Raw genomic sequence first — 121,896 nt, 5'->3', positions numbered from 1 at the left:
TGCCACAGTGCACCAAGGGACGGGGAACTGTTGAGAGCCCCTCAAGCTGTACAGCTCAAAATGAATGTATGCAGTGAATACTAAGTGTATTATAATTGTACTGAAGCACCTCAGAGTGCAACATGATGTAAGCTGATAACTCCAATACCATTGTCTGATTGTCTGCATTGACCATATTGAAATGATTGTAATATTCATTAATTGTGTTGATGCTCCTCGTGATCCATGTGTAAAAGTTGAATCTGATTGTACTTGTGTGATGGTGATTTTGAAATGGTTTGGAATGTTCTTCCAGATATTTTATGAATAAAGAATATTTTTCAAAAAAAAAAAATTCTGGGGGAAATCAGCGCAGACACCACGACTCAGAAGGGGATCGAGGAGGACCCACTGTCAAAGAACGGAATGGCCCCAAACATTACATTGCTGTCGTGTTTCCATCCCTCCCTCCTCCTCAAACCAAAAAAAAGATTACACAGGCAGAAAGGGAATGGGTGACCATCAGGAACAGTAAAAGACTCAGGAAGGTAGTGCAGGAGTCCCCTGTGGTCATCCCCCCTCTCTAACAGATATCCCGCTTTAGATACTGTTGAGGGGGATGGCCTCTCAGGGGAAAGCAGCAACAGCCAAGTTCACGGCACAGTGGGTGGCTCTGCTGCTCAGAGGGGGCAGGAGGAAAACAAGTGGCAGGGCTATAGTGATAGAGAATTCAATAGTTAGGGGCACAGACAGACACTTCTGTGGCCACAAACGTGAATCAAGGATGGTATGTTGCCTCCCTGGTGCCAGGGTCCAGGATGTCACGGAGCGGCTGCAGGACATTCTGGGGAGGGAAGGTAAGCAGCCAGTGGTCGTGGTACACATTGGTACCAACGACATAGGGAAACTAAGGGATGAGGACCTGCAAGCTCAGTACAGGGAGTTAGGAGATAAATTAAAATGCAGGACCTCAAATGTAGTAATCTCAGGATTATTCCCAGTTCCACGTGCTAGCGAGAGCAGGAATAAGAGGATAGACCAAATGAACACGTGGTTGGAGAGATGGTGTAGCCAGGAGGGATTCAGATTCTTGAGGCACTGGGACCGGTTCTGGGGAAGGTGGGACCTGTACAAACCGGACGGGCTGCACCCAGGCAGAGCTGCGACCAGTGTCCTTGTGGGAGCTTTTGCTAGTTCTGTTGGGGAGTATTTAAACTAGTGTGGCAGGGGGATGGGATACCAGGAGTAGGATCAGATAGGTCAGATTCAGATCAGAAAAATGGAGGTAGAACATTAGCTAGGGACGTTGTGATAGACATGGAGTTAGAGGAGAAGCAAAGTTTAAAAAGTGTCCAGCAAGGGAAATTGATAGGGTTAAACCTTTTATACTTCAATGCAAGGGGCATTACAAACAAGGTAGATGAGTTAAGGGCACAGGTAGACACATGGCAGCAGGATGTCATTGCTATAACGGAGACCTGGCTAAAGGAGGGACAAAACTGGCAGCTAAATATCCTGGTTATAGAGTCTTCAGACACGATAGAGTAGGAGATAAAAAAGGAGGGGAGGTAGCACTAATGGATAAAGAATCAATTCCAGTTGTGAGAAGGGATGATATACTAAATGGGTCAACAAACAAGGCTTTATGGATTGAGCTTAGAAATAAAAAAGGGGCAGTCACACTACTGGGAGTATACTACAGACCCCCAAATAGTGAAAGGGAGATAGAAGAACTAATATGTAGGCAAATTTCTGCTTGTAAGAACAAGAGGGCAATAATAGTAGGAGACTTCAACTATCCTAATATCAACTGGGATTCAAACAATATAAGGGGCACTGAGGGAGAAAAATTCATGCAGTGTGTCCAGGAAACTTTTTTCAACTAATTAGTGACAAACCCAACGAGAGGAGATGCAATTCTAGACCTAGTCTTGGGGAACGAAGAAGGGCAAGTGGGTGAAGTGACAGTTGGCGACCATATCGGGGACAGTGATCACAATTCAGTTAGATTTAACATTACTATGGAAAAGGACAGAGATAAGGCAGGAGTAAAAGTCTTGAACTGGGGGAAGGCAAATTTTGCAGAAATGAGAAGGGACTTGGCTGAGGTGGACTGGACAGCACTGCTGGAGGATAAAGCAGTGGAAAACCAGTGGGAAGCACTAAAAAGCGAGATCCTAATTGTACAAAATAGACATGTCCCCTACAAAAATAAGAGTGGTACTGTCAAATCTAGATCTCCCTGGTCTTCTGGAGGAATACAGGGAAAGATCAAACAGAAAACGAAAGCTTACGATAGGCACAAAGAACTAAGCACTGCAGATAGCCTAGACAAATATAGAAAGTGCAGGGATGAAGTAAAAAATGAAATAAGGAAATCAAAGAGAGGCCATGAAAAAAGATTAGCAAGTAAAGTTAAAGATAACCCTAAGATGTTTTACCAATACATTAATGCTAAAAGGTGAGTTAAGGAAAAAGAGGGACCTATCAGAGATGAAGATGGAAACTTGTGTGTAGATGCAGAGGCTGTGGGAAGAGTTTTGAATGAATATTTTGTCTCTGTGTTTACAAAGGAAAGGGAGGATGTAGATATAGTAGTCCAGGAGGAACACTGCGAGATATTGGACAGGATAGTCATAAAGAGAGAGGAAGTACTCGAAGGGTTGAAATCCTTGAAAGTTGATAAGTCATCAGGGCCAGATGGATTGTTTCTGAGGCTGCTGATGGAAGTCAGGGAGGAGATAGCAGATGCTGTGAGGATGATTTTCCAATCTTCACTAGATACAGGGGAGGTACTGGGGAACTGGAGAAATGCAAACGTAGTTCCATTGTTTAAAAAGGGATCAAAGGAAATGCCAAACAATCAAACGCCAGTTAGTCTTACATCGGTGGTGAGCAAATTAGTAGAATCAATCCTGAGAGATAGGATTAACTGTCATGTGGAAAGGCATGGACTAGTCAGGGATGGTCAGCATGGATTTGTTAAAGGAAGGTCTTACCTCACAAATTTGATTGAATTCTTTGAGGAAGTGACAAGAAGGGTTGATGAAGGTAGTGCAGTGGATGTTGTGTACATGGATTTTAGCAAGGCATTTGACAAGGTTCCACATGGCAGATTGGTCAGGAAAGTAAAAGCCCATGGGATTCAGGGTAATGTGGCAAACTGGATAAAAGGTTGGCTTTGTAACAGGAAACAAAGGGTAATGGTCAATAGATGCCCTTGTGAATGGAAAGTTGTCTCAAGTGGTGTTCCACAGGGCTCAGTGTTGGGACCCTTGTTGTTTGTGTTATATAATAACGATTTGGACATGAACGTGGGGGGCACGATTGGGAAATTTGCAGATGACACAAAGATTGGCCGAGTAGTGGATAATGCAGAGGATAGCCATAATCTCCAAAATGATATAGATGGGTTAGTGGAGTGGGCGGTAAAGTGGCAGATGGATTTTAACATACAGAAGTGTGAGGTCATACATTTAGGGAGGTCAAACAGTTACAGGGATTACAAGATACATGGGAATATACTAAGAGGGCTAGATGAAGCGAGAGATCTTGGCATACAAGTACACAGGTCCCTGAAGGCAGCAGTTCAAGTAGACAAGGTTGTAAAGAAGGCATATGGAATGCTCTCCTTCATTGGCAGTGGTATAGAATATAAAAGTAAGGATATAATGTTGGAATTGTATAAAACACTGGTGAGGCCACAACTGGAGTATTGTGTGCAGTTCTGGTCACCACATTACAGGAAGGACGTAATAGCTCTGGAGAGAGTGCAGAGGAGGTTTACAAGAATGTTGCCAGGGTTAGAAAAGTGTAGCTATGAGGAGAGATTGGATAGGTTGGGGTTATTTTCCTTAGAACAAAGAAGGCTGAGAGGTGACTTGACTGACGTGTACAAAATTATGAGGGGAATAGATAGAGTGGACAGGATAAAATTGTTTCCCTTGGTGGAGAATTCTAGAACCAGGGGACATAGATTCAAGATAAGTGGCAGAAGGTCTAGGGGGGACATGAGGAAGAACTTTTTTACGCAGAGGGTAGTGGGTGTCTGGAATTCGCTGCCCAAGTTGGTGGTAGAGGCAGAAACTCTAAACTCTTTTAAAAAGTACCTGGATCTGCACCTAAAGTGCCGTAAGCTGCAGGGCTATGGGCCGGGTGCAGGAAGGTGGGATTAGAAAGGGCACCTGGGTGTCCTTGGGCTGGCATGGACAAGATGGGTCGAATGGCCTCCTTCTGTGCTGTAACTTTTCTATGGTTCTATTATCTGTAAGGTATGATTCTGTGAGGATGATTATGTCAGGCTGTTGCTTGACTAGTCTGTGAGACAGCTCTCCCAATTTTGGCACTAGCCCCCAGATGTTCGTAAGGAGGACTTTAGAGGATCGACAGGGCTGAGTTGTTGTTTCCGGCTCCAAGGCCGATGCCGGATGGTCCATCCGGTTTCGTTCCTTTATTGTGACGGTGGTTTGTTACAACTGAGTGGCTTTTTCACAGGGCATTTAAGAGTCAATCACATTGCTGTGGGGTCCAGGGCCACATGTAGGCCAGGACAACAGATTTCCTTCCCTTCCCTAAAGGGTATTAGTGAACCAGATGGGTTTTTACAACAATTGACAATGGTTTCATGGTCATCATTGCACTTTTAATTCCAGATTCTTATTGAATTCAGATTCAACCATCTGCCATGGTGAGATTCAAACCCAGGTCCCCAGAGCATTACCCTGGATTATTAACCCAGCGACAATACCACTACACCATCACCTCTCTCAGAGGGTAGTGAATCTGTGGAATTCTTTACTGCAGAGGGCTGTAGAGGCTGGGTCGTTAAGTATATTCAAGGCTGAGATAGACAGATTTTTAATCAGTAAGGGAATCAAGGGTTATGGGGAAAGGGCAGGTAAGTGGAGTGAATACATACAAACATACAAATTAGCAGTAGGGGTAGGATATTCAGCTCCTCGAGCCTGCTCCGGCTCAACCTGATTGTGGCCTTAAATCCATTTTCCAGTCTACCCCTGATAACCTTTGACTCCCTCGTCTATAAAATATCTATCCAACTCTGCCTCAATGACCCAGCCTCCACTGCTCTCTGGTGAAGAGAATTCTACAGACTAATGACCCTCTTGGAGAAAAAAACTTCTCCTCATCTCTGTTTTAAATGGGAGACCCCTAATTTTTAAACTGTACCTGTCCCCTAGTTCTAGTCTCTCCCACAAGGTGAAACATCTTTTCAGCATCTATCCTGTCAAATCCTCAGGATCTTATATGTTTCAATAAGATCACCTCTCAATCTTCTAAACTCCAATGGGTACAGGCCCAACCTGTTCAGCCTTTCCTCATAAGATAAGCCCCTCACCCCAGGAATGAGCCAAGTGAACCTTCTCTGAACTGCTTCTAATGTAATTATATCTTTTTTCAAATAAAGAGACCAAAACTGTACACGATATTCCAGATGCGGTCTCCCCAACACCCTGTACAACTATAACAAAACATCCCTAACTTTTATGTTACATTTCCTTACAATAACCAACAATATTCCATTTGTCTTCCAAATCACTTGCTGCACCTGCATACTAACTTTTTGTGATTCATGTACCAGGGCACCCCGATCCCTCTGTACCACAGAATGCTTATCAACTAAAGCCTCTGTGTAATTACTTTTAATTCCCAATGGGAATTTCACTGGAAACAACGTTGGTATTTCCGGTCTCTTAACAGACATTCACCTAGCAGGCTAAAGTTAATGTAAAGCTGCTGCCTTTGTCCTAACTCGCTCCAGATCCTGCTCACCCCATCACTCCTGTGTCCCTGAAGAAGGGTCATACGAACTCAAAACATCAACTCTGTTTTTCTCTCTCCACAGATGCTGTCAGACCTGCTGAGTTTTTCCAGCATTTTCTGGTTTTGACTTGTTAGACCTCAGCTGGAATATTATGTACAGTTCTGGGCACCACATTATAGGAAGGATGTGAACACATTGGAGAGAATGCAGAAGAGGTTCACAAGAATGGTTCCAGGGATGAGAAACTTCAGCTATGATTGGAGATGTTTTTACTGTTCTCATTGGAGAGAAGAAGGCTCAGGGGAAATTTAATAGAGATGCTCAAAATCACGAGGGGGCTGGACAGAGTAGATAGGGAGAAACTGTTCCCACTCATAAAATGATCAAGAATGAGAGGGCACAGATTTAAAGTGATTTGCAAAAGAAGTAAATGTGACGTGAGAAAAAACTTTTTCACACAGCGAGTGGTTCGGGTCTGGAATGCACAGCCTGGAAGTGTGGTGGAGGCAGGTTCAGTCAAGGCATTCAAGAGGGCATTAGATGATTATTTGAATAAAAACAATGTACAGGGATATGGAGAAAAGGCAGGGCAATGGCACTAGGTCATAATGCTCATTTGGAGAGTCAGTGCAGACACAATGGGCCGAATGGCCTTCTTCTGTGCCGTTAAAATTCTGTGATTTACAGTCACCGCTTGTTTGCCGTAGCACAATGATAAAAATAGAGAAGAAGGTGCTGCAACTCAGGAGTTGCAAAGGCAAAATCTGGTCATGTTGTGAGGGAGCATTACCTCAGGATATCCCTATTTTCACTTTTGAAAATCTGGTCACCCCACTCTTGGTGACTGTGTCTTCAGCCACTTAGACCCCTGGATGTCCCTCCCAAAACACTCTCCTCCTTTAAAACCTTCCTTAAACCCCAACCAGTCTAAGCTATCCCTCCCTAACAATGGTTTGAGTGAGGTGCAATGGGACGTTCTTCCCCTCGGCCGCTTGCATTTCATTGTAATGAGCTTTGGGAATTCGTGGAAGGCGCTTTAAGTCTTTCCTTTGTTTAATATGCGGTGGTGGTTGACCTTAATGACTGGGAGGAGCTACCAATCAGAATGAGGTTTCTTATTTGGTTTATATTAAATAAAATAGTGTTCCTTGTCCATCAAGCTGCATCATGCTTTGAGTGCAAACGCCTTAATGATGAGGCAGGACAAATCCTGCACTCCAGATCCCTCTACCTCATGGGACGTCATGCCCTGGGGGCCAAGAATCGGTCTTTTAAAAAATATTTATTCATTCACAGGATGCGGGTGCCGTTGACTAAGCCAGAATTCATTGCCCATCCCTAATTGCCCTTTTTCATGCCGTCACATGCAAGACTTATGGCAGAAATCTGTGGCCCAAGGGACAGCCAATGACGGGTTGGCGGAGGGGGGGGGGGGGGTGAGGAATTATCTGTGTGGTGGACAATAGAACTGCTAATGTTCATTTATTCATATAATCTCAACAATGCTGCAATCATCATATTCCAATTTAGACCAACTGTAGTTGCTCTCTGCCGGCACCAGGTGGCGGTGCTTCTTGGAGCTTTGAGTCTTTCTCTGAGGGACGCTCTTGGCCTCCAGCTGAACCTTGTTGTTGTGGTGCTACCGGAAGTGTGTGTGTGTCACTGTCCTGGGTCCGGGTGAGGAAACTTCCTGTCCGGCGGCGGTAGGTGAGGATCCGGTTGAAGGTGCATCCAGTGAGTCTGTCCGGGCTCGGGCCCATCTCGGGGGTGAGTAAGGTTTGACCGTGGGAGGGGTGGGGGATAAGAACTGTCCCCACCCTGTGGTGGGTACAAGGCCGGAGCCCTGCTGGCGCTGTTGCCATGGGAACTGTGTCTTCCTGAAACCTTTCCCCCGCCCGCGCGCCTTAAAATAACCGACGGGCTGTTCGACTGTGAGGGGCGTCGCAGCCCAGGCTGATGATCTTATCCGGCCCTCAAAACACTGGCAGCCCTTCCCCGAGCCCAGGGCAGTCACAGGGCCTTGTAATTCATCCCCTCAGCACTTATATATCGGACATCATAGGATATGTCATTTATTCCCATTGCCCTAATATGGGGTATTGGAGCAAATTGTTCTTTGAGGCCTGGGAAACATTAAACCACCTGGTTAATAATCTTCATTAAATCATGTCAATGAAATAATAGAACACAACTCCTTACGTACAGTGTGTATGTGACATATAGACACCAGTTATACTCACAAACCCAGCCACTCCTTCAGGAGGTTATAACCATGACGTCCAGACTGCTTACACTGGCCTCAGCAAGACTAGCCTGAAGTTTCCAGGGAATTTGCAGCTTCTATAGGATTAGGACCATAAGGGTTCAGCAGTTTCTGAGCATACGCCATTAATGTGTAAGTTTGTTTAGTGTTAAATTTAGTGTGCCTTTGATATGGAGTCATTTACGGCACAGAAGGAGACCGTTCAGCCCACCAAGTTCATGCCGGCACTCCGTGGAGTCATACCGTCGATCCTGCACCCCCCTCGATCCCAATATCCCTGCACATTTATTTCCTTCAAGAGCCCATCCAATTTCATTTTGAAATCACTCATTGTCGCCATTTCCACCACCCTCATGGGCAGCAAGTTCTAGGTCATTATCCCTCGCTGTGTAAAAAAAGTTCTTCCTCACATTCCCCCTGCACCTCTTGACCAAAATCTTAAATCTGCCTCCCCTAGTCCTTGTACAATCAGTTAATTGGAAGAGTTTTTTCTTTTGCCTACCTGTCATAAACCTGTACATCTCCCCTCAACCTCCTTTCCTCCAAGGAGAATAGCCCCAGCTTTTCCAACTGAGCCTTGTTGCTAAAATCTCACATTTCAGGAACCATTCTGGTTATTACTTTCTGAACATTCTCTGGAGCATTTATGTCTGACCTCGTACATCATTACAATAGCTGCACAATTGCCCACCCCTAATTGCCCTTGAGAAGGTGGTGGTGAGCTGCTGCTGTCCATGTGGTGTAGGAACACCCACAGTGCTGTTAGCGAGAGTGTTCCAGGATTTTGACCAGCGACAGTGAAGGAACAATGATATATTTCCAAGTCAGGATGGTGTGTGGTTTGGAAGGGAACTTGCAAGTGGTGGTGTTCCCATGGGTCTGCTGCCCAAGTCCTTCCAGGTGGCAGATATCATGGGTTTGGAAGAGGCTGTCAAAGGAGCCTTGGTGAGTTTTTGCAGTGCATCTTATAGATGGTACACACTGCTGCCACTATGCATCGGTGGTGGATGGGGTGCAAATCAAGCAGGCTGCTTTGTCCTGGATGGGGTGAAGCTCCTTGAGTGTTGTTGGAGCTACACTTATCAGGCAAATAATAATCAGGCAAATATAAGGAGAGTATTCCATACTATCTATTTTATTCCATCTTATAGTAACAGCAACTAGGACCAATCTACTGGTACACCTACCCTCACAACACTACTCCCCACACAAATACAACCCCTCACCCACCCACTCTACCTCCACCCCTGTGAAGCCACACTCAGAGGATCAGAGCCTGTGTTGAAAATCATTTTGTTTCTTTCCATCTTTTTTCTTTCAGCGTGGGCCACATGTAAACCCACACCCTCCACCAGCTCAGAGACACACACTTCATCCTGCGGATTTATCACGTGGGTTTGCAGAGATGGGTCTCCTCTCGGATCCAAACCGGAGGCAGGTGCTGACAAACCTGCTCACCAGGATGAACACACCCCTGTGGTAAGTGGAAATATAAAGGTGGGGGAAAGAAATATTGAGTTCAAATACAACCTGTACCTGATGGGTCAGTGTGGAGGGAAATTGACTCTGTATCTAACCCCGTGCTGTACCTGCCCTGGGAGTGCTTGATGGGGACAGTGTAGAGGGAGCTTTACTCTGTATCTAACCCCGTGCTGTACCTGTCCTGGGAGTGTTTGATGGGGACAGTGTAGAGGGAGCTTTACTCTGTATCTAACCCCGTGCTGTACCTGTCCTGGGAGTGTTTGATGGGGACAGTTTAGAGGGAGCTTTACCCTGTATCTAACCCCGTGCTGTACCTGTCCTGGGAGTGTTTGATGGGGACAGTGTAGAGGGAGCTTTACTCTGTATCTAACCCCGTGCTGTACCTGTCCTGGGAGTGTTTGATGGGGACAGTGTAGAGGGAGCTTTACTCTGTATCTAACCCTGTGCTGTACCTGTCCTGAGAGTGTTTGATGGGGACAGTGTGATGAGTGGAGATTTTGTTTATTTGCTGTGCCAGGCTCAGTGCCTAATGTTGATTTGGGAATGCTCCTGATGTGGGAATGCGATGGGACTGCTCCAAATCTGGGAATACATTGGGAATGCTCCAGATGTGGGAATGTTCCAGATGTGGGAATGAGTTGGGAACGCTCCTGATTTGGGAATGTGATGGGAATACTCCTGATTTGGGAATACGTTGGGAACGCTCCTGATGTGGGAATGTGATGGGAACCCTCCTGATGTAGGAATACATTGGGAACGCTCCTGATGTGGGAATGTGATGGGAATGCTCCTGATGTGGGAATACGTTGGGAACGCTCCTGATGTGGGAATACATTGGGAATGTTCCTGATGTGGGAATGCTCCTGATGTGGGAATGCGATGGGAACACTCCAGATGTGGGAATGCGATGGGAATGCTCTTGATGTAGGAATGTGATGGGAATGCTCCTGATGTGGGAATGTGTTGGGAACGCTCCTGGTGTGGGCATACTTTGGGAACGCTCCTGATGTGGGAATACTTTGGGAACGCTCCTGATGTGCGAATGCGATGGGAACGCTCCTGATGTGGGAATACGATGGGAACGCTCCTGATGTAGGAATGCGATGGGAATGCACCAGATGTGGGAATGCGATGGGAACGCTCTTGATGTGGGAATGCGATGGGAATGCTCCTGATGTGGGAATGCGTTGGGAATGCGATGGGAATGTTGTGGTGGTTGCTGACCAGATGTTTCTGATGCTCTCTCTGTGTTTTCTCCTGTCTCCAGCTTCCTGTGCTATGTGGCTGGGATCACCTGGTTCATGGGCCTGGCCTTTGAACCCTTCATCCTTCGAATGTACACCTCAGAGAACGCCATGGGCTCCACCATGGTGGACGAGAACTTTGTGTATGGTGACAGGGCATTGTCGTATGCCCGGGAATTCTCGGCACATAGGAAAAAGGCGGGGTAAGAGGGGCAGGGGTCTCTGCTTGGAGCGTTTCGCACATGATCTGAGCGGCTGGGATTTGGGGGAGTCTGATTGGATTGGAATGATTTAATGGGGGGGTAATTTCCTGGACAGCCAGGGCTAGAGTCAAGGATCATCGATCAGAGTGTTGGGGTAATACTGGGCTTGTTGGGGTATATGACACGGTGGAATCCAGGAGTGTGATGGGGGGGTTTACCGATGAGGTATGACAGGGCGTGTGTGGGTGTCTGAGCTCAAACAGGGAGGGCCTTTCAATCACAGTGCGTACACAGAGAGAGTTTCAATGTTGCTAGTGCAGTGTTATCCAGTCCTAACCACAGACTTTTCCTTTGCTCCAGAGAGATGCCTGTGGAATGGCTGGTGAAGACTATGACTGGCCTGGGACTGGAGACACACATTCAGACATTCTCCCGAACTCTGCCCTTCCCAGATGAGTTACGAGAGAGATACGTACGTTTACGAGGCTTTGTAACAACTATGGACTGGATGAAACCGCAACAATACAGACACTAAGGGAACTCACTAGCGTCCTTCCTCCTAGCCCCCAACCTGCTCTCCCCCGTGACCCCACTGTGAAATCCATCCACCCAGATGAGAGCTGGGTGCCTCAGTCCGGACTGAGAGCCTCGAGGTTGTCTTGGAATCTGCACTGCAGCAAGAGTGGGGGGATTGGGGTTTGGATGTGAGTGTAGCTGGCAAGGCTGACCAATATTGCCCGTCCCTAGCTGCCCTCTGTTTGGCAGTGGTGAACTGCCGCCTTGAAACTCTGCAATCTGTCATAGCAATTGAGTGGTTTGCTAGGCCAGAGCGCAGTTAAGATTCAGCCACGATGGTGTGGCTGAATCGCCCAGGCTGGGTAAGGATGGCAGGTTTCCTTCCCTCAGGGACTGTGACGACCCAGCCGGGTTCATCCCACAGCTTCGTGGGCACTTGTACTGAAACCGGAATTTGATTCAAGTTCTTAAATTCAGTGGGCTTTTTAACTCTTGACCTCTAGGTCATTCATCCAAGCCTGGTCCAGTAGCACAACCACTGCACCCTCCTAACCCAGCCATTAAACATAAGAGCTGGAGACAGAAATTAAAGAAAGCTGCCACAGGTAAGCATGTAGATCATAGAATGATAAAGCACAGAAGGAGGCCAATCGGCCCATCGAGCCTGTGCCTGAGATGATAGAACACAGGAACTGTTACACCAAGGTTCTTATAATCTGTCCACTACCTTCCAGGTAGTCGCATGCTACATAATTGATGGAGTTATTGACTAATCGTACAAGCCCCTCCCGTGACAGTGCTCGTGGATACATTGAGGAGAGGACTGCTGTGCCATGTAACCACAGAACAAGTGCATTATTCTGCTGCTGGGATCCTGTAAGGCCACAAAGTCTGATTCGGGCAATGTTACAGCACAGCGGGAGACCATTCAGCCCATCATTCCACTTTGGTAGAGTTATCCAATCACTCCTGCACCCCCCCCCACCCCTGCTCTTTCCCCATAGCCCCGAAAATGTCATTGTTAAATAAACGCCAGGTGAGGTCAGTAAGAGTTGAAGTGCCACTTGATTTGCAAATTACAAATTTCAGGCTGCAGCTCGGAATCTGGGATGTAATCTCTCGCTTGCTCTCTCTCCTTATTGTTTTTATAATGTTGAGATCAGTCCAAGTTGAGGAGGCTGAGCCTCCTGTGTCACTAAGGCCTGGTCTGTTGCTGGGTGAATTTCCCTGAACATTACCAATGATTGGAAATTTTTATTTTAGAAAACTATTTTTCTGGAGGATGTGGAAAGTGGAACAGATATTTGCATGTAAAGAGGCGAGACAGCAACAACAACAGCTTGCATTTACATACCGCCTTTAACGTCAGAACAAACCCCAGGTGTTTCACAGAATCATTACGAAACAAAATTCGACACTGAGCCACATAAGGAGATCTTAGGGCAGGTGACCAAAAACTTGGTCAAAGAGATGGGTTTTGAGGAGGGTCTTAAAGGAGGAAAGTGAGGTGGAGAGGCGTAGGGAGGGAATTCCAGAGCTAAGGGTGTTGACAGCTGGAGGGATGGCCGCCAGTGGTGGAGCGATTAAATTCAGGCATGCGTAAGAGGTCATAATTAGAGGAGTGCAGATACCTCGGAGTGTTATAGGGGCTGGAGGAGTTTGCAGAGACACAAGAGAGTTATGGAATGCTCTTGCAAACACACCTAAATAGGGGTGAGACGTTTAAACATAATATTGTGTGGCAGACAAAACAGGTGCTTCTTTAAATATCTCGTAATGGGATGTGGGCATCACGAATTTTCTTGAGCTCAGTGTCTTGCCCGGCCACTTCAAAGGGCTGTTAAGAGCCAACCACATTTCTGTGGGTCTGGAGTGACATGTAGGCCCAGACCAGGTAAGGACGGCAGATTTCCTTCCCTAAAGGGCATTAGTGAACCAGATGGGTTTTTACGACAATCGATGACAGTTTCATGGTCACCGTTACTGAGACCAGCTTTTAATTCCAGATTTATTAATGGAATTGAAATTCCACCAGCTGTTGTGGTGGGATTTGAACCCCTGTCCCCAGGGCATTAGCCTGGGGGTGATAAGCGTACAGATAAATTAAAGAGGGAGGTTTACATGTTCAAGCTGTAGATTGTGGTATTGGGAGAAGGTAATTGAGAGTATCAGATGGGCTAGCAATTCCATGGCTGACCCTTTACTGTTTGTTTCGCAGTCTGACGGGAGTTATTGATTCAAGCTTTTCAATTGAAAACACAGATAGTGAAAGGAACCAACGTCTATGGAATTCTCCGTGCCTCGAGAGCGGCGAGCACAGAGTCGATTGTCCTGAGCACTCCAGTCGGAATCAAACTGAACAGCCAGGCTGCCGGGCTACTCCTGGCTCTGGCCTCCTACTTCCGAGGTGAGGTACATGGGTTAACTTCCCGCTAGGGGGTGGTGGGGTGGGAGGGGGGGTGGGGGTAACCTATACTGGAGATGCAGTTTCTGCCCCTCGTCCCAGTTTAGAATTCAAAGGGGAGGAGGCAACACTACTCTTTGCACTGCATCTGGAGTGACTGCGTTCGGATCAAGGCTGCCCTTGAAGAGTCAGCGTACTGTAGTGTTTGAGGAGGGTGATGTCCAGATATAGCCTGAGCAGAGTGATATTTCCTGCCAGCTTTGAGTTTGTTTGAAAGAATGAGTTAAAATATAGAGCCTTGGAACATTTTACCACACTAAAGGTGCTATACAAATACAGGTTGTGGTTGTTGTTGTTCTGGTCCGATCTCCATGGAGCAATTGCGTTCCATTCTGGACACCACACCTCAGGAAGGATATACTGACTTCAGAGGGAATGCAGTGCAGATTCACCGGGTCTAAAAGAGCTAAATTATTGAGGACCACTTGCATAGACCAGGCTTGTATAGAATTTTACAATTCAGAAAGCCAAGTGGTGAAGGATAGAACTGGAGCCAATCTTTACACACTTTTGTAAGCATTTATTTACAGAGATGCACATTACAATCGTGCACCTCCTAACCCAGCAACCGCAGTTTCAATCTGTTTGATACTAGAAATCTGGAGCTCTCCCACAAAAACTATGGGTGTTGAGGATCAGATGGAGCTTTTGAGATTGAGATCAATAGATTTTTGTTAAGGGTATCAAGGGTTTTGGAGCCTAGGTGGATAAATGGAGTTAAGGTACAGTTCAGCCATTATCTGATAGAGTGGCAGGACAGGCGCAATGGGCTGAATTGCCTCCTCCTGTACCTATGGGTGAGTCCACCTAGTTTACCTTTTACCATGTTGTAAGTGGACAAATCCACTGGGTGTAGCTTTTGCACCATTTGTGTCTGGTCTCAATGTCCCTGTGTGAAGGAGGAAACACAGCCTGAACTGATGGACTGAGCATCTCTCCTGGGAGCTCACCAGCACACATGAAATAGGAGCAGGAGTAGACCACATGGCCCATTGAGCCTGCTCCTTCATTCAATGCGATCATGGCTGATCTTGGGCTTTAACTCCATTTTCCCACCTGTTTCCTGTATCCCTTAATTCCCTGAGAGACCAAAAATCTGTCCATCTCAGCCTTAAATATATTCAACGATGGAGCACCCACAACCCTCTGGGGTAGAGAATTCCAAATATTCACAACCCTGTGAGTGAAGTAATTTCTCCTCATCTCAGTCCCAAATAACCGGCCCCTTATCCTGAGACTGTGTCCCTGTGTTTTAGATTCACTGACCAATGGAAACAATCTCTCAGTGCCCACCCTATCAAACCCCCTCAGAATTTTGTCAGTTTCAATGAGATCGTCTCTCATTCTTCTAAACTCCAGAGAATTTAAGTCCAATTTACTCACCCTCTTATGATAGGACAGCCCCCTCGTCCCAGGGACCAATCTAGTGAACCTTCACTGTACCGTCTCCAATGAGAGTATATCCTTCCTTAAACATGGAGACCAAAATTACGCACAATATTCCAGATGTGGTCTCACCAAAACCATGTACAACTGTAGCAAGACTTCTTTACTCTTGTACTCAGTCCCCTTGCAATAAAGGCCAACATGCTATTTGCCTTCCTAATTGTTTGCTGCACCTACATGCTAACTTTCTGTGTTCCTTGTACAAGCACCTGCAAGTCTCTTTGAACATCAACATTTGCAAATTTTGCATCTTTTAAAAAATATTCTGCTTTTCTATTCTTACGACCAAAGTGAATAACTTCACATTTCCCTACATTATACTCCATCTGCCATCTTGTTGCTCACTCACCTAACCTGTCTATATCTCTTAGCAGCCTCTCTGTGTCCTCCCCACAGCTTACCTTCCCACCCAGCTTGGTATCATCAGCAAACTTAGATACACGACTCTCTGTCTCTTCATCTAAGTCATTAATATAGATTGTAAATAGCTGAGGCCCCAGCACAGATCACTGCAAGACTCCACTATTCCTACCCACTTATTCCAGGGGATCCCTGTGACATTTAGTTGTCAGTCTCTATCCAACAAAAACTTGCCTTTATGTGGTGCCATTAACGTAGTGAGGCATTCCGAGGCCCTTCACAGGAGAGATTAGCAAACTTGAATTGACATCGAACTACATAAGGGATTATTAAAACAGCTGACCAAATACTTGATCAAAGAGGTGGGCTTTAAGGAGCATTTAAGGAGCATCTTAAAGGAACAGGGATAGTGAGGTGGACAGGGCTGGAGAGGGAATTCCATAGCCAGGCAAAATCGGGAATGATCAGGAGGCCCCCAGTTTCAATGGGCATCAGCCCCGCATAGGATGGACAGTGCGGGGAAATGGAACTGCTTGGGGTTAAAATACATTGTGGGACTTTGTATCTAACCCCATGCTGTACCTGTCCTGGGAGTTTTCTTTTATTCATTCATTTATTGCTGATCCTAAATGCCCTTGTTCGAGGGCATTTAAGAGCCAACCATATTGCTGGGGGTCTGGAGTCACATGTAGGCCAGACCAGGTAAGGATGGCAGATTTCATTCCGTAAAGGACATTAGTGAACCAGGTGGGTTTTTACAACAATCGACAATGGTTTCAGGGTCATCATCAGACTTTTAATTCCAGATTTTTATTGGATTTAAATTTCACCATCTACCGTGGTGAGATTCGAACCCAGGTCCCCAGAGCATTACCCTGGGTCTCTGGATCACAAGTCCAGTGCAATAGTATTATACCACTGTTTGATGGGGATGGTGTAGAGGGAGCTTTACTCTGTATCTAACCCCGTGCTGTACCTGTCCTGGGAGTGTTTGATGGGGACAGCGTAGAGGGAGCTTTACTCTGTATCTAACCCCGTGCTGTACCTGTCCTGGGAGTGTTTGATGGGGACAGTGTAGAGGGAGCTTTACTCTGTATCTAACCCCGTGCTGTACCTGTCCTGGGAGTGTTTGATGGGGACAGTGTAGAGGGAGCTTTACTCTGTATCTAACCCCGTGCTGTACCTGTCCTGGGAGAGTTTGATGGGGACAGTGTAGAGGGAGCTTTACTCTGTATCTAACCCCGTGCTGTACCTGTCCTGGGAGTGTTTGATGGGGACAGTGTAGAGGGAGCTTTACTCTGTATCTAACCCCATGCTGTACCTGCCCTGGGAGTGTTTGATGGGGACAGTGTAGAGGGAGCTTTACTCTGTATCTAACCCCGTGCTGTACCTGTCCTGGGAGGGTTTAATGGGGACAGTGTAGAGGGAGCTTTACTCTGTATCTAACTCCGTGCTGTACCTGTCCTGGGAGTGTTTGATGGGGACAGTGTAGAGGGAGCTTTACTCTGTATCTAAACTTGTGCTGCACCTGCCCTGGGAGTGTTTGATGGGGACAGTGTAGAGGGAGCTTTACTCTGTATCTAACCCCGTGCTGTACCTGTCCTGGGAGTGTTTGATGGGGACAGTGTAGAGATGAGCTTTACTCTGTGTCTCGCAGAGTGACAATATATCCCATTTCATTGTTTTTTGTGGTGAGACAGTTCTGGGCACTTTATTGGATGCTTGCTGCTGCACAGGATACAGTTTGTACTGTATCAGACTGGCTGGGAGAAAGACATCCAAACCTGTGGAGCAGAAAACCACCCTTAACTGTGTCGTGGCGATGGAACTCTGACCTTGTTGGTTCATAGCAGCTTCGCCAGTGCTCGATAGGAGCAGTCCTAGTCCTACTGTTCCTAACTCTGTCTCTATCACAGGTCAGATATACTGGGCAAAAGACATCATCTTCCTGTTCAATGAGCATGACATGATCGGGATGGAGGCTTGGCTCGAAGCTTATCATGATGTTAATGTAACTGGTGAGGAAAACAACGAATTCCATTTACAGATTGGACTGTAGCCTGAAAGAGAAGGCTTGCATTCCTGTCACACGTCTCACATCCCACCAGAGTGCCTGACAACCAATAAAGTATTCTTGAAGTGTGGTCACTTTTGTAATGTAGGGAACGCGGCAGCCAAATTGTACACAGCAAGATCCCACAAACACTATGACAATGACCAAATCACCTGCTTTTCTCAAGACAGCTGGGAGAACTCCTAGTTGTTTGTTCCAATAATGACCGTGGGAACTTGTACATCCACCTGAGAGGGCAGAGGGAGCTTCCAAGGATGGCCCATCTGACAGTGGCGGCGCTCCCTAAGCATGCCCCTCTGTGCAACAGATCCTCAGGACTGACCCTCCCACAGTGCAGCACACTGTCAGTACTTACCCTCTGACAATGCAGTACTCCCTCTGTACTGACCCTCTGACAGTGCAGTACTACCTCGGTACTGACCCTCCAATAGTGCAGCACTCCCTCGGTACTGACCCTCTGACAATCCAGCACTCCTTCAGTACTAACCCTTCGACAGTGCAGCGCTCCCTCAGTACCTACACTCCGACTCTGCTGCATTCCCTCAGTACTGGCCCTCCAAAATGCATCACTCCCTCAGTACTGACCGTCCGATGGTACAGGGCTCCTTTAGCACTGACCTTCCGACAGTGCAGCACTCCCTCTGTACTGACCCTCTGATAGGCAGCACTCCCTCAGTACCGATCTTCTGATAGGCAGCACTCCCTCAGTACTGACCCTTCGACAGTGCAGCACTCAGTCAGTACTGACCCTCTGACAGTGCAGCACTCAGTCAGTACTGACCCTCGAACAGCACAGCGCTCCTTCAGTACTGAACCTGCTAGAGTGCGATGTTCCCTCAGTACTGACACTTGGTGCAGGGCTACCTCAGTTCTGACCCTCCAACAGTGCAGCGCTCCCTCTGTACTGATCCTCCAACTGTGCAATACTCCCTCATTACCTACCCTCTGATAGGCAGCACTTCCTCAGCACTGACCCCATTATAGCGCAGCACTCCCTCAGTACTGACACTCCAACAGTGCAGGGCTCCCTCAGTACTGACCCTCTGACAGTGCAGCACTCCCTCAGTACTGACCCTCTGACAGTGCGGCACTCCCTCAGTACTGACCCTCTGACAGTGCAGCACTCCTTCTGCACTGACCCTCCGATAGTGGAGCACTCCCTCGGTACTGACACTCCGACAGTGCAGCACTTGCTCAGCATTGACCCTCTGACAGTGCAGTACTCCTTCAGGACTGACCCTCTACAGTGCAGCGCTCCCTTAGTGCTGACCCTCCAATAGTGCAGTGCTCCCTCAGTACTGACCCTCTGACAGTGCAGCACTCCCTCAGTACTGACCTTCCAACAGTGCAGCACTACCTCAGTACTTAACCTCTGACAGTGCAGCACTCCCTCAGTACTGATCCTTTACAGTGCAGCGCTGCCTCAGTACTGACCCTCTGACAGTGCAGCACTCCCTCAGTACTGACCTTCCAACAGTGCAGCACTACCTCAGTACTTAACCTCTGACAGTGCAGCACTCCCTCTGTACTGACCCTTTGACAGTGCAGCTCTACCTTATTACTGGCCCTCCAATAGTCCAGCGCTCCCTCAGTACCTACACTCCGACTCTGGTGCACTCCCCCAGTACTGGCCCTCCGACAGTGCAGAACTTCCTCAGTACTGACCCTCCGACAGTGCAGCACTCCCTCAGTACTGACCCTCTGACAGTGCAGCACTCCCTCAGTACTGACCCTCTGACAGTGCAGCACTCCCTCAGTACTGACCCTCCGACAGTGCAGCACTCACTCAGTACTGGCCTTCCGACAGTGCAGGGTTCTCTCAGTACATAATCTCCACAACGCAGCACTCACTCAGTACTGACCCCCCAACAGTGCAGGGCTCCCTCGGTACCTACCCTCCAACAATGCAGCACTCCCTCAGTACTGACCCTCCGACAATGCAACACTCCTTCTGCACTGACCCTCCGATAGTGCAGCACGCCTTCACTACTGACCTTCCGACAGTGCAGCAGTCACTCAGTATTGACCCTCTGACAGTGCGGCACTCCCTCAGTACTGACCCTCTGACAGTGCAACACTCCCTCAATACTAACCCTCCGACAATGCAACACTCCTTCTGCACTGACCCTCCGATAGTGTGGCACGCCCTCGGTACTGACCTTCCGATAGTGAAGCGCTCGCTCAGTACTGACCCTCTGACAGTGCAGCACTCCCTCAGTACTGACCCTCTGACAGTGCAGCACTCCCTCAGTACTGACCCTCTGACAGTGCAGTACTCTCTCAGTTCTGACCCTCTGACAGTTTAGCACTCCCTCAGTACTGACCCTCTGACAGTGCGGCACTCCTCAGTGATGACCTTCCAAATTTGTGGTGCTGACTCAATACTGCATTGGGATTGTCAGTCGTGATTTTTATGCTGAAGTAAACAGTGAGGTGTTTTTCTCTTGTTTCCTGTTCCAGAGATTAACTCATCAGTAATGCAGGGTCGAGCCGGGGCAATCCAGGCCGCCATCACCATCGAAATCAGCAGCGATGTTATCACCAGCTTCGATATCAGTGTTGAGGGGCTGAATGGTCAGCTGCCCAACCTCGACCTGGTCAACCTCTTCACGTCCTTCTGCCAGAAGAACGGGGTCCTGTGTACTATCCAGGGCAAGGTGGGACCCTGGGACCCCAGACCCCAGCAATGTGGGGCGTGGGGGGGCAAAGTGGCAGGTAGACAAGGTCAAGAGGTGGGGTCAAGGATGGTGGATCGGTGTTCAGAGGGTGGGTCAGGGTCAAAGGGTGAAGTTAGGAGTGGGTGGCATCAGGGATGATCAATTGGGGGTCAGAGGGTGGGGTCGAGGTCAGAGGGTGAGGTAGGGGTCAGAGGGTGAGATCAGGTTCAGGGGGTGGGTGGTGTTTGGATAGGCTTCAGGGTCATCAGTTGGGATCAGAGACAGTGTTATTGGGGTCAGAGAGGGACCAGGGGCTGTGTGTCAGAGGGCACGGTTGGGGTCAGAAAGCCAGAATCCGGTGATTGAGGCAGGAGGTGGGCTGGAGGCGTTTGTGTCAATAGAGAGCACTGGAATGATGCTACCCTGTGTTTATTCTCAGTTACCACGCATGGACGGAGAGACCCTTGAGGGTTACATGCACTCGCTGAACACCATGATGCTGATGGTCCTCAAACAGGGCTCAGGAAAATCCCAGGGTGATCACGGCCTCTTCCTGAGATACCACATTGAGGCAGTGACAATACGAGGAATCAACAGCTTCCAGCAGTACAAGTTCGACATGGTAACTGTCGGCAAGTGAGTGTCGCCACTGGTGCATCATTACCCTCACTAACAGGAAGCCCTGGTTAATCGTTACCTACACTTACAGACATCACTAGTTAATTATTACCCTCACCAACAGGCACCACTGGTTAATTGGTACATTCACTGACAAGTACCCCTGATTAATCATTACCTTTACTAACAAGAACCATGTTTAATATTCACCTTCACTCACCGACATCGCTGGTTAATCGTCATCTTCACTAACAGACATCGCTGGTTAATCGTCATCTTCACCAAAGACATCACTGATTAATCGTTATCTTCACTGACAGACATCACTGGTTAATCGTCATCTTCACTGACAGACATCGCTGTTTAATATATACCTTCACTAACAGACATGGCTGGTTAATATTTACCTTCACTAACAGACATGGCTGGTTAATATTTACCTTCACTAACAGACATGGCTGGTTAATATTTACCTTCACTAACAGACATGGCTGGTTAATATTTACCTTCGCTAACAGTCATGGCTGGTTAATATTTACCTTCGCTAACAGTCATGGCTGGTTAATCATTACTTTAATAAGCGTCACTGGTTAATCGTTATTTTCACTAAGAGGAACCCTGGTTAATCAGGCCCTCTCTCTAATCACTGGAATTTTCTCCTGGCCTAGAGTGTTCGAGGGAATAGTGAGGAAGTTGAACAACCTGCTGGAGAGGCTGCATCAGTCTTACTTCTTTTACTTGTTGCCGTCTTTATCTCGCTTTGTATCCATCGGTTACTACATGCCCGCCTTCATCTTCCTCATCCTCATCCTGCTGCTGAAGATATCCTTTTAATGGCTGGATTGTCCAAGCTGTGGCTCCTTCCCGGTGATACTCTGAGCTGCACTCCAGTGAGGGCCTTTAGTTCAACAGGGGCAGAGAACTGGGCAGAGATACACAGATCACGAAAAGGAGCAGCACTGGTTAATAAGGCCATTAAACCAAACACTACGACTCATTTCTAGAAGGATAAAATTAAAAAGCAGCGATTCTAGATTTATTATAAAAAGGGTATAGAGGCACTGGAGAAGGTGCCAGAAAGATTTATTAAGTTGATAGCAGAATTTCTTTTATTCATACGGCAGTTGTTATGTCCAAGATGGGAGGAGTGCAATGTCTGTCCATAGCTCCACGACTCCTTGGCTCACAATATATAGTTAAATAATTTCTCCAACTGGCTATATATGGCCAAATATGTGCTTTACCTATTAACCTCAGAATGAACACTCAGTGCCCAGGTTTCTTCAATAAACAACAGAATTGTTAGTTTATTGTAAAACCAGACTTGTCAAGGAGAAAGGCAAAACTTATTAACATACAGTGTGAAATATGGAAGTATAATAATTACTCTTTCCAAATACCCTAACTCTCTCTCACAACAAAAATTAATTAAATAGCGGAATTCTGCCAAGAGGTTAAAAGTCAATGGGTCAAAGGGAAAAGGATAAATGGTGTCCGGGTTATACAGCTGGTTTCTCAGCACTGGTCGGGGAAACAATCGATGACCCTTGCACTACTTTTCAGGCAGACTTCAAGGAAAACTTGCAGCCGGTCAATTTCAGAATGTAGAGCGATTTCGGAGCAACTTCCATTCATTCTCTGCTTTGGGACTGGGCTTGGAGCTTCAGGATCTGGTGTGTTCTTTACCCAAGCAGTTAATCCTCCTTGTCTTCACCCCCAAAGCAAAACCAAAACCAGCTTTTAAAACATAGTTTCCCAGGCCTGTCTTTTTTTTCAAAGCCATAAATCACCATGTGACCCTTTTGTAAACTGTCCACTGGGGTCAAGAGGTTTCCAGCTTCTTTAAAACTGCTTAATTACCTTTTCTGGTAAAATGCTGTCTTTTCCAGGAACAGCAGCAACCAGAGTCCCTGCATTAACCCTTTAAGGGACATTGTCTTTTAAAAACACAAATTCTTCCAGAATGTTCTTAGTCCTTGAAGATGAATCATTTTCCGTGATTAAAGAGTTTATGACACAGTTCTGGTCTGATGGTGAGGTTAACAATCCACTCAATGGCTTCAGCTGAACTAGTGTGAACGGTTGTGATACCACCAGAAAACTGTGAGGTAAAAACTATCAGGAAAGCATGAACAAAGCTGGGGCTCTTTTCTCTAGAAAAGCGAAGACCGAGGGGTGGCCTGATAAAGTTATTTTAAGATTATGAAATATGTACATAGGGCAGATGTAGAGAAGGTGTAGGGGAGACCAGAAGTAGGGGGTCATCAATATAAGACGGCCACTAATAAATCCAATCGGGAATTCAGGAGAAACCTCTTTGCCCAGAGAGTGGTGAGAATGTGGAACTTGCTCCCACAGGGAGTGGTTGCGATGAACAATATAGATACATTTAAAGAGACGGTGGATAAACACATGAGGGTAAAAGGAATAGAAGGATATGTTGATGGGGTGAGATGAGGAAGGGGTAGGAGGAGAGTCATGTGGAGAATAAACACAGCATAGACCCGATGGGCCAATGTTCCTGAGCTGAAAATATTGTGCAATAATATCCCCCTGTTCAAACTAAAGGGATAAACTTTTGACTCCATCACTCTGGGCTAGATTGGCAGAGCTGAAAGCTTTGGAGTCTAACCCATTGTGATCCTGCTGTTGTTCTCCATGTGTCTAATCCTGGATATTGTAGGCAGGGCTGTTTAACCGGGAGAGTGGGAAACGTGAGACCCAGCCTATTCTAAACTGGGATCCATCGTGTGGCAGGAGTCACTCGCAGGAGTGGATAAGGAAAAGGCTGCTCCCCTGCCCCGCCCCCAGTGGATGGTGCTGAGGCCAGTTGTAACCAGCCCATCCCGATGGAGATCAGCGGCTGGTACTCGGGGCTCGATCCTGCCACCTTCCTGGCCTCTGTGCCTTAGCTGGCTAAACGTGTGGGGCACTCGGGGGGGACTCGCCATCCTGTGGGAAGTACAAGTTGGTGGGCTGGAGGTGGGGTTTGCAGTCTACACAGGGTGCAGCCTCGTTTCCAGCACTTTACATCTTCGCCCTCCGAACATTTACTGCAGTAAAGTGACATGGAGGAACCTCACGGTCTGCAGGACTGAGGGAAAATGGCAACTACGCCAGGGTATGACAGCGGGGCTGGGGCAGCTTATCTAAGCAAAATTTCCTCCTGCTTGACTTACAGGATCTCGATTGGAGTAAGAAGGTTTTTGGTTCAACACCCACCAAGGACTTCAGCACATAATCCAGGCTGAGACTCCCAGTGCAGTACAGACGGAGTGCTGCACTGTCAGAGGGTCAGTACTGAGGGAGTGCTGCACTGTCAGAGGGTCAGTACTGAGGGAGTGCTGCACTGTCAGAGGGTCAGTACTGAGGGAGTGCTGCACTGTCAGAGGGTCAGTACTGAGGGAGTGCTGCACTGTCAGAGGGTCAGTACTGAGGGAGTGCTGCACTGTCAGAGGGTCAGTGCTGAGGGAGTGCTGCACTGTCGGAGGGTCAGTGCTGAGGGAGTGCTGCACTGTCAGAGGGTCAGTACTGAGGGAGTGCTGCACTGTCAGAGGGTCAGTACTGAGGGAGTGCTGCACTGTCAGAGGGTCAGTACTGAGGGAGTGCTGCACTGTCAGAGGGTCAGTACTGAGGGAGTGCCGCACTGTCGGAGGGTCAGTGCTGAGGGAGTGCTGTTTTTTGAATGAGATCTAATACTGAGTCCACTTCTGCCCTCCTCAATTGGATGTGAATGATTGTTCAGCACTATATTGAAGAAGAGCAGGAAAATTCTCCCTGTTGTCATGTGTCCAGTATTTACCCCTCCACTGAAACAGATCACCTAGAACATCATCACATTGGAGTTTGTGAGATTTTGCTATGTGAAAATTGCCTGCCACGTTTACTATATTATAACAAGGACTACACTTCAGAAATCTTTCATTGGGTGTAAAACATTTTGAGACGTCCTGGGGATGGGAATGTGGCTATAGAAATGCAGTTTCTTTAAAATAAACTGCAAATGTCAAATTTGTCTTACAAATTCCACAGGTTTTGGATTTGTTGATCCGTGTTTTCCTTAATGTGTTTCCACGCTCTAGACCTTTGGATTAGACTGTCGAAAGTTCCAGTGTGTCCCCAGGATTGTGCTGTGGAGGTATGGAGGTTGGGTGCCGCAAGAGGGTGGGGGGGTCTGCTGTTTGGAATGTCCTTAGAGTTAAGGTACCCTTTTATTCCCCATTTTCTTCCCCGTTACTGAGATTTGCTGAGTTCCAAATGCCATGGTTACTAATGGACCTCATCTCCCTTACCCAGGCGTGAAGTCTGAGCCCAGGTACTGACCCTCACGAGCAGGTCCTTCGTGTGGGGGACAGGAACAGAGCTCCATCCATCCACTGATTCATTGACAGGACAGACCGAGGGTTGATGGGTTCACTCTAAGTCTATAGCATTCTCTCTGGTCTATAGGGTTCACTCCGGTCTATTGAGTTCTGTACAGTTTGTAGTGCTTACTCCGGTCTGTAGGGTTCATTCTGGTCCATAGGGTTCACTCCCAATCTATAGAATTCACTCCCAGCCTATAGGGTTCACTCCAGGCCTGTAGGGTTAACTGCGTGTCTATACCGTTCACTCCGGTCTATGGGGTTCATTCCAAGTCAATGGTGTTCATTCCTGGTGTATAGTGTTCACTCCTGATCTATGGTGCTCACTCCCGATCTGTAGGGTTCACTCCAGTCTATAGGATTCACTCCCAGCATATAGGGTTCACTCCCAGCCTATAAGGTTCACTCTGGTCTGTAGGTTTCACTCTGGTCTGTGGGGTTCACTCCCAGTCTATAGGGTTCACTCCCAGCCTATAGGATTCACTCCAGGTTTATAGGGTTCACTCCTAGTCTAAAGGATTTACACTGATCTATAAGGATCACTCTGGTCTATACGGTTCATGCCAGCTCTATAGGGTTCACTTCTGGTCTATATGGTAGGCTCCTGGTTGATGGTGTTCACTCCCAGTCTATAGGATTCACGCCTAGATTATAATGTCCACTCCTAGCCTATAGGGTTCACTCCCATTCTATAAGGTTCACGCCGATCTATAGGTTTCTCTCCGGCCTATAGATTTCTCTCCAGCCTATAGGGTTCACTCTGGTCTATCGGGTTCACTCCTAGCCTATAGGGTTCACTCTGGTCTATATGTTTTTATCCTATATATAGGTTTCACCCCGAGTCTACAGGGTCCACTTCCAGCCTCTATGGGGGGGGGGGGGGGGGGCGGGTGGTGGACTCTATAGATCACCCTATAAACCGGGGGTGAGCCCTATAGACCGGGTGTGGGGGGGCGGGCAGTGGTGGTGAGCCCTATAGAACAGGGGTGAACCCAGTAGACCAGGGGTGAACTCCTCATCTATAGGGTTTACTCCTAGCCTAAGGGGTTCGCTCCCAGTCTATAGAGTTCACTCTGGGTCTGTAGGGTTCACTCCGGATCTGTAGGGTTTACTCCGGGTCTGTAGGTTTACTCCTGGTTTATGTGGTTTGGTCCCAGTCTACAGGGTTCACTGCCAGTCTGTAGGGCTCACTCCTGATCTATAGAGTTCACTCCTGGTCACTGGGGTTCGCTCCTGGTCACTGGGGTTCACTCCTGGTCTCCGGGGTTCACTCCTGGTGTTTAGGGTTCACTCCTCGTCTATAGGGTTTACTCCCAGTCTGTGGGGTTCGCTCCCAAACTATAGAGTTCACTCTGGGTCAGTAGTGTTCACTCCGGTCTATGGAGTTCACTCTAATCTATAGGGTTTACTCCAGTCTATAGGGTTTACTCTGGTATATAGGGTTAACTCCAGATTATAGGGTTCATGCCCGGTCTAGAAGGTTCACTCTCGGTCTATAGGTTTCACTCCCAGTCTATAGGGCTCACTCCAGTTTATAGGGTTCACTCCAGGTCTATAGGGTTCACTCCAGGTCTGTAGAATTTGCTCCTGGTCTATAGGGTTTACTCCTGGTCTATGGGGTTTACTCCCAGTCTATAGAGTTCACCCGGGCTATAGGGCCCGCTCCTAGCCAATAGCGTTCACTCCTAGTCTATAGGGTTTACCCTGGTCTATAGGATTCCCTCCATTTCAGTCTATAGGGTTCACTCTGGGTTTATAGGGTTCACTCTTAGCCAATAGGGTTCACTCCAGCCTATAGGGTTCACTCTGGGTCTATAGGGTTCACTCCTGGTCTACAAGGTTCACTCCCAGTCTATAGGTTTCACTCTGGTCTATAGGGTTCACTCCAGTCTATAGGATTTACTCTGGGTCTATAGGGTTGACTCCTGGTCCATGGGGTTCACTCTCGGTCTGTAGAGTTCACTCTGGGTCTGTAGGGTTCACTGCTAGTCTATAGGGTTCACTCTGGGTCTATAGGGTTCAGTCTCAATCTATAGTGTTCACTCCAGTCTATAGGGTTTACTCCAGTCTATAGGGTTTGCTCCTAGCTAATAGAGTTTGCTCCTAGCCTATAGGGTTCACTCCTAGGGTTTACTCTGGTCTATTGGGTTCACTCCATTCCAGTCTATAGGGTTCACTTTGGGTCTATCGGGTTCACTCCAGGTTTATAGGGTTCGTTCCAGGTCCATAGGGTCCGCACCTAGCCTGTAGGGTCTGCTCCTAGCCTATAGGGTCTGTTCCTAGCCTATAGGATTTGCTCTGTTCTATAGGGTTCGCTTCAGTCTATAGAGTTCACTCCTAGTCCAAAAGGTTCAGTCCAGGTCTATAGGGTTTACTCCTGGTCTATGGTTTCACTCCCAGTCTGTAGGGTTCACTCCTAGTCTATTGTGTTCACTCCGATCTATAGGGTTCTCTCTGGGCCTATGGTTCACTCCTAGTCTGTAGTGTTCAATCCATAGGCTCCACTCTGGTCTATAGGGCTCACTCCTGGTCCATAGTGTTCGTTGTTGGTCTATAGGGTTTACTCCTAGCCTATGGGGTTCACTCCTTGTCTATAAGGTTCACTCCAGTCTACATGGTTCACTCTAGTCTATAGGGTTCACTGCCGACCTATAGGGTTTAATCTTGGTCTGTAGGATTCGCTTCAGTTTACTCTTCCTTTGTTATCCGTCAGTCCATCTGTTACCCGTGCAATCTCTGTGTTGTTGTTTTGCTGCAGAATGTGAGGCCGGGTTTCCTGTCAATCGTGACTCCGATTTTCATCTGCCACATCATGGGCCTTGCCCTCTACTATGTACCACTCCTGTGCCAGGGGACAGCCACGGACCATTTCCCTGTGTCGGAGACTGAAGCTGTCGTACTCACCTCCATTGCCATCTATGTGGCTGGATTAGCACTACCCCACAATACACAGAGGTACGGTGGGGAGCACGTGAGAGTGAGGATTGAAACATGGCCAAGTGTGAGCAGGGAACAAGTATATCACTGAGTGTGAGAATTGTCGTACAATCACAGTGAAGAGCAGAGTGAGAGTGCTGGACACGAATTAGTGAGAGGTGGATAGAGAGAGAGAATGCTGGACACTGGAATTAGAGAGAGGCGGATAGAGAGAGCTGGACACTGGAATTAGTGAGAGGTGGATAGAGAGGGAGAATGCTGGACACTGGAATTAGAGAGAGGCGGATAGAGAGAGAGCTGGACACGAATTAGTGGGAGGCAGAAAGACAGAGAGAACTGGACACTGGAATTAGAGAGAGGCGGATAGAGAGAGAGCTGGACACTGGAATTAGAGAGAGGCAGATAGAGAGAGAGCTGGACACTGGAATTAGAGAGAGGCAGATAGTGAGAGAGCTGGACACTGGAATTAGAGAGAGGCGGATAGAGAGAGAGAGCTGGACACGAATTAGAGAGAGGCAGAGAGAGAGAGAGAGCTGGACACTGGAATTAGAGAGAGGCAGATAGAGAGAGAGCTGGACACTGGAATTAGTGAGAGGCGGATAGAGAGAGAGAGCTGGACACTGGAATTAGAGAGAGGCAGATAGAGAGAGAGAGAGACCTGGAGACTGGAATTAGTGAGAGGCAGAGAGAGAGGGCTGGACAAAACAGTAAGGACACAAGTCCAAAACTTCATTGAAACGATTAGTTCCAATGCACATCCATCTCTGTATCTGTATCAGATCAGATATTGTGGCACCACGAGCGGCTCGGCTGTACAAGGAGGGGAAGAAGAAGAAAGGAAGAGCTATAGTGATAGGGGATTCACTGGTTGGGGGAACAGACAGGCGTTTCTGTGGCCGTAGATGTGACTCCAGGATGGTATGTTGCCTCCCTGGTGCCAGGGTCAAGGATGTCACAGAGCGGCTGCATGCAGGACATTCTTCTGGGGGAGGGTGATCAGCCAGAGGTCGCGGTCCACGTTGGTACCAATGACTTCGTTAGGAAGGTGTGGTCCTGCAATCGGAATTTAGGGAGCTGGGTCGAAAATTAACAAGCATGACCTCTAAAATAGTAATCTCCAGATTACTCCCAGTGCCACGTACAAGTGAGGACAGAAATAGGATAAGGCAGATGAATGTGTGGCTGGAAAGATGGTGCAGGAGGACTTTAGATTCCTGGGACACTGGGACTGGCTCTGGGGGAGATGGCACCTGTACAAGCAGGATGGGTTGCACCTGAACAGAGCTGGGACTGAGTTCCTTGCAGGGCGTTTTGCTAGTGCTGTTGGGGAGGATTTAAACTAACTCAGCAGGGGTGTGGGAATCAGGAGAGGATATTATAAAGTAATACCAGGGTGCATGTAATGCTGGGAGAGGCAGATAGCACTAAAACAGAGAATAGTAAGTTAATGAATGGAGCCGGAGTAAGGGAGCAAGTGTTGAAGTCTAAATCAGGGTTACACTGCACGTGTGTGAATATATGGAGTATAGTCAATAAAACTGGGGAGTTACAGGCACAGATTGCCTGGTGAGATTATGATATTGGGCTATAATGGAGACCTGGCGTAAGGAAGGGCAGATCTGTGTGTTAAATATTCCTGGTTACAAGGTGTTCAGAAAAGATAGGAAAGGGAAAAAAGGAGGAGGTCTGGCGTTTTTGGTTAAGGAGAGTATTGCAGTGCTGGAGAAAGAGGATGTGTCAGAGGATTCAAGGACAGGATCGATTTGGCTAGAGCTAAGGAATAAAAAGGGTGAAATGACGTTGCTCGGTGTAATGTATAGACCACCAGCTAGTGGGAAGGATATAGAGGAACAAATCTGCAAGGAAATTACAGAGAGGTGGTAACATCATTGAGTAGTTATAATGGGGGACAGGTAGAGGGAGCTGTCTCTAAAGTATACAGTATTTTAGGCTTCATTAATAGAGGTGTAGAGTACAAGAATTTCTTTTGCAATAAGTTGTGAATGGGAGTGCGCTGCCTGAAATGTCAGTGAAAGCAGATTCAATAATAACATTCAAAAAGAAATTGAATAAATACTGGAGGAGCTATGGGGAAAGAGTAGGGAGTGGGATCAATTAGATAGATCTTGCAAAGAGCCAGACAGACACAATGAGCCAAATGGCCTCCTTCTGTGATTTATAATTCTGTGAAGTAACAGGATGTTTGTATTTAAATTGAGTGTCTGTTATATGTATGTAACCTCTTATTTGTTCCCACTCCTCCCCCCTCCACTCGGTAGTGTCTTGCCAATCGAAGTGTCTGCCTGTGGCTGGATGACTCTGAAGCTGATTTCCATTCTCTACCTGGCTCTGCTCCTGGGCTGCATCACGCTGATCAACTTTTCACTGGGCTTCATCCTGGCTGTCACCCTGATCCCAGCAGCTGCCCTGGCTCAGCCAGCACCCCACAAGTAGGTGAAGGCAAATAAAATAGGAGTATCAGAGGTCCACTTGAAACTGACGAGATTACAGTGCTGTGTGGAAAGACCAGGGGAATGGATCGCTCAATCAAAGAGCTAGCACAGGCATGGTGGGCTGAATGGCCTCAACATGGGCTGTAAAATTCTATGGAAACCAAAGGATTGTTTCAGTTGAAAAACCTGCATTTGTATAGCAACTTTCACATCCTCAGGATGTCCCAGTGGACAACGAGGGAGGCCTGTGAGCCATTATAACTAATTTCTCTCGAATTATCGCCAGACCATCTCCCCATGAAAAGCTAGGGGGTCCTCAGTTTCAGGTCTCTCATGTGGACGAGATGATGGGTTTGTTTTGTGGGGAAAATGTTGTAGTCACACCCCATCCCAGATCTTCCTCCCCTCTGGGATGAACTGAACCTTGTTCCAGACAGGAGAGGATTCACTAGACCATCAGAGAACTCAATTGAGGAGCGTCAGTCCCAGCGAATGCATGTCTCGATCGAATCGGAAAGTAATCAAAATCATTGGATGTTATTTAAATTCGAGGAGCTGTGATCTTTGAACTTTTTTGGTCAGAAGATCTTTGTTCTCTCTGTCTGGGGCACCCAGCTCCCAGACTCCTCAATGTTCAAACTTTTTCAGTGCAAATGTTTTTTTATTGATTTACCCAGACTGGGTCAGGATGGCAGACTTCCTTTCCTAAAGGGAATTAGTTTACCAGATGAACAATCTGAAAGTTTCATGGTCACCCTTACCGATATTTTCATTCTGGATTTATTCAGTTGAATTTAAGTTTGCCAATTGCCAGGGTGGGATTTGAACTCCTGTCTCTGGATCGTTAGTAGTCCAGTTTCATAACCATTGTGGTGCTATTCCCGGTATTTGTTTGTAGTTAGATTGAGTAAAGAGCTGTATGAAACAACCTCTAAATACCTCTACAAAAGAGGTATTATAGGGAGGTGATGGCATAGTGGTATTGTTGCTAGACTAGTAATCCAAAGGTCTAGGGACCCAGGTTCGAATCCAGCCAAGGCCGATGCTGGAATTTGAATTCACTAAAAATCTGGAATTAAAATCCTAATGATGATCATGAACCCATAGTTGAATGTTGTAAAAACCCATCTGGTTCACTAAATATGCCCTTTAGGGAAGGAAAATGTCCCTTTAGGGAAGGAAATCTGCTGTCCTTACCTGGTCTGGCCTACAGCGATGTGGTTGACTCATAGATGCCCTCTGAACAAGGGTAATTAGGGATGGGCCAGCGACACCCAAATTAAAAAAAAAAATCTGAGATGGTTTTGTAGCCAGCTCCCAAATTCCTCCATCTTCAATACTGCAGATTACCGGAGAGCTGAAATAAAAACAGAAAATGCAGGAAAACTCAGCAGGTCTGTCAGCATCTGTGGAGAAACAGAGTTAACCTTTCGAGTTCAGTATGATTTCTGAAGAAGTTCTATTCGTATTGGACTCAAAATGTTAACTCTTTCTCTCCCCCCACAGACGCTGCCAGATCTGCTGAGTTTTTCCAGCACGGTTTTTCCCAATCTCCAAACAGTTTTCAGTGCAACTATTGGATGTTTGTATTTAAATTGAGTGAGGGCACTGCGGTGTGCTGCACTTTTCCCTTGGCTCCAGTACCGCCATTTCTACACTCGCTTTTAGTGATTTTAATTGTCTGTCTCTTTTCTTTCCTGCCACCCCCCACCCCCCACCTTGTAGGATGTTCAACGCCCTGTTCCTCATCCTGATGTCACCGGCCACTGTCCTGCTGCTGTGCATTTACCTGTACCATGAGCTGGCAGAGTACCCGATTACCTTGCTGGAGTGCTGGCAGCTGTTCCTGCAGGCTGTTGCTGAATCCATCCTCGACCACCATCTGTACAGCTCCATTGTTTACCCCTTCATTGTGTTCTTCATCTACCCCTGCTGGCTCCTCCTGTGCAATGTAGTCTTCTGGAACTAAGACAGATCCCCTCCCCCTCCCCAGCTCTGACGGCAAGTTCCGACACACCGGCGGTGAAAGTGGCAGCATAAGATTCATCACCTGTGGACGTGATTGACTGCACCGAGGGGTCAGAGATGAACGGACCAAGGATCTCGTTATGGAATAATGGCCCAGTCTGTTTTCCTGGGAGACTGCATGTTGAGGGGTGGAGGGAAGGGGTAAGACAGCGCAACGAGGGGTAGAGTGAGTGGTCGGTTGGAGGGTTTAGAAAAAGGGAGGGAGCTGAGGAGGGTTTCGGGGCAAAGTGTCAGGGGTTCACGGGAAGGAGCGAATATGTGGAATGAGCTATTGAAGGGAAGGATCATGGGGCAGGGGGGAGGGGCTGAAGAAGAAAGGCTGATGGGAATAGGAGAATTAGCCATTTTTTGGGGTCCCCTAGCAGGAGGATACCCCTGATAGCAATTGGAGCCTTCAAGGAAGAAGGAAATAAGGAGATCCATTATGATCTAGGGAGACCAAACCTCAGAAATACAATCCAGGATAGATTGAATCTTAGTCTAAATGGAAAAGTGTCCAAGCCTTTGTATCACCAAGGAACTTTGACGAGATGCTAGATGCACATGCTATCCTATAAGGATTTCAGATCATATTTAAATGTGATTATTGGATGTTTGTATTTAAATTGATGGAGGAGCTGTGGTCTGCAACCTTTAAATACTACTCGCTTAGAAGATCGTTACTCCCTCTACCTGCACTGGTTTTGAAGTTAGGTCTCAGAAACACATTTCAGTGCAATTATTGGATGTTTGTATTTAAATTGAGTGAGGAGCTATCTCACCTCAACACCGCCCTCCTACCATTGAGTTTGTAATATTGACATTTGTTTCTGTGTAAACAGTGATTGGGATTTTAAAGAAACACTAGAGAATAAAAACTGTGATCCATTTCCACTTTGCAGGGATTCTAGATCCTTGTAGGTATTAAATGGCATAAAGATAAAGATTTGCATTCGTGTAGCTCCTTTTGCACCCTCAGAATGTCCCAAAGTATTTTGCAGCTGATCAACTACTTTATTTTCTTAAGTGTAGTTACTGGTTGTGATGTATGAAACAAGACAACCACTTGACACACAGCAAGCTCCCAATGAGCTTCAGATAAATGACCAAATCAACTGTTTTAGCGATGTTGTTTGAGGGATAAATATTGGCCACGGTATCAAGGATAACTACTCTGTTCCTCTTCCACGCAGTGGCTGTGGGATGTTTTACATCTTGAGGGAAGGGCCCTGATTCAATATCTCCAAACGATGACACCTCCAAGCATGGTGGATGTAAAAGATTCCCCGGCAGTATTGGAAGAAGAACAGCGGCTATCTTGTCATTGCCCCATTGCTGTTTGTAGGAGCTCGCTGTGCTTAATTGGCTGCTATGTTTCCTACATTATACCAATAACTATACTTCATTGGCTCTGAACACATCCAAAAACACACTTTTTGTGAACCTCATCGACGTTTGGTGCAGGAAGCCTAGTTGTTTGTCTGCACTGTTTACCTTGCGATTTTTGTGGTGAACATGTCAAAAAGAAACTTGTTACATGTACCCTGTATTTATTCTTGTGATCCATCTTACTTATCCAGCCATTTTATTGACTTTAGACCATAGCTAACCTAGGCTTAGGCTATTGAAATGTGAGTTTATATGTGGTGTCCGAAAACCGAAATAATCTGACATCAGCAATCTTCCCCGAGGGTTTCGGATAAAAGATACTCGAACTGTACATCAAGTATGTCCCACACCATGATGATCAGAGTTTTGGAACTAGATATTTCCTATGCCTCTTGCCACTCTCCCTCACTACGGCCATGTAATCTGGGAAAGGCAGCCCTCTGGAAGACTCTATTGTAAACCCCTAGGTGATAGAGCCCAGTTCACAAGATCGCACGGACTCTGTGTTCTCTGTAAATGCATAGATATATGATCTCTGGATAGTTGCTGAAGGGATACAGAGTCAGCATCTGCCACATCAACTGGCAACACATTCCCGAGCCTCACTATTCACTGGGTAAAGACCCATCAACATCCTGTCTATTCCTGCTCTTACACAGTTTAAACTCATATCTCCTGCTCCTTCCCAATCTCTTCAAATGCAATAATCTCTCAAATGGGACACTATGCAGTCTTCTCATTGGTTTGTAGACCTCTATCAAGTTGGCTCTTAATTCAATACTGCTCCATAGTAAATAGACCCAGGTCGCTGAGCCAAAAGTACTGTGAATGCTGGAAATCTGAAATAAAAACAGAAAATGCTGGAAATACTCAGCAGGTCTAACTGGCAGCGTCTGTGGAGAGAGAAACAGAGTTAACATTTCAGGTTCTGATGAGAGATAACAAGCTAAAATGTTAACTCTGTTTTTCTCTACACATATGCTGCCAGACCTATTGAGTGTTTCTGGTATTTCCTGTTTTTATTTCAGGTCTTTGAGCCTGAGTAACTGAGCTCCTTTAAGACAGAAATCATTCCAGTAGCTGTCCCCCTGGATCTTTCCATGGGCCACTCTAGCACTGGCCTGCTGAGGAGACTAGTTGCAGGTCGAATTCTGTAGCATTTCTTGCTGTTTAAGGACGGTGCGGTTAGTTCCCCTTGAGGTGGTGGGGGGAAGAAGGAAGTGGTCCCATGTCCCAACTTCCACATCCGGAATACAATGTGTGGAACACTCAAAGATTAACACATCGCTGTCCAGAGTAACCTGGTAAATATAAAATAGACTTTTTTTATTTTCACTTTTGTACATTGTCAAATGAAGACTCAAAAAAACAAAAATCAATACTGAGTATCACAGAGTTAGAGAAACAATCATTATCCATGAAAGTTGCCGTAGTCCCAGAGGACCATAGGCTGCTCTCTCATCAGAGAGAGATGACTGGTGGTGAGTTTAACCTGAGGGTCAGCACATCTCAGGCAAGGGGCGAGGTTGAGAAGGATGACCTCAGCCAGTACAGGAATTGAACCTGTGCTGTTGGCATCACTAACCAACCATCCATACACACGCACACACATCTCTCACCAGACAGTGACTGAGTTACTGGGTGAGACACAGTTTGACTGCACTCCCACTGACCCCTTCTTCCTCAGTCCTACTGAGGGATCCTTGGGTTGGAAGAAAAGCCCACTCTCAAATAGAACACTTGGTTATTTAGGAGTGAAGGGAATAATTGCTGTCTGAAATGGCAGGAACGCATTCTCTCCATATGATTCTTTGCTGTCGAAAGTATCTCTGTCATTACTCATAACCTCCTGTATTCTCGTACAGTACACCACCAGCGCAAAAGTCCAGCTCAAACTGTAGGTGTGGGAGGTGCTGGGATAGATTACTGTGAATACCTCATATACTGTGGTACTGGTTCATGCACAGCCAACTTGGCTGGGGGGAGGCAGTGGTATAGTGACATTGTCACTGACTAGTATTCTAAAGACCCAGAGTCATGCTCTGGGGACCCAGGTTTGAATCCCACCACAGCAGATATTCAATAAAAGAATCTGGAATTGAAAGTGTGATGATGACCATTGTTGTAAAAACCCATCTGGTTCACTAATGTCTTTAGGGAAGGAAATCTGCCATTCTTACCTGGCCTGGCCTACATGTGATTCCAGACCCACAGCAATGTGGTTAACTCTTAAATTAGGATGGGCAATAAATGCTGGCCTAGCCAGCAATGCCCACATTCCATGAACAAAAAAAAACTTACCTTCAATAATATAAAAGCAAAATACTGCAGATGCTGGAAATCTGAAATAAAAACACAACATGCTGGAAAAACTCAGCAGGTCTGATAGCATCTATGGAGAGAGAGAAACAGTTAACATTTCAAGTCTGTATGACTGAAGAAGAGGCACAGAGACTCGAAATGTTAACTCTGTTTCTCAATTTATCTTCAAGTAGCACCTCTCTCCTCCTCCAGGCCATCACCCTCTCCCATCAGTCCCATTCCCTCTCCAAATTTTTATTTTAAAATATTTATCCAATTTTCAAAGTTATGGATTCTGCTTCTCCTCATGTAAGATAATTCTTCTAACCTCTCCCTTAGTTCTTCAGGTGATGGTTGTTTCCTCTCTGTCTGGGATAGGGATGGGGAGGAGAAAGGCTTTGAGTTACACACAAATAAAAACACCCAGGTTCTCTCTCAATGCTGACTCGATAGTTAACCATTTACCTAAAGATGTGTGCGGTATGTATTTGCTTGTTTTTGCTCTGTGACCTCTTAGCAAAGTACTGGTGAAAAACTGCTTTTCCAGTTTATGAGTGACAGTGCACTCCCAGTTATCAGATCTGCATGCCTGGTTAATGAGCAGATCTGCATGTCTGGTTAATGAGCAGATCTGCATGTCTGGTTAATGAGCAGATTTGTATTCCTGGTTAATGAGCAGATCTGCCTGCCTGGTTAATGAGTAGATTTGCATGTCTGGTTAATGAGCAGATCTACATGTGTGGTTAATGAGCAGCAATTCAGAAAATCAACCAGAAGAGGGGCAATTTCAATAAATTACAATGTGCCAGTGAGAATGAGAGATGGGACCTCCTTCCATTTGCACTTTATCACCTTCCTCAGAATTTGACAAGAGTGTAGAAAATATTTCCTCTGCTGGTGGGGTGCAGAACAGTCTGTTCTACTCAATCAGATCACAGGTGATGTTCATCTCAAATCCATTTTACCCATTTTGTTTCATATCCCTCCACACTGTTACCCAATAAAAATCAATAGATCTCAGTCCTGAAAGCTCAAATTGATTCCTAATATTGCTGGGAGATGGTGGTGTATTGGTAATTTCAGTGGACTAGTAATCCACAGGCCCAGTCTAATGCTGTAGGGCACATGGGTTCAAATTTTTAAAAAATTATTTTTTCATGGGGTGTGGGTGTCACTGGCAAGGCCAGCATTTGTTGCCCATCCCTAATTGCCCCTGAACCGAGTGGTTTGCTCGGCCATTTCAGAGGGTAGTTAACAGTCAACCACATTGCTGTGGGTCTGGAGTCACACGTAGGCCAGACCAGGTAAGGATGGCAGATTTCCTTCCCTAAAGGACATTAATGAACCAGATGGGTTTGTACAACAATCAGTGATAGTTTCATGATAATTACTGAGGCTAGCTTTCAATTCCAGATTTATTAATTGAATTTAAATTCCACCAGCTGCTGTGGTGGGTTTTGAACCCATGTTCCTCAGAGCATTAATCTGGCCTCTGGATTACTAGTCCAGTGACATTACCACTACCCTTCCATTAGTAATTTTAAAAAATCTGGAATTGAAAGCTAGTCTTAGTAATGATGACCATGAAACCATTGTTGATTGTTGTAAAAACCCATCTGGTTCACTAATGCCCTTTAGGGAAGGAAATCTGCCGTCCTTACCTGGTCTGGCCTACATGTGACTCCAGACTCACAGCCATGTGGCTGACAAATGTTTACCTTGCCAGTGATGCCCACATCCCATGAACAAATGAAAACATGTATCCACATCCTTTTTTGGGGGAGAGAATTCTGGATTTCCAGTATGAAGAAGTGCTCCCTGATATCACACCTAAATGGCTTGGCTCTAATTATAAATTCATGTGTCCTTGTTCTGGAGTCTCCCCCACCACTAGAAATAGTTTCTTTCTACCCAATCAAATCTCTTCATCAATTTAAGCAGCTGGATCAGATCCTAAACTTAGAACTCAGTCAAAATCCTGAATCTCCGAAAACTAGGGCTGCAGCGTTCAAGTACGTAGTTCACCAGGACTTGCTCAGGACAAGGGACGGGCAAATATATACCAGAGATGCTCACATCCCCAGAATGAATTTCAATAAAAGCTCAGCACCTTTATTTCCTGGCCTCTTGTGCACTTTTTGGTAAACATACTTTGGTTCAATTCAGTGTCAGTGCTGAGAATTATTCATGTCTAGTCCTGATGGGTAATACTGGAGAGCAAAATACTGCAGATGCTGGAAATCTGAAATACAAACAAAATAAAATGCTGGAAATCTTCAGCAGGTCAGACAGCATCTGTGGAGACACAAACAGAGTCAACATTTCAGGTCGGTGACATGTGCAGAAACGTTAAACTCTTTCTTTCTCCACGATGCTGCCTGAGTTGCTGAGATTTTCCAACATTTTCTGTTTCCACAGCATTCTCCAGCTGGGTCAGGTTTAGATACAGCGTGAGATATATGTAGAGCTCTGTTAAAAGGAGCACATTCACTCAACACTTCCTCATCAAGTATCTATAGTAAAATATATTTTGTATTTACAGCCATGACAGAGATTTACAACAGAAACAGGCTAGTGTAATACAGACTATGGAACTTAACCCCATCCCTGAATAAATGGTTGTAATCAGCAGAGTACAAACCGTACTCAACCAGCCTGTGCTTGCAAAATCCAACGCAAAGCGTCTACTTTTAAATGTGATTCTGCAATTGGACAGCACTTGTTGAACAATCCTGAGTGCGCTAACAACCAATTTAAGACAATTAGCCAAGCTCATAACATGGTTCATTTACACTTGCTAGAAGCAACGTACATTCATTCCCATTCTCTGCAAACAAAATGAATATGTTCAAGACTTGCATCTTTTTTGAATTACTCAGGAACTTGGTGAGCCAATAGTTCCCCAGTGCTTTCACCATGGCAACACCTTGGCCAGAGTCAGCATGCCAAACAATCAGCACGCTTTTCTCCCACAGTAAAAATTGTTGTGATCATTTGAAATTTGGCATTCTTGCATTTGTCCTGATGAGTGTAAGACAAAAAGCTTCAGCAACATGTCTCTTTTCTGGGATAAATAACGTAGGATGGAAGGTTAGAGAGAGAGTGTGATTTACTAGTGAAGAAGTCAGTGAGAGAACTTACAGTTTAAGACGATGGAGTCTTCGATGGAGAGCGACATGCATTATCTGGCCAAGAAATATCTCCCATCTTTTCTTCCCTCAGGAACCTTACAACTATCTGTCAACTAACAGGTGTTTTATAAAAATAAAGCAACAGATACCTGGGAATGATAACAGAGCCCAGTTATCTGACCCAGTGTTGTCCAATAGAAATTGGCAGACTGGGCACAGGTGTTGCTATGTTTCGCACACAATCCAGGTAAATGTAAATGTTCCCTACCCAGTGACTATTCATTGAACAAACATCTCCCAGTATTCAATAACCACGGGAGTAAAGCAACCACACGATAAAAAATCACTCGCCCTCCCACCGTTGCATTACACAAAACACACACTGAATGATTAAATTTCTCGAGCACACACACACACAATGTGAATGAGTACGGAGATTACTGACCCAAATCTGTTACTCATCCTTTATCACTTAGTTAAACAGGGTGTGTGGCTAGTATCTGATGTTACAGGGCAACACGGGGATGGTCATTGTCTCTGTTTGTTACCACAGACTGTGGTGACGTAACACTATCAAACTGACCCGCTAGTGAGTCAGGCCTTAGTTTTCGTTTTGAGGCGTGGCAGGTCCCGACACACACAGTCTGTCCCCGCTGCTTGTGAAATGGCCAGCAGAGGTTGAGTTAAAGATCTCCTGTCTGGTATTGAGAATCACGGAAGCCGGACTGTCCATTCTTGGCAGAGTTTCATTGTCCCGTCTGTCAGCTCTCCCCGCTGGTTAATTCTGTCCGGACTGTGTGGGTTCAGTGGGTTTTCCCCCACACTGCTGGATTGGGCTGGGGGAGGTGGGTTGGTCAGTGACAATTCTGACATAGCGGGTGGCACCGCTGACCATTAACAAGACAACGGCATCCTCCATTTGTATCTCCGGGTCCCTGGAGGAGGAGGGAGTGGGGAGAACAGATCATTAGTTATCAACCGGGGAGAAACGGTCAGTGAGTTTCCTGTTGGTTGCGAGTCACCTGGGGGGAGTGGCTGGAGGTGACCTGGGGGGGCGGGGGGGGGTGACCCAGGAGGAGTGGCTGGAGCTAACCCGGGAGGAGTGGCTAGGCTGACCCAGGAGGAGTGGCTGGGGGTGACCCGGGAGGAGTGGATGGGGGTGACCCGGGAGGAGTGGATGGGGGTGACCCGGGAGGAGTGGCTGGAGCTGACCGGGGGAGTGGCTGGAGCTGACCAGGGGGAGTGGCTGGAGCTCAACACGGAGAGCGGCTGGAGCTGACCAGGGGGAATGGCTGGAACTGACCACGGGGAGTGGCTGGAGGTGACCAGGGGGAGTGGCTGGAACTGACCACGGGGAGTGGCTGGAGGTGACCCAGGGGCAAGGTGCAATCACAGGAGCTGGAGCAACCACCGCCACCCCACACCCCCGTCATCCCCACTGCTCCCAGACCCCTGCAACTAGCTGCCTGAAACATCAGTCGTCAATAAAGGGGGCCTTGGTACCCACAATCCTCCATGCACCAGAAAGCCATCTATCTAATGCCTGGTTGTACTGCAGCGCAAGCGCCTGAGTGCACTGCCCGCTCTATGCAGCCCAGCTGTTTGCTGAGACTGGCCAGAGGGAAGGGGAACAAAATTCACTGCCCCCCCACCACAAGATTTATCCTCTGGGTTTGCTCTCATGGTTGTTCCCAACAGTGATCTTTCATTCCAGGAGACAGAAGGATAATTGAGGGGGACTGGAATGGGAGGATTGTCTTATGAGGAAAGGTTGGACAGGTTAGGCTTGTATCCACTAGAATTTAGAAGAGTAAGAGGCAACTTAATTGAAACATATAAGATTTATCTACAAGATGCACTGCAGGAACTTACCAAGGCTCCTTAGACACCACCTTCCAAACCCACAACCGATATCATCTAGAAGGACAAGGGCAGCAGATAGATGGGAACACCACCACCTGCAAGTTCCCCTCCAAATCACTCACTGTCCTGACTTGGAAATATATCACCGTTCCTCCACTGTCGCTGGGTCAAAATCCTGGAACTCCCTAACAGCACAGTGGATGTACCTACACCATGTGAACTGCAGCGGTTCACGAAGGCAACTCACCAGCACCCGCTCAAGGGCAATTAGGGATGGGAAATAAATGCTGGCCCAGCTAGCGAAGCCCACATCCCGTGAATGAATAATTAATTAAAAATCCTAAGGGGTCTTGACAGGGTGGATGTGGAGAGGATGTTTCCTCTTGTGAGAGAATCTAGAACTGGGGGGGTCACTGTTTAAAAAGAAAGAGTTGCTCACTTAAGGCAAAGATGAAGAGGATATTTTTCTCTCAGAGGGGAGTCTATGGAACTCTCTTCCCCAAAGGGCAGTGGAAGCAGAAAAGCAGAATATTGTTAAGGCAGAGGTAGATAGATTCTTGTTAAAGAAGGGGGTGAAAGGTTATTGGGGTAGGTGGGAATGTGGAGCCTCAAGCCTGCCCCACCAATATTTGTTGTCCACCCTGGGGGATGTGGGGAGCTGTCTTGCTTGGTTTCCAAGACTGATTTGTGTTCCCCACTCATTCCCCCTCTCTCATTAAAACTCAAGAATTGCTCTCCTCACTCACCTGTTCCTACTAAAGGTTAATAAACACACATCCTCTGCTCCCTCAGGGTTTTATCCTTCTGACCCCTTCTTCTGTTTCACTCCTTTCCAAGTGTATATTGAGACTGACCCACACAAAATCAAAGCACAAAATAAACGACAGGCTGACTGTTAGCCACCTTACCCCAGGACCCCAGCGGTATCCCTTGGTAACCCAGCAGATCTCCGTGTGACAGACCGGGCACCGCAACCAATCACATCCATCCTTCTTCTGCACTATTATCTTACACTTGGGACAATGCATCGCCTCTCCGGTCTGAACCATTGTCTGTAAAGTGAAAACTTTCATTATTATTAACACAAAGATACATTTACAAAGAGCTTCACTGCTGCTCTTCTCCAAGTTGCTGCCTTAAGATAATCAGTTGAGCCTGTAACGTGGCTTCATTGCTACAAGTGACATACATTTATATGTAAGGACTCATTCTCTGCAAACAAAAGGAATATGTTCAAGTTGGTCGCCTTTTTTGAATTACCCGGGAGCTTGGGGAGCCTCTAGTTCCCCGTTATTTTCTCCTTGTAAATGCCTCAGCCAATCAGAGTCAACTTGCCAACCAATCAACATGCTTTCCTCCTGTAGTATAAATTGTGATTGTTTGAAATTTGTCATTCTTGTGTTTGTCCTGATGAGTGCAAGATGAAAGGCTTCAGCAAAATGTCTCTCTCTTCAGCAAGATTCGTTGCCTTACATGCAATTTCTTATAGAGAATTTCTACATAGAGTCATAGAGGTCTACAGCACAGAAAACGGCCCTTCAGCCCATCGAGTCTTCGTCGGTCAAACAAGTACCGAACTATTCTAATCCCATTTTCCAGCACTAGGCCCATAGCCTTGTATGCCATGGCATCGCAAGTGCATATCCAAATACCTCTTAAATGTTATGAGGGTTTCTGCCTCTACCATCCTTTCAGGCAGTGAGTTCCAGATTCCCACTACCCTCTGGGTGAAAAAATTCTTCCTCACATCCCCTCTAAATCTCCTGCCCCTTACCTTAAATCCATGCCTCCTGGTTATTGATCCCTCCATCAAAGGGAAAAGTTCCTTCCCATCTACCCTATCTATGCCCCTCATAATTTTATACACCTCAATCATATTCCCTCTCAATCTCCTCTGCTCCAGGGAAAATAACCCCAGTCTATCCAATCTCTCTTCATAACTAAAACTCTCCAGCCTAAGCAACATCCTGGTAAATCTCCTCTGCACTCTCTCTAGTGCAATCACATCCTTCCTATAATGCGGATTCCAGAACTGCACGCAATACCCTAGCTGTGGCCTAACCAGTGTTTTATACAGTTCCAGCATAACCTCCCTGCTCTTATATTCTATGCCTCGGCTAATAAAGGCAAGTATCCCATATGCCTTCTTAACCACCTTATCTACCTGTCCCACTACCTTAAGAATTGCATACCAATTGCACATTAAGAACATGCACACCAAAGTCCTTCTGATCCTCGGTACTTCCCAGGGTCCTACCATTCATCGTGTATTCCCGTGCCTTGTTTGTCCTGCCCAAGTGCATCACCTCACACTTATCCGGATTAAATTCCATTTGCCACTGATCAGCCCGTCTATATCCTCCTGTAATCTAAGGCTATCCTCCTCACTATTTACCACCCCACCAATTTTCATGTCATCCACGAACTTACTGATCAACCCTCCTACATTCAAGTCTAAATTGTTTATATATACCACAAACAGCAAGGGACTCAACACCGATCCCTGTGGAACTTCACTGGACACAGGCATCCAGTCACAAAAACACCCCTCGACCATCACCCTCTGCTTCCTGCCACTCAGCCAATTCTGGATCCAATTTGCCAAATTGCCTTGGATCACATGGGCTCTTACCTTCGTTATCAGTCTCCCATGCGGGACCTTATCAAAAGCCTTGCTGAAGTCCAGGTAGACTACGTCAAATGCATTGCCCTTATCTACACACCTGGTCACCTCTTTGAAAAATTCAATCAAATTGGTCAGACATGACCTACCCTTAACAAAAGCATGCTGACTGTCCTTGATTAATCCCTGCCTCTCCAAGTGTAGATTGATTCTGTCCCTCAGAATTGCTTCCAATAGTTTCCCCACCACTGAGGTTAGACTGACTGGCCTGGTTTATCCCTTCCTCCCTCCTTGAATAACGGTACCACATTGGCTGTCCTCAAGTCCTCTGGCACCTCTCCTGTGGCCAGAGAGGTATTGAAAATTATTGCCAGTGCCCCTGCTATCTCCTCCCCTGCCTCACTCAACAACCTGGGATGCATTTCATCCGGGCCTGGAGATATATCTACTTTTAAGCCTGCCAGACTACTTAGAACCTCCACCCTTTTTATGCTAATTTCTTTAATTATATCACAGTTCTTCTGCCTGATTTCCATACCAACGTCGTCCCTCTCACTTGTCAACACTGACACAAAGATTTCATTTAGAACCTTAACTACCTCTTCCGGCTCCACACACAAATTACACTATGGTCCTTAATGAGCCCTACTCTTTCCCTAGTTATCCTCTTACTCTTAATGTACTTGTAAAATAACTTTAGATTTTCCTTTATTTTACCTGCCAATGTTTTTTCATGCCCTCTTTTTGCTCTCCTAATTTCCTTTTTAAATTCCTCCCTACACATTCTATACTCCTCTAGGGCTTCCACTGTTTTGAGCCCTCAGTATCTGCCATAAGCCTCCATTTTTCTCTTTATCCAATCCTGTATATCCCTCAACATCCAGGGTTCCCTGGATTTGTTGGTCCCACCCTTTGTCTTTACTGGAATATGTTGGCCCTGTACTCTCCCTTTTTCCTTCTTGAATGAGTCCTACTGCTCTGAGGTAGATTTACCTAAAAGTAGCTGCTCCCAGTCCATTCTGGCCAAATCATATCTGATCTTATTAAAATCGGCCTTCCCCCAATTTAGAACTCTGATTTCTGGCTCATCTTTGTCCTTTTCCATAACAACCTTGAATCTAACGGAGTTTTGATCACTATCTGCAAAATGCTTCCCCCACTGATACCTCTACTACTTGCCTGGCTTCATTCCCTAAAATTAAGTCCAGGACCATCCCCTCCCTTGTAGGACCTTCTAGTACTGGCTTAAAAAGCTCTCCTGGATGCATTTTAAGAATTCTGCTCCCCCTAAACCTATCACACTATGACTAACCCAGTTAATGTTGGGAAAATTGAAATCCTCCACTATTACTACCCTATTATTTTTACATTTCTCTGAAATTTGCCTACATATCTGCTCTTCTATTTCTCTCTGACTGTTTGGGGACCTATAGTACACTCCCAGCAATGTGATTGCTCCTCTTTTGTTTTTCAGTTCTACCCATATGGCTTAATTTGAGGAGCCTTCTAAGATGTCATCCCTCCTTACTGCTGTAATATTGATTCCTTGATCAATATTGCGATACCCCCTCCTCTTTTACCTCCTTCCCTCTCTTGCCTGAAGACTCTATATCCTGGAATAGTGAGCTGCCATTCCTGCCCCTCTCTCAACCATGTCTCTGTGACAGCAATGACATCATACTTGCGTGTGTTAATTTGTGCCCTAAACTCATCTGCCTTATTCGTCAGACTCCTTAAATTAAAATAAATATCATCCAGCCTTGCCAAACGCCCTTGTGCCTTAACTGGCTTATAATTTCTATGCCTTCCAGACTCACTTGCTCTCTCTTCCAATTTTGGCTGTGCATCTCCCCCTGCTGAACCTCCTCTCAGGATCCCATCCCCCTGCCAAGTTAGTTTAAACCCTCCCCAAAAGCATTAGCAAACCTCCCCGCAAGGATGTTGGTCCCATTCCGGTTCAGCTACAACCCTTCTGCCTTGTACAGGTCCCACCCACATAGAGTTTCTTATATAGAATTTCTACATAGAATTTTTTATATAGAATTTCTACATTGAATTTCTTATATAGAATTTCTACATAGAATTTCTTATATAGAATTTCTACATTGAATTTCTTATATAGAATTTCTACATTGAATTTCTTATACAGAATTTCTACATTGAATTTCTTATACAGAATTTCTACATTGAATTTCTTATATAGAATTTCTACATTTACTTTCTTATATAGAATTTCTATATTGAATTTCTTATATAGAATTTCTACATTGAATTTCTTATATAGAATTTCTACATTGAATTTCTTATTTAGAATTTCTACATTGTATTTCTTATATAGAATTTCTACATTGTATTTCTTATATAGAATTTCTACATAGAATTTCTTATATAGAATTTCTACATTGAATTTCTTATATAGAATTTCTACATAGAATTTCTTATATAGAATTTCTACATAGAATTTCTTATATAGAATTTCTACCTCTGTAACATCACCAGACTCTGCCCCTGCCTCAGATCAAAAGTATAGAAAAATAGCACAATACTAGACCATATGACCCCTCAAGCCTGTTTCACGATTCGTATGATCTTGACTGAACTTGTACATCAACTCTCCTTTCCCACCCGATCGCCATATCCCTCGATCTCCTTAGAGTCCAAAGGTCTATTGACCTCTGCCTTGAATATTCTCAGCGATGGAGCATCCACAGCTCTCAGAGGTAGATTTCCAAAGGTTCACAACCTTCTGAGTGAAGAAATTCCTCCTCATCTTAGCCTGTAATGATTGAGACTGTTACCTCCATGGTCTAGATTCCCTGCGAGGGGAAGCAACCTCTCAGCATCTGCCTGAGAACCCTATACATTTCAATGAGATCACCTCTCATTCACTACAGGTACATTATACTCAACCTCTCATCCCAGGAACCAACTAGTGAACCTCTGCTATACTGGCTCCCAAGCAAGTATATCCTTCCTTAGATAAGAAGACCAAAACTGCATGTAGCACTCCAGGTGTGGTCTCACCAAAGCCTTGTACAACTATAGCAACTGTCTTGCCAAAATCCTCATCTATGTTTTTGTTAGCTCTGTCCGGCAGCCCATCTTTCACCCTCTGCAAACCTGAGCTCATCCAAACCTCTGCTGCCAATGTCCTAACTCGCACCAAGTTCTACTCACCCATCATCCCTGTTCTCATTGTCCTACATCCTCCTGGTTAAGCAATGGATCAATTTTAAAATTCTCATATATGTTTTCAAATCCCTTCATGGCCTCCCCACCCCCTGCATCTCTGTAATCTCCTCCGGCCCCACAACCCTCCGAGATCTCTGTGCTCCTCCAATTCTGGCCCCTATTCCATTCTGACTTCCTTCACTCCACAATTGGCAGCCAAGCCTTCAGCTGCCGAGGCCTTCAATTCTGGAATTCCTTCCTTAAACCTCTCCGCCACTCTCTCCTCCTGAACACATTATCTTAAATTTTTGACCCAGCTTTATGTCACCTGCCCGAATATCTCCTTGTGCGTTTCAGTGTTTGATTCTGCTCCGTGAAGCACTTTGGGACATTTTACTACATTATATAAATGGACATTGTTGTTGTACTTGGGTCCATCATAGGAAAGGTTGGGGGTGGCAGGAGAAGGAAGGACCAGAAACAGCGAATGCAGGGGGGGGGGGGAGAGGAACTGGAAGCAGCGAATGGGAAGAGGGGGAGGGACTGGAAGCAGCAAATGGGAAATGGGGGAGGGACTGGAAGCAGAAATGGGAAGAGGAGCAGGGATTGGAAGCAGCAAATGGGGAGAGAGGACAGCAGGACTGGAAGCAGAGAATGGGTTAACGGGCTCTGCCAGTGCTGCCATGTCTTAAAAAGGTTAAACTCCCTCATTTTCTTCATCGACAACATTTCCTCAAACATTTCTTTTTCCTGAGCTTTTCCTTTTGAAATTCTCTACCAAACCGAAACCTTTCCAAGGATTGAATCCTGTTCCATTTCTGGAAAGGCTCTTCTAGCCCCTCCCTCACATTCTGGGATAGAGGAGGAGGAAAGCAGCCTTCCCTACACTCCTCCTCACTGGGTCTGCTCACTTTCTCATTCTCCTAAAGTCCACAAGCTGCTTCAATCTCCAGCCTTTACCTTCAGCATCTCTGTTGTGCGGCGTGCAGCAGAGTCGTTCACTGCTCGGCAACGCAGGTCATCCTGATATTGTTTGCAGTTCATTCCTTCGTGAATTGCCTGGGATGGGGAAGAGGGAGAGACAGAGTGAAACTGACGCCGCTTCCTAGTGATGCTGAGGCAGGAGATGGTGCAAGGGGCCCTGGGATGTTGCAAATTGCCCAGTCCCTCCCCCTCTCCTGCTCATTGGCCGGGGGGCGGGGGGATGGTTAACCTAGTTCCCCTGGTCCATCCCCATTCATTGAGGAGCAGGATTTAACCATCCTGGGCACAGAGGGAGATACGTATTCCCGCCGACAGGGATATTTTACAGGGGAGGGACAGGATGTGAAAGTGGCTGGTTGCTGAACGCATTCGGACGGTCAGTTTCAATAATTAACGAGCCGCTGATTTCTCAGCCTGCTGGTGGCAGAGACCCTCCCAGGCACCAGCTTCATGGAGGCAGCGGCCCAGGATGGGGGCAGGCGGGGGCGAACATCAGGGCCGGAGGCTCCATCGACTAATGAGGGAGTTGCAAGCGAAAGCCCCCACACACCCTAACCCCTCCAACAGCCATCAATGGGCCATTTGGAGTGACCTGCCTGTAGCTACTAAGAATTTTAATTTACAACTTTTCCTTCAATCCTTCCTCTCCCAGTGGGGCTGCCTCGACTCCAGCTGTCCACACTCTGATTCGGCCAGCAGCACCTAAAGCCTTTTAAAAAATGTATTCTTTCACGGGATGTGGGCGTCACTAGCAAGGGGATGTTGCCCATCCCCAATTGCCCCTGAAATGAGTGGCTTGCTCGGCCATTTCAGAGGGCAGTTACCAGTCAATCACATTGCTGTGGGTCTGGAGTCATGTGTTGGCCAGACCAGGTAAGGGCGGCAGATTTCCTTCCCTAAAGGACATCAGTGAACCAGATGGGTTTTTACAATGATGGTTCCATGGTCACCATTACTGAGACTAGCTTTATATTCCAGATTTAATTAATGAATTTAAATTCTAACAGCTGCCGTGATGGGATTTGAACCTATGTTAGCCTGGACTTTTGGATTACTAGTCAAGTGACATTACCGCTATGCCACCATCTCCTCGTAACAGCCCACCCAGTCTAATCCCACTCTCCCCCTCACTCCCTGCACCCTTTAATATCCCACCCAGTCTAATCCCACTCTCCCCTTCACTCCCCGCACCCTTTAATATCCCACCCAGTCTAATCCCACTCTCCCCTTCACTCCCCGCACCCTTTAATATCCCACCCAGTCTAATCCCACTCTCCCCCTCACTCCCCGCACCCTTTAATATCCCACCCAGTCTAATCCCACTCTCCCCCTCACTCCCCGCACCCTTTAATATCCCACCCAGTCTAATCCCACTCTCCCCCTCACTCCCCGCACCCTTTAATATCCCACCCAGTCTAATCCCACTCTCCCCCTCACTCCCCGCACCCTTTAATATCCCACCCAGTCTAATCCCACTCTCCCCCTCACTCCCCGCACCCTTTAATATCCCACCCAGTCTAATCCCACTCTCCCCCTCACTCCCCGCACCCTTTAATATCCCACCCAGTCTAATCCCACTCTCCCCCTCACTGCCCGCACCCTTTAATATCCCACCCAGTCTAATCCCACTCTCCCCTCACTCCCCGCACCCTTTAATATCCCACCCAGTCTAATCCCACTCTCCCCCTCACTGCCCGCACCCTTTAATATCCCACCCAGTCTAATCCCACTCTCCCCTCACGCCCCACACCCTTTAATATCCCACCCAGTCTAATCCCACTCTCCCCCTCACTCCCCACACCCTTTAATACCCCACCCAGTCTAATCCCACTCTCCCCCTTACTCCCCACACCCTTTAATATCACACCCAGTCTAATCCCACTCTCCCCCTCACCCTTTAATATCCCACCCAGTTTAATCCCAGTCTCCCCCTCACTCCCCGCAACATTTAATATTATAAGGAAAAATCATGGAATCTTTTACGTCCACTTGAGAGGGCAGATGGGGTCTCAGTTTAATATCTCATCCAATGGATGGCACCTACAACAGTGCAATGCTCCCTCTGACAGTGCAGCACTCCCTCAGTACTGACCCTCTGACAGTGCGGCGCTCCCTCAGTACTGACCCTCCGACAGTGCAGCACTCCCTTACTACTGACCCTCTGACATTGCAGCACTCCCTCAATACTGGCCCTCTGACAGTGCAGTACTCCCTCAGTACTGACCCTCTGACAGTGCAGCACTCCCTCAGTACTGACCTTCTGACAGTGCAGCACTCCCTCAGTACTGACCCTCTGACAGTGCAGTACTCCCTCAGTACTGACCCTCCGACAGTGCAGCATTCCCTCCTTACTGACCACCTCCACCTTTGGAGGCACTGTGCTTTGAGTTTAATGGTACTCTAGGTGAGTTTAATGGTGTGTTTAGTGGTGCTCTAGGTGAGTTTAATGGTGTGTTTAGTGGTGCTCTAGGCTGTCCCTGTTGAGCTTCACCTTGCAGAGCAGGCAGTTGAGCTTAAAGCAGATTGGGCAGGGGAATTCATTGACCATGTCCTCATAGATACACCAGCCCCTGCAGTCCGCTGTTTTGCAATGGTAACTGTTTTCACTGCTGCTCTCTGCGACACTCATACTGCGATCCAGGAATTTATCATAGTCTTCAAGCGAAACCAGCTGAGAAACACAAATCCAAGAGTAAAGTTTAGAACAGTGATGCCCAGTGTCCTAACCAGCACCCTTCACCTTGCTGACCTACACTGATTCCTGCTTAGGCATGGCCTCGATTTTTAAGTGTTTATCCTTGTTTTCAGATCCCTCTATGGCCTCGCCCCACCCCTCCCTATCTCTGTAATCTCCTCCAGGGCCACAGCCCTCCGAGGTCTCTGTGCTTCTCTAATTCTGACCTCTCGCAGCACAATCCTGACATTAATCACCCACCACTGACTACCGTGACTTCAGCTGTTTGGGGCCCAATCTCTGGAATTCACTCCCTAAACCTCTCTGTCTGACTCTCTATCCCTCTCTCCTTCTTTAACAAGCTCCTGAACATCTACTTCCTTTGGTCATCTGTCCTAATATCTCCTTTTGTGGTTCGATGTTGAATTCTATCTGATAATGCTCCAGTGAAAACCTTGGGAAGTTTCGCTGCTTTATAGGTGCTACATAAATGCAAGTTGGTGACTAAGCTTGTTTAGTTATTGATACCACAAAGTTAATCAACAATCATGTTGATGATTAATGTAGGTCCCGGGTAATGGCTGTCCCATGTTGAGTTGACTAGTTGTTTTTTGAACTCCAGACAACATGAGATTCCTCAGCATTCTGATCACTATTCTGGTGGGGCTCTAATCCTGGGATCTGGTACGGCTCTAATCCTGGGATCTGGTACCTCACTCAGGTAGCAATCACATTGAGTGTTGGGAGGGGGGCTGTTTAACTGCAGGTGGCATCACAGCCTGAGTTCCCAGCTATCATCGCCTGATGACCACACTCTGAAGCTGGTGGGCTCTGGGGTGTAGAGGGATGGTCGGAGATGCTGGAAGATTTGCCCCCACCACCCAGGGGTCCTGAGTCTAGCTGCTGCATTGGCCACCATCATTAACCTGCCTCTTCCCGACAGAGAGATCTCATGGAGCACCAGATGCGAAGGGGACACTCAGAAGGTAAGTAGCATAAAGCAATAGGAGCAGGAGGTGGCCATTCAGCCCCTCCAGCCTGTCAACCCTGCTCTGCCAGAAAGTGACAGGAAAGAAGTGGAATTTGTAGTACCAGAGGTCACTCAACACTTGGATCCCCTCCCCCTCCCCGTGGTCACTCAACACTTGGATCCCCTCCCCCTCCCCGTGGTCACTCAACATTTGGATCCCCTCCCCCTCCCCGCGGTCACTCAACACTTGGATCCCCTCCCCCTCCCCGCGGTCATTCAACACTTCGATCCCCTCCCCCTCCCCACGGTCACTCAACATTTGGATCCCCTCCCCCTCCCCGCGGTCACTCAACACTTGGATCCCCTCCCCCTCCCCGTGGTCACACAACACTTGGATCCCCTCCCCCTCCCCGCGGCCATTCACCACTCGGACCCCCTCCCTCTCCCTGTGGACAATCACCGCTCAGACCCCCTCCCTCTCCCTCCAGGTTCCAGAGGTCACTCACCGCTCGGACTTCCCGTTCCTGGAGTTTGCTATCGCAGCCGTAGCATTCATCCCGATATGGACAGGGCACTTGTGGTTCAGTACAGCTCCTAATCAGCTGTTTCAGACATTCACTGCAGACAGTACAAGGAATATTGATCCACCTTCTGTACAATCTTTATTTATCCCTCACCCCCTGCCCCACCAAAATGATGGAGGCCATTCAGCCCATCTTAGATCACCTATCCACACTGGCCCATTGAAGCTTCAAATTGGTTCTTGGTTCAACCCTGAGTTCCATGATTCACCGATCTATCCACAGGTTTATTTCTAACTGTTAATCACGCTCTCTGACAGCTCTGACTCCCATCAATCTACATTTCCCTTTCTGGTTCTTTTCTCAATTATCTTGAACCTGTTTCCTTTGGGGACAGTTTCTCTTCATTTACTCTCTCAAAACCCCTCAGTATTTTGAATAACATTCATAATTTTGGATATCTCTATTAAATCTCCTCTTAACCTTCTCAGTCCCAGCTTCTCCGATCTATCTCTGTAACTGAAGTCTCTAATCCCTGGAACCCATTCTCGTGAATCTTTTCTGCACCCTCTCTAATGCCTTCACAGGCTTCCTAAAGTGCGGTGCTCAGAACTGGACGCAGTACTCCAGCTGAGGCTCAACTGGTGTTTTATAAAGGCTCATCACAACTTCCTTGCTTTTGGACTCTAAATCCACGGATCCCGTTTATTCATTTAGCAGCCTTTTCAACTTGGTCCTGCCGCCTTCAAAGGTTTGTATATATAAATTTCCAGGTCTCTTGAATTATCATCACTAAATCAGGTTGTCTGGTCAATATCACATTACTGTTAGGGGGATCTTGCTGGGTGTGAATTGGCTGCCACATTTCCTGCATTACAGCAGCATAGCTGGGTCTTTGAGACCTCAGGGAAATGACCACCCCTGCCCTGCCCAGGCCCAAGTAAGGGTCCCAACAGCAAAACCATTGAATTGTCGATGGTGATGGCAGAAGAGCTCGAACCTTGAGGGACAACAGCTGCTTACAGGTGGAAGATCCTTCAGGAAGAGGATTTGTGTTTCCTTTTAGCACATGTGAGGGAGGCAAAGGGAAACTACCTCATGTATTCTTTTCCCTAGTCATATTGCTCACTGAAATTGAAAATGGGAGGCTCCCATGAGCAAACTGAAGAGGGAAACGCAGGACCGCATGGTGTGGAGACAGATTACCATAACAACAGTGACTCCACTTTAAAAATACTTCATTGGTTGTAAAGCAGTTTGGGGCATCCTAAGGTCATGAAAGGTGCTATAGAAATGCAAGATTTATTTTTCACGTATCAGGATCCTTGTTAGAGTACAGTTCCATGACAGCTGGTACCTGGCTGCTATATTACCCATGTGGCCAGTCTTTAAATATGAGGTTTGAATAAGTCAATAAGCTATTTGACCATGGGAGATTCACAGAGGCGTGCAATCTGATCCTCACCAGCCGCCCATGTACCTGCTGAATAGTGATCAGATTCAGCCCGCTAACTAACCCAGAGTCTAAAGGATTAATCGGAGGCTCCACTTCTCCCAGTGCAGTTAAACCAGAGACCCTTTGAATGACTCTGTGCCTCTCCAGGCAATGCCTTCACACAGCAGTGGACTTACACAGCACATTACTGAACCAGTAAACGTATGAACATACAAATTCGGAGTAGGGCACTCAGCCTCTCAAGCCTAAACCAGAGGGCCAGAGCAGTAATCCAGAGAATGGGAGTTCAAATCTTAGCACGGCAGTTTGAGAATTTCAAAATAATCTGGGAATGAGAAGCTGGTCTGGGTAGAAGTGACCACGAAACTGTTGGATTTCCATCAAAACCCAACAAGGTTCAGTAATGTCCTTTAGGGAAGGAAAGCTGTGGGCCTTACCCAGTCAGGGCCTCTACATGACTCCAGTCCCACAGTAATGTGGTGGACTCTTAACAGAATTGGCCTGGCAACCCATGGGGTTAGATTGAACCTGCGGTGTCTCTAGAAGGCTGAGCATTCCCTTCTCAGGAATGGGTAATAATTGCCAGCTTTTCCTGTGGCACTCATATCCCGAGGATGGATTGGGAACATAGGAACTGGAATTGGACATTTAGGCCTTGGGGCCTGTTCCATCATTCAATGAGATCACGGCTGGTCTGTGACCGAACTCCATACAGCAGCGCGTGAACAACAATATCATCAGAAGTGACTGAGAGAGGGGAAATAAAGTGCAAAAAACAGAAAATAAAATTAGAAACGCCGGCAATTATGCAGCAGCGCCTGAAGAGACAGGAGGGTTTGTGGGTGTACTCTTACTGTTCTCTCACCTGCAGAAGGAGTGCAGGCAGTCTCGCAGCACAACCCCCTCCCCTGGCTTCACATCCAACAGGCAGATGCGACACTCGATGGGCTCACGGCTGAGCACGAGGTGCTGGCCATCAAGCTGCAGGAGGTTCTGGTAATTCTGTAGACGCTTTTCCTCCAACTCCTGAAGCAACAAAGGGAAAATACAAACCAACAACGTCACAGACAGCTACGCCCCCTTGCAGATTATATTAGGGGACTCAGCCAGCTCGTGCTAACAAAACCCAAAACGTCTACTGTTAGATGTGATTCCCCAATTGGGCAGCACTTGCTGAACAATCCTGAGTGTGCTAATACACTGACCAACCAATTAAAGATAATCAATCGAGTTCGTATTGTGGCTCATTTACGCTAGCTAGAGGAGACGTATATTCATGTGCAGGGACTTGTTCTCTGCAAACAAAAGGAATCTGTTCAAGCCTTGAGCCTTTTTTGAATTACCTGGGAGCTTGGGGAGCCTACAGTTCCTTGTTGCTTTCTCCATGGCAACGCTTTGGCCAATCAGGGTTGCCAGCCAATCAGTACCCCTTTCTCCTGTAGTGAAAATTGTTGTGATTGTTTGAAATTTGGCATTTCTGCATTTGTCCTGATGCATGAAAGACAAAAAGCTTCAGCAACATGTATCTCTTTTCAGCAATATTACTGGATTTGTAATCCAGAGGCTAATGATTTAGGGGCACGAGTTTAAATCTCACCATTATGTCATTAAATAAATTTGGAATTAAAAGCTATTCTCAATAATGGTGACCATGAAGCTACTGGATTAGTATAAAAATTGATCTGATTCACTAATGTCCTTTAGGGAAGGAATTCTGCCCTCCTTATCTAGTCTGGTCCACATGTGACTCCAGACACACAGCAATGACCCTTAACTATCCTGTGAAATGACCTAGCAAGACCTAATATTTAAGGAGGTGGCTAACCACCCCCTTATCAGGGCAGTTAGGGATGCATTTAACCAGTGAAACCCACACCCTCTGAGTAAATAAATTTAAAAAAATCCCCAACTGTCTCGAAAGCCATTCTCAGCTCTTCTCTCAACAAAGTACAGAGGGAACTGCAGAGGAGAACAGGGATTTTTTTTGTTATTCATTCACGGAATGTGGGTGTCGCTGGTTGGGCCAGCATTTATTGCCCATCCCTAGTTGCCCTTGAGCAGGTGCTGGTGAGCTGCTTTCTTGAGCCGCTGCACTCCATGTGGTGTAGGTACACCCACAGTGCTGTTAGGGAGGGAGTTCCAGGATTTTGACCCAGCGACAGTGAAGGAACGGCGATATATTTCCAAGTCGGGATGGTGAGTGACTCGGAGAGGAACTTCCAGGTGGTGGTGTTGCCATCTATCTGCTGCCCTTGTCCTTCTAGTTGGTAGTGGTCGTGGGTTTGGAAGGTGCTGTCGAAGGAGCCTTGGTGAGTTCCTGCAATGCATCTTGTAGATGGTACACACTGCTGCTACTGTCGGTGGTGGAGGGAGTGAATGTTTGTGGATGTGGTTCCAATCAAGCAGGCTGCTTTGTCCTGGATGGTGTCAAGCCTCTTGAGTGTTGTGGGAGCTGCACTCATCCAGGCAAGTGGAGAGTATTCCATCACACTCCTGACGTTTGCCTTGTAGATGGTGGACAGGCTTTGGGGAGTCAGGAGGTGAGCTACTCGTCACAGGATTCCTAGCCTCTGACCTGCTCCTGTAGCCACAGTATTTATAAGGCTAGTCCGGTTCAGTTTCTGCTCAATGGTAACCCCCAGGTTGTTGATAGTGGGGGATTCATGGTGGGATAATGCCATTGAACGTCAAGGGGCGATGGTTAGATTCTCTCTTGTTGGAGATGGTCATTGCCTGACACTTGTGTGGCGCGAATGTTATTTGCCACTTGTCAGCCCAAGACTGGATGTGGTCCTGGTCTTGCTGCACTTGGACACGGATGCTTCAGTATCTGAGGAGTCGCGAATGGTGCTGAACCTTGTACAATCATCAGCGAACATCCCCACTTGACCTTCCGATGGAAGGAAGGTCATTGATGAAGCAGCTGAAGATGGTTGGTATGACTCCAACCAGTGGAGAGTTTTCCCCCTGATTCCCATTGACTCCAGTTTTGCTAGGGCTCCTTGATGCCACACTCGGTCAAATGTGGCCTTGATGTCACGGGCAGTCACTCTCACCTCACCTCTGGACTTCAGCTCTTTTGTCCGTGTTTGAACCAAGGCTGTAATGAGGTCAGGAGCTGAGTGACCCTGGCGGAACCCAAACTGGGTGTCAGTGAGCAGGTTATTGCTAAGCAAGTGTCACTTGATAACACTGTTGATCACCCCTTCCATAACTTTACTGATGATCGAGAGTAGTCTGATGGGGCGGTAATTGGCCGGGTTGGATTTGTCCTGCTTTTTGTATACAGGACATGCCTGGACAATTTTCCACATAGCCGGGTAGATGCCAGTGTCGTAGCTGTACTGGAACAGCTTGGCTAGGGGCACAGCAAGTTCTGGAGCACAAGTCTTCAGTACTATTGCCGGAATATTGCCAGGGCCTACAGACTTTGCAGTATCCTGTGCCTTCAGCCGTTTCTTGATATCACGTGGAGTGAATCGAATTGGCTGAAGACTGGCATCAGTGATGCTGGGGACCTCCGAAGGATACAGGTCCTGCTCATTATAGAACAGAGACAGTGAAGCAAGGAAAAGCGAGGGTAAGCCGTCTCCTTGAACCACCGCGTGTGCCCTTTTTTTTCCTAAACACAGCTGAATGGCTTGCTAGGCCACTTCAATAGGCAGTTAAGAGTCAACCACATTGCTGTGGGACTGCAGTCATATGTGGGCCAGACCAGGTGAGGATGGCAGATTTCCCTCCCGAAAGGGCACTAGTGAACCAGATGGAGTTTTCATGATAATCTGACAGCTGTTATGGAGACAATCTTTTTATTTGCATAGTTTTATTAAGTAGAATTGCACAACATACAGCACAGAAACTGACAATTCAGCTAAACTAGTCTACTGGTGTTTATACTCAAGATGGGTCTCTCCCCATTCCAGCATACTCATAGAATCAGAGTCAGTTATGGCACAGGAAGAGCCCATTTGGCCCATCGAGACCATGCCAGCTCCCTACAGATCCAACTAGCCCATTCCACTGCCCCCTACCCCTGCCCAGCAGGTTTATTTCCTTCAAGAGCCCATCCCATTTCCTTCTGAAATCCTGGATTGTTTTCCACTTCCACCATCCTGGTAGGCAGCGAGTTCCAGGTCATCACCACTCGCTGTGTAAACTAGTTCTTTCCCATCTTCCTCCCTACATCTCACGCCCAAGACCGTAAATCGGTGCCCCATAGCGTTTGTACCAACAGCAGAGGGGAACAGTTTTCCTCATCTACCTTATCTAAACCTGTCAAAATCTCGTACACCTCTGTCAAATCTCCCCTCAATCTCCTCTGCTCCAAGCAGAACAACCACTGCTTTTGCACCCTAACCCTGTAACTAACATTCACCCCCCCCCACCCCGACCACCATCACTACCACCACGACCAAACCATCCCTGGAATCATTCTGATTAATCTACAAATCTCCTCTGCACACTCTCAAGCACCTTCAAATCTTTCCTGAAGTGTGATGACTGTATCTGATCTCTCCTCAGCCTTTCAGCTTAGGACCGAGGTGAGGAGGAAGGTTTTTGTTCAGAGGGTTGTGAACCTATGGAATTCTCTACACCAAGGGGCTGTGGAGGCTCAGTCACGGAGTTTGATTTCAACTCATTTCCTCTGAATTATCAATGCAGTAACAGAAAACAAAGGAAGGAGAAAAAGCCAAGGCCTTTTACTCTTTGATAATGTAAGTGTCGTCGGCAAGGCCAGCATTTATTGCCTAATTGCCCTTGAACTGAGTGGCTCTTTACAGCCCCGCTATGCCCAAAGTCTCTCTCTTTAAAGCCCCGCTCTGCTCAAAGTCTCGCTCTTTACAGCCCTGTCTGCTCACTGGAGTCTCTCTCTTTACAGTCCCGCTCTGCTCACTGGAGTCTCTCTCTTTACAGCCCTGTCTGCTCACTGGAGTCTCTCTCTTTACATCCCCGCTCTGCCCACTGGAGTCTCTCTCTTTACAGTCCCGCTCTGCTCACTGGAGTCTCTCTCTTTACAGCCCTGTCTGCTCACTGGAGTCTCTCTCTTTACATCCCCGCTCTGCCCACTGGAGTCTCTCTCTTTACAGCCCTGTCTGCTCACTGGAGTCTCTCTCTTTACAGTCCCGCTCTGCCCACTGGAGTCTCTCTCTTTACAGCCCTGTCTGCTCACTGGAATCTCTCTCTTTACAGCCCTGTCTGCTCACTGGAGTCTCTCTCTTTACAGCCCTGTCTGCTCACTGGAGTCTCTCTCTTTACAGTCCCTCTCTGCTCACTGGAGTCGCTCTCTTTATAGCCCTGTCTGCTCACTGGAGTCTCTCTCTTTACAGCCCTGTCTGCTCACTGGAGTCTCTCTCTTTACAGCCCTGTCTGCTCACTGGAGTCTCTCTCTTTACAGCCCCACTCTGCCCACTGGAGTCTCTCTCTTTACAGCCCCACTCTGCCCACTGGAATCTCTCTCTTTACAGCCCTGTCTGCTCACTGGAGTCTCTCTCTTTACAGCCCTGTCTGCTCACTGGAGTCTCTCTCTTTACAGCGCCACACTGCCCACTGGAGTCTCTCTCTTTACAGCCCCACTCTGCCCACTGGAATCTCTCTCTTTACAGCCCTGTCTGCTCGCTGGAGTCTCTCTCTTTACAGCCCCGCTCTGCTCACTGGAGTCTCTCTCTTTACAGTCCCGCTCTGTTCACTGGAGTCTCTCTCTTTACAGCTCCGCTCTTCTCACTGGAGTCTCTCTCTTTACAGCCCCGCTCTGCGCACTGGAGTCTGTCTCTTTACAGCCCCGCTCTGCCCACTGGACTCTGACTCTTTACAGCCCCGCTCTGCTCACTGGAGTCTGTCTCTTTACAGTCCCGCTCTGCCCACTGGAGTCTGTCTCTTTACAGCCCCGCTCTGCTCACTGGAGTCTCTCTCTTTACAGTCCCGCTCTGCTCACTGGAGTCTCTCTCTTTACAGCCCTGTCTGCTCACTGGAGTCTCTCTCTTTACAGCCCTGTCTGCTCACTGGAGTCTCTCTCTTTACAGCCCTGTCTGCTCACTGGAGTCTCTCTTTACAGCCCCGCTCTGCTCACTGGAGTCTCTCTCTTTACAGCCCTGTCTGCTCACTGGAGTCTCTCTCTTTACAGTCCCGCTCTGCTCACTGGAGTCTCTCTCTTTACAGCCCTGTCTGCTCACTGGAGTCTCTCTCTTTACAGCCCCGCTCTTCTCACTGGAGTCTCTCTCTTTACAGCCCTGTCTGCTCACTGGAGTCTCTCTCTTTACAGCCCCGCTCTTCTCACTGGAGTCTCTCTCTTTACAGTCCCGCTCTGCTCACTGGAGTCTCTCTCTTTACAACCCTGTCTGCTCACTGGAGTCTCTCTCTTTACAGCCCCGCTCTTCTCACTGGAGTCTCTCTCTTTACAGTCCCGCTCTGCTCACTGGAGTCTCTCTCTTTACAGCCCCGCTCTTCTCACTGGAGTCTCTCTCTTTACAGTCCCGCTCTGCTCACTGGAATCTCTCTCTTTACAGCCCTGTCTGCTCACTGGAGTCTCTCTCTTTACAGCCCCGCTCTTCTCACTGGAGTCTCTCTCTTTACAGTCCCGCTCTGCTCACTGGAGTCTCTCTCTTTACAGCCCCGCTCTGCTCACTGGAGTCTCTCTCTTTACAGCCCTGTCTGCTCACTGGAGTCTCTCTCTTTACAGCCCTGTCTGCTCACTGGAGTCTCTCTCTTTACAGCCCCGCTCTCCTCACTGGAGTCTCTCTCTTTATAGCCCCGCTCTGCTCACTGGAGTCTCTCGCTTTACAGCCCTGTCTGCTCACTGGAGTCTCTCTCTTTACAGCCCCGCTCTGCACACTGGAGTCTCTCTCTTTACAGCCCCGTCTGCTCACTGGAATCTCTCTCTTTACAGCCCTGTCTGCTCACTGGAATCTCTCTCTTTACAGCCCCGCTCTGCTCACTGGAGTCTCTCTCTTTACAGCCCTGTCTGCTCACTGGAGTCTCTCTCTTTACAGCCCCGCTCTGCTCACTGGAGTCTCTCTCTTTACAGCCCTGTCTGCTCACTGGAGTCTCTCTCTTTACAGCCCTGTCTGCTCACTGGAGTCTCTCTCTTTACAGCCCCGCTCTGCTCACTGGAGTCACTCTCTTTACAGCCGCGCTCTGCTCACTGGAGTCTCTCTCTTTACAGTCCCGCTCTGCTCACTGGAGTCTCTCTCTTTACAGCCCTGTCTGCTCACTGGAGTCTCGCTCTTTACAGCCCCGCTCTTCTCACTGGAGTCTCTCTCTTTACAGCCCCGCTCTGCGCTCTGGAGTCTGTCTCTTTACAGCCCCGCTCTGCCCACTGGAGTCTGTCTCTTTACAGCCCCGCTCTGCTCACTGGAGTCTGTCTCTTTACAGTCCCGCTCTGCCCACTGGAGTCTGTCTCTTTACAGCCCCGCTCTGCTCACTGGAGTCTCTCTCTTTACAGCCCTGTCTGCTCACTGGAGTCTCTCTCTTTACAGCCCTGTTTGCTCACTGGAGTCTCTCTCTTTACAGCCCTGTCTGCTCACTGGAGTCTCTCTCTTTACAGTCCCGCTCTGCTCACTGGAGTCTCTCTCTTTACAGTCCCGCTCTGCTCACTGGAGTCTCTCTCTTTACAGTCCCGCTCTGCTCACTGGAGTCTCTCTCTTTACAGCCCCGCTCTGCTCACTGGAATCTCTCTCTTTACAGCCCTGTCTGCTCACTGGAGTCTCTCTCTTTACAGCCCTGTCTGCTCACTGGAGTCTCTCTCTTTACAGTCCCTCTCTGCTCACTGGAGTCGCTCTCTTTATAGCCCTGTCTGCTCACTGGAGTCTCTCTCTTTACAGCCCTGTCTGCTCACTGGAGTCTCTCTCTTTACAGCCCCGCTCTGCTCACTGGAGTCTCTCTCTTTACAGCCCTGTCTGCTCACTGGAGTCTCTCTCTTTACAACCCTGTCTGCTCACTGGAGTCTCTCTCTTTACAGCCCTGTCTGCTCACCGGAGTCTCTCTCTTTACAGCCCTGTCTGCTCACTGGAATCTCTCTCTTTACAGCCCTGTCTGCTCACTGGAGTCTCTCTCTTTACAGCCCTGTCTGCTCACTGGAGTCTCTCTCTTTACAGCCCCGCTCTGCTCACTGGAGTCTCTCTCTTTACAGCCCCGCTCTGCTCACTGGAATCTCTCTCTTTACAACCCCGCTCTGCCCACTGGAGTCTCTCTTTTTACAGCCCCGCTCTGCCCACTGAAATCTCTCTCTTTACAGCCCTGTCTGCTCACTGGAGTCTCTCTCTTTACAGTCCCGCTCTGCTCACTGGAGTCTCTCTCTTTACAGCCCTGTCTGCTCACTGGAGTCTCTCTCTTTACAGCCCCGCTCTTCTCACTGGAGTCTCTCTCTTTACAGTCCCGCTCTGCTCACTGGAGTCTCTCTCTTTACAGTCCCGCTCTGCTCACTGGAGTCTCTCTCTTTACAGTCCCGCTCTGCTCACTGGAGTCTCTCTCTTTACAGCCCTGTCTGCTCACTGGAGTCTCTCTCTTTACAGCCCCGCTCTGCTCACTGGAGTCTCTCTCTTTACAGCCCTGTCTGCTCACTGGAGTCTCTCTCTTTACAGCCCCGCTCTGCTCACTGGAGTCTCTCTCTTTACAGTCCCGCTCTGCTCACTGGAGTCTCTCTCTTTACAGCCCTGTCTGCTCACTGGAGTCTCTCTCTTTACAGTCCCGCTCTGCTCACTGGAGTCTCTCTCTTTACAGCCCCGCTCTTCTCACTGGAGTCTCTCTCTTTACAGTCCCGCTCTGCTCACTGGAGTCTCTCTCTTTACAGCCCTGTCTGCTCACTGGAGTCTCTCTCTTTACAGCCCCGCTCTGCTCACTGGAGTCTCTCTCTTTACAGTCCCGCTCTGCTCACTGGAGTCTCTCTCTTTACAGCCCTGTCTGCTCACTGGAGTCTCTCTCTTTACAGTCCCGCTCTGCTCACTGGAGTCTCTCTCTTTACAGCCCCGCTCTTCTCACTGGAGTCTCTCTCTTTACAGTCCCGCTCTGCTCACTGGAGTCTCTCTCTTTACAGCCCTGTCTGCTCACTGGAGTCTCTCTCTTTACAGCCCCACTCTGCTCACTGGAGTCTCTCGCTTTACAGCCCTGTCTGCTCACTGGAGTCTCTCCCTTTACAGCCCCGCTCTGCTCACTGGAGTCTCTCTCTTTACAGCCCTGTCTGCTCACTGGAATCTCTCTCTTTACAGCCCCGCTCTGCTCACTGGAGTCTCTCTCTTTACAGCCCTGTCTGCTCACTGGAGTCTCTCTCTTTACAGCCCCGCTCTGCTCACTGGAGTCTCTCTCTTTACAGCCCTGTCTGCTCACTGGAGTCTCTCTCTTTACAGCCCTGTCTGCTCACTGGAGTCTCTCTCTTTACAGCCCCACTCTGCTCACTGGAGTCTCTCTCTTTACAGCCCCGCTCTGCTCACTGGAGTCTCTCTCTTTACAGTCCCGCTCTGCTCACTGGAATCTCTCTCTTTACAGCCCTGTCTGCTCACTGGAGTCTCTCTCTTTACAGCCCCGCTCTTCTCACTGGAGTCTCTCTCTTTACAGCCCCGCTCTGCGCACTGGAGTCTCTCTCTTTACAGCCCCGCTCTGCTCACTGGAGTCTCTCTCTTTACAGCCCTGTCTGCTCACTGGAATCTCTCTCTTTACAGCCCTGTCTGCTCACTGGAATCTCTCTCTTTACAGCCCTGTCTGCTCACTGGAGTCTCTCTCTTTACAGCCCTGTCTGCTCACTGGAGTCTCTCTCTTTACAGTCCGGCTCTGCTCACTGGAGTCTCTCTCTTTACAGCCCCACTCTGCTCACTGGAGTCTCTCTCTTTACAGCCCTGTCTGCTCACTGGAGTCTCTCTCTTTACAGTCCCGCTCTGCCCACTGGAGTCTCTCTCTTTACAGCCCTGTCTGCTCACTGGAATCTCTCTCTTTACAGCCCTGTCTGCTCACTGGAGTCTCTCTCTTTACAGCCCTGTCTGCTCACTGGAGTCTCTCTCTTTACAGTCCCTCTCTGCTCACTGGAGTCGCTCTCTTTATAGCCCTGTCTGCTCACTGGAGTCTCTCTCTTTACAGCCCTGTCTGCTCACTGGAGTCTCTCTCTTTACAGCCCTGTCTGCTCACTGGAGTCTCTCTCTTTACAGCCCTGTCTGCTCACTGGAGTCTCTCTCTTTACAGCCCCGCTCTGCTCGCTGGAGTCTCTCTCTTTACAGCCCCGCTCTGCTCACTGGAGTCTCTCTCTTTACAGTCCCGCTCTGCTCACTGGAGTCTCTCTCTTTACAGCCCCGCTCTTCTCACTGGAGTCTCTCTCTTTACAGCCCCGCTCTGCGCACTGGAGTCTGTCTCTTTACAGCCCCGCTCTGCCCACTGGACTCTGTCTCTTTACAGCCCCGCTCTGCTCACTGGAGTCTGTCTCTTTACAGTCCCGCTCTGCCCACTGGAGTCTGTCTCTTTACAGCCCCGCTCTGCTCACTGGAGTCTCTCTCTTTACAGTCCCGCTCTGCTCACTGGAGTCTCTCTCTTTACAGCCCCGCTCTGCTCACTGGAGTCTCTCTCTTTACAGCCCTGTCTGCTCACTGGAGTCTCTCTCTTTACAGCCCTGTCTGCTCACTGGAGTCTCTCTCTTTACAGCCCTGTCTGCTCACTGGAGTCTCTCTTTACAGCCCCGCTCTGCTCACTGGAGTCTGTCTCTTTACAGCCCTGTCTGCTCACTGGAGTCTCTCTCTTTACAGCCCCGCTCTTCTCACTGGAGTCGCTCTCTTTACAGTCCCGCTCTGCTCACTGGAGTCTCTCTCTTTACAGCCCTGTCTGCTCACTGGAGTCTCTCTCTTTACAGCCCCGCTCTTCTCACTGGAGTCTCTCTCTTTACAGTCCCGCTCTGCTCACTGGAGTCTCTCTCTTTACAGCCCCGCTCTTCTCACTGGAGTCTCTCTCTTTACAGTCCCGCTCTGCTCACTGGAATCTCTCTCTTTACAGCCCTGTCTGCTCACTGGAGTCTCTCTCTTTACAGCCCCGCTCTTCTCACTGGAGTCTCTCTCTTTACAGTCCCGCTCTGCTCACTGGAGTCTCTCTCTTTACAGCCCCGCTCTGCTCACTGGAGTCTCTCTCTTTACAGCCCTGTCTGCTCACTGGAGTCTCTCTCTTTACAGCCCCGCTCTCCTCACTGGAGTCTCTCTCTTTACAGCCCCGCTCTGCTCACTGGAGTCTCTCGCTTTACAGCCCTGTCTGCTCACTGGAGTCTCTCTCTTTACAGCCCCGCTCTGCACACTGGAGTCTCTCTCTTTACAGCCCTGTCTGCTCACTGGAATCTCTCTCTTTACAGCCCTGTCTGCTCACTGGAATCTCTCTCTTTACAGCCCCGCTCTGCTCACTGGAGTCTCTCTCTTTACAGCCCTGTCTGCTCACTGGAGTCTCTCTCTTTACAGCCCCGCTCTGCTCACTGGAGTCTCTCTCTTTACAGCCCTGTCTGCTCACTGGAGTCTCTCTCTTTACAGCCCTGTCTGCTCACTGGAGTCTCTCTCTTTACAGCCCCGCTCTGCTCACTGGAGTCTCTCTCTTTACAGCCCCGCTCTGCTCACTGGAGTCTCTCTCTTTACAGTCCGGCTCTGCTCACTGGAGTCTCTCTCTTTACAGCCCTGTCTGCTCACTGGAGTCTCGCTCTTTACAGCCCCGCTCTTCTCACTGGAGTCTCTCTCTTTACAGCCCCGCTCTGCGCTCTGGAGTCTGTCTCTTTACAGCCCCGCTCTGCCCACTGGAGTCTGTCTCTTTACAGCCCCGCTCTGCTCACTGGAGTCTGTCTCTTTACAGTCCCGCTCTGCCCACTGGAGTCTGTCTCTTTACAGCCCCGCTCTGCTCACTGGAGTCTCTCTCTTTACAGCCCTGTCTGCTCACTGGAGTCTCTCTCTTTACAGCCCTGTTTGCTCACTGGAGTCTCTCTCTTTACAGCCCTGTCTGCTCACTGGAGTCTCTCTCTTTACAGTCCCGCTCTGCTCACTGGAGTCTCTCTCTTTACAGTCCCGCTCTGCTCACTGGAGTCTCTCTCTTTACAGTCCCGCTCTGCTCACTGGAGTCTCTCTCTTTACAGCCCTGTCTGCTCACTGGAATCTCTCTCTTTACAGCCCTGTCTGCTCACTGGAGTCTCTCTCTTTACAGCCCCGCTCCGCCCACTGGAGTCTCTCTCTTTACAGCCCTGTCTGCTCACTGGAGTCTCTCTCTTTACAGTCCCTCTCTGCTCACTGGAGTCGCTCTCTTTATAGCCCTGTCTGCTCACTGGAGTCTCTCTCTTTACAGCCCTGTCTGCTCACTGGAGTCTCTCTCTTTACAGCCCTGTCTGCTCACTGGAGTCTCTCTCTTTATAGCCCTGTCTGCTCACTGGAGTCTCTCTCTTTACAACCCTGTCTGCTCACTGGAGTCTCTCTCTTTACAGCCCTGTCTGCTCACCGGAGTCTCTCTCTTTACAGCCCTGTCTGCTCACTGGAATCTCTCTCTTTACAGCCCTGTCTGCTCACTGGAGTCTCTCTCTTTACAGCCCTGTCTGCTCACTGGAGTCTCTCTCTTTACAGCCCCGCTCTGCTCACTGGAGTCTCTCTCTTTACAGCCCCGCTCTGCTCACTGGAATCTCTCTCTTTACAACCCCGCTCTGCCCACTGGAGTCTCTCTCTTTACAGCCCTGTCTGCTCACTGGAGTCTCTCTCTTTACAGCCCTGTCTGCTCACTGGAGTCTCTCTCTTTACAGCCCTGTCTGCTCACTGGAGTCTCTCTCTTTATAGCCCTGTCTGCTCACTGGAGTCTCTCTCTTTACAACCCTGTCTGCTCACTGGAGTCTCTCTCTTTACAGCCCTGTCTGCTCACCGGAGTCTCTCTCTTTACAGCCCTGTCTGCTCACTGGAATCTCTCTCTTTACAGCCCTGTCTGCTCACTGGAGTCTCTCTCTTTATAGCCCTGTCTGCTCACTGGAGTCTCTCTCTTTACAACCCTGTCTGCTCACTGGAGTCTCTCTCTTTACAGCCCTGTCTGCTCACCGGAGTCTCTCTCTTTACAGCCCTGTCTGCTCACTGGAATCTCTCTCTTTACAGCCCTGTCTGCTCACTGGAGTCTCTCTCTTTACAGCCCTGTCTGCTCACTGGAGTCTCTCTCTTTACAGCCCCGCTCTGCTCACTGGAGTCTCTCTCTTTACAGCCCCGCTCTGCTCACTGGAGTCTCTCTTTTTACAGCCCCGCTCTGCCCACTGGAGTCTCTCTCTTTACAGTCCCGCTCTGCTCACTGAAATCTCTCTCTTTACAGCCCTGTCTGCTCACTGGAGTCTCTCTCTTTACAGTCCCGCTCTGCTCACTGGAGTCTCTCTCTTTACAGCCCTGTCTGCTCACTGGAGTCTCTCTCTTTACAGCCCTGTCTGCTCACTGGAGTCTCTCTCTTTACAGCCCCGCTCTGCTCACTGGAGTCTCTCTCTTTACAGCCCTGTCTGCTCACTGGAGTCTCTCTCTTTACAGTCCCGCTCTGCTCACTGGAGTCTCTCTCTTTACAGCCCTGTCTGCTCACTGGAATCTCTCTCTTTACAGCCCTGTCTGCTCACTGGAGTCTCTCTCTTTACAGTCCCGCTCTGCTCACTGGAGTCTCTCTCTTTGCAGACCCGCTCTGCTCACTGGAGTCTCTCTCTTTACAGCCCCGCTCTGCCCACTGGAGTCTCTCTCTTTACAGTCCCGCTCTGCTCACTGGAGTCTCTCTCTTTACAGCCCCGCTCTGCTCACTGGAGTCTCTCTCTTTACAGCCCCGCTCTGCCCACTGGAGTCTCTCTCTTTACAGTCCTGTCTGCTAACTGGAGTCTCTCTCTTTACAACCCCGCTCTGCTCACTGGAGTCTCTCTCTTTACAGTCCCGCTCTGCTCACTGGAGTCTCTCTCTTTACAGTCCCGCTCTGCTCACTGGAGTCTCTCTCTTTACAGCCCTGTCTGCTCACTGGAGTCTCTCTCTTTACAGCCCTGTCTGCTCACTGGAGTCTCTCTCTTTACAGTCCCGCTCTGCTCACTGGAGTCTCTCTCTTTACAGCCCCGCTCTGCTCACTGGAATCTCTCTCTTTACAACCCCGCTCTGCCCACTGGAGTCTCTCTTTTTACAGCCCCGCTCTGCCCACTGGAGTCTCTCTCTTTACAGTCCCGCTCTGCTCACTGAAATCTCTCTCTTTACAGCCCTGTGTGCTCACTGGAGTCTCTCTCTTTACAGCCCTGACTGCTCACTGGAGTCTCTCTCTTTACAGCCCTGTCTGCTCACTGGAGTCTCTCTCTTTACAGCCCTGTCTGCTCACTGGAGTCTCTCTCTTTACAGTCCCGCTCTGCTCACTGGAGTCTCTCTCTTTACAGTCCCGCTCTGCTCACTGGAGTCTCTCTCTTTACAGCCCTGTCTGCTCACTGGAGTCTCTCTCTTTACAGTCCCGCTCTGCTCACTGGAGTCTCTCTCTTTACAGCCCTGTCTGCTCACTGGAGTCTCTCTCTTTACAGTCCCGCTCTGCTCACTGGAGTCTCTCTCTTTACAGCCCCGCTCTTCTCACTGGAGTCTCTCTCTTTACAGTCCCGCTCTGCTCACTGGAATCTCTCTCTTTACAGCCCCGCTCTTCTCACTGGAGTCTCTCTCTTTACAGCCCTGTCTGCTCACTGGAGTCTCTCTCTTTACAGCCCCGCTCTTCTCACTGGAGTCTCTCTCTTTACAGTCCCGCTCTGCTCACTGGAGTCTCTCTCTTTACAGCCCTGTCTGCTCACTGGAGTCTCTCTCTTTACAGCCCCACTCTGCTCACTGGAGTCTCTCGCTTTACAGCCCTGTCTGCTCACTGGAGTCTCTCCCTTTACAGCCCCGCTCTGCTCACTGGAGTCTCTCTCTTTACAGCCCTGTCTGCTCACTGGAATCTCTCTCTTTACAGCCCCGCTCTGCTCACCGGAGTCTCTCTCTTTACAGCCCTGTCTGCTCACTGGAGTCTCTCTCTTTACAGCCCCGCTCTGCTCACTGGAGTCTCTCTCTTTACAGCCCTGTCTGCTCACTGGAGTCTCTCTCTTTACAGCCCCGCTCTGCTCACTGGAGTCTCTCTCTTTACAGCCCCGCTCTGCTCACTGGAGTCTCTCTCTTTACAGCCCCGCTCTGCTCACTGGAGTCTCTCTCTTTACAGTCCCGCTCTGCTCACTGGAATCTCTCTCTTTACAGCCCTGTCTGCTCACTGGAGTCTCTCTCTTTACAGCCCCGCTCTTCTCACTGGAGTCTCTCTCTTTACAGCCCCGCTCTGCGCACTGGAGTCTGTCTCTTTACAGCCCCGCTCTGCCCACTGGACTCTGTCTCTTTACAGCCCCGCTCTGCTCACTGGAGTCTGTCTCTTTACAGTCCCGCTCTGCCCACTGGAGTCTGTCTCTTTACAGCCCCGCTCTGCTCACTGGAGTCTCTCTCTTTACAGTCCCGCTCTGCTCACTGGAGTCTCTCTCTTTACAGCCCCGCTCTGCTCACTGGAGTCTCTCTCTTTACAGCCCTGTCTGCTCACTGGAGTCTCTCTCTTTACAGCCCTGTCTGCTCACTGGAGTCTCTCTCTTTACAGCCCTGTCTGCTCACTGGAGTCTCTCTTTACAGCCCCGCTCTGCTCACTGGAGTCTCTCTCTTTACAGCCCTGTCTGCTCACTGGAGTCTCTCTCTTTACAGTCCCGCTCTGCTCACTGGAGTCTCTCTCTTTACAGCCCCGCTCTGCTCACTGGAGTCTCTCTCTTTACAGCCCTGTCTGCTCACTGGAGTCTCTCTCTTTACAGCCCCGCTCTTCTCACTGGAGTCTCTCTCTTTACAGTCCCGCTCTGCTCACTGGAGCCTCTCTCTTTACAGCCCTGTCTGCTCACTGGAGTCTCTCTCTTTACAGCCCCGCTCTTCTCACTGGAGTCTCTCTCTTTACAGTCCCGCTCTGCTCACTGGAGTCTCTCTCTTTACAGCCCCGCTCTTCTCACTGGAGTCTCTCTCTTTACAGTCCCGCTCTGCTCACTGGAGTCTCTCTCTTTACAGCCCTGTCTGCTCACTGGAGTCTCTCTCTTTACAGCCCCGCTCTTCTCACTGGAGTCTCTCTCTTTACAGTCCCGCTCTGCTCACTGGAGTCTCTCTCTTTACAGCCCCGCTCTGCTCACTGGAGTCTCTCTCTTTACAGCCCTGTCTGCTCACTGGAGTCTCTCTCTTTACAGCCCCGCTCTCCTCACTGGAGTCTCTCTCTTTACAGCCCCGCTCTGCTCACTGGAGTCTCTCGCTTTACAGCCCTGTCTGCTCACTGGAGTCTCTCTCTTTACAGCCCCGCTCTGCACACTGGAGTCTCTCTCTTTACAGCCCCGTCTGCTCACTGGAATCTCTCTCTTTACAGCCCTGTCTGCTCACTGGAATCTCTCTCTTTACAGCCCCGCTCTGCTCACTGGAGTCTCTCTCTTTACAGCCCTGTCTGCTCACTGGAGTCTCTCTCTTTACAGCCCCGCTCTGCTCACTGGAGTCTCTCTCTTTACAGCCCTGTCTGCTCACTGGAGTCTCTCTCTTTACAGCCCTGTCTGCTCACTGGAGTCTCTCTCTTTACAGCCCCGCTCTGCTCACTGGAGTCTCTCTCTTTACAGCCGCGCTCTGCTCACTGGAGTCTCTCTCTTTACAGTCCCGCTCTGCTCACTGGAGTCTCTCTCTTTACAGCCCTGTCTGCTCACTGGAGTCTCTCTCTTTACAGCCCCGCTCTTCTCACTGGAGTCTCTCTCTTTACAGCCCCGCTCTGCGCTCTGGAGTCTGTCTCTTTACAGCCCCGCTCTGCCCACTGGAGTCTGTCTCTTTACAGCCCCGCTCTGCTCACTGGAGTCTCTCTCTTTACAGTCCTGCTCTGCCCACTGGAGTCTGTCTCTTTACAGCCCCGCTCTGCTCACTGGAGTCTCTCTCTTTACAGCCCTGTCTGCTCACTGGAGTCTCTCTCTTTACAGCCCTGTTTGCTCACTGGAGTCTCTCTCTTTACAGCCCTGTCTGCTCACTGGAGTCTCTCTCTTTACAGTCCCGCAGCTCACTGGAGTCTCTCTCTTTACAGTCCCGCTCTGCTCACTGGAGTCTCTCTCTTTACAGTCCCGCTCTGCTCACTGGAGTCTCTCTCTTTACAGTCCCGCTCTGCTCACTGGAGTCTCTCTCTTTACAGCCCTGTCTGCTCACTGGAATCTCTCTCTTTACAGCCCTGTCTGCTCACTGGAATCTCTCTCTTTACAGCCCTGTCTGCTCACTGGAGTCTGTCTCTTTACAGCCCCGCTCTGCTCACTGGAGTCTCTCTCTTTACAGTCCCGCTCTGCTCACTGGAATCTCTCTCTTTACAGCCCTGTCTGCTCACTGGAATCTCTCTCTTTACAGCCCTGTCTGCTCACTGGAATCTCTCTCTTTACAGTCTCGCTCTGCTCACTGGAATCTCTCTCTTTACAGCCCTGTCTGCTCACTGGAGTCTCTCTCTTTACAGCCCCGCTCTGCTCACTGGAATCTCTCTCTTTACAGCCCTGTCTGCTCACTGGTGTCTCTCTCTTTACAGCCCTGTCTGCTCACTGGAGTCTCTCTCTTTACAGCTCTGTCTGCTCACTGGAGTCTCTCTCTTTACAGCCCCGCTCTGCTCACCGGAGTCTCTCTCTTTACAGCCCCGCTCTGCTCACTGGAGTCTCTCTCTTTACAGCCCTGTCTGCTCACTGGAGTCTCTCTCTTTACAGCCCCGCTCTGCTCACTGGAATCTCTCTCTTTACAGCCCTGTCTGCTCACTGGAGTCTCTCTCTTTACAGCCCTGTCTGCTCACTGGAGTCTCTCTCTTTACAGCCCCGCTCTGCTCACTGGAGTCTCTCTCTTTACAGCCCTGTCTGCTCACTGGAGTCTCTCTCTTTACAGCCCTGTCTGCTCACTGGAGTCTCTCTCTTTATAGCCCCGCTCTGCTCACTGGAATCTCTCTCTTTACAGCCCTGTCTGCTCACTGGAGTCTCTCTCTTTACAGCCCTGTCTGCTCACTGGAGTCTCTCTCTTTACAGCCCCGCTCTGCTCACTGGAGTCTCTCTCTTTACAGCCCTGTCTGCTCACTGGAGTCTCTCTCTTTACAGTCCCGCTCTGCTCACTGGAGTCTCTCTCTTTACAGCCCCGCTCTGCTCACTGGAGTCTCTCTCTTTACAGCCCTGTCTGCTCACTGGAGTCTCTCTCTTTACAGCCCTGTCTGCTCACTGGAGTCGCTCTCTTTACAGCCCCGCTCTGCTCACTGGAGTCTCTCTCTTTACAGCCCCGCTCTGCTCACTGGAATCTCTCTCTTTACAGCCCTGTCTGCTCACTGGAGTCTCTCTCTTTACAGCCCCGCTCTGCTCACTGGAGTCTCTCTCTTTACAGTCCCGCTCTGCTCACTGGAGTCTCTCTCTTTACAGTCCCGCTCTGCTCACTGGAGTCTCTCTCTTTACAGCCCTGTCTGCTCACTGGAGTCTCTCTCTTTACAGCCCTGTCTGCTCACTGGAGTCTCTCTCTTTACAGCCCTGTCTGCTCACTGGAGTCTCTCTTTACAGCCCCGCTCTGCTCACTGGAGTCTCTCTCTTTACAGCCCTGTCTGCTCACTGGAGTCTCTCTCTTTACAGTCCCGCTCTGCTCACTGGAGTCTCTCTCTTTACAGCCCTGTCTGCTCACTGGAGTCTCTCTCTTTACAGCCCCGCTCTTCTCACTGGAGTCTCTCTCTTTACAGTCCCGCTCTGCTCACTGGAGCCTCTCTCTTTACAGCCCTGTCTGCTCACTGGAGTCTCTCTCTTTACAGCCCCGCTCTTCTCACTGGAGTCTCTCTCTTTACAGTCCCGCTCTGCTCACTGGAGTCTCTCTCTTTACAGCCCCGCTCTTCTCACTGGAGTCTCTCTCTTTACAGTCCCGCTCTGCTCACTGGAGTCTCTCTCTTTACAGCCCTGTCTGCTCACTGGAGTCTCTCTCTTTACAGCCCCGCTCTTCTCACTGGAGTCTCTCTCTTTACAGCCCCGCTCTTCTCACTGGAGTCTCTCTCTTTACAGTCCCGCTCTGCTCACTGGAGTCTCTCTCTTTACAGCCCCGCTCTGCTCACTGGAGTCTCTCTCTTTACAGCCCCGCTCTGCTCACTGGAGTCTCTCTCTTTACAGCCCTGTCTGCTCACTGGAGTCTCTCTCTTTACAGCCCCGCTCTCCTCACTGGAGTCTCTCTCTTTACAGCCCCGCTCTGCTCACTGGAGTCTCTCGCTTTACAGCCCTGTCTGCTCACTGGAGTCTCTCTCTTTACAGCCCCGCTCTGCACACTGGAGTCTCTCTCTTTACAGCCCCGTCTGCTCACTGGAATCTCTCTCTTTACAGCCCTGTCTGCTCACTGGAATCTCTCTCTTTACAGCCCCGCTCTGCTCACTGGAGTCTCTCTCTTTACAGCCCTGTCTGCTCACTGGAGTCTCTCTCTTTACAGCCCCGCTCTGCTCACTGGAGTCTCTCTCTTTACAGCCCTGTCTGCTCACTGGAGTCTCTCTCTTTACAGCCCTGTCTGCTCACTGGAGTCTCTCTCTTTACAGCCCCGCTCTGCTCACTGGAGTCTCTCTCTTTACAGCCGCGCTCTGCTCACTGGAGTCTCTCTCTTTACAGTCCCGCTCTGCTCACTGGAGTCTCTCTCTTTACAGCCCTGTCTGCTCACTGGAGTCTCTCTCTTTACAGCCCCGCTCTTCTCACTGGAGTCTCTCTCTTTACAGCCCCGCTCTGCGCTCTGGAGTCTGTCTCTTTACAGCCCCGCTCTGCCCACTGGAGTCTGTCTCTTTACAGCCCCGCTCTGCTCACTGGAGTCTCTCTCTTTACAGTCCTGCTCTGCCCACTGGAGTCTGTCTCTTTACAGCCCCGCTCTGCTCACTGGAGTCTCTCTCTTTACAGCCCTGTCTGCTCACTGGAGTCTCTCTCTTTACAGCCCTGTTTGCTCACTGGAGTCTCTCTCTTTACAGCCCTGTCTGCTCACTGGAGTCTCTCTCTTTACAGTCCCGCAGCTCACTGGAGTCTCTCTCTTTACAGTCCCGCTCTGCTCACTGGAGTCTCTCTCTTTACAGTCCCGCTCTGCTCACTGGAGTCTCTCTCTTTACAGTCCCGCTCTGCTCACTGGAGTCTCTCTCTTTACAGCCCTGTCTGCTCACTGGAATCTCTCTCTTTACAGCCCTGTCTGCTCACTGGAATCTCTCTCTTTACAGCCCTGTCTGCTCACTGGAGTCTGTCTCTTTACAGCCCCGCTCTGCTCACTGGAGTCTCTCTCTTTACAGTCCCGCTCTGCTCACTGGAATCTCTCTCTTTACAGCCCTGTCTGCTCACTGGAATCTCTCTCTTTACAGCCCTGTCTGCTCACTGGAATCTCTCTCTTTACAGTCTCGCTCTGCTCACTGGAATCTCTCTCTTTACAGCCCTGTCTGCTCACTGGAGTCTCTCTCTTTACAGCCCCGCTCTGCTCACTGGAGTCTCTCTCTTTACAGCCCTGTCTGCTCACTGGTGTCTCTCTCTTTACAGCCCTGTCTGCTCACTGGAGTCTCTCTCTTTACAGCCCTGTCTGCTCACTGGAGTCTCTCTCTTTACAGCCCCGCTCTGCTCACCGGAGTCTCTCTCTTTACAGCCCCGCTCTGCTCACTGGAGTCTCTCTCTTTACAGCCCTGTCTGCTCACTGGAGTCTCTCTCTTTACAGCCCTGTCTGCTCACTGGAGTCTCTCTCTTTACAGCCCCGCTCTGCTCACTGGAGTCTCTCTCTTTACAGCCCTGTCTGCTCACTGGAGTCTCTCTCTTTACAGCCCTGTCTGCTCACTGGAGTCTCTCTCTTTACAGCCCCGCTCTGCTCACTGGAATCTCTCTCTTTACAGCCCTGTCTGCTCACTGGAGTCTCTCTCTTTACAGCCCTGTCTGCTCACTGGAGTCTCTCTCTTTACAGCCCCGCTCTGCTCACTGGAGTCTCTCTCTTTACAGCCCTGTCTGCTCACTGGAGTCTCTCTCTTTACAGTCCCGCTCTGCTCACTGGAGTCTCTCTCTTTACAGCCCCGCTCTGCTCACTGGAGTCTCTCTCTTTACAGCCCTGTCTGCTCACTGGAGTCTCTCTCTTTACAGCCCTGTCTGCTCACTGGAGTCGCTCTCTTTACAGCCCCGCTCTGCTCACTGGAGTCTCTCTCTTTACAGCCCCGCTCTGCTCACTGGAATCTCTCTCTTTACAGCCCTGTCTGCTCACTGGAGTCTCTCTCTTTACAGCCCCGCTCTGCTCACTGGAGTCTCTCTCTTTACAGTCCCGCTCTGCTCACTGGAATCTCTCTCTTTACAGCCCTGTCTGCTCACTGGAATCTCTCTCTTTACAGCCCCGCTCTGCCCACTGGAATCTCTCTCTTTACAGTCTCGCTCTGCTCACTGGAATCTCTCTCTTTACAGCCCTGTCTGCTCACTGGAGTCTCTCTCTTTACAGCCCCGCTCTGCTCACTGGAATCTCTCTCTTTACAGCCCTGTCTGCTCACTGGTGTCTCTCTCTTTACAGCCCTGTCTGCTCACTGGAGTCTCTCTCTTTACAGCCCTGTCTGCTCACTGGAGTCTCTCTCTTTACAGCCCCGCTCTGCTCACCGGAGTCTCTCTCTTTACAGCCCCGCTCTGCTCACTGGAGTCTCTCTCTTTACAGCCCTGTCTGCTCACTGGAGTCTCTCTCTTTACAGCCCCGCTCTGCTCACTGGAATCTCTCTCTTTACAGCCCTGTCTGCTCACTGGAGTCTCTCTGTTTACAGCCCTGTCTGCTCACTGGAGTCTCTCTCTTTACAGCCCCGCTCTGCTCACTGGAGTCTCTCTCTTTACAGCCCTGTCTGCTCACTGGAGTCTCTCTCTTTACAGCCCTGTCTGCTCACTGGAGTCTCTCTCTTTACAGCCCCGCTCTGCTCACTGGAATCTCTCTCTTTACAGCCCTGTCTGCTCACTGGAGTCTCTCTCTTTACAGCCCTGTCTGCTCACTGGAGTCTCTCTCTTTACAGCCCCGCTCTGCTCACTGGAGTCTCTCTCTTTACAGCCCTGTCTGCTCACTGGAGTCTCTCTCTTTACAGTCCCGCTCTGCTCACTGCAGTCTCTCTCTTTACAGCCCCGCTCTGCTCACTGGAGTCTCTCTCTTTACAGCCCTGTCTGCTCACTGGAGTCGCTCTCTTTACAGCCCCGCTCTGCTCACTGGAGTCTCTCTCTTTACAGCCCCGCTCTGCTCACTGGAATCTCTCTCTTTACAGCCCTGTCTGCTCACTGGAGTCTCTCTCTTTACAGCCCTGTCTGCTCACTGGAGTCTCTCTCTTTACAGTCCCGCTCTGCTCACTGGAATCTCTCTCTTTACAGCCCTGTCTGCTCACTGGAGTCTCTCTCTTTACAGCCCTGTCTGCTCACTGGAGTCTCTCTCTTTACAGCCCTGTCTGCTCACTGCAGTCGCTCTCTTTACAGTTCCGCTCTGCTCACTGGAGTCTCTCTCTTTACAGCCCCGCTCTGCTCACTGGAGTCTCTCTCTTTACAGCCCCGCTCTGCTCACTGGAATCTCTCTCTTTACAGCCCCACTCTGCTCACTGGAGTCTCTCTCTTTACAGCCCCGCTCTGCTCACTGGAGTCTCGCTCTTTACAGCCCCCAGGCCAAGCTTCAAATTTCAAACAATGCTTGGCAGTTAACTGTTAGTCATCATCACTGGTGCATTCTCCACAGCAATGCCTTTACCAATCAGAGTCCACTTTCCAACCAATCAGCACTCTTTTCTCATACAGTACAAATTGTTGTTTCCCCCTTGTATTGGTATTCTTGCTAAGTGTCCTGATGAGTGAAAGATGAAAAGTTTCAACAAGTCTCTTTTTTCAGCAATACTCAAGTTCTGGACTGCCAAACAACTATTTGTACAAAGTTATTGAAGAAACAGAAAAATGGATTTGGATGATATTTTATAATCAAAGTAAAACAGGGTACATCAAGCTCATTGCATTTCAGTTGAACAGCCGTGAGAATGTAATGATCTGAATCGGGGTTAGAAGGACAACAAGGATTGGTAGATAAGGCAGAACCCCAGTAGACATGTCCACAGAGTGCTGCTGCACTGGCACTTCCCAGGCACTTAATAGATTCAATATATCTTTACAGTCCCTTTTGATATAAAAATATGCTCTACAGAAGGATGAATTTCTATAGCAACTTTCACATCCTCAGGACAACTCAGAGTGCTTTACAGCCAACGAAGTACTTTTGAAGTGCAGACACTGTTAGAATGTAGGAAACTCAGTAGCCAATTTGCACACAGTAAACTCCCACAACAGTAATGTGATAATGACTCAGATAATCTGTTTTAGTGTCACCGATTGAGGTGCTCCCTCGCTACTGACCCTCCGACAGCACGGCGCTCCCTTTGAACTGACCCTCCGACAGTGCAGTGCTCCCTCGCTACTGGCCCTCCAACAGTCCAGCGCTCCCTCGCTACTGACCCTCTGACAGCAGGGCGCTCCCTCACTGCTGACCCTCCGACAGCAGGGCGCCCCCTCGCCACTGATCCTCCAACAGCAGGGCGCTCCCTCACCACTGACCCTCCGACAGCACGGCGCCCCCTCGCCACCCACCCTCCGACAGCACAGCGCCCCCTCGCCACTGACCCTCCGACAGCAGGGCGCTCCCTCAGCACTGACCCTCTGACAGTACGGTACTCCCTCGCCACTGACCCTCTGACAGCACGGCGCCCCCTCGCAACTGACCCTCCGACAGCTCGGCGCTCCCTAGCCACTGACCCTCCAACAGTGCAGTGCTCCGTCGCCACTGACCCTCCGACAGCACGGTGCCCCCTCGCCACTGACCCTCCGACAGCACGGCGCCCCCTCGCCACTGACCCTCCGACAGCATGGCGTCCCCTTTGTACTGACCCTCTGACAGCACGCGCCCCCTCGCCACTGACCCTCCGACAGCACGGCGCCCCCTTTGTACTGACCCTCCGACAGTGCAGTGCTCCCTCACTACTGACCCTCCGACAGCGCAGTGCTCCCTCACTACTGACCCTCCGACAGTGTGGTGCTCCCTCACTACTGACCCTCCGACAGCGCAGTGCTTCCTCACTACTGACCCTCCGACAACGCAGTGCTTCCTCACTACTGACCCTCCGACAGTGCAGCGCTCCCTCGCCACTGACCCTCCGACAGCACGGCGCCCCCTCGCCACTGACCCTCCGACAGCACGGCGCCCCCTCGCCACTGACCCTCCGACAGCACGGCGCCCCCCTCGCCACTGACCCTCCGACAGCACGGCGCCCCCTCGCCACTGACCCTCCGACAGCACGGCGCCCCCCTCGCCACTGACCCTCCGACAGCACGGCGCCCCCTCGCCACTGACCCTCCGACAGCACAGCGCCCCCTCGCCACTGACCCTCCGACAGCACGGCGCCCCCTCGCCACTGACCCTCCGACAGCACGGCGCCCCCCTCGCCACTGACCCTCCGACAGCACGGCGCCCCCTCGCCACTGACCCTCCGACAGCACAGCGCCCCCTCGCCACTGACCCTCCGACAGCACGGCGCCCCCTCGCCACTGACCCTCCGACAGTGCAGTGCTCCCTCACTACTGACCCTCCGACAGCGCAGTGCTCCCTCACTACTGACCCTCCGACAGTGTGGTGCTCCCTCACTACTGACCCTCCGACAGCGCAGTGCTTCCTCACTACTGACCCTCCGACAACGCAGTGCTTCCTCACTACTGACCCTCCGACAGTGCAGCGCTCCCTCGCCACTGACCCTCCGACAGCACGGCGCCCCCTCGCCACTGACCCTCCGACAGCACGGCGCCCCCTCGCCACTGACCCTCCGACAGCACGGCGCCCCCCTCGCCACTGACCCTCCGACAGCACGGCGCCCCCTCGCCACTGACCCTCCGACAGCACGGCGCCCCCCTCGCCACTGACCCTCCGACAGCACGGCGCCCCCTCGCCACTGACCCTCCGACAGCACAGCGCCCCCTCGCCACTGACCCTCCGACAGCACGGCGCCCCCTCGCCACTGACCCTCCGACAGCACGGCGCCCCCCTCGCCACTGACCCTCCGACAGCACGGCGCCCCCTCGCCACTGACCCTCCGACAGCACGGCGCCCCCTCGCCACTGACCCTCCGACAGCACGGCGCCCCCTCGCCACTGACCCTCCGACAGCACGGCGCCCCCTCGCCACTGACCCTCCGACAGCACGGCGCCCCCTCGCCACTGACCCTCTGACAGAGCAGCTCTCACACAGCATTCCTACAGACCAGGGTTCAGAACGATTCCCGAGCGAGAGCGTGACAATGTTCTGACAGTCCAGGGACCAGGAATGCATTTTGCTTTGAAATGAAAACAATAATTGCACTCCATCTACTGAGACAAGTGTTGTGATTTTAATTTGTTTTCAAAAAGAAATAACAAAATAGTCCTTTCTTAGTTATACATTCAACAGCCATGACTTTACAACCGGAAAATGAACCTTTCACACTTTTAAAATCAGCCACAATCATATAATAAAACATAGCAGCTATGAGAGTGCAGGCGCACTCCAAAATCAGATAAGAGTATCATGTCTTTAGCTTTGTCTACATCTCATGAATAATTCCACAAGCGCTGTGACAGTACACGGTGTAGAGTCTTGGTCACCTATCAGGTGCCCTATGTTCAGCCCTGCATAGCTGCCGGGTATGCAGACAGCTGGGCCCTTGTACTGTGTTCTCAAAGGAGGGTTTTGGGAGCTGGGAGGGGGGGAAAAGAGAGCTTCAGCATCTTGGTATCTGTGCTGGTGGGAAGCTCCGTCATGGACCTCCTCCCCACCACCGCCCCCTGACGCAGCCTCCGATGGACAGGTGAGAGAACAGTCAGAGGAGTGGCAGCTTGAGATTCTCTGCCAGGACCAGTCTGAGTGCGTTGCATGTGGGTTAGCATTCTTCTCCTCTTCCTTTTTCCTGTGATTCAAAAAAAAGAAGGGAGAGACGAATGAATCTGCTCGACCTGACGTTGGAAACCAACATGCTTCATGTAAAAGTGTTGACAGCTTCCAGAGTTGAGGTCAACTCTCTCAACATGTTAACATTGCGTGGGTCTGCTCATCGGGTCAGCAAATTTGAGCTTCTCAGTTTAAATCCTGGGTGTATACAGAATGCCTGTATGGGCAAGTTCATATATATCCAGTTATTGATACCAATCCTACAATGGCTAGATGTGGGGCTTCAAATGTGAGACTTCAAATGTGACTGGGAATTAGTGAACTTGTGTGGAATGTCCAGAGTGTAATGTCACACCACACACACAAAACCTACTGCCATATGGTACCCTTACTGGTCTCTCATAATTGAACCTACAGATGCACTCTGAAACTCCATGGAAACTTCAGTCTAGTCTTGCTGAGGCCAGAGTAAGCAGTCTAGATGAAGTGCTTATAACCACCTGAAGGAGTGGCTGGGTTTGAGAGTATAATTGCTATCTATATGTCTCTTATACACTGTATGTAAGAAGTTGTGTTTTATTATTGCATTGACTTGATTTAATGAAGATTATTAACCAGATGTTTTCATATTTCTCAAAATAATAATATCCTATAAAACTCCATTCAAGGGCAATTGGGATATAAGACAATTGCCTATATAGATTCAACAATGCATTGAATGTAACCACTCACCAGCCCATTGTCCACATGCACTGTATTTCAGCTCTGTCTGTTCTGAGATTCTGCTTCCCTACAGCTTCCAGTACGCTGACCATCCGACCATTTCCAGCTGGATGGCCTAAAGTGATTTGCGAACGTAGACAGCGAGGGCACAGTCACTCTGACTGCCAAGCCCAGCCTTGTTGGCACCCACAACCCAAAACACACTTAGCGACTTGTGTTCCAGCAGATCACTGCACAGCAATAAGCTGGAAGGCAAACCCACCCACCCGAAGTGAGTGTGGCAGCAACCCCCCCCCACCCCCGCCCCACTCCCATAGCCCCCTTCCCAAGACCCAGGGTCGATGAAGCTCGTGGGAACATAGAAAATTTACAGCACAAGAGGGCCATTTTCACACAGTGAGTTCCAAAGCCACACCACCCTCTGGACGGAAGCATTTCTAAACTCCTCTCTAATGTTTTCTATAACTTTAAATCTCTACCCTCCCCCGATTATTGATTTCTCTGCCCAAGGAAGTAGAACCATTTTATCCACTCTAACTAGGCCCCTGAATTTTATACATCTCAATGAAATCTCCCCTCAGCCTCTTCTGATCCAAAGAAAACAACCCCAGCCTATCCAATCATTCCTCATCGCTAAAATTCTCCATTCCTGGCAACATCCTCGTAAATCTCATCTGTAAACTTAGTGTGATCACATCCTTCTTGCAATGCAGTGACCAGCACTGTACACGGTCCTCTAGCTGTGGTCTAGCTAGGTTTTTTTATACAGTTCTAGCATAACCTCCCTGCTCTTATACTCTAGGCCTCGGTTAATAAAGTGAAGTAACCCGTATACCTTCTTAACCACCTTATCTATTTGTCCAACGACCTTCAGGGGCCTGTGGGCATGTTCTCCAAAGTCTCTCTGTTCCTCAACACTTCTCACTATTCTCTCACATATTGTTTATTCCCTAGTCTTGTTTCCCCAGCCCAAATACATTAGTTACACTTCTTCATTAACTCCATTTCTCACTGTTCTGCCCACTTGACCAGTCCATTGGTATCTTCCTGCAGTTTACAGCAATCCTACTCACTATCAATCACACAGCCATTTTCTGCATCATCTACAACCTTCTTAATCATACCCCCTACATTTAAGTCTAAATCATTGATATATACCACAAAGTGCAAGGGACCCAGTACTGAGGGGATTCATTGGTTAGGGGAACAGACAAACGTTTCTGTGGCCGTAGACGTGACTCCAGGATGGTATGTTGCCTCCCTGGTGCTAGGGTCAAGGATGTCACAGGGTGGCTGCAGGACATTCTTCTTGGGGAGGGTGATCAGCCAGAGGAGGTGGTCCACATTGGTACCAATGACTTAGATGGGAAGGGGGATGTGGTCCTGCAATCAGAATTTAGGGAGCTAGGTAGAAAATTAGCAAGCAGGACCTCAAATGTAGTATTCTCTGGATTACTCCCAGTGTCACGTGCCAGTGAGGACAGAAATAGGAGGATAAGGCAGATGAATGTGTGGTTGGAAAGATGGTGCAGGAGGGAGTGCCTTAGATTCCTGGGACACTGGAATTGGCTCTGGGGGAGATGGCACCTGTACAAGCCGGACGGGTTGCACCTGAACAGAGCCGGGACTGAGTTCCTTGTGAGACGTTTTGCTAGTGCTGTTGGGAGGGCTTTAAACTAACTCCACAGGGGTGTGCGAACCAAGAGGAAACATCAGAGAGGAATACCAGGGTGCACAAAGTACCGGGAGGGACAGATAGCACTAGTATAGAGATTAGTAATTTAATAGGTGAAGTAGGGGTGAGGGAGAAAGTAGCAAAATCTAAATCCGGGTTACTATGCATGTATGTGAATGCACATAATAAGTAAGATTGGGGAGTTACAGGCGCAGATTACCATGTGGAAATACGATGTTGTGGCGATAACAGAGACCTGACTCAAGAAGGGCAGAGCTGGGTGTTAAATATTCCTGGGTACAAGGTGTTCTGGAAGGATAGGAAAGGAAGAAAAGGGGGAGAGGTGGCAGTATTGGTTAAGGAGAGCATTGCAGTGCTCAAGCAAGAGGATGTCCCAGGGGGTTCAAGGACAGAATCAATTTGGCCAGAGTAAGGAACAAAAAGGGGCAATTACTATAGACTGCCAACAGGTGAGAGGGATGTAGAAGAACAATCTGCAGGGAAATTACAGAGAGATGCAAGCATCATAGAGTAGTTATAATGGGTGACTTTAATTAGCCAAATGTAGACTGGGACAGTGGTGGTGTAAACGGAGAGGAGCAAAAGTTCCTAGATTATGTTCAGGAAAATTTTCTACAGCAGCATGTGTCGTGTCCAATCCAACAAGAAAAGACGAACTGTTGGACCTGGTACTTGAAAATGAGGTGGGCTAATTTGATCAAGTGTCTGTGGGGGAACATTTAAGAGACAGTGATCATTGTATTGTACGTTTTAGGATGATGATAGAAAAGGACGATAGGCAATCCAGAGTAAGAATAATTAATTGGACAAGAACTGACTTCAATGGGGCAAGAACAGAGCTGGGCCTGATTGACTGGAACGAAAGATTAGTGGGAAAAACTGTAGCTGAACAATGGGCTACCTTCAAAAAAGAATTGGTTCAGGCAGAGTCAAGGTATATTCCATCGAAAGGGAAAGGTAGGACAAACAAATCCAGAGCTCCCTGGATGAAAAAGGAGATTGAAATTAAGATAAAGAAGAAAAAGTATGTTTATGACAGGTGTCAGTTAGAAAATACAACTGAAAACCAAGAGGAATACAGAAGGTTCAGAGGGGAGGTGAAAAAGCATATTATGAAGCAAAGAGGGATTATGAGAAAAGACTGGCAGCCAACATAAAGGGGAATCCTAAAGTTTTCTATAGGCATATAAATAGTAAAAGGGTGGTAAAAGGAGGAGTAGGGCTGATTAGGGACCAATCACAAGGACACATGGACGAAGGGGCCACAGCTGAGGTATTAAATGAATACTTTGCATCCATCTTTACCAAGGAGGTAGATGCTACCCAGGCCATGGTGACAGACGAGGAAACTCTGTCACTAGAAGGGTGCAAAATTTATAAGGAGGAAGTGTTGAATAGACTGTGGGTACTTAAAGTTGACAAGGCACCGGGACCAGATGAGATGCATCCAAGGATACTGAAGGAAGTGAGAGCAGAAATTGTAGGGGCACTGGCCATGATCCTTCAGCCTTCCCTAGACTCAGGGGTGGTGCCAGTGGACTGGAGAATTGCAAACATTATGCCCTTGTTCAAAAAAGGTTGAAAGGATAAGCCCAGCAATTACAGACCAGTCAGTTTAACTTTAGTGGTGGGCAAGATTCCAGAAACAATTATTCAGGACAGAATTAGTAGTCACATGGAAAAAAATGGTTTGATAAGGAACAGCCAGCATGGATTTCTAAAGGGGAAGTTGTGTTTAACTAATTTGTTAGAGTTCTTTGAAGAGATAACAGAAAAAGTCGATGAGGGTAATGCTGCTGATGTGGTGTACATGGACTTTCAAAAGGCATTTGACATAGTGCCTCACAACAGACTTGTGAGGAAAGTTCTTGCTCATGGAATAAAAGGGACATTAGCAACATGGATACAAAATTGGCTGAAAAATAGGAAGCAGATAGTAATGGTCAATGGATATTTTTCAGGCTGGAGGAAGGTTTGTAGTGGAGTTCCCCAGGGGTCGGTATTGGGACCCTTGCTTTTCCTGATACATATTAACGATCTAAATCTTGGTGTGCAGAGGACAGTTTCAAAGTTTGCGGATGATATGAAGCTTGGAAGTGTTGTGAACTGTGAGGGCGACGGTGTGGAACTTCAAGGGGACATAGACAAGTGGGCATATAGGTGGCAGATGAAGTTCAATGCGGAGAGGTGTGGGGTGATGCAGTTTGGTAGAAAGATCATGGGCAGACAGTATAAAATATGGGATGAAATTTTGAAGGAGGCGCAGGAGCAGAAAGACCTGGGTGTATATGTGCATAAATCATTGAAGGTGGCAGGACAGGTGGAGAGCGCAGTTAAAGTATGTTGTATCCTGGGCTTTATTAATAGGGTCATGGAGTACAAGAGTAGGGAGGTTATGATGAATTTATACAAGACACTCATTGGACCTCAGCTGGAGTACTGTGTACGGTTCTGGCGCCACGCCTCCTCAAAAAAGTCAAATTAGTCAGACAGGACCTTCCCTTAACAAATTCACACTAACTTTTTGTTTTATTCATTCAATGGGATGTGGGCTTCGCTGGCTGAGCCAGCATTTATAGTCCATTCCTAATTGCCCTTGAGAAAGTGGTGGTGAGCTGCCTTCTTGAACCGCTGCAGTCCATGTGGTGTGGGTACACCCACAGTGCTGTTAGGGAGGGAGTTCCAGGATTTTTACCCACTGACAGTGAAGGAACGGCGATATATTTCCCAGTCAGGATGGTGAGTGACTTGGAGGGGAACTTGCAGGTGGTGGTATTCCCTTCTCTCTGCTGCCCTTGTCATTCTAGATGGTAGTGGCCGTGTGTTTGGAAGGTGCTGTTGAAGGAGCCTTGGTGAATTCCTGCAGTGCATCTTGTAGATGCTACACACTGTTGTCACTGTGCGTCGGTGATGGAGGGAGTGAATGTTTGCAGATCAAAGCCAATTGTGCCAATCAAGCCAGCTGCTTTGTCCTGGATGGTGTCAAGCTTCTTGAGTGTTGTGGGAGCTGTACTCATCCAGGCAAGTGTTCTTAATTAATCTGTACTAGTTTTTAACTAATCTGTATCTTTCTAAATAATGATTCATCCTGCCCCCCAGAATTTTTTCCAATAGTTTGCTCAAGTTTGACTGGTCTGTAATTATTCTATCTATCGGTTCCTCCCATTTTAAACAACGTTACAACAACAGCAGTCGTCCAGACCACGTCAGTAGCCAGACAGGATTGGAAAATGATGGTTAGATTCTCCAATTTTCCTTCCCTTGCTTCGCTCAGGCCTTGAGATTTATCCATTTTCAAAGATGTTAACTCCTTAACGTTCCCTCCCTCACTACTTTTATACCACAAGGGGAAGCGATGGTGTAGTGGTATTGTCACTGGACTAGTGATCTAGAGACCCAGGGTTAGTGATCTAGAGAACCAGGGTAAAGCTCTGGGGATGGTGGAATTTGAATTAAATTAAAAATCTGGAGTTAAAAGTCTAATGATGATCATGAAATCATTGTCGATTGTTATAAAAACCCATCTGGTTAGGGAAGGAAATATGTCGCACAGGCCTTGACTCCAGACCCACAACAATGTGGTTGACTCTTAAATGCCATCTCAATTGTAACAAACCGTTATAAAGTCAGAAAAAAGGAATGAAACCGGACAGACCACCCGGCATTGACCTAGGCACCGGAAATGACAACAGCAATCTGAGCCCTGTTGATCCTGCAAAGTCCTCCTTACTAACATCTGGGCTGGTGCCAAAATTGGGAGATCTGTTTCACAGACTAGTCAAGTCTGACACAGTCATCCTCACGGAATCATACTTTACAGATAATGTCACAGACAACACCATCACCATTCCTGGGTATGTCTTGTCCCACCGGCAGGACAGACCCAGCAGAGGTGGCGACACAGTGGTATACAGTTGGGAGGGAGTTGCCCTGGGAGTCCTCAACATCGACTCCGGACCATTGAACATTGAAGTCTCGTGGCATCAGGTCAAACATGGGCAAGGAAACCTCCTGCTGATTACCACATACCACCCCCCACCTTAGCTGATGAATCAGTGCTCCTCCATGTTGAACACCACTTGGAGGAAGCACTGAGGGTAGCAAGGACACAGAATGTACTCTGGGTGGGGGACTTCAATGTCCATCACCAAGAGTGGCTCAGTAGCACCACTACCGACTGAGCTGGCCGAGTCCTAAATGACATAGCTGCTAGACTGGTCTGCAGCAAGTGGTGAGGGAACCAACAAGAGGGAAAAACATACTTGACCTCATCCTCAGCAACCTGCCTGCCGCAGATGCATCTGTCCATGACATTATCATTAGGAATGACCACCACACAGTTGTTGTGGAGACGAAGCCCTGGCTTCACATTGAGGATACCCTCCATCGTGCTGTGTGGCACTACCACAGTGCTAAATGGGATAGATTTCGAACAGATCTAGCAACTCAAGACTGGGCATCCATGAGGCGCTGTGGGCAATCAGCAGCAGCAGAATTGTACTCAAACACAATCTGCAACCCCATGGCCGACCATTACCACCAAGCCAGGGGATCAACCCTGGTTCAATGAAGAGTGCAGGAGGGCATGCCAGGAGCAGCACCAGGCATACCTAAAAATGAGGTGTCAACCTGGTGAAGCTATAACACAGGACTACTTGCATGCCAAGCAGCATAAGCAGCAAGTGATAGACAGGGCTAACCAACGGATCAGATCTAAGCTCTGCAGTCCTGCCACATCCAGTCGTGAATGGTGGTGGACAATTGAACAACTCACTGGAGGAGGAGGCTCCACAAATATCTCCATCCTCAATGATGGAGGAGTCCAACACATCAGTGCAAAAGACAAGGCTGAAGCATTTGCTATAATCTTCAGCCAGAAGTGCCGAGTGGATGATCCATCTCAGCCTCCTCCGGAGGACCCCTGCATCACAGTTGGCAATTCACTCCACATGATGTCAAGAAATGGCTGAAGGCACTGGATACAGCAAAGGCTATGGGCCCTAACAATATTCAGGCAATAGTACTGAAGACTTGTGCTCCAAAACTTGCCAAGCTGTTCCAGTACAGCTACAACACTGGCATCTACCTGGCTATGTGGAAAATTGCCCAGGTAAGTCCTGTACACAAAAAGCAGGACAAATCCAACCCGTCCAATTACTGCCCCATCAGTCTACTCTCGATCATCAGTAAAGTAATGGAAGGGGTCATCAACAGTGCTATCAAGCAGCACTTGCTTATCAATAACCTGCTCACTGATGCCCAGTTTGGGTTCTGCCAGGAGCACTCAGCTCCTGACCTCATTACAGCCTTGGTTCGAACATGGACAAAAGAGCTGAACTCCTAAGGTGAGGTGAGAGTGACTGTCCTTGACATCAAGGCAGCATTTGACCGAGTGTGGTATCAAGCAGCCCCAGCAAAACTGGAGTCAATGGGAATCAGGGGGAAAACTCTCCACTGGTTGGAGCCATACCTCGCACAAAGAAAGATGGGTTGTGGTTGTTGGAGGTCAGTCATCTCTGCTCCAGGACATCACCACAGGAGTTCCTCAGGGTAGTGTCCTCGGCCCAACCAAAGGCCCAATGACTTTCCTTCCATCATAAGGTCAGGAGTGGGGATGTTCACTGATGATTGCACAATGTTCATCATTTGCAACTCCTCAGATACTGAAGCAGTCTATGTCCAAATGCAGCAAGACATGGACAATATCCAGTCTTGGGCTAACAAGTGGCAAGTAACATTCATGTCAGACAAGTGTCAGGCAATGACTATCTCCAACAAGAGAGAATCTAATCATCTCTCTCTTTTGTGAAAACAGACGAGAAGTATTTATTGAGAACTATGTCCTTGTCTCCGCCTACAGTCAAGTTACTTTCTCGGTTTCTAATTGGCCCTATTCTTTCCTTAGTTGCCCTCTTGCTTTTTACCGATTTATAAAACATCTTTGGGTTTTCCTTGATTTCACTTGCTAACATTTTTTTCATAAGGACATACGAAGTAGGGGCAGGAGTAGGCCATTTGGCCCTTGAGCCTGCTCTGCCGTTCAATAAGATCATGGCCTGATCTGATTGTGGCCTCAATTCTACTTTCCTGCCTACCCCCTTATACCTTTTGACTCCCTTGTCAATCAAGAATCTAACTCAGCCTTAAAAAATATTCATTGACCCTGCCTCCACCGCTCTCTGGGGAAAAGAGTTCCAAATACTCATGACCCTCAGAGAAAAAGAAACTCCTCTTGATGCTGCTTCTTTGCTTTCTTATTTCTCTTTTCGATTTCAGTCCTGCACTTTCTATACCCCTCTTGGCTTTCTGTAGTATTGAGCTCTTAGTATCTGACATAAGCTTCACATTTTTTTTGCTCTATCCTGCACGCTTCACTCTTTGACATAGATTTGGGAGTCCCATCCTTTTTCTTTGTATGAACATTTTTGTTCTGAATGCTCTCCATCTCCTCCTCGAGTGCCTCCCACTCCTCTGACACTGATTAACCTTCATTCTCTAAAACTAAGTCCTTTCTGTTGTTGGGCTTGTTAGGTTTTGGCTGAAAAGGCTCTCCTGAAAGCATATTAAGAATTCTGTGCCCTCTGTACCTTTTACACTGAAATTTATTCCAGTTAATATTAGGGTTGTTGAAATCTGTACTATTACTGCTCTAGACTGATTCGAAGGTTCACCAGACTGATTCCTGGAATGGCAGGATTGTTGTATGAGGAGAGACTGAGTCAACTAGGCCTGTATTCGCTGGAGTTTAGAAGAATGAGAGGGGATCTCATTGAAACATATAAAATGCTGTCAGGGATGGACAGGCTGGATGCAGGGATGATGTTTCCTCTGGCTGGGGGTCTAGAACAAGGGGTCACAATCTCAGGATACAGGTTTCTATTGTTTCTGCACTTCTTGGCAATTTGTCAACATATTTGTTTTTCTACCTCTGACTGTTTAAGGGTCTATAATAACACACCCAGAGTGGGATTTTCTGGTCAGTTGGCTTTTGGCCTCTCTCCAAATTTTCCAGTCCCAGCTCGATGATGCCGTGGTTGGTGAGAATGGAAAATCCCAGCCTCAGTTGTGAGATTATCCGTTCTTTGTAACTCAGTTCAAAGCATTTGGCCTCATTCGATCATCCTTTTGGCATATCATCCCTCTTCACAGCTGTAACTGTTTCTTTAACCAATATTGTGAGGCCCCCTCCTTTTTCAATCCGCTCTTTATCTTATCTGGAAATCCAGTTGAGCTGCCATTCTTGTCCTTTCAACCATGTTTCAGTGATAGCTATGATATCACACTTTCAAGTATCTATCTGTGCCCTCAGCTCATCTGCCTTATTTACTAGACTCCCTGCATTATTGTATATTCTGCTAATCAACTCCTTTGTTGTCTATTTTCTAGCATTTGTTTTCATACCAACTTATTAATTTTCTGCCTTCCATTTCTAGCTTTGCCGATTTCCTTTCTGAACCTACACACAGAATCCCATTCCGCTGTCAAATTCATTTAGAACTCCCCAACATGACTAGCAAACTGCCCCACCAAGATACTAGCATTGGCCCTGATGAGGTGCAACCCATTGGCTTGTACAGACCCCAACTCCCCCCCCAAAATCAGACCCAATTCCTTCAGTAACCCTCCTTCCTGCATTATCTCTCCAGCCATCCATACAGCTGCAACATCCTCCCATTTCTATAGCCAGGAGCACAAGAAATTACCACCTTTGAGGTCGAACTTTCTAATTTCTTTCCCAGCCTCCTAAATTCTGCCTGCAGGACATCATCCCTCTTTCATTATCCCTATGTAGTTGGTACTGATATGGACCACAACCTTCAGATATTCACCTTCCCAGCTCAGAAGGTCCTACAGCTATTCAGTGCCATCTCTAACCTTGAACCAGGGAAACAACATACCAGGGGCTGGCTGTAACGCTCCCAACACTATCTGGCTCAGGCTTGGAATCACAGCAAAGATCTTACCGGCCTGTGAACTCTGTGGTGACCATGGTTCAGAGGGTACTGCTCTTGCCTCAAAGTCAGAAGGTCATTGGTTCAATTCCTGCTCCAGAGAAGGAGCATGCGTGCTGCCGGAGGGTTGGCACAGAGGGAGGGAGCACACGCGTGTGCGTGCTGCTGGAGGATCGTCACAGAGAGAGTGTACACGCGTGCTGCCGGAGGGTTGGCACAGAGGGAGGGAGCACACGCGTGTGCGTGCTGCTGGAGGATCGTCACAGAGAGAGTGTACACGCATGCTGCTGGAGGGTTGGCACAGAGGGAGTGTACACACGTGCTGCCGGAGGGTTGGCACAGAGGGAGTGTACACGCGTGCTGCCGGAGGGTTGGCACAGAGGGAGGGAGCACACGCGTGTGCGTGCTGCTGGAGGATCGTCACAGAGAGAGTGTACACGCATGCTGCTGGAGGGTTGGCACAGAGGGAGTGTACACACGTGCTGCCGGAGGGTTGGCACAGAGGGAGTGTACACGCGTGCTGCCGGAGGGTTGGCACAGAGGGATTGTACACGCATGCTGCTGGAGGGTTGGCACAGAGGGAGTGTACATGCGTGCTGCTGGGGAATCGTCACAGAGGGAGGGGGCATGCGCGTGTGTGTGCTGCTGGAGGGTTGGCGCGGAGGGAGTGTACACACGTACTGCTGGAGGGTTGGCACAGAGGAAGCGCGCACACTGCCGGATGATCAGCGCGGAGGGAGTGTCACACCATCAGAGGGCGAGTACTGATGGAGTGCTGAACTGTCAGCAGTGTAGTCCTTCAGATAATATGTTAATCCAAAGCCGCGTCCGCTCTCTCAGGTAGAAGTAAAAAGAACCCACGGCCATTATTTTGAAGAGGTGCAGGGGAGTTCTCCCTGCTGTCTGGGCCAATATTTCTCTCTTAACCCAACATCACTAAAACTGATTGCCTGGTCATTTATGTCGATGCAGTTTGTGGAACTAGCTGTGTACTAAGTAGCAACTGGGCTCCCCAAGTTACAAATGGTACTTCAAAAGCGCTAGGCTGGCTGTAAAGCAATTCAGGACATCCTGAGGTTGTGAAAATTGCTTTATAAATACAATTTCTTTTGTTTGTAAACCACAGTTTAGTAGCGTATTTACACCAGAGTTATTAGGGAAATCCTCAGAATCCATTTTATAACTACAGGAGGTGCAACCAGAACAACTCAGACACGCGGAAATCAACCAATCCTTGTCAGAATTCATCCTTCATACAATAAAATAGTCCCAATCACCATCTTGCCATATTCCTTGATCCCTGTCAGGGTAACGGTAGCAGAGCGATCATAGCAATCCTGAGGACTGGACTAACACTCCAGTGACACGGCTTCAAATCCCACCATGGCAGGCGGGGAGTTTCAATTCAATTAAAAAAAATCTGGAATTGAAAGCGCGTCTCAGTAATGGTGACCGTGAAACTATCTGATGGTTGTAAAACCCAACTGGTTCACTCATGCCCTTTAGGGAAGGAAATCTGCCGTCCTTACCTGGTCTGGCCTACATGTGACTCCAGACCCACAGCAATGTGGTTGACTCTGCCCTATGAAATGCCCAGCAAGCACTCAGTTGTATTTAAGGAAGCTCACCAACACATTTTCAAGGTAGACAAATACTGGCCTTGCAAGTGATGCTCACATCCTGTGACTGATCCAATCTAATCTCGAATGTTGACTTAGTTTCTAACTCAGCCGCTAGCCATGGAAAAATTCCACTCTCTTACAACTCCTCTGGTGAAGACATTTCTCTTGTCTGAAATCTCTTACATTGAAGCTTGTACCTATGATGCCTCAATCTTGACCCCTCAATACCCATCCTATGATATCGATTAGAATCCTTAGATTCCAGCAGTGCCTCTCCCTGGGTATCTGTTATTCCTCCATCCCATCCCGCACCCCAAGCCGCCCCCAGCTATCTCTTTTTTAATTTCTTTCATAGGATGTGGGTGTCACTAGCAAGGCCAGCATTTGCTGCCCATCGCTAATTGCCCTTGAACTGATCGGCTTCCTTGGCCATTTCAGAGGGAAGTTCAGAGTCAACCACGTTGCTGTGGGTCTGGAGTCCCATGTAGGCCAGACCGGGTAAGGACAGCAGATTTCCTTCCCTAAAGGACATTAGTGAACCAGACGGGTTTTTACATCAATCAATGATAGCTGTCATGGTCACCATTACTGAGATTGACTTTATATTCCAAGTTTATTCATTGAATTCAAATTCCACCAGCTGCCATGGTGGGAGCTGAATCCATGTCTGGGCCTCTGTATTATTAGTGCAGTTGCGTTACCACTACACCGCCAAACCGCTCTATCTCCGGGATCGAATGCTGGCATGGGTCTATCCCAGAGATAGAGTGGTTTCTCTGGCACTAAGGATACTGGGTAAAGTACACCCCATTCTCCTGAGAATTTTCGCAGGATGTGCACTGAACATTTTGAACATTAAGAACGACAAGGGCAGCTGATACCAGTCCCTAAGATGTCGGTAATTGAGTGGTTTCACTGTACCTGTTGATATCTCTGCGTTGCTTCCCTCTCCTGTAAAATGCGACACAGTTCCTCATCGTCGGGTTTATAATCCTGGGGCACAGAGTATTCTGGCGGTCGGGGGCTGCTGCACATCTCACATCCTGGCCGGGTAGGTTTGTTTATGTAGGTACACTTTTCGCACGCCCAACCTGCCTGTCACACAAAAAAAGGTGGGGAAGAAGAGAGAAAAACCTTAGCTGCTTTATTCTGTCACCAAGAGGAATCGAAAGAAGAGTGTGCAGGATTTTGTTAGCAGAAGGGTCGAATTAAACCTCATATGCAACAGCAGATGAATCGAAAGAACAATTATTTCATGAATCTGTTTTGCTTATCAAGATCAGGAAGGGAACATTCCCGATTGCAGCACACAGTGTCGCCATCAACAACTTGCATTCATATTGTGCGTTTAACTGAGTAAAACATCCCAAGCGCTCCACAGCAGCGTTATCAGATGCTGAGGCACACAAGAATGTCAGGACAGCTGGTCAAAAGCATGGTAAAAGATGTAGGCTTTAAGGAGGGTCTTAAAAAGAGGAAGTGAGGTGGAGAGTTTTAGGGAGGGAATGCCAGAGCTTAGGGCCCAGGCAGCTGATGGTACAGCAGCCAATGGTGAGGCTATCCTCACATTTTCTTGATGGTTATAACCACTCAGTTCCTTGTGAATCTTTTCTTTTTAAACACCTTCTCTAGTGTGCCTATATCCTTTCTATAACACAGGAAGCAGGAGCAGTTATTAGATCAGTCCAACCCTGCCAGTTTCCCAGGATACCTGTGATGACTGGGGACCGAGGGAAGCTTGCTGTAAAGGTCTGTTCCATGTATCCTGGGATGGGACGGGCTGAAGTGACTTCAGCTCCAGATTGATGCACTGAGCAATGTTGTTGATGTCCGTCCTTCCATCCCTGTCCTTCTGTGGTAGTCGACCTGTTGAGACAGAGAGGTTTTATGCACACCCTTTGCAAAACATTTACTAAAGCAGGGATGGCCATTCCGCAGGCTATGCTGTGGGATCTTTCACGTCCACTAAGAGCGTCGATGAGGGCCTCATTTTAAAGTCTCATCCAAAATAAGGTCCCTCTGACAGCGCAGTGCTCCCTCAGTACTGACCCTCTGACAGCACAGCGCTCCCTTAGTACTGATCCCCCGACAATGCAGCGCTCCCTCAGTATGACCCTCTGTGGCAGTGCAGCACTCCCTCAGTATTGCCCCTCCAACAGCACGGTGCTCCCTCAGTACTGCCCCTCCGACAGCACGGTGCTCCCTCAGTACTGCCCCTCCGACAGCACGGTGCTCCCTCAGTACCGACCCTCTGACAGCACAGTACTGCCTCATATGAGGGCGCTCCCTCATATACTGACAGTGTAGTGCTTCCTCACTACTGACCGGCCAACAGTGTGGTACAAGGAGGGTAAGGCTGGATTATGTGTTCAAGTTTCTGTAGTATGGCTTGAATCCCTTACCTTCTCACCCAGAGGCAGGCAAGTGTGCGACAGCTAAACCGGGATTGACACTAAATTCTAAGGATGGAACTGCAAAGATAAGTTTCTAAGTTTTAAATTGATTTTCCCGACATCTTGCGTATATTTTTTACCTATAAATATATGCAAACTACTGAAAACATTAACCTAATGTTTAAGTATCCTCAGGCTCCATGACACACACCAATTCGTTCCAGGAAAACAATAAGCTTCAACACTGTTCATCTAAAGAATTCTTAAAATGAGTTGAGAGAGAACGTGTAAGGAAGGGAAGATATCAGTGTGAAAGAGTGATAGCCACTCAGTGAGAGAGAGTGGATGTGTGATAAAAGGTACATGTGAACCAGAGTGCAATCAAGTGCACCTTGGAGCCATTAACGAGAGCGGCAGAGAGAGAGCTACAGACAGAGAGCACCAGAGAGAGAGAGGACGCTTGAGCATGCCACAGAGAGAAAGAGAGCGCGAGAGAGGGATTGAGAAAGAGAGAGAGGAATTGAGAGTGAGAGAGGGATTGATATTGAGAGAGAAAAAGATTGAGAGCGAGAGATTGAGAGAGAGAGAGAGGGAGATGGAGAGGAGAGAGATTGAGACCGAGAGCGAGAGCGAGACCGAGAGCGACAGATTGAGAGACAGAGATTGATATTGAGAGTGAGATTGAGAGAGAGTGAGATTGAGAAAGAGTGAGATTGAGAGAGAGTGAGATTGAGAGAGAGAGATTGAGAGAGAGAGAGATTGAGAGGGAGAGAGATTGAGAGAGAGAGAGATTGAGAGAGCGAGAGATTGAGAGAGAGATTGAGAGAGCGAGAGATTGAGAGAGATTGAGAGAGAGATTGAGAGAGAGAGAGATTGAGAGAGCGAGAGATTGAGAGAGAGATTGAGAGAGCGAGAGATTGAGAGAGAGATTGAGAGAGCGAGAGATTGTGAGAGCGAGAGATTGAGAGCGAGAGATTGAGAGCGAGAGATTGAGAGCGAGAGATTGAGAGCGAGAGATTGAGAGCGAGAGATTGAGAGCGAGAGATTGAGCGAGAGATTGAGAGCGAGAGATTGAGAGCGAGATATTGAGAGATTGAGAGCGAGAGATTGAGAGCGAGAGATTGAGATCGAGAGATTGAGAGATTGAGATCGAGAGATTGAGAGCGAGATATGAGATTGAGAGCGAGAGATTGAGAGCGAGAGATTGAGAGCGAGAGATTGAGAGCGAGATTGAGAGCGAGAGATTGAGAGCGAGAGATTGAGAGCGAGAGATTGAGAGCGAGAGATTGAGAGCGAGAGATTGAGAGCGAGAGATTGAGAGCGAGATTGAGAGCGAGAGATTGAGAGCGAGATTGAGAGCGAGAGATTGAGAGCGAGAGATTGAGAGCGAGAGATTGAGAGCGAGAGATTGAGAGCGAGAGATTGAGAGCGAGATTGAGAGCGAGAGATTGAGATCGAGAGATTGAGAGATTGAGATCGAGAGATTGAGAGCGAGATATTGAGAGATTGAGAACGAGAGATTGAGAGCGAGATTGAGAGCGAGAGATTGAGAGCGAGAGATTGAGAGATTGAGAGCGAGAGATTGAGAGCGAGAGATTGAGAGCGAGAGATTGAGAGCGAGAGATTGAGAGCGAGAGATTGAGAGCGAGAGATTGAGAGCGAGAGATCGAGAGCGAGAGATTGAGATCGAGAGCGAGATATTGAGAGATTGAGAGCGAGAGATTGAGAGCGAGATTGAGAGCGAGAGATTGAAAGCGAGAGATTGAGAGATTGAGAGCGAGAGATTGAGAGCGAGATTGAGAGCGAGAGATTGAGAGCGAGAGATCGAGAGATTGAGAGCGAGATATTGAGAGATTGAGAGCGAGAGATTGAGAGCGAGATTGAGAGCGAGAGATTGACAGCGAGAGATTGAGAGATTGAGAGCGAGAGATTGAGAGCGAGAGATTGAGAGCGAGAGATTGAGAGCGAGAGATTGAGAGCGAGAGATTGAGAGCGAGAGATTGAGAGCGAGAGATTGAGAGCGAGAGATTGAGAGCGAGAGATTGAGAGCGAGAGATTGAGAGCGAGAGATTGAGATCGTGAGATTGAGAGATTGAGAGCGAGATATTGAGAGATTGAGAGCGAGAGATTGAGAGCGAGATTGAGAGCGAGAGATTGAGAGCGAGAGATTGAGAGATCGAGAGCGAGAGATTGAGAGCGTGAGATTGAGAGCGAGAGATTGAGATCGAGAGATTGAGAGATTGAGATCGAGAGATTGAGAGCGAGATATTGAGAGATTGAGAGCGAGAGATTGAGAGCGAGATTGAGAGCGAGAGGTTGAGAGCGAGAGATTGAGAGATTGAGAGCGAGAGATTGAGAGCGAGATTGAGAGCGAGAGATTGAGAGGGAGAGATTGAGAGCGAGAGATTGAGAGCGAGATTGAGAGCGAGAGATTGAGAGCGAGAGATTGAGAGCGAGAGAGCGAGAGCGAGAGAGCGAGAGATCGAGAGCGAGAGATCGAGAGCGAGAGATCGAGAGCGAGAGATCGAGAGCGAGAGATCGAGATCGAGAGCGAGAGATCGAGAGCGAGAGATCGAGAGCGAGAGATCGAGAGCGAGAGATCGAGAGCGAGAGATCGAGAGCGAGAGATCGAGAGCGAGAGATCGAGAGCGAGAGATCGAGAGCGAGAGATCGAGAGCGAGAGAGAGAGATCGAGAGCGAGAGATCGAGAGCGAGAGATCGAGAGCGAGAGATCGAGAGCGAGAGATCGAGAGCGAGAGATCGAGAGCGAGAGCGAGAGAGCGAGAGCGAGAGATCGAGAGCGAGAGATCGAGAGCGAGAGCGAGAGATCGAGAGCGAGAGATCGAGAGCGAGAGATCGAGAGAATGAGAGCGAGAGATTGAGAGCGAGAGATTGAGAGCGATAGATTGAGAGCGAGAGATTGAGAGCGAGAGATTGAGAGATTGAGAGCGAGAGATTGAGAGCGAGAGATTGAGAGTGAGAGATTGAGAGAATGAGAGCGAGAGATTGAGAGTGAGAGATTGAGAGAATGAGAGCGAGAGATTGAGAGCGAGAGATTGAGAGCGAGAGATCGAGAGCGAGAGATCGAGAGCGAGAGATCGAGAGCGAGAGATCGAGAGCGAGAGATCGAGAGAATGAGAGCGAGAGATTGAGAGCGAGAGATTGAGAGCGAGAGATTGAGAGCGAGAGATTGAGAGCGAGATTGAGAGCGAGAGATTGAGAGCGAGAGATTGAGAGCGAGAGAGCGAGAGCGAGAGAGCGAGAGATCGAGAGCGAGAGATCGAGAGCGAGAGATCGAGAGCGAGAGATCGAGATCGAGAGCGAGAGATCGAGAGCGAGAGATCGAGAGCGAGAGATCGAGAGCGAGAGATCGAGAGCGAGAGATCGAGAGCGAGAGATCGAGAGCGAGAGATCGAGAGCGAGAGATCGAGAGCGAGAGATCGAGAGCGAGAGAGAGAGATCGAGAGCGAGAGATCGAGAGCGAGAGATCGAGAGCGAGAGATCGAGAGCGAGAGATCGAGAGCGAGAGATCGAGAGCGAGAGCGAGAGAGCGAGAGCGAGAGATCGAGAGCGAGAGATCGAGAGCGAGAGCGAGAGATCGAGAGCGAGAGATCGAGAGCGAGAGATCGAGAGAATGAGAGCGAGAGATTGAGAGCGAGAGATTGAGAGCGATAGATTGAGAGCGAGAGATTGAGAGCGAGAGATTGAGAGATTGAGAGCGAGAGATTGAGAGCGAGAGATTGAGAGTGAGAGATTGAGAGAATGAGAGCGAGAGATTGAGAGTGAGAGATTGAGAGAATGAGAGCGAGAGATTGAGAGCGAGAGATTGAGAGCGAGAGATCGAGAGCGAGAGATCGAGAGCGAGAGATCGAGAGCGAGAGATCGAGAGAATGAGAGCGAGAGATTGAGAGCGAGAGATTGAGAGCGAGAGATTGAGAGCGAGAGATTGAGAGCGAGAGAATGAGAGCGAGAGAATGAGAGCGAGAGATTGAGAGCGAGAGAATGAGAGCGAGAGAATGAGAGCGAGAGATTGAGAGCGAGCGATTGAGAGCGAGAGATCGAGAGCGAGAGCGAGAGATCGAGAGATCGAGAGCGAGAGATCGAGAGCGAGAGATCGAGAGCGAGAGATCGAGAGCGAGAGATCGAGAGCGAGAGATCGAGAGCGAGAGATCGAGAGCGAGAGATTGAGAGATTGAGAGCGAGAGATTGAGAGCGAGAGATTGAGAGTGAGAGATTGAGAGAATGAGAGTGAGAGATTGAGAGCGAGAGATTGAGAGCGAGAGATTGAGAGCGAGAGATTGAGAGAATGAGAGCGAGAGATTGAGAGAATGAGAGCGAGAGATTGAGAGCGAGAGATTGAGAGCGAGAGATTGAGAGCGAGAGATTGAGAGCGAGAGATTGAGAGAATGAGAGCGAGAGATTGAGAGAATGAGAGCGAGAGATTGAGAGCGAGAGATTGAGAGCGAGAGATTGAGAGCGAGAGATTGAGAGCGAGAGATTGAGAGCGAGAGATTGAGAGATTGAGCGCGAGAGATTGAGCGCGAGAGATTGAGAGCGAGAGATTGAGAGCGAGAGATTGAGCGCGAGAGATTGAGAGCGAGAGATTGAGAGCGAGAGATTGAGAGATTGAGAGCGAGAGATTGAGAGCGAGAGATTGAGAGCGAGAGATTGAGAGCGAGAGATTGAGAGCGAGAGATTGAGAGCGAGAGATTGAGAGCGAGATTGAGAGTGAGAGATTGAGAGCGAGAGATCGAGAGCGAGAGATCGAGAGCGAGAGCGAGAGATCGAGAGCGAGAGAGCGAGAGCGAGAGAGCGAGAGATCAAGAGATCGAGAGATCGAGAGCAAGAGATTGAGAGCGAGAGAGAGAGATCGAGAGCAAGAGATCGAGAGCGAGAGATCGAGAGCGAGAGAGAGAGCGAGCGAGAGCGAGAGAGCGAGAGCGGGAGAGCGAGAGATCGAGAGCGGGAGAGCGAGAGATCGAGAGCGGGAGAGCGAGAGATCGAGAGCGGGAGAGCGAGAGATCGAGAGCGGGTGAGCGACAGATCGAGAGCGGGAGACCGCGAGATCGAGAGCGGGAGACCGCGAGATCGAGAGCGGGAGACCGCGAGATCGACGGAGCGGGAGACCGCGAGAGAGACGGAGCGGGAGACCGCGAGAGAGACGGAGCGGGAGACCGCGAGAGAGACGGAGCGGGAGACCGAGAGAGACGGAGCGGGAGACCGAGAGCGCGCGGGAGACCGAGAGCGCGCGGGAGACTGAGAGAGCGCGGGGGACTGAGAGAGCGCGGGGGACTGAGATAGCGCAGGGGACTGAGAGCGCGCAGGAGACTGAGAGCGCGCGGGAGACTGAGAGCGCGCGGGGGACTGAGAGAGCGCGGGAGACTGAGAGCGCGCGGGGGACTGAGAGAGCGCGGGGGACTGAGAGAGCGCGGGGGACTGAGAGAGCGCGGGGGATTGAGAGAGCGCGGGGGATTGAGAGAGCTCGGGAGATTGAGAGAGCGCGGGAGATTGAGAGAGCGCGAGAGATTGAGATTGAGAGAGAGAGATAGAGAGAGAGAGAGGGAGATAGGGAGAGAGAGAGAGATTGAGAGAGAGAGATTGAAAGAGGGAGTGTCTGAGAGAGAGATTGAGAGAGAGAGATTGAGAGAGAGAGAGAGAGAGTGCGCATCCAGGGATATGGATCAATGGCAGTAAATATTGAGCCATTAAGTAATTGAATGATGGACCGGGGACTGAATGACATACTGTTCCTATGTGACTCCCTATTCCTGAATTACACATTTAGCGAGTTTGTCTTGCCACACCTTTATTCACAGGCAGCTTGCTCGGCAATGTGCTGTACTTTCTCTTCTCTTCCTCCAGAAGGCCTTCCCTCCTCTGCATATCGATGCCTGTCTCACCATGTGCCATGACAGTGAGGGCCTGGTCCTCCTCATACTGGCGTCGTGGCAAGCTGGCCAGTTTTGCTGACAGCAGGTACAGGAAGGCTGAATCTCCATCCTTCTTCACACCGTATGAGCTCAGAGTTCTGTGATCGACTGCCAGGCACTGGCCTATAATCCAGCGCTGAACCACGGGATGGAATCCAAAATCTCGGAATACCTTACACACACAACAAACTTGGCATTTAACTCGTACCTTTAGTAGTAAACCGTCCCAAAGGTGCTTCACGGCAGCGTTACCAAACAAAATTAGATACTGAGCTCTAAAGAAATATTAGGACAGGTGACCAAAGGTCAGAATGGAATTAGTTTGGGATTGATACAGGAATATGAGGAAAGGGCAGGGCAGTGGGATTAGTCTGGAATTGTTACAGGACTATGCGGAGAGATTGGGGCAGTGGGATTAGTTTGGGATTGATACAACAACAGCAACTTGGATTTATATAGCACCTTTAAACATTCCAAGGCTTCACAGGTAATATTTGACACCAAGCCACAGGGGGAATTAGGAAAGATTAGGTCATGTGACCAAAAGCTTGGTCAAAAGGGTAAATTTTAAGGAGCACTTCAAAGGAAGAAAGTGAGTTGAGAAGGGGAGAGATTTAGGGAGGATTTGAGCTCGGGTTTAGGCAACTGCAGGTATGGTCACAAAGGATGGGGTGATTAAATTTGGACATGCTTAAGAGTTCGAGAGGCACAGATATCTCAGAGGTTTGTGGGGTTGGAGGAGGTTACAGAGAAAAGGAGCAGAGATACCGTGGAGGAATTTGAAAAGAGTGAGAATTTTAAAAATCAAGAGTTTGCTTGACTGGGAACCAATGAAGGTGAGTGAGCACAGGGTGATATGGAAACAGGACCTGGACAGCAATGGGAAACATATTTTCTACATCGACCCTTCTGAACTCTTCCACAATCTTTAAAGACCTCTATCAGGTCACCCCTCAGCTTTCTCTTTCCAAAAGAAAAGAGCCCAGTCTCTTCAATCTTTCCTGATAGTTACAGACTCTCAGGTCAGGTATCATTCTCTTCCAGTCAGGTATCATTCTAATCCACCGCTCCACCCCACCACCCCACCCACCCACCCACCCCCGCTACTCCCTCCGTGGCCCAGCCCAGGGCACTGAGGCCAGACCACAGCACCCGACCGTGGCCTCAGCCAGAGAGAGTTATCTTACTACAAACTGGGGTGGGGTGGGGAGGCAGGAGGAGGTGTCAAATCCCCTTGTGTGATCTCCTGGACCACGTGGCAAGCTGCATTCACGCTCAGGGTATTTCACATTCCAGCACTTGGTTAGCAATCTGTTCCTCAGCGCCGTAGCTTGATTACAGAAAGAGAAGTTACCTGTTGCTTTAACGTAGAGACAGTTGCGTAGGGAAAGACCTTCACGACAATAGTGGCAGAAGAGGCAGCATCCTCCACTCCAACTCTCATACTGAAGGGGAAGAGGAGGAACAAGAAGGCTTTAAACCTCAGCCAAGCTGGAAGGATCTGCAAAGTGGCCTGAACTTTCAACCATTTACTAGACCAGGTGTCTACAGAATGATGCAGCACAGAAGGTGCCCATTGGGCCCACCGTGCCTATGCACATTTTCTTACTTACTGACTTGTCCCATCTGAATTTGAGATGGTTTGGAAAATTTCCTCCTCAGTGCTACAGATAAATCTTAAACCCACATCTGGTGGATTCATCAACAGGAGATGGATATGAACCGATAATTGGAGTAAAGTCTCCTGGAGCTCTATGGTAGGTGCCTATGGAGCTTCTTAATGTAAAACACTAACACACCTGAACTCAAAAAAGCACAAACCTACAGCCTGGGCCAGCTCTTTGATACAGCCATCCAATTAGTCTTGCTAACTTGCTCTTTGCCTGATCGCTCTGCAAATATTTCCCCTTCGAGTATTTATCCAATTGCCCTTTGAAAATTATTTCTGAATCTGCTTCCATCACCCTTTCAGGCAGCGCATTCCAGATCACAACAACTCAGGGCACAAAAAATACTATCATCTCCCCCCCAGGTTCTTCTGTCAATTATGTAAATCTGTGTCCTCTGGTTACTGACCCTCCTGTCATCATCAAAATCCCTTCATGATCTTCAACATCTCTATTTAACTTAAACTCTACTGGAAAACAAATGAGTTACTGTAGAAATGTAAGCTTACTCTTTCAAACTGGTGTTGTAATGTGTATCATATGGAGTGATGTGAACTAGCAGTTACCTGATCTGCTGGTTGGGATATGCAGCCTCCTTGATCCAGATACTGAGACACACTTTCTGCTGTGCTAGAGTCACAGCACACTCTGACGACAAGGCAGAATCGCCTGCTTCTATCGCCTTGGTGAGTTGCTGAATAAGATCCTCTAGCATTAAAAATAAAAAATATTGCACAAGATGAATAAATTTAGATTCAAGATTTTCCCCAGCGCGTGGTTTGATTAGATATAGAGTAAAGCTCCCAGGACAGGTACAGCATGGAGTTAGGTACAGAGTAAAGCTCCCTCTACACTGTCCCCATCAAACACTCCCAGGACAGGTACAGCACGGGGTTAGATACAGAGTAAAGCTCCCTCTACACTGTTATTTAAATTTAAATTCAGAAGAGCCCCGATTGACACAATATGACAGTATTTGTGTATCTGGTTGTAATTTGTATCCATTTACGAACACTCTCTGTGGACCAGAACAAGAGCCTGTCAAAGTCATGTTACTTGGAACCCATAAGGCAGATAGAGCAGTGGGAGATCCTTCATCTATCCATTCTGTTCTGGATTTACAGTCAACTCCCAGAGCTGAAAGATCAGCACAATTCTGTTCAGTGCTGTCAGAATACACCATAAACTTTACCTTGGAACAGGAGGCAACCATTTAGCGCTCTCGATCCTGTTCCACCATTTGGTTTATTCACGGTTGTTCCATATCTCAACACCATTTACCTGCTTTGATTCCTCAAACCCTTAATCATAGAATTATAGAAAATTTACAGCACAGAAAGAGGCCACTTGGCCCATCGAATCTGCACCAGCTGAAAAATGAGCCCCCCAGCCTAATCCCACTTTCCAGCATTTGGTCCGGACCCCTGCAGGTTACAGCACAGGAGGTGCATATCCAGACACCTTTTAAATGAGTTGAAGGTTTCAGCCTCTACTACCCTTTCAGGCAGTGAGTTCCAGACCCCCACAACCCTCTGGCTGAAAACATTTTCATCGCCCCTCTAATCTTTCGACCAATCACTTTAAATCTATGCCCCCTTGTCACTGACCTCACTGTTGAAGTAAATAGGCCCTTCCCTATTCTATCCAGGCCCCTCATTATTTTGCACAACTCAATCAAATCTCCTCTCAGCCTCGTCTGTTAACATATCTATCCAATCTCGGAAATTTCCAATTGACCGCCAGCCTCAATTGCTGAATGAGGGTTGAATGATTGCCATTGTATGTGAAGGAATGCTTCCTGACATCACGGCTGAATAGCCAGGCTCTATTTTTTGGTTTTGTCCCGTTGTTCTGTCCCTGTTCCCCCCAAAAGAGAAAATAGTTTCTCTCTGTCTCTCTAATCAACTCCTTTAACGATCCTAAACGCCTCAATTAGATTACCTCAATCCTCTATATTCGAGGAAGTACCAGCCTAGTTTTTGCAACCTGTCCTCATATTTTAACCCTTTTAACCCTGGTATCATTCTGGTGAAGCTGCGCTGCACTCCCTCCGAGGGCAATATCTCCTTCCTCAGGTGTGGTGTCCAGAACTGAACACAGTGACTCCAGGTGAGGTCTGACCAGACTTTACCTGTTCTGGAGATGTCCATTCCTGTTCTCGAGATGTCTGGGGCAGCTTTTGGAGGCTCTGCCCGTAGCCCGGCACCTCCCTCAGTCACCGGTGGAGCTGACTGTAATGGGGTTCCTGTTGACCCGTTTTGGTTCTGTTGACCAGCAGTGGAACTTGCTGAAAGAAGACAAAATTAATTGAAACTAAACAAGGCAAGCATCTAACAGCAGCTAAAAGTCAGGTCATCCAGTAAATCAAGGACTCTTGCCTCAGTCAAAGGTTGTGGGTTCACTCCCACTCCAAAGACTTGAGTCCATATTCCAGGTTGACACTCCCAAAGTAGTAATGACAGAGTAGCACCGCGCCGCTCCAAGGCTCAGCGCTGGGTCAGCGCTGCGATAAAACGCTGCTGACATTTACTCTGAAATGGTCTAGCTCCATATTAAGGTTATACCTCCTTGTTTTGGACTCCCCCAACAGAGGAAAGATTCTGTCTTCTGACCTCTCAATCCTTTAATCTTATGTACGAGGGAAAACAAGCCTAGTTGATGTAATCAATTTTCATAATTTAACCCTTTGAGCCCCAGTATTATTTTGGTCAATCTGCACTGTACCTTTGAAGGCCAATATATGCTTCCTGAGTGCGGTACTAAGAATAGTGGGAACAGTTTCTACTTTATTTGCTCTATTGAAGCACCTCATAATATTGAGCAGCATTGCTAATTAACCAGAGTGACAGCCCAGGATGATTAGAGTCATAGCGGCACAGATCTTCATTTCAGTCATGGTTTACTGGGCAGCAGTGATACTTGCACTCCTATATGCTTCAGAGACTTTGAGAGCCGACAGCAGGTACCTCAAAGCACTAGAGGACTACCACCAGTAGTGCCTTCACAAGATCCTCCAAATCTGGTGTCAAGACAGACAGTACAACAGCAGCATCCTCTCCCAAGCCAACATGCCCAGCATCGAGGTGCTAATCACTCAAAACCAGCTCCACTGGGTGGCACATGTCATTTATATGCCAGACACCAGACTCCCGAAGCAATGTTCTGCTTGGAACTCAGTGGCGGTAGGAGAGTCCTAGGAGGATAGCTGAAACGCTGTAGGGATGTCCTCAAAGCATCTGTGAAAAGGTCAAACATCCCCGCTGACTCATGGGACTCCCTGTCTTGTGGCTGACCAAAATGGTGAAGGTTCATTCGGGAAGGCACCGAACATTTCGGAGAGACATTGCCCGGAATGCGCAGAGGTGAAGTCGAGGCATCAGAGGGAGCGCACAAACCTCCAAACAACCCACGTAACCAACTCTTCAAGCACCACCTGTCCCACATGTGGCAGAGACTGCAGATCGTGCACTGGACTTATCAGCTATCTCAGAACCCAAACCGGAGTAGAAGCAAGTTATCTTTGATCCTGGGGGACTGCCTTAAAAGCGAAAAAGTATAGAAGGAAGCCATTGAGTCCGTGCCCGAGACTATGAGTTTAGTATCCAAAAGCTAAGTTTACTAAGCTACTTCAGAAAAAAATTAATTTCTTCACACTGTCACTGTTCCTCTTCCACCTCCGCCCTGCACCTTACCCACCTTTCTCGACCTCTCTCAAAGAGCTGGTGATGATTGTTGACCACTTCTGAGCCTCCTTTTCATCCTCAAAGAGAAAGGTCATCTGCTCGGCGGGTTGGCTCCTTGTACTAATTCCATGGCAGGTTGCACTCTTGAATTCATAGATGATATCTTTTAAATTAAATTCGTAAAGGCTCTGCAAATAGATCAGAAACAGGGGTCCATGAATTTTGAACAAGCATGAGTGAAAAACTTACAGTTCAAAGCCAAATCTGTGCTAGTTAATGTGTTGAAGTGTCTGCTTAAATTCCTTACTTAATGACACAGGAAACTGGACAACTTCAGCAAAGCTAGCACGCTTGTCAAAATTAAATGCAGGACTATTCTGGAAAGACTTAGCAGCTGAGACAGAGTTCATGGAGACACAGGTAGAGGATAACTGGGAGTTGTTACTGATGAACAGCTACGAGGAAGTACCAAGCTAGGGAAAGAATGAAGGAGAGGTTTGCAATTGGCTGGAGGGAACGAGTACAGTCCCCACTTGCTTGCAGACAAGTGCTGTTAATGGAGGATGTCTGCACCAGAACCTCTAGGAGTGGAGAAGGGATAACCAATGGATCTACAGCGGCTCTGGCAGTCACACCCCTGCAGTTGGCCCACCCTTCCCCACCATGCTTCTGTGCCACAGGAACATTCTGCTCTTTCCCAGATTTCCTGCGCTTTCCTCCACTATTCTGCTGTGACCATCTGCACCTCCACACTACTTGAAAAGGTACTTCACCGACTGAAGGGGACACCCTGAGATTGTGAAAGACGCTATATAAATACAATCCTATCTTTCTTTCCATCCATCTTTTGATGCTTTGTCTCACTGTCACCTCCATTTGCCTCACACCATCATCACTTCCATCATCTCCTGACCTCCAACCAGTCACAAATCTCTCCTCACATCTCTATTAACACCCTGCTGTTCCCTAACTCTGTATCTGCTTTGGAAGCTGCTCATCTCCAACATCTTCCGGTTCTGACCAATAGTCTTCATCCTGAAAAGTGAACCCAATGTTTCACCCCCCACAGGTGCTGACCCGTTTCAGGATCTGCGGGACTTTCCCTATAGGCACAAGAGCTGACCAGGTCATCTGCCACAATCAGTCACTCCAACTGCAAAGAACACAACCATACTGATATTGTCCAATAGTATCTGTCAACAAGCTGAGGGAGCCCTGCTCTGTCAGACAGTCAGCAATGATGTCACAAAACCATCATATTTTAACATAATCTTATTGTGGGATATTGTAAAGTAAGCTTATGTTTGTGTGCGGGGTTGTGTGTGTGGCTGGTTTAATTAAATTAGAGATGGGTAGACTGCAAGGTTGAAATTATCAAAAGAGTTAGGCGTAAAAAGGCATTTGAAATCCTAATGGGTGAGCTAGGGTAAAGTCATCAGATAGGGCGCGAATGAACTTTGCATTTTTACATAAGGGGAAAAGTTGTTGGATTTTCAAAGAGGCAAGTTTTTTTACAGCCGGCAAGATAAATAGGGCAAGGTTTGATTTTTCCCAAAAGAGCTGACCGTAATGACAACATAAAAGATTTTTATATTATGGGAAAAGTAAATTCCAAAGACATGGGGAACAACAGGATTCATAAATCAAAGAAGGAGACATATATTTAAAGAAGGACGGAAGACTGTGTGGGGGTGGCCACCTGAGATCTGAAAGGTACACCACGTGAAACAGACTTGGGGAAATGCCTCTAGCCACTTTGCAGAAGTCTGCTGTTCCAGTAACCAAAGTTGGGTTAAAAACCTTTTGAAGTCCACTGAGTGGGTGCTGTGGTAACCTTGCTGGGTTGCCTCTATAAATTTAAGATCTATTTTGGACTGTTGCCTTCAAAGGGGTGTGTAGTTGGGAGTCTGGTTAATTAAGAAATTTTGGGAACTGTTATAATATTAAGTAACTGTGTAACTGTAGTCTTGTGTATGTGTTTTATTCTTTTCTTTTGTTAATACATGTTTTAATTTAATTTTTAAAATCTCTAAAGGTGTAGGTGGAATAATTGCTTCTGAATTCTCGTAATAAATATAAATTGCAAAACTGTTGCGATAGCTTGGCCAAGTTTCCCTTGTGGATTTGGTCAGCCTGGCAAATACCACCTGCTGTAGGACTGCACAGCTAAGATCTGATCTGTTGCTTTGTTATCACTTTGCTCTCTACAACATGCTGCTTGACATTCATGTAGTCCTGTGTTGTAGCTTCACCAGGTTCACAGAATCACAGGATCACACAGTGCAGAAGAGGCCCTTCGGCCCATCGAGTCTGCACCGACAAGTGAGAAACACCTGACCTACCTACCTACCTAATCCCATTTACCAGCACTTGGCCCATAGCCTTGAATGTTGTGACGTGCCAAGTGCTCATCCAGGTACTTTTTAAAGGATGTGAGGCAACCTGCCTCCACCACCCTCCCAGGCAGCGCATTCCAGACCGTCACCACCCTCTGGGTAAAAACGTTTTTCTTCAAATCCCCCCTAAACCTCCTGCCTCTCACCTTGTACTTGTGTCCCCTTGTGACTGACCCTTGAACTAAGGGGAACAGCTGCTCCCTATCCACCCTGTCCAGGCCCCTCATAATCTTGTACATCTCGAAGGTTAACACTTCATTTTTAGGTATGCCTGGTGCTGCTCCTGGCATGTCCTCCTGCACTCTTCATTGAACCAGTGTTGATCCCCTAGATTAATGGTAATCGTAAAGGGAAAGTATATTGGGCCATGAAGTTACAGATCATGGACGAATTAGAATTATTCTGCTGCTGATGGACCACAGCACCTCATGGATGCCCAGTTTAGAGTGATTGCCCATGACATCAAGGCAGCATTTTACCGAGTGTGGCATCAAGGGGCCACAGCAAAACTGGAGTCAATGGGAATCAGGGGGTAATCTCTCCGCTGGCTGGCTAGCACAAAGGAAGATGGTTGTGGTTTTTGGAGATCAATAACCTCAGCTCCAGGACATCACTGCAGGAGTTCCTCCGGGTAGTGTCTTAGGCCCAACCATCTTCAGCTGCTTCATCAATTACCTTCCTTCCATCATAAGGTCGGAAGTGGGGATGTTCTCCGCTGATTGCACAATGTTCAGCACCACTCGCAACTCCTCAGATACGACTCCTCAGATACTGAAGCATTCCATGTTGAAATGCAGCAAGACCTGGACAGTATCCAGGCTTGGGCTGACAACCGGCAAGTAACATTCCCAACACACAAGAGTCAGGCAATGACCATCTCCAATAAGAGAGAATCTATCAATGGCATTACCATCACTGAATCTCCCACTATCAACATCCTGGGGGTTACCATTGACCAGAAACTGAACTGGACTAGCCGTATAAATACTGTGGCTACCAGAGCAGGTCAGAGGCTAGTAATCATGCAGCAAGTAATTCACCTCCTGACTCCTCAAAGCCTATCTGCCATCTACAAGACACAAGTCAGGAGTGTGATGGAATACTGCCCACTTGCTTGGATGAGTGCAGCTCCCACAACACTCAAGGAGCTTGACACCATCCAGGACAAAGCAGCCTGCTTGGTTGGCACCCTATTCACAAACATTCATTCCCTCCATCACCAATGAACAGTGGCAGCAATGTGTACCATCTACAAGATGCACTGCAGGAACTCACCAAGGCTCCTTAGGCAGCACCTTCCAAACCCACGACCGCTACCATCTAGAGGGATAAGGGCAGCAGATAGATGGGAACACCACCACCTGGAAGTTCTGACTTGGAAATATATCACCATTCCTTCACTGTCACTGGGTCAAAATCCTGGAACTCCCTCCCTAACAGCACTGTGGGAGTACCTATACCACATGGACTGCAGCGGTTCAAGAAGGCAGCTCACCACCACCTTCTCAAGGGCAATTAGGGGTGGGCAGTAAATGCTGGTCTAGCCAGCGAAGCCCACATCCCACAAATGAATAAAAAAAAGTTTTGAGCAGCTGGATCAGTTCTAATGGGTAGGTGACAGTAAAAATTAAATGACAAAAAGATGCAAGGCAAATGGAGATGGGCATGGGACAAGAAACAACAGATGGGACTAGAGGAGGTGTAATTGGGAATAGCAGAGTCATCACCAACATGGAACAAAAAATTGAAGGCAGTTATTGATCTAAAATGAAATGAAATGTTGTGTGAAGTGCCTAATCAACAATGACGTGCTGCTCTTCGATCTTGCATTGAGCTTCACTGAAACAGTGGCACAGAATTGAAAGGTTAGGGTGGCAGAGATTTAAATGACATGGGACCGGAAGTTTAGGGTCATGCTTGCGGCTTGAATGGAGGTGTTCTGCAAAGTGGTCATCCAACCAGCATTTTGTCTCCCCAGTATAGAGGAGACAACATCGTGAGCAGCGAATACAGTATACTAAATTGTAAATTACAAGTAAATCACTGTTTCACTTGGAAGGAGTGTCTGGGGCCTTGAACAAGCAAGAGAGGAGGTTAAGAGGGCAGGTGATGAATCTGCTGTGCCTCCACAAGATTCAGAGAGCAAGGGGAAGGGGTGAGGCGGGGTGCAGTATTGAATAACGGCGCAGACACAGTCCACGGTCCTGTCAACCATGGTGGAGGGGAATCCTCGGAGGAGGTAAATCGAGAGAGGGGACCTGAGTTGGACTGGTACAAACAAAGTTCCACATATCTCATGAAATGGGAGGCATGGACTTAAAATAGAGAAATTGCTGGAAATACTGAGTAAATCTGGCCGTATCTGTGAGAAACAGAACTCTGATGAAAGGGTTCTGATAGAACGTCACCACCTGAAAAGTTAACTCTTTCTCTCTTCATAGAAGCTGCCCATAGAAACACTTTGTGCCTATTTCAAATTTCCATCACCTGCAGTATTTTGCTTTTATTGTTACAGCTGTGACCTATACAGGTTGCTAAAGCAACATCTTCTATTTGGAGGAAAAAAGGAGAAAGTGTTCAAAGTGAGAACAAGTTCAGCCACGTGGAGAGGGTGGGGACAAGAGCTGGGCTTCCATTCAAGGAAGGAACAGAGGGCCCTCAGGCCATACTGGTGGGAGAAGGTGGTGCAAGGGATTGGATGTTCATGGTGAAAAGAGAACAGTTTGGGCCAGGAAAATGGGAACTGAAGGATGGCGTCAGTAGGGTCAAAAATGGAAGTGGGAATAGACTGGACAAGGGGAGAAAAAAAGACAGGGTTGAGTTATGAAGAAGTCAGTTTCATGGGGCAGGGGCAGGCTGAAATGATAGTTCTTCCAGGGCAGTTCCGAGGAAACATTGTACTGTGAAGCACTCTATATCTCATCTGAAAGATGGCATTGCGACAGCGCAGTGCTCTCTCAGTGTGGACCCCGCAACAGTGCGGCGCTCCCTCAGTGCAGACCCCGGGAGGCGGTGGCATAGTGCTATTGTCACTGGACTGGTAATCCAGAAACCCAGGGTAATGCTCTGAGGACCTGGGTTCGAAACCCACCACAGCAGATGGTGGAATTTGAAACCAATAAAAATCTGAAATTAAAAGTCTAATGATGACTGTGTAACCATTGCCGATTGGCATAAAAACCCATCTGGTTCAGTAATGTCCTTTAGGGAAGGAAATCTGCTGTCCTTACCTGGGTAAGGCATACATGTGACTCCAGACCCACAGCAATGTGGTTGACTCTTAAATGCCCTCTGAACAAGGGCAATTGGTGATGGGCAATAAATGCTGGCCTAGCCAGCAGTGCCCATCCCATGAACAAATAAAAAAGTGTGGCACTCCCTCAGCATCTACCCACTGACAATTCAAACTCTAGTAGGATTTGAATTAAAATTCCCTGGATTATTAGACAAGGAGTTATGAGTCCAGGAACATCCAGGAATAATCACTATCCGATTATACATTACCTGATGAACATCTTCAAACCATGATTCCCAGAGTAACGAGGTGAAATTCTACTCTGTTCTTGCTTGCTGTTCTGTGCCTGATGGTTCCTTCTCTCCCCAGTAAGCACACCACCCAGCTGGAATTCCCCACTCTGCAACTCCATTTCTTACAGAGTCAATGGATATGGTGGTTTCTTTTTAGAAAAAACAAGACGGGGAATTTATAAAAAAATTTCCTCTTATGCAAGGTTACTAAGCAACCCTGTTCAGGATTTGAAACCACAATCAGGAGGTGGAAGTTGAAACAAAGTGAAAGCCAAGGTTGTTCTCTCTTAGTTCTTCAATGTTGCTTTATGATGTCAGGTCCAAGAATAGATGAGGAGGCCACTCAGCCCACTGAGCCTGTCCCACTATTTAATTAGATAATGGCTGATGTGCACCTTGACACCCCATCCGAGGTGTCAGCTGTGGCTCAGTTCATAGCACCCTCGCCTTTGAATCAGAGGGTTGTGGGTTCATGTCCCACTCCCGGAAACCAAGAACTGTGATTGTACTCGAAAGAGTTGCAATCTGTGACTGTTGATAACTCGAAAGAATTTTTTTTTTTTTGACACCCCATCCACCTGGCTTTGCTCCTTATCCCATACGCCTGTCTAACAAAAATCTATCAATCTCAGTTTAGACATTTTTAATGACTAACCCAGCGGCACCAGATTACTTCTGGGAAAGAATGAAAGCTTTCCACGACTCCTTGTGTGAAGAAATGCTTCCTCAGCCTAGCTCTAATTTGGAAGCGATGCCACCTTCTCCTGGACTCTCTAGTTCCGACTGGTGGTGGGCCTTCCTCTTCAAAGTATTGGTATAAGACTGGAATCACATACAGACACAGACCAGGTAAGGATGGCAGATTTCCTTCCCAAAAGGACATGAATGAATCAGATGGGTTTTTACTACAATCCGGTAATTTCATGGTCACTGATAATGATACTGCTTTTTACTTCCTTATACTCAATTCAACTCTCAAACTGAAATGTAGGGATGAGGGCTTAACTGGTGCCAAGACAAAAGGTTGTGAAATTGGGCTCACTTGAGTAATAGACAGCGAGATAAAAAGAACATCCAATTCAAAATGTAAGATTGTAAATTTATGAAGGAATTAGAACTGAGATTTTGTTGACCAGAAGCAGATCGCTTAAAGTCACTCCCAGAGTTTATGAATCTATTAAGTAATTAACTTTGTGAATTATACATTGGCTGACTTTTAGTTGCCCATAGACATAGATATATTTTCAATGCCAACCTGGCGCTGAGGGAGCGCCGCACTGTCGGAGGGTCGGCGCTGAGGGAGCGCCGCACTGTCGGAGGGTCGGCGCTGAGGGAGCGCCGCACTGTCCGAGGGTCGGCGCTGAGGGAGCGCCGCACTGTTCGAGGGTCGGCGCTGAGGGAGCGCCGCACTGTCCGAGGGTCGGCGCTGAGGGAGCGCCGCACTGTCCGAGGGTCGGCGCTGAGGGAGCGCCGCACTGTCCGAGGGTCGGCGCTGAGGGAGCGCCGCACTGTCCGAGGGTCGGCGCTGAGGGAGCCCCGCACTGTCCGAGGGTCGGCGCTGAGGGAGCCCCGCACTGTCCGAGGGTCGGCGCTGAGGGAGCGCCGCACTGTCCGAGGGTCGGCGCTGAGGGAGCGCCGCACTGTCCGAGGGTCGGCGCTGAGGGAGCGCCGCACTGTCCGAGGGTCGGCGCTGAGGGAGCGCCGCACTGTCCGAGGGTCGGCGCTGAGGGAGCCCCGCACTGTCCGAGGGTCGGCGCTGAGGGAGCCCCGCACTGTCCGAGGGTCGGTGCTGAGGGAGCGCCGCACTGTCGGAGGGTCGGTGCTGAGGGAGCGCCGCACTGTCGGAGGGTCGGTCCTGAGGGAGTGCCGCACTGTCGGAGGGTCGGTCCTGAGGGAGTGCCGCACTGTCGGAGGGTCGGTGCCGAGGGAGTGCCGCACTGTCGGAGGGTCGGTGCCGAGGGAGTGCCGCACTGTCGGAGGGTCGGTGCCGAGGGAGTGCCGCACTGTCGGAGGGTCGGTCCTGAGGGAGTGCCGCACTGTCGGAGGGTCGGTCCTGAGGGAGTGCCGCACTGTCGGAGGGTCGGTGCCGAGGGAGTGCCGCACTGTCAGAGGGTCGGTGCCGAGGGAGTGCCGCACTGTCGGAGGGTCGGTCCTGAGGGAGTGCCGCACTGTCGGAGGGTCGGTCCTGAGGGAGTGCCGCACTGTCGGAGGGTCGGTCCTGAGGGAGTGCCGCACTGTCGGAGGGTCGGTCCTGAGGGAGTGCCGCACTGTCGGAGGGTCGGTGCCGAGGGAGTGCCGCACTGTCGGAGGGTCGGTGCCGAGGGAGTGCCGCACTGTCGGAGGGTCGGTGCCGAGGGAGTGCCGCACTGTCGGAGGGTCGGTCCTGAGGGAGTGCCGCACTGTCGGAGGGTCGGTGCTGAGGGAGTGCCGCACTGTCGGAGGGTCGGTGCTGAGGGAGTGCCGCACTGTCGGAGGGTCGGTCCTGAGGGAGTGCTGCACTGTCGGAGGGTCGGTGCCGAGGGAGTGCCGCACTGTCGGAGGGTCGGTCCTGAGGGAGTGCCGCACTGTCGGAGGGTCGGTGCTGAGGGAGTGCCGCACTGTCGGAGGGTCGGTCCTGAGGGAGTGCCGCACTGTCGGAGGGTCGGTCCTGAGGGAGTGCCGCACTGTCGGAGGGTCGGTGCTGAGGGAGCGCCGCACTGTCGGAGGGTCAGTACTGAGGGAGCGCCGCACTGTCGGAGGGTCGGTGCTGAGGGAGCGCCGCACTGTCGGAGGGTCAGTACTGAGGGAGTGCCGCGCTGTCGGAGGGTCGGTGCTGAGGGAGTGCCGCACTGTCGGAGGGTCGGTGCTGAGGGAGCGCCGCACTGTCGGAGGGTCGGTGCTGAGGGAGCGCCGCACTGTCGGAGGGTCGGTGCTGAGGGAGTGCCGCACTGTCGGAGGGTCGGTGCTGAGGGAGCGCCGCACTGTCGGAGGGTCGGTCCTGAGGGAGCGCCGCACTGTCGCCGCTGATATCTAATGAGTGGGTTTGATTTTCTCACCAGGCTCTTGCTGAGGAGACTGTCACTGTAATGAACTCCCAGCCGGAACTCCCCGGGCCGCTCCATGCTCAGCTGTAGGCGGAGGGCCGAGTGCTCACCGCCGGCCGCCGCCCGATGCCCAGGCCCCGGCCCCGGGCCCAGAGCCAGGCCGCGCCCTCCGCCAACTCCCTCCGACACCCGGCACGACATCAACACCGTCACCTGCTGAGGAGCCGGCCCAAGGCCCCGCGCCTCGATCTTCGCCATCGCCCCGAGAAGCGCAGGGCGGACTCCCTCAGCTGTGACTCCCTCCCACTGGGATCTGCACCACCGCAAACAGAGACCGGGCGGCAACACAGGCTTTGAACAAAAGGTCCAACCACCACCGCCGCCCCCTCTCCCACTGTGAGGGATATCCAACCACCTGGACTTAGAACTCAACTATTGCCTGAAAAGAAAAAACTATGGTTGGTTTTATTGCTTGGTGCTATTCCGGAACAGGACCAATAATCTGTGCAATTTGGACATGACATAAAAGCAAAATACTGTGGATGTTGGAAATCTGAAACAGCAAACCTGGTTAATACACAGCAGGTCAGGAAGGAAAGAGAAATTGAGTTAGTGTTTCAAGTCAATCCACTTCCCCGCTTCTGTTTTTCTCTCCACAGATTTTGCCAGGCCTGCTGATTGAGTATTTCTTGTGTTTTTGAAGTGTTACGATCTCTATGGAGACCCGATAACTTTTAAAGAGGAATCAAAGTTCTAGTTATTATTTGAAATGTTGACTTCGACATTTCATATATTAAAAAACTTTTACTGCATCAAATGACTTTAAAAAAAACGAAATTGGCCAAACATGATTTTTCCTTGTAGGCAACTTATGCTTTAAATTATGGAAATAAACGATGCCTTGTTATTTATCACACATTGCACTGTCCACAGAATTACAGTTCAAACAGTTCACAGTTGCTCCCAGCTTCCAAAGCGGTTCTTCCTTTTACTTTTCCCAGCCAGGTCACTTCTAATCCCAACCAGGCAATTTGTAATCCCAGAACTCTCTCTCAGTCTGAGGGTTAGACTGTAGATTTCTTCCTCTAGGCATATCTCCCAGTCATTAGTTTTTCACAAACTCAGTCTTCAAACTGAGCATGAGCTCCCACTCACATTCTGTGTGGTGAACGATAAAGTCAGCATTTTCCCTGTTTATTGTGTAGGCCTGGCTGATTCTATTCCTTGCTCTCTACTTCTCTCAGTTGGCTGCAGAACACACAAGACAAAATCTGCAACTGCTTTCTGTGATACATCTGGGTTTATAGGGAAGCCTGTAACCTGATCTCAAAATGGCCTCCTCTATCCTTTTCTCCGTGGCAATGAGAAACACATTAGATTTATCTCTAAGTAGAAATAATAATAAGTTACCTTTTATCTCAACTTCCTTTTATCTTAGAAGTAAAGTGATGGTTTACAACATAATTGTTCACAACTTGATACTTATAGCAGCTATCTAGGACTTTGGGAGACACATGGACTGTTCATTATAGATGTAGAAACAGCTGTCAGTATCCCCACTTGCACCTCCTTCTCAATAAAACCGTCTGAGTCTTTCTTTAATCTTTAACAAAAGATACAGTCCCAAACTGTAACACTCTTATTAACCAAAAGATTTAGCCCTAAAACACAATGATCTTGTAAAATCCTCATCTTGTAAAACTGTTAAAAAAAATTGATGTTGGAGCAAGGCAAAAGTGGATGGGAAAAGGTGGTCGGGGGAGATGATCGCATATCGGTAATGTCGCTGGACTAGTAACCTAGAGGCCCAGGCTAATGCCCTAGGGACACAGGTTCAAATCCCACCACTGTAGCTGGAGAAATTAAAATTCAATTTATACAATCTGCAATTAAAAAGCTAGTAGTGGTGATCATGGAATTATCATTGATTGTCATAAAAACCCATCTAGGTTTTAGGTTCACTAATGTCCTTCAGGGAAGAAAATCTGCCATCCTTACTTGGTCTGGCCTACATGTGACTCCAGACCCACAGCAATTGTTGACTCTTATGTGCCCTTTGAAATGGCCTAGCAATCCACTCACTTCAAGGGCAAATAGGAATCACCAACAAATGTTGGCCTTGCCAGTCCAGAGGACATTAGGAGGCTACAATGGGATATAAATAAGTTCAGTGAGTGGGCAAAGATCTGGCAAATGGAACATAATGTGGGCAAATGTGAAATTGTCCATTTGCAAGAAAAAAAACACATCATCTAAATAGTGAGAGATTGCAGAGCTCTGAGATGCACATGGATCTAGGTGTCCTAGTGCATGAATCACAAAAGGTTAGTATGCAGGTACAGCAAGTAATTAGGAAAGCAAATAAAATGTTATTGTTTATTGTGAGGGGAATTGAATACAAAAGTAGAGAGGTTATGATTCAGTTATACAGGACATTGTTGAGACCACATCTGGATTACCAATCAGAATCCATTGTCATGACACAGTTGGGAAAGGCTGAGCTGTTTAAATTCCAGAGGGAAACTTTAACAACTGTCATAGCCTATATTTTCAATACACATGTCTACAAATTACTACCATAATAACTTTTAAACAAATCCCCAAATTAAGCACTCCCTTGTAAATCTTCACCAAGGCAAAATTAACCCATAGACTTTAGACTTACTTGAGGAAGGATGTAGCTGCATTGGAGGCGGTTCAGAGGAGGTTCACTAGATTGATTCCAGAGATGTGGGCTTGTCTTATGAGGAGAGATTGAGCAGTTTAGGTCTATACTCGTTAGAGTTTAGAAGGATGAGAGGATATCTAATTGAGATATATAAGATGCTAAAGGGGGTAGACAAAGAAGACATGGAGCGGATGTTTCCCCTTGTGGGGCATTCTAGAATGAGAGGCCATAGTTTTAGGCTAAGGGGTGGTAGATTTAAATTAGAGATGAGCAGGAATTACTTTTCTCAAAGGGTCATGAATCTGTGGAATTCACTACCTCAGAGCGCAGTGGATGCCGGGACGCTGAATAAATTTAAGGAGAAGATAGACAGATTTCTAATTAGTAACAGGTTGAAAGGTTATGGGGAGAGGGCGGGAAATTGGAGTTGAGACCAAAATGAGATCAGCTATGATCGTATTGAATGGCGGGACGGGCTGGAGGGGCTGAATTACCTACTCCTGCTCCTAGTTCTTATGTTACATTCTTAAACAGACACAAGGCAAAGCACATTTGACCTTACAAATTCAAAATGAGGTTCCTTTCAATTTGGTTTCTTTACAGACAATTGTAGGTTTGCAGGTTTGTTAGATCTTCAATGCCTCTGACTCACACACACAAACTCCTCTCAGTTTATATCTAGCTTTCCCTTTGAATGTAAATTTTATTGTATTACTAGGTTTTTTTTAATCTCTCCTAACAATAATTCTTTCATTCCACCAATTTTATTAGTAATATAAACACATTGTTTGGCGACTCCCAGCTAGGTGCAAGATTTTACTCCCTTCTTTTGAATGGTTTATTCAACAAATGCGAATGTACTTGAGACGCGAGAATAAGGGAAGTAAACACGTGGCTAAAGGAGTGGTGCGGGAAAGAGGGGTTCCATTTCATGGGGCACTGGCAACAGTATTGGAACAGGAGGGATCTGTACCGTTGGGACGGTCTCCACCTGAACCGATCTGGAACCAATGATCTAGCGAAAAGGGTAAATAGGGTGGTCAGCAGGACTTTAAACTAGAAAGTGGGGGGGAGGGAAGGGTAAAACTCCAAGAAGTATGACCAATGGGAAACAAAGCAGCAGGTTAGCATGTTGGGGGATGATTCAACTTCATGGAAAATTATGAAAAAACTGAAAAGAAAGGAGAGCCCAGGAGAGGCTATTAAAATCTCCAGAACACAAAATAGGACAGAGTATTTAGAAAGGGCTAGGAATCTAACTTCAAGCACATCAGATAAAGGGACGACAGTGAGAAGGGGGACAGGAAATACAGGACTGAAGTTGTATCTGAATGCACGCAGTACACGAAATAAGGTAAATGAGCTTGTGGCGCAGATTGAAATTAGCAGGTATCATGTGATGGGCATCGGGGAGACATGACTGCAGGGGGATCAGGACTGGGAGCTAAATATCCAAGGATATACATCCTATCGAAAAGATAGGCAGGTTGGCAGAGGGGGTGGGGTTGCTTTGTTAGTAAGAAATAAAATTAAATCGATAGCAAGAAATGACGTAGGGTCAGATGATGTAGAATCTGTGTAGGTAGAGTTGAGGAACCACAAAGGTAAAAATACCATAATGGGAGTTATGTACAGGCCTCCGAACAGTAGTCAGGATGAGGGGCACAATATACACCAGGAGATAGAAAAGGTGTGTAAGAAAGGCAAGGTTACAGTGATTATGGGGGATTTCAATATGCAGGTAGACTTGGAAAATCAGGTTGGTAGTGGATCCCAAGAAAAGAAATTTGTGGAATGTCTATGAGATGGCTTTTTGGCGCAGCTTGTGGTGGAGCCCACTAGGGAACAGGCAATTCTAGATTTAGTGATGTGTAATGAGGCAGATTTGATAAGGGAGCTTAAGGTGAAGGAACCTAGGAGGAAGTGACCATAATATGATAGAATTTACCCTGCAATTTGAGAGGAAAAAGCTGGAATCAGATGTAACGGTATTACAGTTGAATAAAGGCAACTACAGAGGCATGAGGGAGGAGCTGGCCAGAATTGACTGGGAGATGAACCTAGCAGGAAAGGCAGTGGAACAGCAATGGCAGGAGTTTCTGGGAGTAATTTGGGAGACACAGCAAAAATTCATCCCTAGGAAGAAGAAGCATACTAAAGGGAGGGCGAGGCAACCATGAGTGACAAGGGAAGTCAGGGACAGCATAAAAGCTAAAGAGAAAGCATACATTGCGGCGAAGAGCAGTGGGAAGCCAGTGAATTGGGAAGCCTACAAAGACCAACAGAGGACAACTAAAAAAGAAATAAGGAGTGAGAAGATTAAATATGAGGGTAAACTAGCCAGTAATATAAAAGAAGATCGCAAGAGTTTTTTTAGATATATAAAGGGTAAGAGAGAGGCAAAAGTGGACATTGGGCCGCTGGAAAATGATGCTGGAGAAGTAGTAGTGGGGAACAAAGAAATGGCTGAGGAACTGAATAGGTACTTTGCATCAGTCTTCTCAGTGGAAGACACGAGTGACATCCCCAAAGTTCAAGAGAGTCGGGGGGAAGAGGTGAGTATGGTGGCCATTACCAAGGAGAAAGTGCTAGGAAAACTGAAAGGTCTGAAGGTGGATAAATCAGCTGGACCAGATGGAATACACCCCAGAGTTCTGAAGGAGATAGCTGAAGAGATAGTGGAGGCGTTAGCGGTGATCTTTCAGGAATCACTGGAGTCAGGGAGGGTCCCAGAGGACTGGAAAATCGCTAATGTAACCCCCCTGTTTAAGAAGGGAGTGAGGCAAAAGATGGTAAATTACAGGCCGATTAGCCTGACCTTGGTCGTTGGTAAGATTTTGGAGTCCATTATTAAGGGAGAGATTTCAGAATACTTGGAAGTGCATGGTAAAATAGGGCAAAGTCAGCATGGTTTCATCAAGGGGAGGCCTGACAAATCTGTTAGAATTCTTTGAGGAGGTAACGAGCAGGTTAGGCAAAGAAGAGCAAATGGATGTTATCTACTTGGACTTCCAGAAGGCCTTTGACAAGGTGCTGCCCAGGAGGCTGCTCAGTAAGATAAGAGCCCATGGAGTTAGAGGCAAGGTACTAGCATGGATAGAAGATTGGCTGTCTGGCAGGAGGCAGAGAGTGGGGATAAGAGGGTCCTTCTCAGGATGGCAGCCGGTGACTAGTGGAGTTCTGCAAGGGTCAGTGTTGGGACCACGACTTTTCACTTTATACTTTAATGATCTAGATGAAGGAACTGAGGGCATTCTGGCTAGGTTTGCAGATGATACAAAGATAGGTGGAGGGACAGGTAGTATTGAGGAGGCGGGGAGGCTGCAGAAGGATTTAAACAGGCTAGGAGAATGGGCAAAGAAGTGGCAGATGGAATACAACGTGGGGAAGTGTGAGGTCATGCACTGTGGTAGGAAGAATAGAGGCATAGACTTTTCTAAATGGGGAGAGAATTCAGAAATCTGGAGTGCAAAGGGACTTGGGAGTCCTAGTCCAGGATTCTCTTAAGGTTAACTTGCAGGTTGAATCGGTAGTTAGGAAGGCAAATGCAATGTTGGCATTTATTTTGCGAGGACTAGAATATAAAAGCAGGGATGTGCTGCTGAGGCTTTATAAGGCATTTAGAATATTGTGAGCAATTTTGGGCCGCGTATCTCAGGGAGGATGTGCTGGCCCTGGAGAGGGTCCAGGGGAGGTTCACGAGAATGATCCCAGGAATGAAAGGCTTAAGATATGAAGAACGTTTGAGGACTCTGGGTCTATACTCGATGGAGATTAGAAGGATGAGGGGGGAATTTGATTGAAACTTACAGAATACTGAAAGGCCTGGATAGAGTGGACATGGGGAAGATGTTTCCATTAGTAGGAGAGACTAGGGCCCGAGGGCACAGCCTCAGAGTAAAGGGAAGACCTTTTAGAACAGAGATGAGGAGAAACCTCTTTAGCCAGAGAGTGGTGAATCTATGGAATTCATTGCCACAGAAGGCTGTGGAGGCCAGGTCATTGAGTGTATTTAAGACTGAGATAGATAGGTTCTTGATTGGTAAGGGAATCAAAGGTTACTGGGAGAAGGCGGGAGAATGGGGTTGAGAAACTTATCAGCCATGATTGAATGGCGGAGCAGACTCGATGGGCTGAATGGCCTAACTTCTGTTCCTATGTCTTATGGTCTTATGGTCTTTACCTTCTATCCTTACGTTTATCTAATTAACATCTCAAACTACTATACATCAAAGCACCCAGGCTAACTTGTTTTAATCCAATTAAGCTACAATAGACACACACACAGACACTGACCCTACTACAATTCCAATTTAAAAATAATTTCTAATAACATTATACACATTAATATATCTTCATGACATCGCTGCCAACCAATCAGGACTTTCTTCTCATACAGTGTAAATGCGCTGCTTCCCCTGACATTGGTATTTTCTTGCGAATTGTCCTGATGAGTGCAAGATGAAAAGCTGTGACAAAAATGTCTCTTTTTTTTCAGCAATATTTTAATATCTATAGGAACTCTTACTATCTGGCTTTATGTTTCTGGCTACCTTTCTCTGACTATTTTTTTCCCTCCTTATTAATCGTTTAGTCTTTCTTTGTTGTTCTTTATATTCTGTCCAGTTTTCTGACCTGCCACCCACCCTTGCACAATTATTTGTGGTCAGAACTTTCCTGTTGGCGTGTGGGGGTGGGCGAGCGTCCAGATGTCACCGCGTGCCCTCGCGATATTTAGGTGGGTGGGCGCACCATGTTCTTGGATACGAGCCCGCCATTAATTAATCACCC

General features: G+C 48.4%; 2 protein-coding genes and 1 long non-coding RNA gene across 4 annotated transcripts; 2 read left to right on the top strand and 1 right to left on the bottom strand.

Moving 5' to 3' along the window:
* The first annotated feature begins 7,335 nt into the window (after nt 1-7,335).
* On the top strand, nt 7,336-33,793 carry gpaa1 (glycosylphosphatidylinositol anchor attachment 1). The gene is made up of 13 exons (XM_078536102.1): nt 7,336-7,528; nt 9,346-9,503; nt 10,774-10,953; nt 11,314-11,425; nt 13,732-13,876; nt 17,656-17,757; nt 20,274-20,470; nt 20,910-21,106; nt 21,757-21,910; nt 25,164-25,226; nt 28,211-28,407; nt 30,669-30,839; nt 32,568-33,793. Exons 2-13 carry the CDS (start codon nt 9,430-9,432, stop codon nt 32,809-32,811), a joined length of 1,836 nt encoding a protein of 611 aa, XP_078392228.1. The 5' UTR covers nt 7,336-7,528; nt 9,346-9,429; the 3' UTR covers nt 32,812-33,793.
* On the top strand, nt 28,431-30,643 carry LOC144675045 (uncharacterized). Its single transcript, XR_013574738.1, has 3 exons — nt 28,431-28,547; nt 28,589-28,627; nt 28,671-30,643. It is a non-coding gene; the product is annotated as an uncharacterized LOC144675045 (long non-coding RNA).
* A 4,125-nt stretch (nt 33,794-37,918) lies between the features above and the next one.
* shrprbck1r (sharpin and rbck1 related) lies at nt 37,919-115,026 on the bottom strand. Of its 2 annotated transcripts, XM_078536044.1 has the most exons (14): nt 114,450-115,026; nt 105,504-105,678; nt 103,939-104,094; nt 102,374-102,515; nt 101,495-101,585; nt 100,015-100,312; nt 93,529-93,683; nt 92,739-92,912; nt 54,798-54,958; nt 52,462-52,573; nt 50,803-50,982; nt 48,288-48,386; nt 42,442-42,585; nt 37,919-40,605 (listed from the first exon to the last, which is right to left on the bottom strand). In XM_078536044.1, exons 1-14 carry the CDS (start codon nt 114,693-114,695, stop codon nt 40,525-40,527), a joined length of 2,214 nt encoding a protein of 737 aa, XP_078392170.1. In that variant the 5' UTR covers nt 114,696-115,026; the 3' UTR covers nt 37,919-40,524. The 2 variants fall into 2 exon arrangements, with proteins under 2 accessions (XP_078392170.1, XP_078392171.1); XM_078536045.1 differs by lacking the exon at nt 42,442-42,585.
* Nucleotides 115,027-121,896: the final 6,870 nt, after the last annotated feature.

The sequence above is a fragment of the Cetorhinus maximus genome, chromosome 3 (genome assembly GCF_964194155.1).
Source record: "Cetorhinus maximus chromosome 3, sCetMax3.hap1.1, whole genome shotgun sequence".
Taxonomy (NCBI): Eukaryota; Metazoa; Chordata; class Chondrichthyes; order Lamniformes; family Cetorhinidae; genus Cetorhinus; species Cetorhinus maximus.
Note: the sequence above shows the minus strand (reverse complement) of the source record. Positions and strands in the feature narration are given on the sequence as shown.

Coding starts and splice junctions, on each gene's coding strand:
- shrprbck1r (XM_078536044.1), bottom strand. CDS start 114,695: ATGGCGAAGATCGAGGCGCGGGGCCTTGGGCCGGCTCCTCAGCAGGTG. Junction 50,983..52,461: donor AGGAACGGGAAGTCCGAGCG/GTGAGTGACCTC, acceptor TGTGTTTCTCAG/CTGGTTTCGCTTGAAGACTA. Junction 48,387..50,802: donor TCAACTGCCTGCTCTGCAAG/GTGAAGCTCAAC, acceptor TCCCCATCCCAG/GCAATTCACGAAGGAATGAA.
- gpaa1 (XM_078536102.1), top strand. CDS start 9,430: ATGGGTCTCCTCTCGGATCCAAACCGGAGGCAGGTGCTGACAAACCTG. Junction 10,954..11,313: donor GCACATAGGAAAAAGGCGGG/GTAAGAGGGGCA, acceptor CCTTTGCTCCAG/AGAGATGCCTGTGGAATGGC. Junction 11,426..13,731: donor ATGAGTTACGAGAGAGATAC/GTACGTTTACGA, acceptor TTGAAAACACAG/ATAGTGAAAGGAACCAACGT.